This window comes from Anguilla anguilla, chromosome 1 (genome assembly GCF_013347855.1).
Source record: "Anguilla anguilla isolate fAngAng1 chromosome 1, fAngAng1.pri, whole genome shotgun sequence".
Classification (NCBI taxonomy): domain Eukaryota; kingdom Metazoa; phylum Chordata; class Actinopteri; order Anguilliformes; family Anguillidae; genus Anguilla; species Anguilla anguilla.
Window position 1 is genome coordinate 51,812,286 of NC_049201.1, and position 144,179 is coordinate 51,956,464.

General features: G+C 42.9%; 1 protein-coding gene and 2 long non-coding RNA genes across 11 annotated transcripts; 2 read left to right on the forward strand and 1 right to left on the reverse strand.

Annotated features, from left to right (window-relative positions):
• Positions 1 to 276: 276 nt before the first annotated feature.
• Positions 277 to 48,133, forward strand: znf516 (zinc finger protein 516). Of its 7 annotated transcripts, none has more exons than XM_035381731.1 (6): positions 277 to 574; positions 12,775 to 12,892; positions 27,570 to 29,674; positions 35,584 to 36,918; positions 39,849 to 39,953; positions 44,883 to 48,133. In XM_035381731.1, exons 3-6 carry the CDS (start codon positions 27,838 to 27,840, stop codon positions 45,161 to 45,163), a joined length of 3,558 nt encoding a protein of 1,185 aa, XP_035237622.1. In that variant the 5' UTR covers positions 277 to 574; positions 12,775 to 12,892; positions 27,570 to 27,837; the 3' UTR covers positions 45,164 to 48,133. The 7 variants fall into 7 exon arrangements, with proteins under 7 accessions (XP_035237622.1, XP_035237615.1, XP_035237642.1 ...); XM_035381772.1 differs by lacking the exons at positions 277 to 574; positions 12,775 to 12,892 and adding exons at positions 2,027 to 2,481; positions 41,585 to 41,652 and having other exon boundaries at positions 44,883 to 45,080; XM_035381724.1 differs by lacking the exon at positions 12,775 to 12,892.
• A 60,809-nt stretch (positions 48,134 to 108,942) lies between these two features.
• On the reverse strand, positions 108,943 to 121,791 carry LOC118223679. Of its 2 annotated transcripts, XR_004764479.1 has the most exons (4): positions 121,704 to 121,791; positions 110,523 to 110,752; positions 109,719 to 109,822; positions 108,943 to 109,465 (listed from the first exon to the last, which is right to left on the reverse strand). It is a non-coding gene; the product is annotated as an uncharacterized LOC118223679 (long non-coding RNA). The 2 variants fall into 2 exon arrangements; XR_004764478.1 differs by lacking the exon at positions 108,943 to 109,465 and having other exon boundaries at positions 109,609 to 109,822.
• A 99-nt stretch (positions 121,792 to 121,890) lies between these two features.
• On the forward strand, positions 121,891 to 143,203 carry LOC118223682. 2 transcript variants are annotated; one of them, XR_004764480.1, is made up of 4 exons: positions 121,909 to 121,970; positions 140,129 to 140,192; positions 141,870 to 141,923; positions 143,117 to 143,203. It is a non-coding gene; the product is annotated as an uncharacterized LOC118223682 (long non-coding RNA). The 2 variants fall into 2 exon arrangements; XR_004764481.1 differs by lacking the exons at positions 140,129 to 140,192; positions 141,870 to 141,923; positions 143,117 to 143,203 and adding exons at positions 125,817 to 126,030; positions 127,652 to 128,352 and having other exon boundaries at positions 121,891 to 121,970.
• The last annotated feature ends 976 nt before the right edge of the window (positions 143,204 to 144,179 follow it).

The following is a 144,179-nucleotide window of genomic DNA, read 5'->3' on the forward strand; positions in this document are numbered from 1 at the left end:
ACCCAAAATCGTTGTAATGAATAATTTATCAGCAATTAGCTAATACGTTTGAGTAAGCTTCTTTGTCTTGTTTATCAGGCTCTAGCAAACAAGACAACATAAAACCATACAATGTAGGCTATCTCGCATCTGTTTAAATGAAGAACGCGTGTATTGTGTATTGGGGATACACGCGATCGTAAGATTCAAATCAGTTTTCCTGCAATGTAGGAACTTTATGCTGATGAGACAACAGTAGATAGTGAGTGCGGGAGAAACCATCGTTGCTGCCGAAAGGTGTACCACAAAAACAATTGACTTGCGAACGCCGTCGACTTTCCTTTTAAAAGTGGACTGTGTCTCTACACTCACTAACGACTTTTCTCATTGTTTCTTCTTGTCACAATAATCAAGACGGGAAAAGAATAAAAAAATAATTCAGGACAAGAAATTCGCGTCTGATTTTTAACAATACCCTTCGGAATAATGGATTCGGCTCACTCGTGTGCAGTTCGGAGATACAGCGCATGGTTTCACCTTCAGCTTTTTTTCTTTATATCTCTGTCCGTTCTGAAATATTGACTGTAACAACAAGGTAAGTTTGCATAATTTATTTCTGCTGTCTAGTGGCGTGTCTGTATTTCTAAATGACACGGACTAGATCGATTTTATTAAATACTTTGGGTTTTAAGAAATGGAACAAAAATGATAAACTTTCCCTTTATCAGAAATACGTCGGTTTAATGTTGCAGCTCTAGACGCGACGGCATCCCCTTTGATACCGTAGAGTTGGCGTAACTGTGATGATCCTTCCATCATTAAGCCGAAAACATTTTTTGAAATGTACGAATACAAAAATATATTGAGATCCACGGGGCTTGAACAGTCTTTCTGATTTCTGGTTTAAATTTAAAAAATATGTTTCGTGTGTACGTACGATTTTTATTTGTAGTACCGTCACCTTGAATACGCAAAACAGTTTAGATCAAGGGACGTACGTTCCCTTTCCTATTTTAGGAAGTTCCAGGTCGTGCAGATATAGTCATTACCTAGCGATGATGTTGTTGTAACTAAGGAGAATAGGGACTGTCATATCTCAATTACGAGAATGGCGATAACATAAAAACGACCATATTGTTAAAGAATCAAATAAGCACTTTGCATAGGCTACGTGCTTTCGTGAGCATTGACTGAGCTTTTGAAAAAAAAGAAAAAGGAGCAGAGTTTCAGAAAATTAACCATGGGACTTTGAGGTGGGGGTGGGGGTGGGATGCAAAGGATGTGTGTGCGTGCGCGTGCGTGCGTGCGTGCTTGTGTGTGTGTATGTTGGGGAGGGGTAGCCTTTCAAACTCCTGATGTTGCTAATATGGTTCTGATCGGCAGTATATATTACAGTGCTATTATTACTGCTTTTCTGATGTACAGCATACACATAGGCTATATTCGATGGAATGTTAATGCTGTCGATTCTGTCTCAACAGAATTACAAATAGGCTACTTTTCAAATTTTTTATTTTTTTTTATTTTTATACCTTTACTCGTCTGATATTAGCGAATGTATTACGTAATGGAGTTAAAGGCTACCTCGGATAGGTCGCAGCCGACAACTGTATGTCATGAACCGTTGGCATACATTGCATGATATTTAGGCTTTATCATTGCTGGACTGATATTGTCGTCTGTGCTCCCTCAATTTCACGTATGAAGATGTGTGGCGTTGCAACATGTGTAGTGCTTAAACTGTAGCGTACGTACGATTCGTTCGAATCCTACTACATTTAGGCTATACTTTGCATTAAAATTGGTGGACCTTTTTGTCCTATATACCAGCATTGATGAGGACACGTTAACTGTTCGGTCATGTAATCTGACCGAAGGTCTTAGCCTATATAAATATAGAGTTAAATTCGATCTAAAACATCACGGTCTGCTTTTTTTAATTAATTTTTTTTTTTTTTTTTTTTTTTTTTTTGCATCCTTAGACAGTGAGAATCCCCTTGAGAGAACGTTATTGCGATAAGTGTGCAAAGTAAGTTCAGTTCGGTTCTCTTTCAAAAGCCCCGTTGAATTTGTTTTTAAAAGATTTTCTGGGTAAATCAGGATTTGGATAGATGATTTTTACCTGCTGACAGTAGCCGGTGGCCGACTTGTAGTCATCTGGTCAATCGCACCCCCACCCCCCGCTTCCAAGAGCCACTTGTCATCCGTGCTTACTTGCTGGGACGTCACGCGGCCAGTCTGCACTCGCAGTACGAGCGAATCCTAAGGGGAAGTCAGGCTGCGAGTTAAACGGTTGGAAACTTCCAACCTTTATGGAATGTTTCATTCAATGGGAGTGAATAGAAGGCGAAAGAGACACGAGAAGACGTTCTTAGACATAAGTTTATAAGGCACTTCCGTGCTATTCTTAAAATCAAGTGAAGTATGCGTGGATATATATAGGCTATATGGATATTTCTGTCTCCCTGGAGGGATATTGTCTTACTGAAACGACGTAGGCTGGTAAGGAAGTTATGCTAAATATTTTTGCATGTTGTTTTTGCGATGTGTAGCCTACCAGGATGTCTGGGTGTAAATACACAATTAATTATTTTGAAAGTTGTACATTTTAAAATATTAAATTAAAAAAAAAAGTGTCATTTTAAAGGTGCTTTGGGCATAACTGAGATGGAACTGTAGTGTGGACTTTTGTTGATGTAATGTATTTTATTTTAACAGCTGAGACATGGTTGTATTGTTTACTCATTTTCAAGGATTACTAATTCCTAATTTTTGCGAACATTTTGTACTTTATTCGGTTGAATGATCAATTTTACATGTTTGAATCGGAAAAAATATATAATGTGAAGCCATAGCCTTTCCACTCATTTGACGACATTCAATCGAGCTTATGTCTCAATAAGAAAACAATGCAATGATTTGACAGTATGAGCCATCTGTCACTCCCCTAGATGGTTTAATCACAATATCGCGTCTAATACAAACTGTTCGGTGGTATCTTGCTATCTGGTGTTGAATCTTGTACAGTGCCATCTTGTGTAAATTGTAGATATTGCAACAAACTAAAACCTAAGCAAATAATCTTATTCTTGCGGGTACAGTTGTATAATAATCATTTGGAATATACAGAGCACGTTTTTGATTAACTGTGATACTCAAAATCATAAATATAACAACAGCAAAGAAATAATAATACTACTAATCATTATAATTGTAATTATAGTACAAAAATAACAATGCATTAACAAAAATGATCAGTTGAGATTGTTCAAAGGTCATATATAGCACTTTATAGCTGGACTTCAGCTTGGTGTTTCTAAATGTTTACAATCAAATGTTGACATCATTTTGTACATGGAAACCTACCACTGGAACTTTAAATGGATCTCCATAACATTTAGCAGTAATATTCATTAGCACTGCCGCTGATAACATAAGCCAAGAAGTGAAAAGTTATCTGCCTTTTTCACAAGTGCCCTTTCTCTAAGCAAACCTTATAGGTAAGCACTGGGCATGTCCAAATTTCATCAAGGTGTACAAATAGTATTGCAGAAAAATCTGAAGAATTTTTTCCCCCAACACTGCTAAATGCAATAGATTAGCGTTGCTTTCTGTAAATCTACTGCCGGAACACGCTAACAAGGTTTCGGCAACCACAAAACGGCTGTGGTGGAATGATGTGGAATGCTGTTGGGAATCTGCTTAACAGTGAATCTTGTGTGAGTTTGCATCTTGAGCTAGCACTTGTGGGTTTGCTATATGAGCTCATTTCCAGGCAGGAACTCTTCAATGTGTGCGCATATTTCCATAGCCTGTTTCTCCTCCTCAAGCTTCTGCTTCCGTTTCAGATGAGCTTCTCTGTGTTCTCTGACATCAGCACATTTCTCATAGGTCAGATAGGAGGGCCAATATCAACACACATCTTTCAGTTTGATAAATGAAAACTGTGTAAGAGTGAAAATAGGCTTCCTGTCCTCACTACCTGTTCGCTTTGGAGTTTTTAGACTTCGGTCATTGTTATGAGTTTATTTATTTACATTTAAATTGCAACATTTACGGTACTTATCATCAGTGAACAGGCCCAAAAAGCCCCTTGCAGAATTTTTTTCTAATGAAAGTGGTGGGCTGGCTACACGTTTGATTGTTGACACAGTGGTTCCTTTTATTGTATTTATCAGTGACTTACTGTAATTTAGATCTAGAGATAGTATTGTTTGGGCCTATGGGGTGAATGCAGTGCTTTGATTGGACACCGGAAGATAAAAGGTGACTAAAACCAAACCTCTGTGGAAGACAATATATCACCGTTGTTTCATCTCATCGAATGGCAGTGGACTGAATTCACAACAAGTACTGTGCTTAGAATGCAAATAAGTCACTTTAATCGTGATTTTAGTGTTGTAGCTCTGTCAGGATGAGTAGATTGGGAATGTTCACTGCTGTGACAAGGGATGAGAACCATTTTTGAAGGCTTTACAGCGCCTTGTAAACATGCAAGCTTGTGTCTGTGTGCTGCGCGAGTGTTTTTTTAAGAAGCGGAGGATGCGATGCTGACATCTGTTTCTCGGGCGTACGTTTATTTAGAGAACGTAAGCACCTAATCTTTAAAAGAGGAAGCAACCCCAATGTTTAAGGAACAGATGAAGGCTGAAAATACATTTTTGGCACAATACTAAATTAGATATTTTTCTGGGCTCGGTTTGTTTCCTTTTTTTGTTTCAAAATAGATGCGATGAAGAGAAAAGTTGGGGAGTACGATGGCTCTGTTGGAAAGAGTTAGATATTCAATAGAAGGACCTTTGCAGGACTTCCATATTCATGAAACATTACACAGTGGCTCACGCATGATGGAAATAAGCAGTTTATTTGATTGATTCCCTCAGTGTCGTTTGTCTTCAATGCTTGGAAAAAAGAAGGAAGCCTAATAGTTTTAACAGGTCAATATGACCCATTCTTCTTTCACAAACATATTTTCTATTCCTGTTTTTCTCCGTTTTTATGGAAGCCACCGCTGTGTTGGTCTAGCATTAAATTTGCTCTTGAAATGTATTATGTTTTCCAACTCCCTTTGTTGTGGGAGTTTCACGTGTGTCCCACTCTGCTCCAGCTGTGGCGACTGCATGTGTCAGAAGCTTTTCTTTCTGCTTCTTCATCAACACTTCTCAAACAGTAGCCTATTGTTTTCTGACTGAAAAAGATTTTTATGGTAGCTATCAGTATATAATGTGGCATATTTAATTTATGCAGCAGTGTGTCCCTTAGTCATATTATTAAAGGAATAAAAAAAAAAAACAGTTTCCACGTCAACCACAAGGCTTACTGTAATTTGCTACAGTGTAGATATTCTGCATCCCATTTATGTGGCTGAAAGTAAAATATGAAAGCAACAGACGCACTGCACCTTGGTTGTGTGCTCGACGGTAGTGGCTTGGCTGCAACTGACACTGATGGCTTGCAGTGCCCAAAACACAACACCACACCCTGCCCTGCTTTGGGAGCACAAAAGAGAACCCGGGGGAATATTCATTAGTGTAATCCTTGTAGTAGAGAGAGAGGGAGAAGGGAGGGGGGATGTGAAGCAGCCAAAAAATTATATGGGTTACAGTGTGTCCTTATAATTCCCCATTACATTTGTGGCACGCATTTGTGATTTCAATGTACAATTTTACTATGTTCTGTCAACAATGTAAATTATTGTTTGATGCATGTGGTACATGTTGTTCTGCTGCTAATGCTTTAGCATTTTGAATTGACTGTATATATATGTGTGTGTGTGTGTGTGTGTGTGTGTGTGAGGGAGAAAGAGAAAGAGAGAGGGGGGGAGAGAGAGAGAGAGAGAGAGAGGGAGAGAGAGAGAGAGAGAGAGAGAGAGAGAATCATGTGCAAGGAGAAGAGGCAGGTAGTATATCAACGGTGTTCCTGAAGTCGGGACCAGCCAGTAAACACAAGGCTGCCCCATTTGCATACAGCATTGATTTGAATAACTGCGCACGGTTACTGGGTGAAAAGGGAGGGTTCCGCTTGGCCTCTGAGTGACTTAATGGTGAAGAGTTTAAATTATGGATGAAAAGCGGCGCAAAGGAAACTCATGAGAAAAGCAAACGGCGGTGTAGCTTTTCATTTTTCTTTCTTTTCATCCGGGGGGGGCGGTTGGTTAGTGCGGCGAGGTGTCCGTCTCTTTGTTGCCTCCCCCTCTCCTCCCTGCGCACGGTTTCAGCATTTCAGATTTCTTCCAGGGGTAACAGGTTGGCCGTAATCCCACCGCGGGGGTCACCTTGGCGGGTGTGGCAATCTACAGCCAGCAGCCAACAGGCGATATATCTGGCAAAATTAGGCCATAAGGAAATGATCTGGTAATCTTAGCGGATTAAGAGGGGAGGGGGAGAGGACAGGGGCCATGCCAGGGTGATTACGCATGGCGTGAGTGCTGGCAGAGGTCTTGGGGAGGAGACTGGTGTGCTTTGGGTTTTCTAGGTTGATTAGGGATTAAGAGCTATATTGTCCTAATTTGGTGGGATTTTGGTTTAAAACCTTTTTACTGCAAATGTGGCGTGGTGCCTATTTCTTTTTCACATTTCACATTTGTGAAATTCGAATTAAAAACCGTGACTGCATACTTCTTTTCTTATTTTGTCTTGATTCAGTTATTTTATGACATTATTATTATTATTATTACAGTCAGATATATTAGTACTAGTAGTAGTAGTAATGTATATTATGTATGTATTTTACTTTGTGGATATGCACATCCACCAAATGATACAAACTGAATCTGAGTTTTAGTTGTATATATTTAGTGTTTTTCTCTGAAATATTCATAAGGAATAGTAGTGAGTGCAGGCACAGTGAGGCTCAGGACATCCACAGGATGGTATGCAGGTCTGTTATTGACACAGCTGCTGTATCAGTGCACAATAACTTCAGATGTGTGTGATAGTAACTCCCTGGAATTCACAGTGGAATATGTAGGCCTGTGTGCCAGCTCTCTCTCTCTGTCTCTCTCTCTCTCTCTCTCTCTCTCTCACTCCCTCTCTCTTTTTCTATCTCTCTCTCTCTGTTCGTGTCTCAATTAGAGTTTCAATTTCAATTTAACGGTGCTTTATTGGCATGACATGCACTGTGTTACCAAATCAAGTTACAAAGAACAACAGTAATAATAAAAAATCATAAACTCTGCAACCTGTAAACAAATATGCACATATTATACACACAAATAGCATAAACAACAACTAACACATACTACCAGGTTTGTGCCATATAATATACAGTATGTAAATAACGATTAACTGCTGATGTTGGCAGTCATTGCTCTTCTGTATGGATGACAGGTTGCCACATACAGTGCAGCTAGTGGGGCTGTGTGTCCTTCGCCCAGCAGGATGGGTCATTTTTGTTTATCAGGAAGTGTGGCAAAATCTCTCACCCTCTCTCTCCCTCTCTCTCTGTCTCTCTCTCTCTCTCTCCCTCTCTTTCTCTCCCGTGTCCTCACCTAAGGCAAAGACCTTGAAAAGGGTAACTGCAGTCTCATCTTTGGGGTTTTGAAGTGCTTGTCATTGCGCATGTTCCCTTTGGTTGTCCCCTCAGCCATATTCCCTCCTGTATGGTGCTTAAGGACGGAGTGTGTAACTGAAAGGTAGAGAGTGACGTTTGTGCTCTGCTCAGACAGGTGTATTGGAAGGGGGGAGGACATGACATCTGCCAGGCAGGAGAAGAGGGGAAAAAATTTGGCACACACAAAAAAAAAACGATCATAGTGTCAAAAGGTACAGTGATAAAGGTACAGTGGTACAGCCTGCTAAAAATAGCTGGTATTGTTTTGCTTAGCAGATGTCCAAATTCAATATTGCATGTGTGATATATCCATTTCCTGATATTTACCTGAGCTGTTCAGGTTAACTACCTCGATCATAGGCACAACAGTCGTGCCCTGCTGGAGGAATTGCACCCGCAATCTTCTGAATACAAACTCAGTTTGCTGCTTGCATTTTTTTGGCTGTGAAATTGTTTTGCTCCCTTATTAACACTGCATTATTAAGAATGCTATGTGTCCCCCTGCTGCTATATTATGATGTTGAGGGGGCTTGTGAGGGTGTTCTGGGTAAAAACAGTAGAACTTTAACCCGATTCACCACACTGGCGATGTCACAGATATTCCATCGGTTTTAAAATTGTTTTTGGTCAGAATTTGATTTTCAGATTCATGTTTCACTTTTGGTTCAGTTTTGTTTCTCAGCTGCCAAGTGACAATGAATGCTTGCCTACCCATAATGCCTTTCATGTCCTTCGGTCACCTTTACTTTTGAAGTGAAATGAAATGACAGCGTGTATTACGCTGTACCTTTAAAATGTGAAAACTTCTTCTAGACCTAGTCTGTGCCTTGCAAACAATTTTTTAATTTTTTCTAGAATGCATTACAAATTGAATTAATAGTTTTTTTTTTCAGAAATCTACACTTATTAAAATTACAGTGTGTAAGTATGAAGGAGCGGTTTATATTGCATAGAAATACAATAGCAGTGGTGCCATTTAAAATTGAATAAATTACCTAAAAGCCATATTGTCTTCTTGATAGCATGATCTCCAGTTTTCTTCTATTAACTGTTTAATAAAAATATATTTTTCAGCTGATTAGTCTCTCATTTCTGAGTTTTTTTGCATGGCCTCGGTCAGGATCGAGGACGCTGGCTGTGTGTGGTGTGTGTGCGCGCCCCGAGGATGGTTCGCGGCGTCTCGAGCGAGATGAAGTGATGTAGCGGTGTGTGTCGCGTGGCTGCCAGCTGGGGTGCTTTCAGGGTCCAGTTCTCTGCCAGCTCCAAATGCCACCGACGTGCTAGTATTGATTTCCCTCCGCTCCGCGCACTGCTCAATGGACTAATTACAATACAAACAGAGTTTGCTCAACAAAGCCCGTCTTCTTCTCTGAACAGTAACGAGCGACAATGAATTAATTTAAAGCTTGGCTCAGTTTTCTCGCAAGTTTTTTTTCTAATCTAGCTAATTTGGGCAATTATATTGGGCAGCATTTAATACAGTTGCAATTAAGTGATTAAGTGAGTTTGTCAAAGAAAATGTAATAAATGCGGCTCAATATTATTGTACAAAACCGTTATATTAGAAAAAAATGAGTTTGCACAATAATATTGAGCAGAATTTAATACAGTTTCGATAAGTAAACCACGAAAGCTTAATCTACTGATTAAGTGAGTCTGTCGAAGAAAATTATGTACAATATATGTTCTATCCAGAAGTAATTCAGCAAAACATAAAATGTGGGACTTCAGAATGTATGCCGTACAAAAGAACAGTGTGTGCAAATATATTGTAAGACCTGTAATATCCGGGGCGATTGCTAAACAAATCGGTTGTGTGAAATGCATTCATCAATGTTCATAGCTCCGTCTTGACAACCAGTAAGAATGGCACCTGTGACTTTACAATATGAAACATGAATGTTTATGTAAAGCACAATAACAGCCTGTTAAGGTAGACCAGCTATTAAGTCTGTTCCTTTCCCTCGGCATCACCCCTGACATGCTCTGAAGTGCTTGATTTTCCAACAGGTGTCTGATCTGTTGTCATAAGCAGTTAATAATAACTGTAGTCATGAGCAGTTATGAATGGTTATAAATGCTCACAGAAAGCATAGGAAAAGGCGGCATGCGGTGCCAGCCGGGGCACTGCTGTCGTAATGAATGCCACGGCGCCCTCGCTGCGCCTCGGCTCTCTGTGGCGTTCCCCTCTGTAGTTCTCTCCTTCCACAGCGCTTTGTTCATATTTCATGAGGTCTGTGCGTGAAACCAGGTGGCGTGCAGCGACAGCCGAGCTCACATTGCAGGCCCGGACCCGGCTCGGCTGGGCTGCGAAGGCCGCAAAGGTCGCGCGAGGGGCGTGTCCCAGAACGAGAGACCGCCCACCTGCGGTGCCAGCCACTCCCCCTCCCCGAAGGTGTTCATCGCTCCCCTGTTGGCCGCCGCCCCCGTCTCAGGGCATTGGACGGACTCCTTTTTCTGAGAACTCGTCAGCCTGAAGGGCAGCGAAGGTCTGGAATTTCGATACGGCACAGATGCCGCATCGGAAAAAAACCCGCTACAGTATGGAGATTTAGGTTTTGTCAGCATAGCAGATTTTTTTGTTTAACTGTACAAACACGATGAGGTGCAGTAATTAACCGCTCTGGCTGTGTGGCTGTGCCGCACAGTGGGGGTGATTGCCATAATTAGATTAGCTATAATTATTACCATAATTAGATTAGCCCTACTACAGTAGCTGAGAATCCTGTTTTTTTTTTTTTTTCTGTGGGAAGATTCATTTGGGAGCGCATCTACGCGTTGGGTTCCAGATTGCTTTGGCCCATTGATTAAGAACAACAAGGATGGTGTAATTACTTCAGCAAAACCCGCCAATGTGATGAGGTGGCTCAGCAACAAGGTCTTTGGCTGCCCTTAGCGGATGAATGCTCACCAAATATGTGTCACTAGTGCACACCCACAGGACACCAGCCAGTCTGGCGCTAATCTCATCTGTGTGCTCTCTCCATGTTTAACCACATGAATATGCGTTTAGAAACAACTAAGACGGCGGAAATACACCATGGGAATTTCGGTTTCCGTCCTCCTGCTACTTCCCCGCCGCGACGTGCTCATATCCACTCGGTGGAACTTCTTGTGGTGGGATTTTAAGGGCTGGTCCAGCTGGACGTCTTCGGTGTGAACCAGATGGATTATGGGGCCGTAATCCTGTCCTTTCCGAGGAGTGGACTAAACACCTAGCAGGGGTTTACCGCCCTGTAGCGCCCCGAATTGTTGGCCACGACAATGAAGCGTGTGCCGCTGCTATTGCGGGGCTGTGCTCCCTGCAGTAGTACCGGCTTGTTTGGAAGGCTGCTCATTTCATTGCTGGAATCGCATAGGCCTGTGTAGCATTAGCTGGGTCCCTGGGGAATAGGAATCAGTGCCTTCCGTGTCAGGAATCACCAGATTCAGTGCCTTTGGTGTCAGTAATCACCAGATTCAGTGAAACCCTCGGTAAAAATCACTGCCACAGCAGTGTGTGAGTGACTGAAGCATTCATTTCAACTGTGTGTTGTATGGAATGGCTGAGTAACTGTAAAATGCTATGCTAGTTTGCTGGTGGTATATGCTGTATATGACTTCCTAGCCTCACGCTCGTGGCACCGTACTGTGGCGACTCACTACGATACTGCTCTCGTGTTGTGTGTAATGTTATTGTGTGTATGTAATGTTATTGTGTGTCCCTTGTGTTAAGGCAGAGAGAGCCAGAGCACTTGAAGTATTTCATTGTATTTTTAATACACATGACAATAAAATTGAACTAACGAACTAACTCTGAAACCTGCAGCTGATGGGTTCAAATTCTATGTATGATACTGGTGTATATTTGAGGGAAATAGCCAGTGTGTGTTCTTCTGTTATAAACCAGGTGTTTACTAAAAGATCTCAGATTCCACATTTTACACCAGGCAAATCAAAGATAAATATAGCTCCTGGACACGATGTTGAATTAATCTGGTGGCTGCTTGCCTTTGCATTTATCTGTTGTAGTAAGAACATATTTGTGAATGTGCTAAGTTGGGTCAGAATCCAATTCTTGCACTTTAAAAAAACATTTTGTGTTCAATGAAATCCTTGTAAACTATTGAAACTTGCCACAAATCCAGTGAGAAGATGGCGAGATGTTAGAATAATATGGTTGTCTATATAATACAGGTGGGACAAGCTTGAAAGATTTCTAGGCGACAAGTTGTCATTCAATAGAGTGAATGTGCTCATTAGGCAGGGATGTCATTGTGACCTTTGACCTCTGGCCGTAAAAGTGGGGTTGGGGGTGGGGTTGTTCTTGGAGGTGTCATTGACATAGCACCAGATTCAAGGTTGAGTTCCGGGATGGGATGAACACAGAAATCGCATGCTGGTTAGGCCCGCTGCGCTTGTCTGGTTCGTTTGGGCACTGGAACACCTCAGGTCCTAGAACACACATCTCCTCATCACATGCGGCTGTGTGGAAACCCGAATGTGGAGGGCATTGTTGGCTAAGCCCGACCGTGATCATGTGTGTTCACGGTTCACACCTGGAGAGAATCCGCTAACACTAACTCTTCAGCTATCATAGGGGCTTTAAAGACGCCTGAGTGATTTGATTCCTTCATTCATTTTGCATTCTTTGCACTGGTCTAAGAATTAAAAAAATAAACACTTGACTTTTCACTTGTGGACTTTGAAGTGAGAAGAAGTGGTGGCTGGTGGAATGGTAGATTTTCACAAATCAACATTTCAACGATGGGACAGGCCTGTGAATACAGTTTGGCCCTCTAAATGGGAGAAAAACAGAAAACCTGGGTCAGTAATACATAACCCCCCCCCCCCCCACCTTTCATAGGGCCAAAACGCAAGCCCCGCCTCAGCCCTGGTCCCCCTAACCCATGCTCACATATTGTGTCCAGATGGGTGCGGAAGACCAGAGGCCTGATCCCGGGGCAAGGCCCAGTAAGAGAAGCAATAAAAGCAGCTCTTGGAAAGCGAGCCCTGTGTTTGCTTTGCTTTCCGCAGGAAAATAGGATTTCACAGTCTCGGGTTACCTGAAGCAGGCTGGCCTCTTCAGCTTTCCTCACCGCAACTACTTCATCTCGCTTTCTCCCGCCGGAGGTGACCGTACCCTGCCGCCCTGTTTAACATGAGCTGCTTTTACAGGTAGTAGGCCACATAAGTGGGAGATTGCCTGTGATGATAACGGTGGCAGGGAATTGATGTGTTGTCCTTTGAACCCCTCATTTGCAGATTGGACAGCATTTTTCTTCCTGCTGAGAATTCTACTGTTATAAAGATTTTCGCAATTGTGCTGAACTCAAGTTCCCACAAGTGGATCTGGATCTGACACTACATCCCAGAGTAAAGAGTAAGGCTCTTCTTATCTGTTCAAAAGCTTTCAGATTTTTCAGTTGATTAAAAAAACTAGCTGACCTGTACAGAAACAGTCCTGATGTGTTTGCCCCGTTCTGAAAATCAGGAGCCTTGTCAGATGAATGCTATTAATCTGGAGGCGCTCTAGTCACTGTCCTTCCATAACACCTCTCAAGGTCATTAGTGTTGACTGGGTAGGGAAAGCACTGCACCATGCTGAGGGGCACTCTTAGCCTCATTTCATGCAGTACGAAGGGCCACACAGCATGACCTCCACGTGTAATGCTTTGATGATTAATATTAATAAAATTATTCTTCATCATCGTCAAAACCATCAACATCAGCATCATCATGTGCTTGTCATGTGTTTATGGATCTGTTGCACAGATAATGCATTGCTGCCAAAACTTGGACTTAATCTTTCCACAAGGATGAGCTTAAAGAATATGGTCACTAACAAGAAAGTGGGCAGCCTTTACCGAAAGCAATTTTCACAGATAACCTTTGCAAACAGCCTTTTCACAATTCTGATGTTATGAGCTAGCTAATGTGATAATGAATAAAGACCAGAAGTTGGCACTCAGTAAAGTGCATACCTCCGCAAACACTATGTAGCCTAATTGTCAAGATATGCCGGATGCACACATTGGATCTTCACCATAATTTCACCAGTTCATAATGTCTTCCATAGCCAACTTGTTTTTCATGTGGAGATGAGCTTATGTACAAATTGTCATGACTGTACCTCAGACAAGATGCCTTTTCAAATTCTAGCCACTGTTCAACCTTTTAGCTGGTTATCACACCACCATGTGGCCAATGAGCACTATAATTGTTTATTGGTCAAACATAAGCTCTCCAGCACCCCTGTTTTATTTGATTGGGCCAGTAATGTCACATGGCCAGTTAGCACTATACTTGTTCATTGGTCAAACATGGGCTCTCCAGCACCCCCATTGTTTTGATTGGGTAGGGGTTGTCTCTGCTGATAGGCACACAGAGTGTCTTGGTGTTACATGAATGTCTCTTGATCCCTGGTCAACCTTTCCGTCAAGTTATTCCATCAATTACCTCTTAACTCTGTTGATCGAGGTAAATAATGCTTTTAATGGATTGTAAAAGTACATATTATTACAAGGATATGCATTTCCACTTTCTTAATTTTCTACCAGTAGACAGTCCACTATATTGCCATTTCAGGCTTCTCAGTTCAGAAGTGATTGGTCTATTGCATCCATGTGATCAAGTGCATAATTTCATAGTAATAGGAATAGTTAATATAGTCAGTGGATTGACTTGGTGAATTGCATAACAAGATTCCCTGGGGATTGGTTAGAGGGATAACCTGGGGGAATGTTTAGCAAGCTGATCTGAAGTGTGGCTTGCTGGGATACCTACCTGACTGAGGACAATTCTGGCCTTGGTCTCTGGAATAACCCAGTGGCAAAATAAGAGAGATCATCTACAGTAAGACAACCTGCCCACAAGAACCTAATCCCCATCTCCAACCGCTGTGCTTTATTTAGAGAGCAAGCTAATGACTGGGGATTATGCTCAGATTGCTTCCACTGCATTTGGTTATTGCTGTGATGGGCTACGACCTTGTATAACAACAGAAGCAGTATGGACATGAACAAATGGGCACTCAGGGTCTTTGGGCATCAGGGTCTCTGGTCACGTCACACCTCCCACACTCCAGAATAAGGGCCAGCTTCCCCCCTCCACCACCGCCACTCTCACCCCCGCACCTCCAGTGCATGAGGAGAATGAAGGAACTGCCCATGTGGAGCGGGTGAATGAATTTAGAGGTCCCTGTGGAGAAGGCGATATTGTTCTTCTGAAAACAGCTCATAAGTGGTATCCGCACAAGTCTAAAAAACCTGTCTCTCTCTGTATCTTCGCCACGTCTAGTCTCATGCTGGCATCTGCAAGACCTGTCATTTTTTTGTTATGAGACACGTACCACACAGAGCAGGAACAAAAGGAAGCTCTGTTCAGCACATCATCAAATGCTGAAAGAATGAGCCTAATCCTTGCTTATTTGTTGTGTAACAGGGTTAAGGATTTAAGAGGCAGCTCCTGGAATCACGGGGTGGCGTGGGGCACGGGCCTTTGCTGTCGTCCCGGTCTTAATCTCGGAGCTCAAAGGAGTGGCGACTGCAGCGCAGCCCAAAGGTGGCGGCCCTGCCTGCACCAGACGTTATCGACGTTATAGAGACCCTCGTTCCTCTCAAAGATCACACTTCCCTTTTTTGTGGAAAAAATGTATGGTTGGGGTCTCTGCTCGGGTAGTCTTCTCAGAATTCTCAATCACTGTGCGGACATCAAAGCAGAAGTGTACTGCATAAATGGAAGTGAAGGAGATGACTAACACATGAAGTGTGCTGAGATCCTTGCATGAAAGGGCACGATGTGATGGCAACGTGTGATTGCTAACTGGTAGTACAAGTTCAGGTCAGGGCAGGTCATTCAGGTTTTTTAGGGCTTGTCTTGTGGATCTTTGGAAGTTACGTTTATTTCTAAATGGCAGTAACAGACAAAACATTTGTATTTAATACATTTTTGACCCTGAATTCATATATACTCTTGGTCTGAGATGTGTCTTTTGAAGGGTGCAATATAGATCACAGAATGCTTTTAAAATTGATATACAGTGCCATGAACAAATATTTGCCCCCTTCCAGATTTCCTCTATTACAGCATATTTGTCACACTGCAAGGTTTTAGATCTTTTTAAAATCACATTTTTAAATTATTATTTCATTTATTTAATGAACATCCATATTGGGAACTCAGGTTCCCTTTGTCTAATATTACATTTTGTCTCAAGATCTGAAACCATTCAGTGTGACAAATATGCAGTAATAGAGGCAATCAGGAAGGGGGCAAATACCTTTACACAGCACTGTATAAAGGGGCCATTGTTAGGCCACTTATCGCCGATGGCTCTCAGGAGTGTTACAAGTTACATTTAATTACTAGACAAACGTGTGAACACTGTTAGAATCATTCCGTGACAGCTGTTTGGTGTTGTGCCTATTTGGAATGTTTTGAATTTGTTTTCCTTTTGCTAAAAAAAGCCTATTTTATCTATAATTCACCAGAGGGGAAGCAGCAGGCAGTCAAAGGAGACGCCATTGGGCCCCACTTCCTCTTTGTATTTGTGTTCACAGCATGGAGGTTCTTTTATGGCTTGTTGTGGTTTGAGCTTGTGGTCTTTCGACTGTTCCAGTAGGATTTGGATATCTGATATCCACACGTCCCAGGATACCAACAGGAAGTAAGCAGCAAAGACTTTTAATGTGTGGATAGATAGGGGAGATTCTGTCTGATGCTTTCTGAGGTATTGGTCATTGGTCAGATAGTGAAGGAGCTTCTCTATTTTTGCCACTCTGCTTTTACTCAGATGAGTTTTGAAACTCTGTTTCATAGATCATAATTATCGTATTAGTATCCATATAACATTATGTGGAGCTTTTGAATCCTAATCTGAGGTTTCCTGAGTTATACTGTAAGTCAATTTCCTCCAGGAAGGAAAGATCTGTGTATCAGACAATATTTAGCTTTCCCCCCCTCAGAATTCCTGTTTCTCTCTGTAAAAGCTTTTTTCTTGAGGCAGTCTTTTCATAATATACATTGCTCTCTGTTTATTAAACCACAAGAGCTCCATGTTTTTGGGGGGTTTTGGGCTTTAATAGCTGTGAGTGAGTAGTGCTGTGTGATTTCTAACAAATTATTAAGATAATATTTTGTGGAGTCTTCATAATAGTTATCTTGAATTGTGTGTAGATGTTGGATTTTGAAGGCACTGTTTAGCAGTGAATGTGCTGTCTCAGCTTGATTGTTTAGCTTTTCAATAGCATTTTGAAAGTGAAAGGTCTCAGCTTGTTCTCTATAGCATTTGTCATGGGCTGTATAGTTAATTGTGTAGGATTTTTGGCAGAAGACTTATCCTAGATGTATAGTGTGTCAGATGTGATTTTTTGGGAACATTCTCTTTGTTGTAGTGACTGAGGGAAGGTTTTGGCTTGGTTGTACAGTACATTGCATTGTATTTTGAGGGGTAGGCTCAGCTCCATTGGCAAGGTTATCTCTGTGAACTGTTATATTTGCTGTGTGGTCTCGGTACTTTTGAAACCCCCTCATTCCTCCACAGCCCACGGAGGACAAAAGCAAGAGAAACAAGAGAAGCAGTATGAGTGTACTATCAAAAGCAGAATCTGCGCCCCTGGGCCTAAGTACAGTTCGATATTTAAGATGGACATCACACAGTGTGTCCTGCAGGCCCATAGCCTCAGTCAAACATGTTCTGTGAGCTATTTTACAGAAAACATTCTGTTTTATTTTTGTGAGGTTGAAGCAATGAACTAAAACAACTAGATTTTTGAAAGGTAGCTGTCAGTGTTGTTCTCAGTTCCCTCTTTTTTCCCCCTTTTTCTTTCCAAAAATACACAAATGCACACAAACACCGACACGTACACGCACATGCACAGACATGCATGCATAGAATTTGCATCCATAGAAGTACGTTTTAATGTCACTTTCTACTTATAGTTTTCTGGAAAGCTAATGCTTTATGTCACTGTGGAGAGTGGCATACAGAAATGACAGCAGTGGTTATGTATGTGTGTGTTTGTGTTGTGTGAAAGAGAGAGAGTGTGTGAGAGAGAGAGAGAGAAAGAGAGAGAGTGAGAGAGAGCTCTAATCTCAACACCAGTGCCCTTTCTGCAGCCGATTGTGCTGAGTATGTTTGGGCGTCCAATAAAACAAACATGTGCTGACTGGATGCCACGCTTCATCAACAAAAAATGTGAGGGAGTGTGTGTGTGTGTGTGTGTGTGTGTGTGCATACTCGGGGGCTCTAAAGATCAGGCTACGGGCAGTAGGTGTTTGTATAGGGCGGCTCAGTCTACCCACATATCCTACCTTTGCATTTTTAAGAATTTTCACTGCACTGCTTGCAGACCCTGATGGCTTGTTTGTATCCTATGGAACTTGCGATAGCCCATACTTGTGTTTGCCCACAGGAAATTTTAATGGGGGTTTAGTTTCCTAATTGCAACCCATGTGTCTCCTTTAAGCAAAGACAGGGGTTCTGGGATTGGCTGGGATTGTTTAAGCTGCTTATGAAAATTCTAATGTTTGACAGTTAAGCCTAGTTAGGTCAGGCTTCCATGTCAGGCTTCCGTGAGATGTGATGCACACGCACTCCTCCTCTTCCTTTGATAACCATCAGGCACTAGTTCCACTACAACTGCAAGATAATATAGCATGCACTGTTGGCTAGCAAGGAAGTCTCTGTTTACCGTTTGCAGTTAACATTTATTGTATTGTTTTCAATCCTATACACAGGGTTTCACCCTCCTGGCCGAGAGGTACTGTGTGCTTGTGTATAAGGTTGTGTGTATATGTGTGTAATTCATATACAGTATGCACTTGTGTAAGAGTGTATATGTGTGTGTTTATGTCTGTATGTATGTATGTATGTATGTATGCTTGTAAGTATGTAAGAGTACATCTATGTGTGTGGAATGGTGTGTGTGTGTGTGTGTGTGTGTGTGTGTGTGTGTGCCTGTGTGTGTGTGTGTGTGTGTGTGTGCCTGTGTGTGTGTGTGAGTGTTTTTGCAGGGGGGACTGGTTCAGAGCTGCTCGGTCCCCATGCTGGCCTCTCTGTTGTGGAAGTGGTTTTGGGTCAGTTTCTCATGGCCGTGCAGGCCTGGGGTGTTGGGGTCAGTTAGTGTGACATGAGCACTGTAGAGACGGCTTGTAAACAATCCTGTTAATCACACCACTGCCTTCGCTCTTTATCACTTCCAGAGCAGCAGGGGAAACCAGCCATATGTTTACACTCCGCAACATTTTATTTTCCAAATAATGTCTGCACTACCGAGTACTTTCTCCTGACGGAAGAATGTTATGAGGTCAGGTTCACACCTGTTCTGTGTGATGATTTGAGAGTCAGGCTGTTGTCAGAATGTACAGTGGAAGGTGATGGCAGTTATGAGTATCCTCTGCAACAGAGGCATTGGTTTGTTGTGTTTTTTCTGTGGCTTGCTTTATGCAGGTGGTGTTCTCTCACTGTTATTTGCTTTTGTCTTCCGGGGCATTTGGGTCCGAAGGCCCCTGGTTCTCCAGGAGGCGTCCGCTCGGAGGACACGCCCGTGACCTGTGGGACGCTGCGTTTTTAAAAAGGGCCCCGCCCATCGGTGCGTGCGGGAGATGCGTGGGAGCATGCAGGGGTTAACGAGCCGTGTGCGAGGGCCCCGCAGAGAGGGGCCCCGGGGTCACCCCCCCCCCCCCCCGACTGAGAGCCGAGCGCTTAGAGGGCAGAGCTGGTGGGCGTGCTGCGGAGAAACCAACAAAGCAGTCGGTTTTCTGGGAGGAGGGGGGTTGGCGGAGCAGTGGGCGGGGTCGTCCAGGCCTGCCTTTGAGAGGATTTAGGAACGCGCTAAGTGTGCGCCGCAAGGAGGGGGAGAAGGAGGACCCCCGCTTTTATTTTGTCACAAACGGAACCTGTTTTCGATCGTACCAGTCAACAAACACGCCAGTCAACATTTCCTGTCTGCCGCTGAAGCCTTTTATCTCAGCTGCGTGTAGGGTGGGAACTCTGCTTGCCTTTGTGCGTTTCACATGAAATCGTTTTAGCCGAAAGAAAAAAGTTAAGAAAAGAAAAAAATCTCAGATGTTTTTGTTTAAGCCATTGTCATTTAAAATAACCAGATTTCTTCCTTATAATTACTATTTCATGCGGTGTGAAAAAATCTTTAGTTGTCGCATTAGGTGCAATTAATTAAACTGAAACGGCTGCTATAGGGTGAGCCTTACTAATACTGGTTTTTGGTGAGGAGAAACTGGTCCATGACCAGTCAGTGTAAAGATTTTTGCCTCCTCTGTTGACAGCTTGTTGGGCACATTGATGATTCATGTATGCACGGAGTGTTGTGGATGTAGATGGTATAGACATGTTTATACCCATTCAATAACATGGGCTAAAATTTCAGTGCAATCGAAGTGCATCGAATGTCAAAGCCAAGTGAAGGGCATTTGACTTCCTCTCTTATTTATGTGCTGACTTGTGCAGGCACACTGGGATAGGCATGCTCTAGTCTATTCATTTTTATGCACTTTCACTTAACAAAATTATGAAGGGCTAGTTCAGTTATGGAAATATTTGCATGATTCTTGCATTTTTTGTTATGAGAAAAAGAAGTAGCAGCATTTGTGAAGTTAAAACCGGAGATCCTTGTGTCTGGAACAGCAGCTGTGAAGTTCCTTAAAGATCACTAAGTGCAGCCATGTGTTGCTCTCTGAGATTTTACGTGACAGTGTCAGCTCGTACCCCCGTCTGCAGTCCCACAGGGGGAGAATTTCTGTCTGGGGAACAAATGAAAGGGGCGAGGGGGAGCCCGCCTCCCTCCTCCCTGTTCAGGGCCGGGACGGGACCTTGCAGACCCCCCTCTTTTGTCTGGGTGGCCCAGACACAGGCGTGCCGGGGGTGGGGCGCGGTGCGACCCTAACTCCTCAACAATGGACACGGTGACACCCCCCCCACCCCCAACCCCTCTGTGGTTGTGAGGTGACCAGCTCTGACAGTCCTGGTTACGCCACGGGGCTTTGGTGGCATCGTGTTTAAAAGGGGCACCCTGACCAACCGAGCGGCGCCCACGCTCTGCCCCTCCGCTCAGCTGGCGCGGCATCGACGTCATTCCAGGGGGCTCGCTGTTGCAGAACAGCATTTTGGGAGAAGCCGGTGACTGAAGTGGCTTTTCCTTTGTCCCTCAGTCAGTCCTCTGAATTGATATGCAGCAGAGGTGTGGTTTAACTTTGCTTAATACTTTCATGTAGAATGAACCCTCTTTTCTCTTTTTCTCTCTTCCTCTCTTTCGTCATAGATTTATGCAAACAATGCAGCACATTAAAACTGGCGACAGCAGCAGCCCACTCTAAAAATATTGTGGTCTTGTGTGATGGAGCCTGGAGTATAAGTAGCGAGTGAAATTTAGGTCAGTGTTGAGGTTGGCCCTCGGAGAGAAATCTCGCTGAACAGAAGCACTGCTATTGTGCGTGGTCACTCCAACACAAGTCCACATCTCATTACAAAACGCAAAAATGTGATGTAGGCATGTAATTCATAGGATATGCATGGAATGTGGAATATTTATGTCAAATATATCATTCATGAAAATTTTGCCTTTGTTGTATTTTTGTTGTTGAAAATGTATTTTTGCGTGGTTGCCTTATAATTGCGATGTTATCTTTCGTGCTAGATCGACAGATACAAATCAAATGAACGCACATGGTCCAGATAGTGATGTCAAAATGGCAGAATGACTGTTTATGGAAATGTGCCCTCCCTCCCTCCTATATAGCCATCAATTTAATATTCATTCATCCTCATGAATTACTGTACAATACAGTTTGTCTCAGTGTGGCATTGGCTATCCCTGAAAATAAGTAGCATGCAGCCGAACCTTTAGGAAAATATACGCCGGTAGTGTAGTGCATTATTTTCCAGGCGCAAAATTTATGCCACAACGCTAACATATTTATCCGCGGGAGCAAAGAGGGATTTATGCTTTCGAGAAATCACTGACCTGTTCTTGCCCCCTCCTCGCACATTTTCTCCATTTGTGTTGCTCTGCCTTTTCCTTTGTGGAGAGACATACAGTAGTGGCCTTTGTCCGTTTCCTCGTTGGAGGGGGGGGTGGTGGTGGGGGGGGGGGGGGGCGATGGAAATGCAGTTGGCTCATAATGGATTATTGATCGGCTGGAGAATGGCCCAGGCTCCAGGGCCCGTCCCCGTTGGTACTGTCCTATTCAGGGGCTGAACGCATCGCTTCATCCAGCCCACGCGAGGAGACCGGCTCTCACGGCGCTCCTGCTCCTCCGGCCAGGGGGGGACGCTTCACTGAGAGAGCCATTGATGCTCCCCCCACACCAAACATATATATTTATTCTTTTTATTAAAAAAGGAATTTGTTTTCCTAATTCTTCCCAACCCACCCCCCCCCCCCCACCCCCCTCGCCTTGTTGTGCGCACATTTCCACTAGTATTTTTCAGGCTGGTGGTGGGTTCCCCACAAGGGCAGTCAAAATGATGTACAACTCTCCAGGCAGACAATGCAGTACATCATAGCGTGCTAAAAATACAGACTCCTCTGCGGCCGCGGTAAAGAATGTGCTCAGTGACTATCGCCAGATGTCTCAAGAATCTGCCTGGGCAAAAAAAAAAAAAAAAAAAAGAATCGACAACATTACTAGAGGTTCAGTATATTTGTATATGGTGGGAAGTAGTGTAGAATGCGGAGATTTTCGTATTTCAAAGAATTCGGCAAAATAGAAAAAAGAAAAACAAATTTTATGCAATGTATACTGGTGAAAATGGGTGCCTGAGTTCCCTGATTATGAAATCGGCAGAAGTCTTTTGCGTTTGTTTCCGCGATTGTAAATGTGTTTTTGTTTTCCCGAGGCCCAGCGGTAATAGCGCCATTGTTGCTCTGGTTTTCCTCTGCTCTCCGTAAACCAATTTGTCAACTTTGCCATGTGGTGCAGAAACCACCAGTGTTTCTTACTGACGTTAATCTCGTTACAGATTAATTTGCTGAGCATGTGACGGTCTGGTGGATGACAAGCGTAGCTCCAGATTCTGCCCCATTCAGCAGTGATGCACAAATAAATTAGATTATTATTTGCTTTGTTAAGGAGAAATGGTCATGTTCTACTATATTCAAAAAGAGGGGGCGGGGGACTAAGATAAACAGATTGAGAGAGAGGGATCAAATAAAGAGACAAGAAATATGAAGAAACAGCGGACGTGAAAGAGACAAAAGAAATAGTGAGAAAATGGTGAAATAAGAGAGGGGGGTGGGGGGTTAAGACACAGTTGATATTATAAACAGGCCACTGTTGATTGTTACTCAGTGAAGCCAGTGGGAGTAGGAACTGGGACCGACAGTAATAAGGCTTCAGCTTGTTTACTTTGCAAAGATTCAATCTCTGCACAGAGGCCCAGGGAATGCTTTCTGCCCCTAGCTGCCCCTGCTCCTCCTCCTGCTCTTACTTCCCATGGTCCCGCTCACTCCTCTCTCCCTGCTCACTCTTCTGTCCTACTGACTCCTCTGATCCTGCTCACTCCTCTCTCCCTGCTCACTCCTCTGTCCTACTGACTCCTCTGATCCTGCTCACTCCCTTGACCTGCTCACTCCTCTCTCCCTGCTCACTCCTCTGTCCTACTGACTCCTCTGATCCTGCTCACTCCTTTCTCTCTGCTCTCCCTGCTCACTCTTCTGTCCTACTGACTCCTCTGTTCCTGCTCACTTCTCTCTCCCTGCTCACTCCCTTGACCTGCTCACTTCTCTCTCCCTGCTCTCCCTGCTCACTCCTCTGTCCTACTGACTCCTCTGTGCCTGCTCTCCCTGCTCACTCCTCTGTCTTACTGACTCCTCTGGTCCTACTCGCTCCTCTTTCCCTGCTCTTTCCCTGCTCACTCCTCTTTCCCTGCTCTTTCCCTGTTCACTCCTCTTTCCCTGTTCTTTCCCTGCTCACTCCTCTGTCCCTGCTCCTCTCACCTGATCACTTCCCTGTACCTGCTCCTCTGTGGTTCTCACTCCTCTGCCCTGGTCACTTGCCTGTACCTGCTCACTCCCCTTTACCTTATCCTGCCTGTGGACCTGTTCCTGCGCATTTGACTTGTTTTCCTATTTGCCCTATTACCAGCAGTGTCATTGCCTTTAGTATCCAGTATTTGCTGACTGTCATAAGGGTACATTTATTTATTTATTTTGGGTGGGTGGGGGGGAGTGTTTGAAAAGAGAGGCTAGAAAGAGGCCCCACACGTGTAATGTTGTGCAGGTTTAAACTTAAGCAGCTTTGGAAACATGTGGCTCTATACAATCCCACCCTGGGGAGAACGGGGGCTCTCTCTCTCTGGCTCACTTTCTCTCTCTCTCTCTCTATCTCGCTCCATCTCTCTATCTCTCTCTCTTTTTTCTCTCTCATTTCTCTCTCCCTCTCTCTCTCTATCATCTCTCTCTATCTCTCTTTCTCTCTCTCTATCCCTCTCTCTGTCCCTTCCCATCTCTCTCTCTCTCTCTCTCTCTTTCTCTCTCTCTCTCTCTCTCTCTATCCCTCTCTCTGTCCCTTCCCATCTCTCTCTCTCTCTCTCTCTCTTTCTCTCTCTTCCTGCCTCTTTTGGCCTCTGTGAGCGTTCCCCACCCCCACACATGCACGCCGCTGCAGAAAAGGAAAAAGGCCCCCAGGCATTGTGCAACATGTAGCGGAGGGGGGGGCTGTGTGTGTGTGGGGGGGGGCGGGGGTAGCGGGCGGCGCTGCAGCCCCATTGAGTGGAAGGGTCAGCCTGACGCTATGAATGGCCGCGCAGAGGAGGGCTGAGTCGATGGCACGGGACCCAAATTCAGCATGTGGGACGGGCGCGAGGTGGGCGCTGTGATGCCCCCTTGGCGGCGGGTCCCGGCCCGTTTCTCCCGCGCCCTTTCTGTTTTCAGATGGTCATCACATTCTTGGCCCCGCGGCCGAACAATGGCCCATTTTCAGCCGGCCCCGTGGGGCTCGCCCCAAATGCTGATTTTAGGGGAGGTCGTCTGTAGACCTGGCAGAGTAAGCATTGTCCCGCTTACTTTTTAGTTTTTCTTTGTTTTGTCTGCTTCACACCAGGAAGTGATTTTGGGTAGAATCTAGACACCATCACTTTTTTCCTTGAACTTTTATTTGAACTTTTAAACTTGAACCCAAATGCATTTCTGATCGATTTCTGTCAGTCAGCTTTGGGGACTGTCGCCGTCGTGGTTTTATGGCTTTTCTATCCTTTTGGGGAGCATGGGAGTTTAATCAGGACAGAGGTTTATGTACTGCACTGTTGATCAAAACATCCTGGGCCAGGGTCACATAAAGAGCACCATTCGGGCCGGAAGTGAAAAAAAAAAAACACATGCGCACACGCAGACACAGACACACACACACACACACACACGGACAGTTATGTCAGTAACTCTTGGCTGCAGTGTGGCTGCAGTGTGGCATTTCCATCCTGGGGCTTATTCTTTCTGAGAGATGCAATGCTGGGACCCATGCTCTTTCACAGTTCTCTCACAAATGCAGCTCTGTGTTGGGGTCCATACTGTCTGACAGGTGGAGCTCTATGCTGGGGTGTATTCTCTTTGAGAGGTGCAGCTCTGTGCTGGGGCCCACATTTTCTGTGAGACACAGCCCCATGCTGGGACACATACCCTCTCTATTCTGGGGCCTATTCTGTGTGAGACCTTGTCTCTGGGCTGGGGCCCACACATTCTGAAAGGAGCAGCTCCATGCTGGGGCACATATTTCCTAGCAGGTAAAGCTCTATTCTGGGGCCTATTCTCCGTGAGACCCTGTCTCTGTGCTGGGGCCCACACATTCTGAAAGGACCGCTGGGGCTCATCCTCCTTTAGTGGCAGCTTCATGCCAGAGCTTATCCAGACACGCATTTCATGAGTGATGTCATGAGTGATATATGCATACTGCAGATTCAATTTTGTGGCAAAGGCCTCAGATGATACCTAGATGATACCTAGATCTTTATCCGTTCAGTAAATGTAGCAAACTGTTTTATTGTCAGTCGGAACACACTAACATAGACTCCGGTGAGGAGGGTAATCCGTCTCTGTGAAGATGAGAGAAGAATCAGTCTTGATCTATCATGTTAGACCCCAAAATCTCTATGGTTATTTTACCAGAGATGGTGTGATGATGTTTTATTTACATTGCTTGGAGCAATCCTATCAATATTCTGAGAGATTTAATAAAGGAGGCGAACGCACAGCAAGTGAAAGATTTGTCTCGCCATCGCGTGTGCGAGTGTGCTTTTACCTTAAACAGTACAGCTTTTACGTATCAAACCATAAACAGGGAAGCGAGCATCGCAGACAAAGGAATCGGTTGAGTTCCTCTGTTTGCAGACTCTGTGGAAATTTCAAGCGGCAACGACAACGGTAAAGGACGTCGCGGCAGTCGTTTGAAACGCTCGATGTCTGCTCTTGAAGATTAGTGTCGTCTTATTGCCTGTAGGGCAAGCGGCGGAAAGGCGCGTTTAAGATATTGATTTTTATATTGCGTTTGCCCTTGAACAATCATCTTCGTATCAGCCGAGAGCGAGCTTCCACGCTGTGACAGAATTTAATGATACAGTAGACCTTCTAATGGGTTTTGAACACTCTTTCAAAATGTTGGAGTTCTTTATTGCATTAGAAGGGATATCGATGGGTACGCAGCGAGGGGAAGGGCGGCCCATCGCGTTCGGTCATAACCGACTTGCCGCACGTGAGAACACTTAAACAGGGTCATTTAGACTGTTTCATTCGGGTGCCTGCAATGGAAAGTGCTTCATATCTGATGGTCATTTCACGTTCAGTCCTTTCTCGACGGCACAGTAGTTGGAATGTTTGACCTACCCGACAACGAACGGTCTGAAGTGAGGTGTTTTGTGTTTTTTTTTTGTGCTTATGCATCATGTACTTTTGTTTTGCGATGCCCACATTTGTAACCCACTCCAGCCCGTGATAGATGGGAATTCGTGATTAGGGGAAAGGGATCAGATTTGTGTCTCCTGTCCTCAAAATGCTGATGGAAAAAAACAAAGCAAATGAGCCACTTCCTGTTATGAGTCGGAGTCCAAGTGAGCAGCCTTAGCATTATACCAAGGTCTTCGCGACGCGAACTGCTGTTCTGCAGTAACTCTGAGCTGTCTGTGTGTAGATTTAAGTATATGTACTTTGAAGTATATGTACTTTACATCTTCATTTTATGTCACTGGTGTCTGGATTTTAGTTATGCACGGTACTAAGTTGGCTTAAGAAGTTTGACACAGTTCCATCATGGAAAAAATAAAAGTTATTTGAATTTGAATTGCGCTTGGCTATCAATGAATACAAAGAAGAAGAAAAATGAATACCAGCGTTTTTATCTGCCGGAGCTCAGATCTTTCTGTGCCACTTTTCTAACGTTCCATTGGAAGAAGTGGCTTTCTGTGAACAAACGGTCATTCTGTGTGCACGTGTACCCACAAACCCTCCCCGCACCCCCACACATAAAGACAGGCCCAATGAAGCCCAGAGCCATCTGCGTAACAGAGTACGTCATTGAGAGGCAGTTTGGATGGGGCTGTAATCAGAGGCAGTGGAGTTCCAGAGGAGAGACGCGTCTGTGGACAGTAGGGGTGTATCTGAGCCTAAATACCATATGCAGAAATGCACAGTTAAGGCATTGTACGCAGAGGTCTTTTCTTCACGGTTAACCAATGATGTTCGGAAGAGGAGAGGGAAAAAATTTTAAAAGCTGTAAACGGAACCCGAAACAGCAGTAATTTGTTGCGTGCAATAAAACCGCTTTTTAATGCGTTTCCCAACACACTGACAGATGCGTTCACAGTGCAAGACAAACAGATAACAGCCCCCCCCTCCCCTCCCGTGGACAGTTCATCTGCATCATTCTACTTACTGTTCAACACCCCCCGCCCCTCTGTAACGTTGCTCAGCACTCTCCCCCGTTCCACATGCAGACTCAGGTGCAGATGCTTTTCTGGGTTAGACAGATACAGATACAGGTAGTGTTTTCTCTGCACACCGCGAGCGTACACGTCGCTAATGCTTTTTTTCCCCTCTCCCATTTTATTCCCACAGGTCTGAGGAGTGACATTTCAGGTGATATTGGAGAGGAACTCCAGAGCGCCCCCTAACTGAGAGCCATAACAGAGCGTCGGAGAAAGCCTGGCGTTATTCAGTCAAAATCTGCACGATTCATGTTGTAACTGTTTGACATTGTTTAGCCGAATTAAACAGAGGAGGAATCCGCGGACCATGCACCGCTGAGAAGAGGAGAGGCCCCGTGGCCCTTTTGCGTGGTGGTGGAAGCGTCGTCACGGAGACCCCGGCGGACGGCGCGGCTCCGATGGAGCGCCAGGAGGGGTCCGAGGACGGGAGCAAGGCGAGCCGCAGCGACGGCGAGGAGGAGAAGTCGCCCAGCTACAGCTGCGGGATCTGCGGCAAGGGCTTCCCCTTCCAGAGCTCGCTCTCGCAGCACATGCGCAAGCACACGGGCGCCCGGCCCTACAAGTGCCCCTACTGCCACCACAGGGCCTCCCAGAAGGGCAACCTCAAGGTTCACATCCGCAGCCACAAGATCGCCACCCTGAGCCACGGCTACAAGGAGGAGGAGGAGGAGGTGGAGGCGGGGCTCGCCGAGCTGGGGGAGGGGCAGGTGGGGGAGGGGCTGGACGGCGGCTGCACCAGCCCGACCAAGAGCGCGTCCGCCTGCAACGGGGCGGCCGGAGGGGGCGGGGCCAGGGAGGACCGGGCCAAGACCCTGATGAGGAGCGTCAAGAGGGGGAAGGGCGAGGCCGGCGCGTCGGCGTTCCGCTGCTCCGTCTGCGGGAGGAGCATGGGGAGCCGGGCGGAGCTGGAGCAGCACGCGCAGGCCTGCCGGCGGCCGTACCGCTGCCGCCTGTGCGGCTACGAGACCCAGAGGGAGGACCAGCTCCTCAGCCACGTGGAGAAGGCCCACATCACCGTGGACGGCTCGGCGGCCGAGGGCGAGGTCGGGCCGGACGAGGGCGGGGAGGGGGAGGGCGAGGGCGAGGTCGAGGGGGAAGGCGAGGGCGAAGGTGCTGAGGGCGAGTTCCCCTGCGAGGTGTGCGGCCAGCTCTTCACCCAGGCCTGGTTCCTGAAGGCGCACATGAAGAAGCACCTGGGCACCTTCGAGCACGGCTGCCGCGTGTGCGGGCGCCGCTTCCGCGAGGCCTGGTTCCTCAAGAACCACATGAAGACCCACGGGGCCCGGGCCGGGGGGCGGGCGACCCGGCAGCGGCCCGACCCGGAGCACGCCGCCACCATCAACGACGTGGCCCAGGACGAGGCGCCCGGAGCGGGCGTGGCCTGCCTCTACCAGCTCTGCTCCAGGTGCGGGAACCTCTTCCACGACCGGGAGAACCTGAGGGCCCACGAAAGGGTCCACAGCCAGACCCACCCCCCCGCGCCGGGCGCCAGGCAACAGGGCCGCGGGAAGCACGGCGGCAACGACGACGACTCGGACGCACCCGCCACCAAGAGGCGCTTCATGGAGCATCTGGGCCTCGTGCCCGTGGGGCTCAAAGGCCCCTCGGCCCAGAGGACGCTGGGAAGGCGCATCCCGGAGCTGGACCCGGTGTGCAGCTACCAGGCCTGGCAGCTGGCCACCCGGGGCAGGGTGGTGGAGGCGGCGGAGAACGGGCGGGGCCTGGGCTGGGACGAGGCGCTGGCGGACGCCGACGTGGCGTACGACCGGGACAGGGGCGAGTACGTCCTGGTGGGGCAGGAGAAGCGCCGGCGGGAGGCGGAGCCGCACGGCGCGGGTGGGAAGAGGCGGGGCAGCGCGGGCCACACCCCCCAGATCGGCGGTCACCGGGGCGGCGAGAGGCTCGGCCACGCCTCCTCCTCGGGCGACGTCAGCCCCGACAGCCTGAGCGACTCGGAGTACCGCCCCCCGTCCCGCCAGGGCCGCCGCTCCTCCCGCAGCAAGTCCGCCGAGTGCTTCGAGTGCGGCAAGACCTTCCGCTCCCACCAGCAGATGGCGCTGCACCTGCGCGTGCACCGCAGGGAGGGGCGGGGCGCCGGCGAGGGCGGGGCCGGGGGCGCGGCCCGCTGGGGTTCGGTCAGCGAGGCGGAGTCCGGATCTGCCAGCCCGGGCTCGCCCCCATCCTCTGCCCAGGGAGAGGACGGGACAGGGGAGAGAGGCCAGCTCACCTCCACTGGTAAGAGAGAGGGGACACCATGCTCACACAATACAGGCAGCATTACTACATAATGTTGCACAGAAATGTAAAGTTAAATAGAGGAGAGCGACTCGGTATGATGACAAATACACATTTATTTGGAGTTCATTTTGGCATCCCCACAGTGTTTTGCCGAAACCTCTTAATGACAGAGCGAAATATGAGCAATGGGTAGCACTCAAAACATATCAAATTGCATTTTTCCAGTGCAGTAAATGGACTACAATTAGTGTATATTAAATGGGTCGATCTCTTGTTTTTGACTACATCTGTATCACCCCATTAAGCGCCTTTTTTGGCTTCCCTTCTCCCTGCAGAGAAATGTATCAGTTGCATTCAAGCTACTTATTATTGCCACAAAATATTTTGTTTTACTCATTTATATGGGGTAGTAACAGATGAATAGCTTCCCTGTGGTGTAAATGATCCACTTGTTATATCCTCATTTGTGGTGGCCATCTATGTGGAAATTCAACTACAGTTAAATATAACTACATACAGTTTTTTATTTTACGTTCTCAATGATCATTTTAAGTGGAATGACATTGCTTAGTTATTTTTTATGCATAGCGTATTTTAAATGATTATTTATCTCAGTTAGTAGCCACACTAAAATGAATACTTATTCATCCTACACTGAACCTTTTTTTAAGACACATTTGCATACCTCTCTAAAGCATTTGCGTTTTGCTTAGTCGGCGCCAAGCAAATATCAAAATACCTGCCTGAACTGCGCCGATGCAGTGGACGTGGATGGCTTCGTTGGTGAATTATCAAGGGGTATTTTCCCCCCACAGCGAACATCCACAGCGCTGTAAGCCGCAGAACTGAATTAAAAATATATGACGTGTGTATTAAGGAGGCCGTAAACATGCCGTCGGTGGAGGCAAGGAGGTCGGTAAGCCGAGCTTAATTGAAGAACAGGAAATACAGCACCTTTGTTCTGCAGTCCCCTGCAATAGGATTAGAATAGCAAAAGACGGCGCACGCTGTGGGCATTTTCAACCCAGGCTGCTCCGGACAATGTAAGCTCTCTCTCTAATGGAAGGATAAAAACACTCTGTGCTATCAGTTTATAAAGAGGGCCAAGCTGCATTATCTGTGACAGTCAGCAACCGTATTGACATTCGGCACGAAAGACACGGCGTAGCCATTTGTTTTTAACCCAGAGGCGAGTGTGCCTGTTCACGCAGTTGCCAAAACCACAGAACGTGATCGTTAACACCGACGAGCCCCGTTTTGAGACACTGAGAGGTTTTTAACATGCGTAATTCCACCTCCATAACAGATAGCGTGTATTGGCTTTTGGCTGATTTCGGCCCTTGAAACTGACATGTTTGTGAAAGACAGAGCCGCCTAGTGGTGAGAACTGGAGGTACATCGTGCTTGTTCAGATGAACCCACTTCTTCCCAAAGCAGTAATACAGCCAGTTAAATATACTTACATATAGAAGGCAGTTTTTTAAATTGTTTTTTATGGCTTCATCCAGAAACATGTATAAAAACCATAAAGAAAGTAAGTACCTTCTATATGTAAGTAAGGCTTGTCACAAAGACAGTGACAAGTTGGTCATGTTAACCATTCCCAATCTTCCCTGCAGTTAAGCTTGCCAAGGATTTTCAATAATTCATGCGTCTCTGTGAGGCCAACAGGAGATTTTTGACTTAAATTATAAATGATTTTAAACTGTCGGATTACTGGCATCTTGTTGCTTTGGTTTTTATACATCTAACATTTGCTTTGACAAGGCATACATACACCACGGACCGTATGTTTTAATTTCATCACCTCTTAGTCTACAATTACAAATTTAAATAAACCTCAGTGTTCTTTTGTAGTAGTGTAAATGTCAAAAATAGGACCAGCTGTCTTCAGACTGCTTTTGAATGTTATTTCAGAACTTCCTGTCTCAGGAACTCACACCCCCCCCCACCCCCCAGACCAGTTGCCTTATTTGGGTAAGCTTTCATCCACGAGGGTGAATTGAGAATGCAAGGCAGAACAAAGGAAATCAGTGAACCTAAAGCACAGAGGCAGAAAAAGATAACTCTTCTGTTGCCGAGGTAAATTTTTTTTCACTTAGCAGCTGATCCTGGAACAGTAATAACTTTTACACTCTGTAATTGGGGTCAGGACTTAAGGGCTACGGACAAGCTGACCTTAGATCAGTTCTCATGGGCAGAAAGCGCCCGCACCCTGAAGCACAGGTCATATTGAGCGAGCCGCTTTTAAATATGCGAGGCTGTGCTGCAGCCATCAACCATGCTGAGAAGGGATTAATTGTACCGGCTGCTAAACGTGGTGATACATAGTGAGTTATCCAATTATCAGTCATGTACTTCCAGCATCATGTCTTCTCTTGAATCCACTTCTATATGTAGTACTTTGCCAAGAATGTCCCATTGGGAGGAGCAGGGGTAGCCTGATTGACTGATTCATCTAAAATAAATCAATCACTTTGGCAGCAAAACCTCATGTTCTGGGTGAATTGCCTGGAGCGGCATTTGGCTGCAGTTACAGTATCCACTGTATATTTCCAGCATCTGTTATACAGTGCACCTAATGCACCGCCTAATGCATTAATACTCTGCACACAGTCAACACTGCGGCCTGTCAATACTGGAGCCCCTTCTGTCTCAGTGACGTCAGCTTTCCCAAAATTCAATTCATCCAGCCGCGACACATGACAACCTGAAAGGCCGCTTATGCAGTCTGCTTTTAGTTTCCTCCGTGTTTAGCCCGTTGCCAAGGTGAGAACTCAATGGGAAATAGCAGTTAGCGCCGGGAGAGAGAATCCTCTCCTCATCTAACATAACCACCCCCCACCCCCCATCCGCCCCCCCCCCGCACCCCTCCCCACCCGCCAACCGGTGAAATTTCTTCCAGCGCACCCGCAGCATTAGTCCTGCTGCAGCCGTACAATGGGCCCGTGAATTAAAAACAGATGGCCGTCTCCTTGTCTAATTGAAAAATTGAATGGAGTGGTGTCCCATCTGCTCCGGCGGCGGGGCTGGAGGGGAAGGGCCGGCCCGGCGCGCATGCAGAGGCGCGCGTTGTGTAAACAGCCCCCGCTCCTGGAGGGGCCGCAGGAAGCCGGCGGCCTGGCTTTCCCAGGCCCCCTGTCCCCCCCACCCGCCGATTAGCGCTGCGCATTCCTGCGGCGCTGCGGTGGCTGTCGCCGGCGGTGGCCGCGCCGATATCGACGTGTGGCGCCACCGTGTGGCGCGCCCCTGCGCTGCCTCTCATATGCCCCCCCCCCCCCCCCCCCCCCAGCAACATATTTTGTTTCTTGTTAAACAGCTCAGTTTCCTTCAAGCTGGTGTTATTATTTTTTTTTTACTATTTTAATCTCTAATTAAGTGTTTTTGGTAGTGTTCATACATAATTGTAGCATAAACGTTAATTGTACACTGTACTTATGTACTGTACTAATGCTGTGTTCCTATCATTAAGAATCCCAACATTTTGACTGTTTCCATGAACCACTGTGAAGACATCTGCTTCAGATTGAGAGAAGACTGTAAAAATAGTATGAAAAGAGAAACTGTAGTAATTATTTTAAGCAGTCTAAAACACTGAGCTATTTTAGTTACTGTACATGGTACATTCTGCATTCCTCCAAGGTGTTTAATCATCTTCAAGAGAGGCACATTTAGATTCGATTTTATGCAGTTTGGCCAGGACGGCCTTGATAATATTTTAACATTTTAATAATTCAGTATGTAAATTTAATGATGTAGTAAGTGAATTTCCACAAGAAGCTACTTGCTGAAACTATGGAAAATTCTTTTTGAATTCTTATTCATGAGTTTTTGAGCTAAAAACATGCACACACATTTCCTGGAAGCCCATAACATATTATTTAACGTTCTCTGCACATAAGAGAATGCTGGTTTACAACATATTTTATGCTGTGCTGCCATCTGGTGGGCATACACATTCAATACCTTTTTCACAAAATCAAATTTTTAGCTCTCACAGGACCTGCCCATGGTTGCAGTTTGTGGTCTCTTTTACAAATGGAGTCCTTATTCAGATCCTGGCACCTTGTGCTAAACTAACAGCCACTTTTATAGTTTCATAAATGTCTTAAAATGTGGGGTATAGTTTAGGATTCAGGATTATTTGGGATATATCCCATTATACTCTTCAAATTTAATTTGTTTTAATATTACATGATATTTTAAAATAAAAGAAAAAACAAGAAACGTAACTTTCTTATTGTTCTTTTTTAATTGTTCCCATAGGCAATTTTAGCCTGTGCGAACAGGGGGGCGACATTTTGACGTGAGTAAAAAAATGCAAAATGGCATCTATTTACAGTAATGCCAGTTTTGAGCATTATGGCAATAAGACATCCGTGTGACAACTCAAAATATGGCCCAGTAGATCACAAAGTAAACAAAAATATACTCGGCACATGAATGAAACAGTGCACTTGTTTCAACAGCACCACAAGCTGAACAATATTCAAGTATTGTGATAGAATAACAAGTATCACAGGCGAACGGCAATCCCCAATTGAACTGTACATCCCATTTCTTATCCACAGATGCAATTTCCACAGTATGGAATTTTCAAGAACAAAAGGCGTGTTTACTAAATAAACCCTCACCCAGCCTACTTCCAGTTTTCACACTTGGAAATTATGTGGTGCTTTCACTTTTAGAAAAAGTAAATGAAATAGTGAACTCAACTTATAACAGCCCATCATAAACTGAAAATGCCCTTGAAAATCACTTTGTCTGTTGACTCATTTGAAGGGCACCTGACTAGCCTTGCAATCTCCTGCTAATTAGCTCCCGGGGTCTGATGCTCTCGATAGAAAGTGTAGCCAGTCCATTCTGTCTCTCCTGCCAGGTAGTTCTTGATTAATTTAAATTTAGAAAATGAGCGCTCCACTGTTGCAACTTTGACAAGCAATGTCACAAACAAAAGCAGTGCAGTAAGTTACCTGCCTTATTGAAGGCAGATGTTAATGTTTGGTGTTCAGGTTGGTGTGCTTTTAAAATATTCAGTTATTCAGTTTTGGAAACTTGGTTACTTTTTTCTTCTGGTCTGTTTTCCAAAATTGAGATACATCTTTGTGTTTATTTGGCATTTTCTGATTAGCTTCATTGTAGCTAGGAGTAAGATGACTCCGATTGCTATTTTCCTTGCTAGCTAGCTAGCTAGCTGTTGTTCGAGTTTCACTGCTGAGACTAGCTAACAGTTATATCCATCCACATCGTCACGTTTGAAAATAGATATTGGACAACAACATACACAGGCAGAAATCTTTGCATATCCGAAAAGACGCTACTAATGTCAAAGAAAGTGGCAGTGATGATTTAATACATAATGTATACAATGCATTCTCTACATAAGTCAAAGAAAAAGAGAGATGATTTAATTAATAGTGTTTGTAGTTTGCGGGGGGGGGGTTAAGTAAAGTTTGGTAAAGTAAACAAAATAAACAAGTTTAAACAAGTAAACATGTATTTTTGTTTACTTTTCCAACGTTGGAGGAGACACAATTCACCCCCCCTCCTAACTTTGTGGACGTAATGTTAGTCATTGTACTGGTACCAATGCTAATTTGATTGCAATTGTTGAATTGTTTTTTTCCAGAAGAACTCTTTAGAAATAGTTAAACCAATTAAAATCCATTTATTATGACGACAAACACAAAGTCAACTGGGATCAACAATATTTAGATTTATCTATCCTTTTGCTAATTAATTATTTAAAATGTTTTAGCGTGCTTTTTTGTTCAAAAATTAGAGCTGGCCTATTTGGGGTGGCAAATGCTACCCCTGCCACCCTGGTAAATTGGCCTATGGCTGTTCTTGTGTAATACATGTTCCAGAGTGATATCCTGACAGCTGAGTTTTTGTGTCTCCTGCAGATGAAAAGCCATACGTTTGCAACCTCTGTGACTTTGCGACAGCTGACTCCGCCTTCTTCGCGTCACACATTCAAAGCCACCAGGAGGACGCGCGGAACACCCCCGCTCCAGGCTCTAAAGCGCACGTGGCAAATTCGACAGGAAACGACGCAGAGAGAGGAAGCCATAGCACTTACTCAAAACTGAGGAAAGCCCTCCTTCAGCAGCCGATTCGCCATTCTGCCCTCTGCTCCCGCCCCGAGGAGATCCCGTGGACCAATCAGAACTTGCCAGACGACCAAACGCCCGAGAGCCACTCCCCAAATGGGTCTCGCCCAGCTCCCCTGAATCTGTCTGTCCAATCAGAAGGCTGGAGAAACGGGCCCTCCTCGCTGCTGAAGGACGGGCTGGTCAGACACCGGTGCTCGTACTGCTCGTACGTCACGTACTACCCCGAGGTGCTGTGGATGCACCAGACCGTGTCCCACAAGGTCAACAGCAGCGCCCTGGCGCCCAAATGGGCCGTGAGGACCAGCCTGAAGGCCCCTAAGGAGGGCCTGGCTTTCCCCAGACGCACGGGGCCCCCGCCGGTACTGGGGGGGAAGGACTGCCCCGCCCTCCCCTCCACCCTGACCCCCCGCACACGCCCGCCAGCGCCCGGCATCGCCAGGCGGGACAAGGCCGGCGCGACCGGCTGCAGTCAGCCCGGCACCTCCCAGGCCAGGGCCCCGCCCCCGGCCGTAAGACCGGCCCCCGGCCCCAGCCCCGCCCCCAGCCCGACGGCCGTCAGGAACCACAGAGCCCCCAAGCGCAAGGCAGAGGAGTCCCCGCAGAGCCGGCCGCGGGTGGAGATCTACGCCAAGGTGCCGTCGGCCGGGGCCTTGGAGAAGAGCGCGGGGGTGCCTCAGAGGCCTCCCCCCGGCTCCAAAACGGGGGGCCAGCCGGGGGACAGGTACCTGCTGCCCCAGGAGGGCCTGGGCTTCATGCTGTCCACCAAACACGGCCTGTCGGAGCACGTTAGGGGACGGGCGTCCCCCCTGCCCCAGCTGCCCCCGCACCTCTCCCAGGGCAGGACTAAGACCCGCAGCCCGCAGGCGCCGCTGCCGGCCCGACAGGCGGCCGCCGACCCCTGGGCGGCGGAGGGCATCGTTGGGAGCGGGTACGGGTCCTCCCAGTCGCTCTGGAGCCCCGTCCCAGCCCCCCGGGCCCAGCACGCCGAGCCCAAGCAGGAGCCCACGGGCGAGGCCCCCGACACTCCCTCCGACATCCTCAGCTTCCTGAAGAACTGCAACTCCCATGACCTCGCTACCCTCTACCACCGCTGGGGCTCCACCAATCCCCTGCTGGATCACACGGGTAAGGGCCGCTGCCTGCCGTGATTTCACGCAGGGTACTGAATTCATGTGTGTGTGTGTGTGTGTGTGTGTGTGTGTGTGTGTGTGTGTGTGTGTATGTGGTGGGCAGGATATACTGCAAGTCATATGCTGCTGGATTGTATAGGATTTTGAGTCTGAAGTGCCCTTCTGTTCATGTGGATTGAAAGAGCCCCCTGCCAAACCCAGAGGCCTGCGCATTCCAGCATTTCACCAAATTCTAGCTGGTACAAAAGAGCTGTGTGTCAGTTAATGCTGTGTTCACGTCAACAACTTCTCATTTTTCAGCAAGCCTTTATGTGTGTGTGTGTGTGTGTGTGTGTTTGTGTGTGAGTTTTTTATTTTTCTTCCCAGGGAATTCATCTGGAAAATCCTGTTTTTTTGTGCAAATGCTTTATCACTTTCTAAATTACAAACCGCCGCTCCCCTGGTGTTTTTGCGCGTTCGGCGCGTTGGTACAGCACGCGCGATAGAACGACGCCGTTGCCAAAAAGATGCGTAGCGAGATTCCCGCGGAGGCCGCCCGTCCGCGGCCCGCAGCCGCGAGCGAGCTCGCTCCCAAAGTGAGAGGATTTATGCGGTGTCAGGGGAGATGCACAGGTTTGCCCGTCTCCCTTTATTATTCCCTGACAGCTACCTGCTGTTGCTCATGATTGGCTGTGTGACAGGTGACACCGAGGTTGCATATCTCCTGGCGCTGGCTGGGCTGATTCATGGCTACGCCAGCAGGACTGATGCTCTGCAGCCTCGCGGGCGCGGACCTGGGCGCGGTCAGGAGACGCAGCCCGTGCTTCCGGCACCAGGCCAGGCTAGTCGAAAGACACAATGATTAGTCAGTGCCGTTTAAAAGGATCATTAATCAAATCGCGATGGATTGATGGTCAGAATCTCTGAAGAGGTTTCACTGTTAATTTCGCTGGATGTCCTAAATCTGCAAATATCCTAAACCCCTTCACCCAGCTTAGGAGATGATGTTCTGTGTCATGTAGACATATTTTGAAACTTAAAATAGATACCAGGTACATACTGCATACGTCCTTCAGAAGGAAAATTGAACTGCAAGACGTTATTATCTGACTGAATTCAGTTACCATTTGGCAGTACAGTTAGGCTAGGTAATGTTGGTGATTATAGAAGTCGCCAAACCAAAAGCAAACACTTTTATGTTTTGCGTAGCTCAGAGCTAAGGGCAAACGAGTGAGCGAGTGAGTGGAGGGCACTAGGTAATTTTGGCTAAAAATATCTGACAGGAAATGGTTGTAGATTATATGACTTCGACTGATATTAATCAAATTTGCTCGGATGAAACCTGGCTTGCTGTTCCGGGTTTGCTGATTAAAAGCGATTGATGCCTTCTGTCATCCAAAAAAAGTGAGTTTTCAGCGGCTCCTGCACAGACAGGGCCCCCGAGGCTCCAGAGCCCCCCGGGGGCAGGGGAGAAAAGGATTGACGGGCAGGCGGACGTCTTGATCCTGACAGCTGTGTAAATAATTCAGGAGATGAGCATTTTCACAGGAAGTTCACATCTCTCCCCTCACCCTACCCAAGCCCCCCGCTTCCCCCAGCTCCTACGTGTAGGAGGGATTCTGATTCGCAAGGTTAATGGAGGTGTTGAGCGATGTTTTATCGCGGGCTAGCGCGCAGAGCCGGCTGCAGCTCCCCGCGTCACCAGCGGCGGCGAACGGCGTCGGTGAACAGCGTCAGTGCGCTGATGCGCCGGGTGGGTAAGGGGTCGCATTCCGCCCCGCGCCACAAATATGTAAAGCGTCGTCACGAGGGAAGTAAAAAATGCACTTAAGCCACCAGCTGCTTTTTAAAAAAATGGCATTTAAGAAATCCTCGTTTCTGCTCCCCCCCCCCTTAAAGCATCGCTTTCCTCCGGTCAGATGAGACAAGCTGGCGAGCGTGCTCCCCCCCCCCCCCCCCACCGTACACGCTTCAAGCAGGAGAAGCTCTGTGGACGGACGGCGTCTCCTTCACATGTCCAGGGAGAGAGCATCACGGTCCTCTCCAGCCCTTTGAGTCACATGCAATAACGTGACCTTTCTGAAAACGGGGATTTGTTTTTTTGTCGTCGGGCCCTTCCTTTCGTTAGCGTTTATTTATTTCATTTTACAGTTATTTATTTATTTTCCGTCGCCATGAATGCTAATGGCTCGGGGAGCGGGGTTTCAGTGAGGCCAGAGGGGGTTGACTGGGGGGGTGGGGGGGGGGGGGGGCTGCGTGCGGCTGCCAGTGACACTCTCTGTCACTGCCACCTCTCGTCCCCGGACCCGGGCCGCTCCGGTCCCAGGGTCACCACGGCACCGGCAGGCAGGTAGACGCAGAGCGCTTCCTGACGACACGACGGGGGGGCGGGGGGGGAACGCCTTTCACTCTGTGTTTTGTCCCCAGGGGAAAGGTACAACAACGGGGTGGGGGGGCGGGAAGGAGGGGAAATGTGTGTGTGTGTGTGTGTGTGTGTGTGTGGGGAGGGGAGGGAGGGGCTCTTGTTCCTCCCGCCACACCCGTGTCACTCTGATTGGCCGCGATGTCAGCGCCAAACCGGGGTGACGACTGGCAAAGAGCATCCAGCAAGTGAGAGAGGGAAAGAGAGAGAGAGAGAGAGAGAGAGAGAGAGAGAGAGGAGGAGAAGAAAGAGAGGAACACCTGACATGTGACACCCCCGGTCCTGGAGCGGGAACATCACGGGTGACGCGTTTTAATTGGCTGTAATTTATGCGGCGCCGGGGCCTAGCGCGTGTCCGGCTGTCACGGTCTGCATTGATGCGGCCTGACAGTGGCTGTCCGGGCCCCGGAGGTAGCCCCGCGCGCTGACACATTAGACATACTAATGATGCCTCCCGCTCGCCCGCTCGCCGCGCCGGCTCCTTTAACTCCGCGCTTTCATTTCCCCCTCCCCGCCGACCGCAGGGGCGCTCAGGTCACTGGTGCGGCAGGGAGACTACATCTGTCGGGAGTGCGGGAAGAGCTTCAGTCAGCCCAGCCACCTCCGCACGCACATGAGGTCCCACACAGGTACGCAGCGCAGGACCCGCACGCACGCACCAGAAACACGCACCGGCACGCACACCGACACACACACACCTGCACACCCGTACACGCACGCACGAGAAACACGCACCGGCACGCACACCGACACACACACACACACACCTGCACGCTCTCGCACGAGAAACACACACACACGCACACACACCCGCACGTATGCACGTGCACAGAGCCGAAAGTGTGTGACCACGCATGCACATACAGACTCGTCCACACAAATATGGAAATGTTCACACCTGCACACACACGCACACACAAACTCGTCCACAGAGATCATTTGAATAAACATGCACACCTGCACATACATGCACCTGCAAAAATATGGGGAAAAAATGCAAGAATTATGCACAAACACACAAATAACATAAATGCATAGATACACACATACACAGACCAGTATACATACATGTAAACAGACCAACACTGCCACACAGAAAGACATACACATACTGTATGTCCATATTTTTGATGTGGATCTTTTTTTCATTTTAAAATAAAATGTTATGTCTCAATCTTTTGGTATAAATCAAATTCATTGACATGGAAGTGTTTAATTCAATATAACTGGCATCTCACCTGAAAATAGAGTGAAATGTTATGGATGTATATATCTTGGTATATTTGTCTTTGTGTGTGTGAGTGTGTGTGTGAGAGAGAGAGTAACAGAGTGTGTGTGTCGGAGTATAGTTGCATAAGGGCGTGAGTCTCCTCTTGTGTACTTTTGCGTGTGTGTGTGTGTGTGTGTGTGTGTGTGCGTGTGTTCTCTCTCCTTGGCCGACAGCACCAGTTTGTTTTTCTGAACTCGCTTTCCTGTGATGCTGACCTGTGAGAAATCGTATACATTATTAATCAGATGTCAATTAGGGAGATGTAATTGCGCATGCTAATGAAATGCATTGCCACCAGCACCGTGAACATCAAATGTCCATTTCAGCATATGTCTCCATTTGCACACGACGTCTCTGTTCCAAAGCACACACACCCCCCCCCCCTCCCCCCCCGCGCGCCCGCTGCCCGCCACGCCGCCCCCCCTCCCGACCCGTCTCGTCTTCTTTATAATTTTGTCAACGGTCACGGGGGAGGCAACCCTTACGGCCGGGTTACGGTTACGCTGTCACGGCGACGGCGCGGGAGACGTCTTTTCTCCGCCGTCACCGTTAGCACGTTTAGCGCTCCGCTCGGCTTAGCGGCGGCGCTATCGGTGAGCTCTGCGCTGGGAGTGCGAGTGATGCGCGGGGAGGCCGGCGTGATGCAAAGTGACAGAGGCCAAATGGTAAGTAATACAGGGACAAGCCTCCGCGCGCCGCCGCGCGCACACACGCGTAATTAATGTTGGCAGTGATGGCTTTCTTCTGCGTAAATGTCCAAATTAAAAAGGGCAGGGCCCTCCGGCTTCCATTAGCATACTCTCCAGCTCTGTGTGTCATGTTAAATCCCTGCTTTCAGTCCAAGGGCGACCTTCTCCCTTCTCTCTCTTTTTTATTTTATTTATCTTTTTTTTTTTTGGTGACTGGTGATGGTAATCTATAACAGTCTCAGAAAAATGTTGGCTGACTGAAAAATCTTAGATTTGTAACCGGCCCCCTTGTTCCCCACAGTGTTATTTGAGTCCAACGGACTCCGAGGTACTGACGTTCACCCCACTCCCTCCGAGGTGCCGAAACAAGTATGTTCCATCACCGTTCATTTGGATATTTCAGTTTCCTGTCTGTGTGTATGTCTTTTGCTGTTTTTTGTTTTTCTTACCTCATTGTGTGCATCATTTATTTTTCTTCAGGGTGGTGTCCATTTCTGATCATTTACATGTCGGCCTGGATTCAGTCAATATTTGTCCTGAACTCTGATTTTGCCAAAAAAACGCGAAAATGAAAGTGCTACATTTTCAACACAGTTTTCACAAGATTTTGCTGATTTCTCACGTGCGTTTAGAATAAAGTAGCTTTTATTTGTAAAATCAAAGTTCAGGACAAATATGGATTGAAACATTACTGAAAAGACGAATGGAATTTAATTATAAATTAAGTACAAGGTGATGGAATCCAGACTGTGGTCCATCTGAACAGCTGGATATTGACTGAAGTGGTTTGGATTTCTTCTCTTGCTCTAAGTTGCGACAGCAGTGCCACACCAGGGATTTGAACCTGCAACATATCGAGCCTGTCCACTTCCCTAACACATCAACACCCCAAGATATATTGACAAAGATGTGCTCATCTCATGCCAAAAAACATACTCCTTGATTTTTATATCAGCTCAGAGATTGACCGAGGCAGTCAATGCAGACTCCAGTGGGTTTAATTAAACGTTTTATGGTTTTGAATACACAGGCGAAGTACTGATTCCCACCTCCAACATTTCTTAAAGATAGTAAAGTTCATCCAGTCTTTTGGCTGATGTGTTATAGATTTATTTTGTAAAAAGGGTTCTCACAAAATAATTAGGCCTTTCAGAATGTGGAAGTTATTGGCCCAGAAATACTCTCATAATCTACTTTGAAATCTGCCCATTGTAACCTGTCAAATAAATAGTTGAGTAAAAATTCACGGAGTCCTTGCTGTGTCCTCTTGTTTTGAGTGTGCCGCACGTTTTGTCTGCCGGCGAGTTGTGACGATAAGTGAAATACGAGATGTCGAGGCAGCATGACCGGAGAGAACAGGCACGGTTGCGGTCAGAACGTTGTCGCCTATCGAAAGTGAAGCGGCTCGTTGCTCATTAACCGTCGTTAAGCTTTCGCCTGTTTTTGTATTCCCGACGCTCCGAGGTCGACTATCATAACAGACGCTCTCTCGCGCAATGTGAAGTGGATTGTTAAATTCTGACAGAAGTGGTGCTACTTGACATGAGAAATGGATTAGCCGTGACATTCAGACTAAATGGCTTGTCATTAACTTCATAATTGTTAATTGACTTTTTTTTTTTTTTATCTCACAGCATTTTTTCCCTGTTAGAAGCAGCCGCATTTTCAGACCACACAATTAATTTGCACATAGTAAATATCAAAAAGTTTCTTGTTAGAGGAATGAGAAGGAATTGTACAGTAGTTCCATCCTCACTCTCATTTTCAAATCATTGTGCCCCGATCGCCCACTTTTCTGTGTTGACTGAAATATCATCCGTGAATGTGATTGGCTGGATGACTATGGCCAGGTGTTCTGATTAGCTGAATTATTTTTTGGTACGTATTGCTATGTTACGATTTTCTGTGTGTTGTTTTCACAAGCTTGTTACCGAGTACAGTTCTCAGAGGCATATCACTGTTCTGATTGGCTGAGTTCTGTTTTGGGATATTTATTAGCGTTACAGTCATATGTTCTCTGTTTGTTCCCACCCCATGCTCCTCTGTGTTCTGTGCGACAATGTGTACCTAACTAAAATCGGCCCACCTGGTGACCTGACCCCACAACCAGACGGCCCCCCCTCCACCCCGCCACAAAAAAAGAGAAACTAACTCAAAAGCCAAACAGAGACTTTTTCCTCAACCTGTAAAACATTTCTTTGGAAAAAAAAAAGACCCAGTGCAGATAAAATAAATTATATCTGCACTAGCATTCAGAAAGTCCCAGGTCTGCACTTACGGTGGGACCGTTCTCTTAATTAATCATACTTTTACATTTATCGGACGTTATGAATGATGAACACAGGAGCGGCGGAAAGGTCCAATTAAATCTATTGTTGGTAGTGCTACGCGGTGACAATAACCTTTAGTGTAATTTAGTGTGTTGTTTCTGTGCGAGATTTCACTTTCCTCACAGGACACAAAGCCATAAAGGTGCTGGGCTCAGACTTACAGCTCAACCCGCCGCATTATCGCCTGCTCGAGATTACCTTGATTAATTGTGATTAATTTGTGGAAATTCGCCCATTTTTCAAAACGATAACGAGGTGCAATTAAATGGCAGTCTCATTTGTTTTGTTCAGGTGTGCGTTGCTTATTTATGGGATGTATTAAGAGGCATTGTAGGTCAGTCTAATTAAACCTGGTGCGCTGAGCCCACGATATTCCTGTTCAACACTGAAAAGGGCGTGTGCAGGAAGCAGGGCCGAGGCGCTGTCAGGCCCCTTCCCTCCTCTCGCTTTGACGAAGACCTCGGCCTCCTCTGACGAGATTACGTTGGCCTCGATTCCGTCTAACAACAGCGCCCCCAACTCTGAGGCAATGAATACAAACAAGTGTTTCTTTTAAGCACAAGTGCGTAGGAAATGAAGTAAAGTTGTGGCTGCAAGGCAAAGGAGAAAGAAAATTGTGGTTGAGCTGAATAGAGGCCTTCGTATGTAGGTGACTACATATAACTAATAGTTTGGTGCAAGTGTAATTATTATTATAATTATAAAATCCCATTTTGGGCTAAACAAGTGAAACAGGTAGTCTTGCACAGTGGTTATGAAAGTGACATTCACAGTGAGAACATTTTTAACCATCTTAGAAATGGTTTTGTCCCACATTCACTCTCGCACTTGCTGAACAGCTCCCCCAAAGAAGTGGTAATATCTCAGTTTCACCTCTAGATGGCGAAAAACCTCAAACAAAGGGGATCCCTCCCCTAGTGACAGTCTCCGAACAGAGCCAGCTCCCGCTCTTGTTTGTCAAAAGCACAGCTGAAAAAAGAAATGGGGAGAAAAGTGAAGCCTGCTCCATCCCCTCGGGGTAAACAGTCAGCCGTCACCATATGGCCTGTCGCCCATTCCGTCAGTCTCAAATGTGCTGTCACCCTCCTCTGCTAACCTAATCTGTCTTTTTCCCTTCAAAAAAAAAGCCAAAGATCTGACTGACCTGCCACCTCAACCCCAACTCCACCCCCTCCCCCCACCCCCACCCCCACCCCCACTTCACCCTCCTCCACCCCTCCTCCGCCTCACCTTGCAGTTTTCTCTCTCTCTTTTTTTCTGGGTGTGCAGGCGAGAGACCGTTCCGGTGCCAGCTCTGCCCATACAGCGCTTCTCAGAAAGGGAACCTAAAGACCCACGTCATGTGCGTGCACGGCGTCCCCTTCGACAACGCCCAGTACCCCGACGGGAGGGCCCGCCCGCCCGGGGGCAGCGACCTCGCCCGCCACCACGAGGACCGGGACCGCCCGGGCGACCGGGACTGCCCCCTCCCACCCGAGAGCACCGCCCTGGACCGGGAGGCGGACGCTCTGACCGTAACAACCAGACAAATAAGGAACCCGGCCAACTGAGCACAGCCAGGCCGCTCGCACGCGGGGCCTGGTCCCCGGCCCCTGGGATGACCGGAGTCACATTTTCCACCTGCTTTTGCCCTGAGGACGTGAGACAAATTAAACCTTTATCAAGGGTCCGAGGAACAATGACACTGTGAAATGGATCACTGCTTAGAGATCACATGACCCGAGTTTGGGGTATTGCTCTGCTATTTTTCTAGTCCCTCTCTCTCTCTCTTCTTTCCCCCTCCCCTCTTTTTCTAGATTACAGATATTCACGCGAGGCAGGACACGAAACCAAACACCTCAGATAGCAACCCCAAAAAACACTAGCCCTCCCAGACCGGGGCGTGGCACGTGTTTACACGGACGGCTGTGATGCTTCGGCCGCTGTGTTTTTGATTCGCCAAGGATTTTACCAAACTTGAAAAGCCATCAGACCAGTTCACACCCGACGTGGAACTTTGCGAAATTTGCTTTTAATTTTTTCAGAAAACAAATTAAACTTCTGCTTTAAGAGCACCTGCTTGAATTTGAAAAACAATGTGCTCATCGCTGTGAACACGTTCTCTCAGAGGGAAGGGTGACACCAAACTCTCGTTTAGGTCCGGTGGCCGTTTTAGAATGAGAGTGTGTTTGCCTTTTTTTTCTTTTTTTTTTTTTGCTGTGACTAAAAAAGATTTGGAGCAAATGGGTCCGACCCTGCAAAACTAAACATTGATTTATTAGAAAATATTAATGTGGACTGGCTCACTATAGCTTTCCCATTTTCTCAGGACATGATTCACTGATGCTTTTTCTGTTTGTGTATTTCCCTCAATTAATTCCCTGCTATTTGACATGCATTTGATTGGCTTGGGAACTCTCACTGAATCATAAAATGTGAAATCCAAAATTTAAGGAATATATTTTAATAATGCTGCACACAATAGAACAGATTTTTTTTGTTGCTGCTTTTGTGTATGTAATTTAATGCATATGTTGCAACTGCATAATTCGTAGCATATTGAAGAAGCAATAACAGATGTATTTTGACAGGCGACATATTTTGCGATATATTTCATAATATATTCCTTATATTATCGATTTCATGTGCTACCAGATACAATTGAATATGAAGATTTTTTCATGAGGGAAATACATACTGTTTACCTCAGAGACATGTGAGTACTTAAAGCCATGTGGTATATGCAATGATAAGACCACCGTAGTGGTATTTATTTTACAGTTATCTTGTACCTGTTGTTGTCTAGTAATATCAGGTAGCACATGCAGCATCGGGTTAATGCATTACGGAAAACGACATGCCTTGAGACAGACGGTGCGAGAGAGGAACTGACCAATTAAATTATTTTTTAATAAAAGCGTTATGAGCTACTTTTGAGCTCCACAAATGTATGATAACAAATGAAAAAAATTCCAAGCATGCAAATATCTTTATATATATTTTGAGACATCGGTAGTTTTTACATGTACAATGATGATATAGTTTCTGTATCACTTGGGTAACTGTGTAGATACAGTATGTGTATGCTTTCATACAGGTGTGCTTACAGTACAAAAAATGAAAATTATGCACTTGTAACTGTGTATATTTACATACCGGATGGTATGAACTGATTTAACAATTTTGCTATTGTTATTGATTAAGTACATTATTTACCATAGACTTATTCTAGCTTGTTGTTATGACTTACTGGCCTTGTGCTGACTAAGCAGAAACAGAGAGAGGGTGATGTCTTCTCCTCTTTCTGTCTAACCAAACCCTTTACAGCATCAGATACCAAACAGTTGTTGGTAAGCCTCGGTGCACTTAAGATATGATATTGCTTTAATATTTATTGTGTTTCGCTTGCGTTTGGTGAGGTGAAAGGGGTGTGAGTGCTTAACTAACAAAATTTCAGCTTTCATTATTTCATTTTCTTTTCCATACCCAAGTACTTTGAATATAATTTCTAATGTGGGCATTTTGTGTGAGAGGTTCATTAAAATGTGCATTTTTAGAAACCCAATTTGAAGAGGTAGATCTATGAATAAATTACACTTGATTGCTATGTATTAATGGAAGATTATATACATATATATATATATATATATGTGTATATATATATATATATATATATATATATATATATATACATATATATATACACATACACACGACAGTCAGTGTACTAAAGACTTGCCTTTTTTACTGACTGAAATACATTAACCTCTGCATGCACACTTTACATTTAAGATTTACATCTGACTCTTGGCTCCAACCTCTATGGAGCATTGATTTTTCTGAATATACATGATTAGAATTTGTATGCTGTCTAAAACATTCCATTAACCATTCCCGGCTGAAACCAACGGCAAATAATCACATCTGAGACAAAATTACTACATCCATAAATCAATAACATATAATTAACGTATCTGAGACAAAAAAAAACAGAAAGAGCGAAAGAAGAAAAGGCGCAGTGCTTAGACAGTGTCAGCCAACGGAGCTGGTTTATGGGTGTGCGGTATACTCGACCAGGATACGCGTACGTCTTTCTTACAGAATTCCCAGATACAAGGGGACTGTACAACAGCAGCTAGTCTCTGATGTCTCCTCTATAGATAGGGTTTGTTCAGTTGTAGGCAAGGTGGCATTCCAAAGAACCTGGCTAGGTTTATTATATTTTAGATTTTTTTGTGCGTGTGCGCGTGTTTCAGAGAAATTTTGTATTGATTTGATTTTAGTTCTTTGCTAGCTAATAGTATTTAAAACTGTATTTTTTCTTTTTTGTAATAATTATCATGTCGTAATGGATCAGCATAAATGCAACACCATCATTTTCTTTTTTATTATAACATTCTGCAATTTCCACCTGACAAACTGTTACCAATAAGAACTTCTCTACCTCTCCTGATACTCCTGATTCTCATGTCTGAACAGTTGTTTTGTATGTGGTTCCAATGGCAATGTAATTTCCACATTAAAAGATGAATAAGAGCCTTTTTTGACTGAGAGAAATCATTTCTGTCACCTGACGGCAACATCGCTTGCAGGTATTTGTGGTTGATGAAAGAACCGCAAACACAAGATAACAGAACCAGGTCAGGGTTTATATAATACAAGGCTGAACACCTAAGCGCAATGCTGTTGTTATGGTAGTTCAAACATAAAAATTGAACATGCAGTGAAGTGCCTTGACCATGTATATACACTTATATATAAAATGTTAATTGTGTGTGCGTGTGCATGAGTGTCTGTGTGTGTGTGTGTGTTTGTGTGTGAATGTGTGTGTGCGTGAGTATGTGTGAGTGGGTGTGCATGTACATATGCATATGCATTTGGCGTGATTGTGTGTGCATGTGCATATGTGTGTGGCGTGACTGTGTGAGCATGTGTGCGTGTGCATGTGCATATGCGTGTGGTGTGAGTGTGTGTGCGTGTGCATGTGTACTGTACCTTGGCTGCCATAAGGTGAGTCTCACAGTAACTGGACAGCCATAGCAATAAGGAGATGGGCTGTTGCCTGCAGTCAGGCCTAGCTTTGCCACTCACAAAGGGCTCTTTTTATGCTCCTCCCCATGGGTTAGATAGATTAACAGTGAAAGGGTTCAACAAAGCTCGAGAGAATTGTATCAACCTGTTCCTTCTGTGGTTCAACAGACAACCTTACCTGCAATGAACACACAGCACAAACTGAATATACCTCCATTACATAAGCACACTCACATACACCTCGCAAAAAGTCCCCTCCCCACAATATGGGCCCCCTGTCCACTACCACCACGTTCATTATGACCACTTGTAAATAAAATAATGTGACAAATGACAAATAGGAATGCAGATGAAACTGCAGTAAGAGCAGCAGAAAGCACTCGGGCGCATTGTACAGCTCCCAGTAGCAGAAGCTCTTGCACAGTTGTTTTATAGTGGCTGTAGAAATGCACACTACAGTGTCGCACTTTGGAGAAAATCACCTCTCTCTCAGCCATATGGACACCCACTGACATCATGGTTACTGTGTCACAAGACAGAAAGCTTCCCTTTTGCTTTGATGTGAAAAAGTACCTACTTTCATATGGTGGCAGACTGAAATGTATTGAAATACTAAAAAAAATCCACCTTTGAAATAAAGAATTTTAGTCCTAAGAGTATGATTTACACATTTTGCAATAGCAGACTTTTGAATGAGGTGCAAAATGCTTTGAAATACAATTTAGTTCACAGTCGAAGGTCTTTTCGAGCACCTTCAAGACTTACTTTTAACTCAATTTTTAATTGCAGTGAAATAAAAATAGCCCCGTATAATGATGAAATCTCTTAAACGCCGTGCGCTGTCACAAAATATATTCATCACGGGATTTGCGTTTCATATTTTAAAAATGAGATTTGATTTCTGGTAGGCTTCTCGGCAGATGTCTGGCTGAGTTTTTGTATCTCTGGCAACACCGCTTATATACAGGAAGACCAATCTTCATTCCAAAAACAGGCAGTAGTGTGCCAAATCTAGAGCACAAGCCACAAAGACTGGCTTTCAGGGAGGAGGGGGTGGAGGGGCTATGATGTTTCCTTTCATATCTGTGACCTCGTCCAGTTAGGTACATCAAATTAAAGCAGAACTTTTCCTCCATATTAGCCGTTCTGCTAGTATGCCAGCCATACAGAGCAGATTTGTGCGGGGCTAAGATCTTTGCAGGAACCTGGCAGGAGGACCTCTCTACCATTTAAGGCATGTATGGAAGTGAGTCTATATTAACAGTTACTGTACGTCAATCAAACCACATCCACATCGCAATACAGCCAAAAAGGGGGCACCAGACCTACACGTAATTTGGAAATTGTGATCATTTGCAAACCTGCATTTAATAATCACCCTTTTCAGTAATTTCCACTTCAATAAATGTCTGATAATTTCTATCTCAGACTTCACGCCTCACATTTAAACTGCAGGTACAAGAATTTCTGTTCAAGCAAGTATTTTTACTCACTGTGCATCTGCTTTTCTCATTAATCGGCGCGGATGACTAATCCTACCAACACAGTAAAAATAAAATACTGTGGTAATACTGATTCATGTTTTGTTTACATGAATTTTATGCTTGAAAAGTGATGGTAGCACACTATGTTTTTCTGTCTCGCTCCTACAGTTTGGAAAAATGTTCAGGGCTCCCTCTTGCAGTTTTGAAATTGGGCACATAACGGTCATAATTATCCATCATTGCTGTCTACTTAAAGCAGTGGTTCCAGAACTTTCTGAGCCAACCACCACTGAATAAGCAAATGCATTTTCTGTGACTCACCCCTTTTAAATGGTTGCCTAAACATGTTTAAATATGTTCAAAATTTGTGGAATTAAACTGTATGTCAAAGCATATGTCAAACATAACTGTATGTACACCAAGGAGTGCAGCGTTTAACTTGACTGGTGAAAATGTCTCTGGAGAATGTAGAATTTTTTTTTCCCCAAATATTATCTTGTGACCCACCTCAACCCCTCTCACTGCCCTGAGTTAATGGTACAAGTCCACGTTGCAGTGCTCTTACCTGCTGCGAATCTGACCAATGGATTTGACCCCCCTTCCCTTTCCCCCCACCCATGCTGTGTGATCTTTGCAGGAGCAGTGACTCATTTTGAGTGACTCTTCATTTTTAGCATCAGAGTAAATTGACTGGAGTCTGCCATTTGTTTTTTTTTTCAAAGCAGATGGTGCATGATGCTAATGTGTGTGACATTAATGCTTGTGAGGCTGCGGGCTGCGAGAACTGACTGACAAGAACTGACTGCCATCATTCGTCAGCCACCCAAACGCTGACATTTCAGCTACCGGTCACCGAAACCGAGACTTTTCCCTCTCGGTGAATGCGAGCCTTTCGCTGAGACAGCTCCTGTCTGTGGCACAAGGTGCATTAATGTCACTGAGGGAGATAAGCTAGCATCCCTCCCCGTCTGGGTGCCATTGTGGCAGTCAGACAATACTGTGGATATTGTTGCATGTTTTTGTAATTTTAGACACATTAAAATATCAGATGGTCCAGAGAGTTCTGAGAAGATCATTCCACAGTCCAAGGTAACTGCAGGTTTGTACGGCTGCCAGTTTCACTAAGGGTCTTTCTCAGTAAGTATAGGTAATTTTCAGTCATATCCAACATCAAAGGTTTAGTGCATTTTGCGGTATTTAAAACATTAAGTTGGCCGAAATTTCAAGTGCCACATTCTTAGTAAGGGAGACCTTGAAAAATCCCTTTGAATATTAAACTGCTCACTTCCGTCACAGAAATATTACTTAAAGCCCTCTGGGAGTTAACGGTATGTGTTTAGATTCAGGTAAGCGATAGGGGGTGAGATAGATTAAGAGTTATTTTTAAGCGTAATTTATGGTTTTGCTAGGGTCAGGTTTAGAGTTGAGAGGTTGGTATGCCACATATCCTGAATGAGAACACTTGACATAAGACCACACTGTTGGACAGAGAGATGTTCATCTACGCCTCGACACTTCAAGGTTGAGGTTAGAGGGGGCAAAATGTCATCCACCCATCCTTCTCTGAAAAATTGGAAGAGGTCTTGCTCCAGTGTTCCACAACAGACAGATGATGAATTCCTTTCTTTGATGTAGGGGATAATGATGCAGCCCACAAATGGATCTCTCTCAAGTTCCTGTACATCACACAGAGAAACTTGCGGAACTTGAGTGCTTCCCTGTACAAGCTTGTCAAGAGGAAGTGCTTAATGTATGACATTCTTTGCATACAGATATGTTTCTCGAATTACGTGCCTAAGCTTGTCAGTGATGGGTCATTGAAATATTCCTCATAAAAATCCTGAGAACAGCTTCTAAAATTATTTGAGGAAAGTTGAATTTCTCGTTGACAGAAAGCATAATGACAAATGTGCATCTATCCATGTCTAAAAAGAAGATAATATGTATCTGAACAAAAAAACAATTTTTTTTTTCAATTTTAGAAATGTAACTCTGGGAAAGAGTTTGTTTGAAAGAGGATGGTCTAAGAGTGAGGGATTCATGCTTAGTCCCGCAATCCAAAGAATTCTCCAGGGTTTAATTTATTTAAGCCACAGAGACCATTGTACAGTGCATCCTCTAAAAGTGAGGTGACAGTGGTGAACATGTAACATTTAACCATTTCATGCAATAGCCTTGTTAACACGTGCCCCAGTTTTGTACCTCTCTGTTTGTCCTCCTCTGAATTCCAAATCAGGATTATTTTATTTAGAAACAACTTGGGTCAGTTGCTTCTGCTAGCGTTGGCATCAGTAGTACCTAGTAGTTCCATCTGGGCCCGATCTCAGCCCAGTGTTAGTGGCCATGATCTCATCCCATTGGAGAGGGTGCAGACCCGCGCTAGCAGGTCCAAAGTTCACGTCCCTTGGAAGGTAAAGAACACAGGCCTCATTCAAAAACACCCGAACAACCAAATGGCGCGGTATTACAGAGGGGGCGGTGGGCGGGGAGGAGGAGGAGGATGGGGGGGGGGGGGGAAGCAAACAGGGCCCCGTTAGCGACGAGGGCACCAGCGATCCAGGCAAAAGGCCAAACAAATTTACAACACTTCAAGTGCTTCCGACACCAGAACATTTCCGCTGTGGAATATGTAAATATTGCACTAATCAAAGGTTTTTGGAATTGCAAATGCCACAAAAGGTTATGACCCAGAGCCTTGCTAATAGAGGACTGGGGGCACTCACGGAGAAGGCCCAAGTGACAGCTACCACAGGGCATTTTGCATGAGGTAGACCTCCAGTGTGTGACCTCTGCCTCTCGCTTTCCACCACTCTGACAGTAATGAATGGAAAGGGGTGTTTATGAATATCAAATGTTATTTACACAGAAACAGCTGACAAAAAGAGAAGAAAAAAAAAGAATGGGAAGCTCTCTCGTTGCATCTCTGCACATTGTCTTGTGACTCCTTTGTAGTCATTTGGTCTTTGAGAGCTGGAACAAATGGTTCGTTTAAAAAAAATCGTAATAATTATAATTTTATTTTAACCAGACAGTGTTTATTTTTAGATGTGTGTTATCTTTTTATCCTTGAAATGCACTTCTGTTGAAACATATATGAAAGAAATATATTTGTGGCTGCAAAGAGAAAGCGATAATTACAATGATCTGTTAAGTAATAACTAAATTTCTGCAAATATTTTGGTTGCACATCTGTTTGAGCCTTAGCCATAGCTATCACCAAAAACGTTCACCGAAACAAGCTATAATGACAGCAAGCAAAGCCGGTCAACAGAAGTGACATCAGTGTGGAGCAGAACCCTGAAAATAGACACTATGTCTTTAAAAACTCCACAAAACCTCAAACGCAAAACTATTAGGCAAACTTAAACTGTGTCATGAAGTCGTGAGCTGGTAAGTTCAGTTTTTCAAGTGCTTTATTTTCCTTGACATGTTCTAATTCTCCGATTGCTTTCACACCAAGCTGGAAGGGTTAACTTAAGAGCATTATAAGAACCACATCACCATTTCCCGCTAAATACGGATAACCTCAAGAATAACCTTGAACCTGAACAATGAGACATTTCACTCGCCTCCAGTACATTTGTGTTTTAACATTCCGTGCCGCTGTCCCATTGCACTGCCTGACTTATATCACCCTGTGTTAGATTTAGCTGGATCTAAAGTATGCTAATCAGAACCTATTCAGCGAGCCCCCATTCTTAAAAGTGAAAATGATTCCCAGGACATACTGTGACATTTAACATCGCCTTCACTAATTTGTGCTTAATAGCCAAAAAGTGATTAGAGTTAACATTAATGACATTTCATACTCCTCCCTCCCCCAACCCCTCCACATTAATTTCCCTTCTGCTGATACTTAACGGCTAATGCTTGTGGCTGGCTTTTACAGCTTAAACTTAATGCAACACTTTGGCAGAAATCCCTCAGTGCTTCACATCGCCGCCACAAAATCTGTGAAACAGAACAACAGAGGACTCGGGGAAACAAAGAACGCAGACCTAAACCCCTTCACTTGCAATCTATTGTATCGGTCAGCTTGTTACCAATTGACACTGGCACCGAGGGAGATTAAAGGAGACTGGATAATTTAAGATTACGTCACACAAATAAATGTGTCTCACGCTTTTCATTCGTAGACCCATTATGAACATATCTATTTTTGTCAAGGCTGAATCGTGCAGAGGATAAAACTGTCAAAAAAGAAGGGTGGCATCTGCTTTTACCCATTCACTAGAGATGAGTAGGCTTTGCCAATTCAACAGTGATGAAATGTTGTTACTGAGTATAGAACAATGGGTATAATGGGATGGGGGCAGTTATATGCATAGCCAGTGCTGGGGAGTTGGGATCTTTTAAGGACCCAAATTTAAGGGATGTATACCAAGCTAAATGTAATACACTTTGGCATGGAATCAGTCAACACTGGTCCTTCATTTCAATTTTTTTCTCCTTCAAAAAGACATTTAGCAAGTTCATAACTAACATTTCTGAACTTATCAAACCTGCGTGCACGGAAAATAAATTGCTTGCACGTAATTTTAAGCCATCGGGTCAGATGTTGGTTGAATTTAAAATAGTTTGTTGTCAACTTCTAGTCATACGTCTACAGAACTAAAAAAAGTTGTTTTGTGATTTAAAAAAAGTTAAGAAACAAAAAAAATGCACAACATTAATTGTTGTTTCATGTTGACACGTCTGTCAAATGGTTTACTTCCTCCTGCAGCCCTTCTGAATGGCTTTTAGGTTTCTGTCTGCTGTTAAAAAAACAAACGACTCCTTAAAGAAGAAAAGTAACCTTTACTGCACCGCAGTTATTGGTTTATTGCTCCCATATCTCATCCATTCCTTTTGGTCGCCAGCATCCACAAAGATGGAGGGAGCCTCCGCGTCGAAGTATGACACCTATTTAATGTGATAACGCACTGTGGGTCATATGAATGCACCGAGAGAGAAAAAAAACCAGTATGTATTAAAAACGCTCGCAGGGCAGAAACAGGTACCTCGCTGGTACCACAGTGACCCCGCTGATGTGCAAGGGTGAAACGACACGGTCTGTAGCCGGGGGAAACTGGGGGGGTGGGGGGGGGACCTCTCCGGATCACTTCGTGTTACTTGTAATTGCAGCAGCTGTACACATCCTGGGGGGATCATGGGAGATGGCAGGAGCCAATGCTGACGGACAGCCCAATCTCCCGACCGGACAGGTTCAAGAAGGACGCGTCACTCTGCCCCGGCCCTCCGAGCTGACCGCAGCCTTTGGGCACTAAATGCATATCGGCAAAGTGTCCGTGCCAATGTTATTAGCGGGGAGGCTTAAACTCCGGTGTAATTTTCTCAGTGGCCTTCTTTATTGGCACCTGTGATAGGAGAAGTATTTCAATGGGAGCTGAGTGGAATTGTGATTAAGGCTCCTGAAAGGCATTGTGCTTTAATGGACAATCGGAGATGGTGGTGGGGGAGCAGGGGCAGAGATTCTCTGTACGCCCAGGCCAGGCCCGCCCTGAGGATCCGTTACAAACACGGCCCTGCCTGGACTGTGCTAACTGTACAGGAAGTGGGGTCTGGGCCTGTACTCACGCATCCAGTGGAAATAAGGCACGGGTAGAGAATCAAGCTGTGATTCGGAAAGCATCTTTTCCCTGCTTTTAGATGCTTCTGACATGGTCACCAAAAATCAAATGGATATATAATTTATCAAATGTGTCTTCTCCGCTGCCAGCTGTCCACGGGTAGTCTTTCTACAAGAGAAGAGGGTTGAAGACAGGGGAGGAGAATATGAGTTCAATGGATGTGAATGTTTCACAATATTTCAGTTTCCCAAGGGCTAACATAACTGTTTTAATCAAATGTGATTCGTATAAATAACTGATCATTCCCTCCTCTTTATTAAACAAGCGGATTCCCCTCTACCCTGTTAATGGAATTCAAATGCCATGTTTTTTTTTGTCTGGGTATAATTACAGTGAAACTTTGTCAATACCTTAGGTACATGCCTTTGGAGTACATTCAAGAGTGAGATAAAGTGGGTTTGAAAGAACTGTTACTAACACCTGTTGGTTTGGCTACCAGTAATATTTTGCCTCAGCAAATAATCAAGAGTTGATATTTGATGAAAATCTCACAGGCACTTTAAACACCAAAAACATGGACACACACTGTCTGACCTCCATATCTGCAAAGATATGGATGAATGTCAAGCGACAGGAGTATCATGCTTATGAAGAGAATGAAGAAAACCTTTATACCAAAGACTAGCAGCCAAAATAAATAGGTAATATTTATCTTTAAATTGAATGACATTGGATTTGAGCATAGGAAGCATCCCATTATAAGACGGACCATGGCATGGCCAACAAGTTTTACTGTTCCAACAGGTTGAAAACTTTACAGGTTCACAATTCACAAATATTGTAATAAATGGTATACATGCATAGTCCATATTTACTGTTTGTATATTTTGAGATATTAGATTAGATTAGATAGATACTATGCAATTTATATGGTGAGCTACACTGAATTGATCTCTTTGAAACTTAGGGGTGACTCTATTAGAGCATCATGTACTTATGTGTTTCGTGAGCCCTGTTGAAGATGATACTTTAATGCAGGGGTACACAACTCTGGTCCTGGAGGGCCGGTCTGCATGTTGGTTTATCGTTCCAACCAATTACCTTTGTTTCAGTTTTCTGACAGGTCTATAAACTACATTAGTTCACTCCTGTACCTGAGAACAATAAAATCTATAGGATACATCTGCAGTCTATCGTAGCCACTGGTGCTTATACAAATGTCAGATTAAGATGCTGAGCCAATTAAATAATCAAAAGCAGAGGTTGACACACAATCTGGAAACGAACCCACCCTTGTTGCACACCCCTGCTTTAATGGCAAAGGGAAAGGCAATGTTTCACTGAGGTGCTGATGGGAAATGAAGTTCAGAGCTGGTGGAATTGAAGTCCAAAATTTAAGTAGGCTCTTCTGCTCCCATATGTTCAATGCAACAGGGGACTGTGTGTGCCTATTGAACTCACTCCTCCCACAAACAGGCGGAGTGTCAAGGGTTTTCAATTTAATCTGGAAAACGCCATGAGAAAATGAGAGCATTTTTACAGTGACAACCTGCAGAAGCAAGATGGAAGGGAAAGCAAAGGATTGCATAGCCAATCAACAATAAGGGGATAATTAGGTGGCCAGGTGTAGAGAGTCAGATAATTTGACCGGGACTCCACACCCTCACTCTATCGATAAGCGCCATGGGATCTTTAACGACCAACACTGAGCCAGAAGCTAGGTTTCACACACAAGACGGCACCTTCTTCAGCAGAGTTTCCTCATCACTGCGCCGGGGAATTGATTTTAATTGGTCCAGAGGGAAGAGTTCCCCTCTGTTGGCTCTCCAACAGAAACCTGGTTTCCCCAAGAGGTCTCCCAACCAAGTACTAACCGAGCCCAGCCGCACTCCACTTCGTCTGTTTGGCACGGCTAGTTTACAGGGTGGTACAGCTGCAGGCAATTTGATTGATGTCTTCCCTTTGCATTGGTCTGGTCAGCACTGAATGTGGAGATAAATATAGAGACAGGATCTATTTTAGTAAGCAGCTGAACACTGCACCAGTCATTCTATTGAAATGAGAGTTTCTTTGCATACTTTGGAACCAGTGTCTGAATCCTCGGGCCACATATTTTCATAAAAATACCATTTTCATCTGTTTCAACACTTCCTGACTAATAGACTCGGTGTCATAAAAACAAGTCAAAACTCTTTACACTGAGTTGTACTGAATTACATTGTTGGTGCTTTTTACTTACTGACCACGGGTAACTTATTGTTAGAAACATTAATTCTGTGATATGCAAAGCATTGCACTGAAACATTTTAAGTGAAGTACATTCCAAATGCAAATGAACATATCCAGGGGAATAAAGTATGATATTATGGAGAATATATGTAACTTGATTCTAATATTCTATGTGAATCATTTAATGTTTTCTCATTGTGGGTATTAGCTGAGAGCCCCAAATTATGGTATAGGAGCCAGACTATTGCCCACAGTTTGCTGAGAGACAGACATACAAAGATAGACATACAAAAAAGAAATACTAAAAACAGTGTTACTTGGCCGCACTAGACAATCACACAGGAATCTTTCACCCTGGAAATGCAAATTACTCCCAGAAGGACTGATTAGGAGAAAAAAACATTTAATGTAGTTTACAAGGACATCCGGAAAGAGACTAAAGTTTCAACCTTGAGTGTTTTGTATGGATACTAGTAACCAATTCATTTTTTACCCCCTGGCCTCGCAATGTAGTAAATAGAACCATAGTTTATATTGGCATTTTATTTGGTTATACATTTTTGGCAGGTACAACAGACATCAGTAGACTTACTTATTATTAAATATAATTATAGGAGTAAAACTCATAGCAATTATCATCATAATAATGTTTGAATTTCTTTTATTGGGAATACTCTGTGATGGTACATCTGTAATCCTCTATTTATGCTCATTCAAATGATACCTGAACCATTTCTAGTGTGCGTAATACTTTGCAGAAACAGTCCAAAATACCCTTGGGAATGGTTAGCTAATGTATTCTCCATCAAGTCTATAAAGTGGTGCAAACTTACTGTAACAATCCCCTGAATGCAGAAATACTTTAAGCCAAGCAGAAAAAAAGATTAAGGGGATGGTAGCAATGAGGCGAAAACGATCGTACGAATGTGAGTTACATATTCATACCATGAAAGTGTAGCGCACTTTCCCCAGGTTATTTATACACATTGCATACTGTATGTGAATGATCTGTTCTTTAAACCTTACCTGGATTTGCATGTTTTTTTGTGTATATTTGGACATTTATTATCTGGGAATAAACTCCAGAAAAAGACATTTAAACAGAACATAGAGTCAAAAGTGGGCAGAATTGTTTGCATTGGTCCCCAAATGATTCAAATCTTTATCACATCTTTATGGCCGCCATATACATGCCAGAAAAAATGGGCAGGGGCTGCGGAAAAATATATAAACGGCAGACAAATAAATTCACCTTCCTGCGAACATTCCTGCTGAATCTCAAGAAAGCTGCCCTTTGGAATAATGGGCTGCAGTGTACAGAGTGAGGCCAGTACCAACACACCTGCTAGGCCAGCACAACACAATGTACCACATCAAGGCACCGGTGTCTATGAGCATGAAATATGAAGTAAACATTAACATTGAACAAATACACAGAAACACACACACACCAATATTCATATTTTATTAATGTCCTCACACACACAATAGTTTATATGTATGCAGACAGATATTTGACATGACAGGTCAAAGCTGACAATCAGACAAAGTTAAAGAAAGGGTGTAACTTAAACTGAATTAATTACATAATCTTTTGCAATTTACCCAGTTTAGGCAACATTGAGATATGAAGTAAACATTAACATTGAACAAATACAGAGAAACACACACACACCAATATTCATATTTTATTAATGTCCTCACACACACAATAGTTTATATGTATGCAGACAGATATCTGACATGATAGATAGGTCAAAGCTGACAATCAGGCAATTGCTGACAATAAGACGAAGTTACAGAAACGGTGAAACTTAAACTGAATTAATTACATAATCGTTTGCAATTTACCCAGCTTAGGCAACATTGAGATATGAAGTAAACATTAACATTGAACAAATACAGAGAAACACACACACACCAATATTCATATTTTATTAATGTCCTCACACACACAATAGTTTATATGTATGCAGACAGATATTTGACATGATAGATAGGTCAAAGCTGACAATCAGGCAATTGCTGACAATAAGACGAAGTTAAAGAAACGGTGAAACTTAAACTGAATTAATTACATAATCGTTTGCAATTTACCCAGCTTAGGCAACATTGAGATAGTTTAGGCTAAGTGACTTTCCAATCTCCCCAGTTGTTAAGGTACACATAGCATAGAAACATATTCTATGCTGTTTACTCTACTTAACTTTGCCTACTGTATTTCCTTGCTCACTCATAAATTAAGAATTATTATATTAAATAGTAATGAACACACTGTTGACAGCTTACTCATATGTACTGTAACTACAGTGGACAAAAATGCCCAAGATAATATAGATCAGTGGTAATGTATAAAGAAGCAAACTGAGCTGCAGGTGGTTTTGCTTTCTTTGTTGATGCCTATATTTGTAGTTCTATAATGGTCATCTTCACATCCAGGTAGTTATATTGCTGACTTGCTATTAAGGATTATTGTAAACTTCAGCCAGTTAAATGGATAAAGTTCATTTTTGAAAGAATGTCTTCTATTACCTCAAATTACATTATGTGCACACAATTATTGATTGATGGATTACTGAAGTCACCATTCGGTAAAGTAAAATAATTTACTAAAACCCATAAAAGTGTGGTCAACATGTTCTGCCATACTACCATGTTAGGAGAATAGTAAAGACTTTATAATTATTTGTACTTGTGTTCGTAATGATGTGGTAAGAACTCTCCCCGTCATGAACTTGATTGTGAACATGCTCCAGCTAAATTGATTGTTTATATATAAAAATATATAAGCTGTGTAAATTGCTCTGGATCAGAGCATCTGCTAAATACTTTAAATGTAATTGCAAAAAAAGGATGAACCCAAACTTAGAAAATGTTATGGCCTTGAGCATAATAATAATAATAATAACAACAATAATAATAATAATAATAAATTATTATTATTATTATTATTATTATGATTATGATTATGATTATTCTTAATTTATATTTTTTATGCGCAGTTCAGTGAATTTGAACCTGCAGCCTAACAGTTTCGTAAGATTATATTTTTTGTAGAAGCATAAGACTAAGTGCTCATTGCAACTTACATGAAGAAATTCTGTTTTAAGAATCTGTGATTCAATGGGTGTTTTGGTATAGTAAAACTATTCATTTTGTTTATTTATATCTTTATATATTTTACATATTTCTTAGCAAGAGGAATGTAGTAATTCGTGGAACTTTGGGTGGTAAGGTATAAAAGACCTGCCTTACCCTGTTTTGTAGCTTGTCCGTTTCATCTTATGCCAACAACTTTAGTGCAATTTGAATGATTTTGGTGTCAGTTCTTGTTTGTGAATGCTACAGAGTTGCCTGAAAGAAAAATAAATGAGTTGCTGTCTCTTCCCCAGCATGGGATGTACCACAGTTTTTCATTCATTTCATTTTTCTTTTTAAATCAATTTTTATGTTTTGTTTTTTTAATCTATTTTTATTTTTGATACCCATTCTTCCCTTAAACAAGCAACAGTTCTTGACATGATCAAAGACCACCTCCTTCTCCTTATATTCCATCTAACCAGTTACTTATTAACAATATTTATAATAAGACAAATCCTATAGTTGACAATTGGTCTAAACAACCACAGCATAAGAAACAAAAAAGAGGTTGGTCAGTATGCGTATAATACATTTCCCATGACTTGGTCAAAATATGCCCTGTTAGTGCAAATTGGAAAGACAATTGTGATAATATATATCCTGATGAATTACAGTACTTTACATTTTCACATGCAAGCTAAATCTGAGACTAATACATGCATACAAAAAAAGCACAACGCTGTCAAATTTATGACTGCCAGTAGATGGCGCACAATAGTAAGAGGAGCCCCAGTGTGAAAAATGGCTGACATTGTGCCGCTGGTACTGTAGATAACATTAAGGCAGGAATGTCTCCATAATTTTCTTAGCAGAGAGGTTAATGGTCACCTGCAGGTTTCATAAAAGAAATGAGAAAAGGAAGTAACATAGCAACACATCAGCTGTAGTAATCAGTATTGTGCCGCTGAAACACTGCACACTTACAGGTAACATACTAAAGTGCACATGCGATTTTCCTTTCAAATCACACACACGCACGCACACACATACACACACACACACACACACGCAAATAGAGAGAGAGAGAGAGAGAGAGAGAGAGAGAGAGAGAGAGAAAAGGGTCTGAGAATATTTAATTTCAGCACTGTGGCTTTGACCACATCTGAAACACTCCTTAAAGCTGTTGTAAAATCTGACTCCACCACACTATTCACCTGCCTGCTCCCCACAGCCTAACTCTCGCATATGTAGATTAAAGACACCCTGTTATAAAACAGAAGACATCCGTTCGGTTCCCCACAGATATCTTGATCGTGTTTTTCCTTTCTTTCCTCGGCTTGCGTTGAACACGGGCGTTCGCGGTCGCGCTCGGTTCGGATCGGGAGCGCGGACGCGGCGGGCGGCGCGGCGGCGGCGGCGAGAGAGGCCCCTCGTGGTAGCTCACGCACCGCAGGCAGTTATCATTTCCAGCCAGGAGTTGCGGGAGAGACGGTGAGCGGGAGAGAGAGCAGTTCCGCCGCGTTGGGGGAATTCTTCAATTCAATATGACAGGTTTCAGGAGTCCCTCTAAAAATACATCTCTCCCGATTTCCCTCTGACATCTGCTCTATTAGCTCTCCTTTTTAAGCCCCTTTGAGCCATCCGAAATGTACTCGGCGCTGAGGAGCCAGATACCACCGCCGTGTCACATCTCGTTTGCCGCCGAACGTCACAGGGGCCGCGTGATTGCCAGGCTTTCTGACAGCGTCAGTCATCTGCTTAAAAGACGCAGATCGCCTCCAGTAGCCAGGGCGGGAAACCCGCGGACCCGCGGCTACAGGGCCTAGCGAGTGGATAATGCACCGCGTAGGGGTGGGGGGTCGGGGGGAAGACCGGGCATTTGTTCTTTTGGCAAAGAAAGTATGGTGTTTACTATGCCTCGAAGGGCGGAATGAACAGAGATGTCCGACAAGCAATACGGTTATCCTCTCTGCTTCCGTTCTTTTTTTCTTGACAGGAAGACATTCATTTTTATTTTATTTGTGCTTATTTATTTATTTCTGCCAGCGTGGAGATGGCCTGGAAGCGGATGTGAAGTGACAGGCGGCTTGGAGAGTCGAGGCCAAGGGGAGAGGCGGGGGGCCCTTTGTGTGTGGCTTGTAGGTTACACTGAGGGTCAGGCCTGGGGGCTCCAAACTTTCCCTGGCAGATGCCAGAGAGGGGAGAGCCGCAGTGAAGAGAGGTATGCCAAAAAACAGGGGGCTGGCATTCAATGGTCTGCCATGATCCCCCCACACCCCCCCCCAAGGGGCTGAAGAAGGGACAAGGGATGGCAGGACTTGAGGCACCAGACACAGTACAGGTGTTCTGCAGTGATCGGAATATATAACCGTGTCTCTCCTTAACGCTGTGTCCTCTGGGTATTTGGAAGCTGTGTTGTCTAAAAGGCTGCTTTGTCTATGGCGGGGGATAAGGTTATTCATATCACTTTCAAAAATAGACTTTGTCACGGATGTCGACATATTTGCCTTTTGTTCACACTTCTGGGAAATAAACATTCTACTGTAAACAGTAGGTTTTGTTAAGTTCTCAGTGTAACCCTTTTGTTTTCCTGACAGAACAGAATTAGATCGAAGGAGAAATAACAATCCGTATACTGTAGTTTCTGTACGGGTTGGTTAAAGGGTTTTGTTTTATGATTAATGCGCAGATCATTTAATGCTACCTCAGATATATTTTTTTAAATGTTCATTTTTGGAAACAATCTACTTTTTGCTAATAAGGTGCATTCATCATTGGTGAATGTTACTTTACATAAGGTTAATGACACTTTGTTAATATCGAGCTAATTTATTCCAAGTCAGAAAGCCCTTGTAAGTGTAATTTGCAACCCCTAAACTATATTTCAGTGGGTTTTAAGTGGCTGATTGATGGAAGTGAGACAGTATGTGTCCATTATTTGTAAATGTAAGACAATGGCTAAATGGGGGTCAGGCAGAAAAGACCTGACCCCAGCATGCTCTGTCTCTCCCGTATTTGTTCCACTCCAAATTGGCACCGAAGAGGAAATATCTTCATTAATTCCCTGGAACTGGATCAGGTCTTTTCTGCGTTTTCAGAAGCCACGGACTGTCCGTTAACATGAGTAATACATCTAGATCCCTTTGTTTCTGACAAAGATGAGGAACGGCACTAAATGTTTGATGTTGTCAAACCAATCTAGCTGTGTAAATAAAATACATGTCATTTGAGAGATAAAAAGGTTCTTTTTTCAATATTCTGACAATGTATTTTGTTATTATTGTTTTAACAATGTCCATAATCTGTAGGGTTTTTTTCTTTACAGTTTCCTTCCTTTTTTAGCTATGTTCCAACAGATGCTAATGTGGACTGCGAAAAGAAATACGTTTTGGCTATATGACTTTTATAACTAATTCATTCGAGCCATTCATTTCTTTGGTGTCAGTGTTAACCTGGTGTGTTGAATTGCAAGAGGGAACACTTGTAAAGCTGGCCAACATGATTCTTAATAGGCCAGGAGTTAATTTCAACATATTCCCCTCTGACAATCCATTGCTCCATATACAAGTCAAATCGAATATTTAACCCCCCAAAGCCAATGATTAATTTCCCTCTTCAATCTGTCAGACCAGCTGGTTCTTGGTTTTGTTAAATCGCGTGGTTCTTAAATGAAACTATTGATTTTAAAGTCAACTTAGTGCGGATTTAATTTGTATTTGGAAAATTAAAGTGGGTAACACGCTACAGTTTTACCACAAGCTGGGGCAGCCGCATCCCTTTGCATTTCGCCAGTCTTTTTTCACGCCGGTGTGCCTAGGCCGTGATGAATTTGGAGCCATATGGGTGGGATGCCCATGCGTGTGTGTGTGCGTGTGTTTATGTGCGTGTGTGTACATGTGCATGCGTGTGCGCGCGTGTGTGTATGCATGTATGTGTGATCGTGTGTGTGTGTACATGTGCGCACGTGTGTGTGTGTGTGCATGTGCATGCGCGTGTACTCACGTGTGTATGTGTGTGTGTGTGTGTGTACATGTGCGCGCATATGTGTGTATGCATGTGCATGCGTGTGTGTGTATGTGTGTATGTGTGTGAACCGCAAGGGGCCCTGCATGTGGACTGTGCTCCTGTGCTCCAAACTCCCCTGTCAGAGCACCTAGCCACAGGATTCTTAACACGGAGCCCTCTGACCGACCTTGAGCGCGATACAGCGCCTTTTCCTCGACTCCTGCCTCTTTTCTCCGGGTTCAGACAGACAAGAGCAGAACTTCACCTTTGTTCGCTCGATACCGCTCTGAGCTGAGCATTAAGCCGTTCATTAACTCCCCCTCCCCACCCCCCCACGCGTGCAACCCCCTTTTTTTTAGCCGCTGTCTTGAATGTTTTTTCATTATGGAGGTTTCAAAAGGGTGAGTGGGTGGGGGGGTTGGAACATCTCGCCCACGTACTGGCATTTTATATTATATTTACTAATGATCACTGGTGCTTCCCCCTCCCCTCTCTTTCTCTCTAATTCCACTGCTCAAGTCCTCCTCTGCCTTGGCCGTGTCACCTTATCCCTCACTGTTACATTATGTGTCTCCAAGTGACATAAAAGGAGGGCAGATCAGAGAGCCATTCAATACAAGCGTGTCATTAACTCCTTTCTTCTAATGGAGAGGAAACGGCTGTTTCACCCACTGAACGAATAACCCCCCCCCCCTCCTCTTACCCTCCCTTCCCAGCGACTGTTTATTAATACATCTGTGACTTCAACAGGTTCTTTATATTCCGCTCTTACGCCCCTGCTGTTCAGCTAATCTCACTCTCGCGGAATGTTCCGTTCGAATGTTTGGGTCCCCCCCCACCCCACCCCACTCCAACACCCCAGCCCAACCCACCCCAACCCACCCCAAAGAATTTCACGAAACAGCAACCCCCGAAGAAAGAGCCGACACTGAGCACAGGAGACAGGGTGAGGGTGTGCGACTCCCACAGAAGGTTTTGTCGCTACAGCCGGGGTGTTTTATAACAGCACCGCCAACCGCCTCCCAGAACTACTTTTCACAGAGCTCTTAAAATGGGCGCATTTCTCCAGCTTGTCATCTTCCATTTAAAAAAAAAAAAAAGGATCGGAGCCTGTTTTTCTTTCAATAAACGCCGGCCTTAAAAATACTCAGACTGCGTGATGGACGACTGCACTGACACAATTCAAAGAATAGCAGGACTATTAAAAAACGCCAGCGTTGTATGCAAATGGAGAGGCAACAATGGATGAACACAGGCTTCTGTCAAATGAAATCAGGCCAGTGTGAATTCCTTACATAAGTGAGAAAATAATTCCGCAGCACGTCTTGTGGCTGATCACACTAAATTGGAGATGCTTGATAAGTCTCAGTAGAGAAAGATTACTGATGAGAATATATAAAATAATATTAATCTTAAACACTGCATAAGAAGGATTATCAGCGATACAACATTTATACACCACATCTCTAACATGGTAAATTTGCAAGAAGCTAGTAGTGGTCATAGCAGTATTTATGATTTATTTTCTATTATTTTCTATTAATTTATATTAAAAAGCAAAAAAAAACAAAAAAATGGTGGGGGGGGGGGGGGGAACAGTTTTGATATTTTGAATTATTGTATTTTAGAGAGCACACAGACCACACTTCCCTGAAAGATGAAAACATTTATTTTTTTAATTACAGCTGTGGAGTCGACAAAGGGATTGGACAGCTCTGACTGCCCTGGATTTTTTTTACAAGGCAGATCGGAGTCCATTACGGAAATGACGTCCCCCTCCCCCGTACATAACTGGCAGGGGTAATGGCTTTAAGTCCTCCAAGTGACGTTTGTGAGTGGATGACTGCGTAATTTATCGCTGCCATAATTCTCATGGAATTATCCTAGGCCGATTAAGGGTGATGATTCCGAAGCATGCGAAAGTGTTTTTGTCAAAATATTTAAAGCGGGGCTGGTCTGTTGGGGGGACAGGGGGGGACGGGGGGGGGGGGTCTTTCATCTTAAAGGACTTTCTTTAAAACCCCCGCCGCTGCCACAGTGTCTTCCACTAAAATGAAACACAGTCCGTCAAGGAACAGGCTCTGCCATAACTCCCAACTACCGACTATAGGTTCAATTACAGCGCCATTATCACTGCAGAAACTTGCTGCAGTAACGTATAACTCAGCGTGATACCGGGCTGCGGCGCTACCTGTGATGTGGGGAGGGGATGAGCGTAAAGCCAGGGCCAGGTTAAGCATACAACATGAAACACTGCTTTCTGCTTGTTCACATTTTTTTCATTCCCAGCAGACTTTTTACCCACAATTGCTACTACCGGTTCACTGCTAAAACATTGTTCCTTGAGCACAATAACTGATCTGGGGCAAGGGTCTCTGTGATAGGATTAAGGAGCACTCTTTGAAATCGATATGACTACATGAACACGTAGAGGAGCCAGGCGCAATCTCGCATACAGGAACAGCGGTGTTGACTTGATTGACTTGCCAAATGACTGCGGCATGGATCCGTGCCTTATGAATACACGTTAGTGTTTGATCTCTAATAAAAACAAAGTGGCCATTTCCTGCAGCCTTTGCAAATGTTATCTTGCAGTTTTTTTGAAATACTAATCTGTGTTAAACGCTCAATTTGTAATCTTCATACAAATACTTCTAAAACAAGTCTGATTTCACCACTTTGTACCTTGTTGTTTCTTAATTTGACTCCATAAACCAAACCACAGCAGATCTTGATTACTACTTGTCAGTAAAAGAATGGAACTGGGTGGTGATAAATTGAGCTGACCTGGTGTGTAGGATGTATTGGAACCCAATACAGCTGAAGACATACGGTTTTGAAACATTGCACAACACTGCTCTCATATGACTGTTGCCATCACTGTTTAATGGAATGAATACCACATTACTAAAGACAGTAGAGAATTTGATGCATGTAAACATGTGCATGTGTGTACCAGCAAAATGGAGTTTGAGAAAGGGTTCTGTGTATAGAACCATCATGGACCCATCCCAGAAACATTGTTTCAGTACTGCCCTCATAGTGTTTAAACCCATAGTTCACTTATAATTCTTCAATGTCTCTCCAGTACATTACATTTTCTAAATGGTTTCTAAAAGAATAACAGCAAGTTACTTTTTTCATTTTTCTCAATTCTTCAGGATTTAGATACCTTTACATAATCCTCACTCTCAGAAATACTGATGTTAGAAGACAGTGGTGCATATACAGACCTATAGTATGTCTACACGAACATTTCAAAGATCGGCTGTCCTGAAATGTTTTTCTAGTGTGACTAAATTATGTCAGGTTTTTTAGTTATAGAGCTGACCTTGTGAGGTAAGCACAGAAGGAAAGTCAAGCTGCACAGCTTATTGCTCAGATAAATGTCTGTAGCAGAACTAAAAAACTCCAAGCAGGAAAAAATGGGAGTTTAACTTCGAGCTCTGAATATTTGTCCCGGTTTTAGTTTTGGCAGTTCTGCCCTGTGGCCTTCAGGAAAGGGCCTTACTTCAGCGTTGAAACAAATGGTTAAATAGAAAATATGGTTGCAGGAAATTCAGCAGAATGAAGAATTGATTTTGTCTAGCCCTGGAGAGCACTTAATTCTTCGCCACAGGGCTGGGTTTTTATAGACATATTTTACTATATGGGGAGGATAAACCGGATGGAGGGAACTCAAACCTATTTTTAACCGTGTGTGTAAAAGGCTGAATAAAAACCACCTGCCCGTGCGCTTTAATATTCTTTTAACAAATGAAATAATGTTTCCGCTCGTTTGGGCCCGCCTCCCATGCCCCCCCCCCCCCACCCCTTGTTGTCCGTTTTTTCCACAAACATTTCACATCTACTGTTTCAATTAAAGACCAATGCCTCACACATCCCCCAGATGACTGTTTCGGCCAACCTGAAAAATGAGGCGAGGCATTTTGCATTTTTGGCGGAGCGTGGGACTCCGGCCCCAAATGGACGGACCCGTCGACATGTGGCTATTTAAACCGAAAATACAAAAAATACACATCGAATTAAAAAAAACCATGCATTGTCAGATTTTTCAAATGAAAGAATAAATAGGTAGAGACGTGTAAACACTTTTAATCATTTATCACAATCGTAGAATATTCTAATATTATTATCTGAGTCTGAATAATTCTGTGGTGAAAAAAAAACACAGACTTGTAATTATTTAATCATGTTTATATTTGCAGTTTTTCATGCTTAGGTCCAACAATACAAATAGTAGCCACATTCTATATGCATGAGGTATTTGAGGGGAAAAAAATAATTAAAAAGGTCAGTGAAGTTCAAGTGAGCCTATGAGACTACTGTATGTGATCAGCGAAAAGGGAAAAAATGATTCTGAGAAAGAAAAACTCATTGGGGTCAACAAGGATTAAAATGTTTATTTTTTTATTTATTAATTTTTTTGTGTGTGTGAGTGTGTGTTAGTTTACAATTAATTATGGGCTGAGACCAGCTCAGCAAAGCTGTGTCGCTCGCTGGGTTTTTTTTTGCTACGTGTTAATTTCCCCATGCCTAGTCTTGCACCTCCGAACCTGTCCTGTCTCCCACGTCTCCGGGGACCGAAGGGCCAGGTGGTCGTCCTGAGCGCAGCAGATGTGGCGCCCAAATAGCGCGGAAGAAACAGCCGAGCACCCACCTCCTCTCTCGCTGCGCATTCAGACAAAGGGACGTGAGAATGAAGTCAGCACTTTTTACTTCTTTATTATTTGGGATTGTTTGCGCGAAAAAGAGCGGGGGGTGGAAGCCTTGCCTGTTTTGTCAGTATCTTTCAACCGTACATTATTACATACTGTACATTCTTATTAATTAAATTCATGTAAAATAATAGGAAATATATTTATTACAAACATTATTTATTTTTATAAAAAAATTTCAAATATGAGGGTCAAGTGTTGCAATGGTTAGAAAGAATGTTTGTGAGGTCTGCATGTGTACTTTCTTGTTAATGCTGTATACCTACCATCAGAAACAAAAAGTTGCAATAAACAAAAATGAAACGACGTGTGTACCGAAAACAGTCTCAATCATGCAAACAACATATTCATTTCATGGTCATTATCTCATCCAGGTCCTATATTGTTGTACACACAGATTATTTCCATAGTCATAAGGAGATAAAAAATAAATGAGAATCACATACGTTGTGAGTCAGGAACACAGCACTTTCAATGTTTAGTCATCATCCAGCCATGTTTCTGTGTTTATTGCAGAGCAAGTGTTGGTACAATAGTTCTATGATAGAAGTGAAAGGATGAATTGGTGAATGTGGAACTGGGATTCCTCAGTGCAATCTATTATAAGAATGAAGTGGCTTCTTTGTGTGGGACCTATTGTGGGCCTTATTCTCTCAAACAATTGGTTTTTTTTTTTGGAGGGAACGGATGATACGGTGTGAGCAGCAGAACAATGAGGGCTTTTCTCTGTTGCCACTGAAGAAAGCAAAATAAATAAAAAAAATGTCTTGCATAATTTTTCTGTGGCTGAGTTGTTCAGTCTTCCTGTGAAACAGGGGCTGATTTAAAATTTTGTGCTGATCTTGGCAGGGGGAGCTGGAGAAAACAAGGGCCTTACTCTCCGAGCAAAGGGTCCATATAGTTCTGTGATAAGCCGACTAGCCCTCCATTACAGAGATTCGTCAGCGATGAGATTGGCATTACGCGTTCAGGCTCACGTGTCGCAGGGGGGCCGCAGCGCCACGTTTAACGGCTCATTTCTCGTCCGCTGCTGAGGGGGCGGCTGCGTGGGGCCAGAGATGAAATTCCTCCACTCTCGTACCTGGAAGGATTGGTCTCAGGGACTTACAGCATGCACACAAAGTCATAATTACAAAAACGAGCCATAAAAGACCTGAAGGGATAAACCTCTCCAAATGCTTTCATACGGACAGGCACCTGAACTGCGGCACCGGCCATTCGCAAAGCTTGCATTTTTGTTTCAACAGTGACTCAAGAATCTACTGAAACCTATGATCACTAAAATATGAATAAAACTATCGATGAATGAGTAAAAGCTATAAGGGAACAAACATGTAGCACATTTTATTTGAATAATAATTTTTTTAAATATTCTATTCATCAAAAATTCTCAAACAGAAGCTGTGAAACAGTTTCAAATGCATAATGTATTTATAAAATATATAAAATATTATATTTATTTATGTTTCTTGCAGATGCCCATATGCAGACCAACTTACAGGGAATTAAAAACTACTATGCAATATAAAAACAATAAGTGTTTTACAATCGTTATTGATTTATTATTAAAATGATAAGAATTGATAAATAAATGTGATCCACGTGCAAAGTGAAGAAACACTTTTTGAGTTATATAACTGGTTGCAGATGTCGGACCTTGCCTAGTGTAGGCTAAATAGGCTGGTAGTTTTGCTATGTGCAACAATATATTCTTAAAATAATATTGCACAATGTTAATATAGAATTTTAATTACTTATTTAAAATAGACATTATTTTGACAATAAGATTTACATTTTCAATACATAAATGAAAACAAGTTAGCTTAGCTACTTAGCTGCCCAACAATTAGAATTCGGAACCATGAAGACACTGGCCTCACTGCTCATTTCTTGTAGGTGATTATTTTTGATGTGATTCAGCATAGTTCTGGTGCTGCCATATGAATATGCCACGTCTATAAAGGCATTTCATCACATTTTCAGTTTTGCACAATTTACCACGTTTTTTTGGTGACATCACATTCTTAAAAGTATTGTGCAATATTGTTTTCCATTTCAGCAAATGTTTTGTAATACATCAGATAAATAATGTTTAATGTTTGGTATCAACTTTCAGTTAACTGGTAAAAAAAATCTCATCCCTAATAAAAATGTCAAATAAGCAAGTACAATGTGTCTAGCAGTACATAAGAATCTGTCATCACAAGAACATGCAAACCAGTTAACAAATCCCTCAGCAACTCCAAAAAAAAAAAAATGAGGATCAGAACTATCAGCAGAGCTAAAAAATGGCCGACAGATGCGCTACGGGTCTTAGTTCAGAAGTTCATTAGTTCAGACATAAAACTTGCTCAAATGTGTTTCTCAAAGTTAAGGAAAAGGCACCACAGGGGTTGAACTGAATGTCGAACCCCCCCCCCCCCCCAAACCCCCCCACCCCCCTTCTCCCCCAAGCTTGTAACATGAGCAACTAATTGTGGACATGAATTCATGACGCTCTGAGTGGTGGTATTCTCCGCATAAATCAAACAAGTACATTTCGTAAAGAACAATGCTCCATTTTTTTACAGACACAGAATGATCCACCACTCCATTGTTGACGTCTTTGTCTCTCCGCGCTCGTTCTCCTCTGCCACAATGCCGTTTTCCGCTGGTATTACAATGGGGGCAGCGAGGTGATGAATATTTGTGTCTAGCCCGGCGTTAAGTTTTCATTAATCAAACGCGGGCTGTTGATTGCACCTGGACCACGGCAGGCCTTAGACCGCTCTCCCAGCGGAGGGGAGAGCCGCTCCGGCCCCATTGTTTCTCTCCCTTTTCTTTCAGCCCCCCCCCCCCTCCCCTGCATTCTTTCTTTCCTGCATATGGAGAAAAAAAGGGAGCAGATGAAGGCTAGGAGGAAAAGAGAAGAAGAATGGACTCAGCTTACCCATCTTTAAATTGCCATTTTCTCTCTTCCTCCAGGAGAATTTGAGGAAGTGAATTTTAAACAAACCAGTGGGCACAAGGACACCCGGTTGCCGGGTCTAATTGTTGGGCCTTTCAACCTTAATGGCAGCCGCCAGCTGTCGGGAGGCCCTATGATCGGCCCTCTGTTTCACTCCTCCCCCCCTTCTCTCTTCCTCTCCCTCGTCTCTCTGTTTTACTTTCCTTCTCGCTGTCTTTCCCTCTCTCAGTGTGTATACATCTCTTTCCCATTCCCTCTCTCAGTCTCCTTCTCCACTCCCTCTTTCCCCCTTTCTCTTTCTCCCTCTCTCCGTCGTACACATTCACACACCTGCACTCTTTTTTGCGCATTCTCCCAGTCTGCTTCTCACTCCCACTCTCTCTCCTTCTTTCTGCCTCTCCCTCTCCTGCAGTCTCTATCTTTCATTCCCTCTCACACCCTCCCTCCCTCCTTCGCTCTATCTCTCGCTCCCTCTCTCTCACCATCTCTGTCTGTCAGCGCGGGGAGCAGGTGATGGATAGACATATTCCGGTGCACAAAAGAACCTATTTGGACTGATGTGTCAGCTCATCTTTATCAAATGTTGTACAGGTATATTCTGTCGCCATGCTTCATTACGCTGGAATGGCATGCCTGAAATGTTTGACTGTTCTGTCTTTTCCTTTGCCCCTCAACCCTCAACACCTGCGAACCCCCCAACCCCTCCGCCCCTTTCCATTCCCCTCCCCTCCACCACCCCCCCCCACCCCTCCCCCCAGCCGCTGTCCTTCCCTTCTTTTTTTTTTTTTGTAGCTGTTGTGTTCCGTGAGGGAACTTTGCGGGGATGAGCTATGGAGCGGTTTGGGCGCCGGTGCCACTGCGGGCTGCAGAGGTGAGTGATGGATGTGATTACCGCGCTTTGGCTGCGGCTAGGTGAGCGCCGCTAATGAGGCCCCTCCTCGCGCCGGCTGACGGATGAGTGTCACCGCCGCGCTATCGGCAGCTGATTGACGGCAGCCTGGCGATTAGCGCCCCCGGGAGGCAAAGCCCACCCAGCCCCCCCCCCCGCCTCTGATTCTTGGATGACACCGAAAGATTAAGGAAGACTCACGGAAAAAAAACTAAACAGGTTAAAAGAAGAATTCTGTGGTTTTTCTGCTATTTGCTCAGTAGATGCAAATTCTGCTAAAAAGAACAAATTAGCATAGTCTCATCTAAGAGATAGTTTAAAAAAATATCCCAGAAATGAGGAGGTTTAACACATATATATATATATATATATATATATATATTTGTGCTTGACCTGGCTGTATATTTAAATTTACTGATTTTTATCAAATTATTTTCTTTTTTTTAATTTTATTTTATTTTTTTTACTCTACCTACAAGTGATCTTGAACTGCCTTGATCTGTGTGACCTAGTGCAGGTCTAGAGTCCTGGACCAGGCACCTTGACTGTGAGGTCATCATTTGCATCTCCACCCGCTCACAAAAATGGCCATCAATATTAATTTAGGTAACCTTTATTTAACCAGGCCGGTCAATACGGAACAAGCTCTCATTTATAAAGATGGCGACAGCGTGCGGGAAAAGTATAGGTTATGCAATAAAAATCTTACAGATGAAACAGTAGTTAGTGAACAGTAACAGAATCAGCGTCTGATGAGCAATGAAAATCTCTGGAGCATGTTGCTTTGCGGACACTGGGGGAGGGAGGGAGGGGGGAGCTGAACTTGTTAAAGGGAAAACAAAGTGCCTTGGACCTCCTGGTAAGCCGTGCGGGTCTATAATTCTTCTGATGAAGAGGCTGTGTCCGATACCGGCACCACGGCGTGAGCCAACCTCTCCATCTTTCTTTTTCTCCTTCTCCATCCCCCTCCTCCTCCTCCTCCTGCTCCCTTACAGTTTCCAAAGCAAACTCTTCTGCGGTTTGATAGCACGCAATGGCGCGGCGGCGATGACACACACTCGTCCTGACGTATTAGGGGCACGCTAAAGGTCACATGCTCATCTCGGAATGAAACCCGCGTTAAACAGCGTTCGCTAATTTTCCGTACTTTGCTTTGCTTCCAAATGTTTAACATTTAGCAAAAATGGGCATGCATGCATCTCAGCATCAAGAAAAGAAACAAATGAGACAGGCAGATGCAAGCAACATGCATCTGTGCCGGTGGTGGGGGTTTCACTGCAAAGGTTACTCAAGTAGGGATGGCACTGATAGCCAAATGGCACCATGTGTATGAGATGCCTGGCACATGGCAGATGCCCATTGCTGTGCAGTCATACTGAGTTGTACTGATTCCATTTGGCTTGAGGAGAGACATGTGTGTGTGTGTGTGGGGGGGGGGGGGGGGGGTGTGGTCATGAGTACAGTGACAATTCACTCTGAACATTTGGTCCGCCAGCTGTAATATGATACAACATTTCCTCAGGTTCAATCAGTCAGGGATAAAGGACAGCTGTAAAAAAGGTCTCGCCAACAGGAGTCTGGCTCTTAAAATGTCAGGCACCTTGGCTACTTGGACTCAGACTTTGTCTGGAAGGCCTGAGCACATAAACGCTCAGTAGCCCCATTGAGTTTGAAGAACAGCAGGGATTACCTTTCTAAACCAAGAGAATGGCCCATAATGCAGAGAGGGAGAGAGCTCATAGACGTCACAGTAAAAGCACTATAAAGCACAAGAAGCTATAATTTAAGAATTAAATTACATTTAGAGTAAATGTCACAGCAACACAGACATCTGGGAAACATCTACATTTTCTTAATGTTGGCCATTGTCATTTTATCAAACAAAATTGCTTCTGAACCAAAATATTTAGAGAACTAGCAGAGGGGCTCCGAACATGCAATATGGTAAATTAATAATACAATGTAAACCCAGTTACTCTTTCATGGCATTCGGGGTAAACACATTATAAATTGAATTGTCAATGTATGAATTCTCCTACAAATAGTGTGGAAATGGAGCACATGCCGTTTGAGTTGGACTTTTTCCCGTTTAAACACACTAGCTGAAGAGACAGTTTATGCGAATTGTCTTTGATAAGCGTACAAAATCAGTCATTGTTATCAGTTTTTATCCAATTACTTGAAACAAGAGACCCCAGAGCAAAGATAATGTCTCATAAAAATGTTTTAAAAAATCAAAAAAGATCTTCTAGAGGAATGTTTCCATTTTTTATAGTTACAAAATACAGAATTATTTAAGCACAATTTTAGAATCATGTATGCATTCCCTGCTGAAAATTCCAGCTATGACCAGCTGGTATTCTAAGCTGGTTTAAGATAGTTTAAGATGTGTTTTCAACACTTCTAGCTGGTCATAGCTTGTGTGTGGCTGGTCAAAGCTGGTCTCTAGCCAGACAAAGCTGGTCAAAGCTAGCTAATCTGGTAGGGTAAACCGGACTACCTGACCATATAGGCAGGTCAACTGGTGCACAGCTGGCTGACTAGATAAAAGAGTAAAAAAAAAAAACCCCAGCTGGTTTATGTTGGAATTTTCAGCAGGATTGGAAATAGTATGATCTTATTTTTATTGTATATTTCATAATGCAAGCTGTACCAGGGGTATACTATCTTTGGTTCCATGCCATAGAGAGCATGTCATAGATGTATCACCATGTGCAGGGTGAAACATGAAGACATTTTATTCAGCCTCTAACCAGATACATTTACACACATACTATCTCTCTTGTATTATAATGATAGAATGACCGTTCATATAGCGTTTTAATATATCTATGAGCTCATTCCAACCGAATACTCGGTCTGACCACAATAACAACGCTCTTCCTGTTAAAAATAGCTAAAGACAACATCACAATCACAGTATTTACAACCTGAGCTGGGCCAAGCATGAAGCCCTGGGGGACCCTCTCTCTCAAGGTATTTCATTTTCTTAAACATAATGACTACCATCACAGCTTCATTAATATATTTTACAAAATTAGTTCAGAACTTTATTTATTCAATAGTGAACAATGAAAAACAAGAATTACTACAGTAAGATTGTAGTACTATATCTGTTTTAGAAAGTCCCTATCTTTAGAAGAACGCTACAAAACACAAAACACACAAATTAAAAAAAATAAAATTATGAGCCTGCTTCATCGTTAGCATGTTATCCCCACCTGAGATGTGCTCCTTCTAATTATGCAGCCTCTTCACAGCTTAATTATGAAGTAATTGTCCCAATATTCTGAGATTATTTGGGAGATGAGTGTGTTAGCACTGCACTCCCGTGACAACAGTCAGGGGCAGGACTGCAGGCATTTGAGAGGAAGCAGCCATGGAAGCAGCCATAAATATCTTGTTAGCGTGCTCCGTAATAAAAACAGTGTTACCAAATGCACTGAAACATAAAGGGAACAAAAATATCCATCAAATTAACACATCAATGACTTGATTGTAATCTCCCGGGCTCCAGCGAGTGCACGCCTCGCACTGCCACAGACAGTGCGGGGCAGGCATGATTTATCAATGCAAACCTAATAGCATCAATATGAATCTAACTAAAAATCAATATTTCATTACCAAATTGTTAGTGAGAATGAAGAGAAATTGCCGGAGTCGGAGCATTCTCCTGGGTAGGAGCATCCGGAGTTCAATCTGACAAGATGAGTGATGCATGACGGGGGCCCAGAGAAGGACACCAAAAGGACAGGCTAGGGTCCGGGCTCACACTGAACTCTCTCCCCCCTTTACTTCTCTTCCTCTCCCTCCCTCACTCTCTCTCTCTCTCTCTCTCTCTCACTCTCTCTACCCCTCCTCCCTCTCGCAACTGCTCCTTTCTTTCATGCCGTGCTCTCTCCCTCTCTTTTTTTCTATCTCAGGCTCTCTCAGTCTTTCCTTCTCTTCCTCTCTCCTTCTCTCTTTTTCAGTCTCAGGCTCTCTCAGTCTTTTCTTCTCTTCCTCACTCCCTCTCTTTTTCTGTCGCCAGGATCTCTCCGTTTTTCATTCTCTTCCTCTCTCCTCCTCTTTCTCCTTGCTTTTGAGCTCTCTCCCTTTTTCATTTTGATTGAATATTCAGTGCTTTCATTTTGCACGGAGTGGAAGTGCATTGCCAGAGCAATTAACAAAATGATTATGAACACAACATGGAAATAACATCCACAGCCGTAAAAATAGTAATCACATGAATGTTAACAATCAACTGAATCAACTCTCACCTTAGTCTCCCTCTGCCTCTCTCCCCTTCCCTCTGTGTAAGCCCCCATCTATTTCTTTGTGTCTGCCATTTCAGTGGCAGAAATAGAAGGAGCTCCTCCTCAATTAATGGCAAACTTTAACTCAGAGGCTCTCAATTTCTCTCTCTCCTTTTCAATTATTTTCTCTTATTAAAGGTGTGTCAGCATTTTATATTTCTTTCCATCTCTTTCTCTCAATATAGTCGTCCTAAGGATCATCAGGCATCCAATAACCAGCTCCCTGCAGCCCCATCAGTAATGAGACAGAGAACTATATGGAGATGCCTGCCTGGCCAGGATCATATCTACTGCAGCTGTGACCTTCATATGTTAAGCATTTCATGCACATGTACTCACAAACACAAACAGTGTATATATTTATTTTAATATTTTTTGCTGCATTTATTGTAAATAAATGTGCTGTTGTCATGCAGGGGATGGGTGTTGGGGGAGGGCATTCCAAAATAAATAATGATGCACCCCCATTTCTATTGTAGCGTTGCCATGCAATTAAACACCAACATTTTTATTCTCGGTTCTTGGCTCCGGTCCTGCTCCGGTCGAGCTCTGTGCTCGGCGCCGCGGTCTCGCATACCATGCACCTCACTCCTCGCCATCGAGGGACCGTCAAAAAAAAAATCAATTTTATTTATGCTTTTGCTCTCAGAGGGGAAACAGACAAATTAGGAAAAGGGGAGTGACTGTAAACAGGCATCATTGCTCCCGTAAACATTGTGATGACCCCAACCTTGTTTGACAGGGAATTCATCATACACATCCACACATATGTGTTTTAAGATGCAGTGGACAAACTGGGCTTTACTGGAGTGTCTGGCTTCTGAAATCTGTTTATTTGATTGAACATGTTCGATATCCTCTGAAATCAAAGTAATGCACAAAAAAAGCCTATAATATTTACAAACACATTCCTGCAAGAAAATGCTGTTTTTGGGTTTGAATTCTGAAATATCGGTGTCAATGTTGTGTGTGTATCTTTGCATTTTGTGCTATATGTAATGCACATTACTACAACAGTAAAAAGTATATAAAATGTACACACACACATTCCTGCAGTGCAATGCTGTTTTTGGGTTTGAATTTTAAAATATCGGTGTCAATGTTGTGTTTATATTTGGATTTTGTGATATATGGGAGAGGCGGAAAGAGAAACACTATTATCACATACGCATGGATGTAGTGGTATGTTGGCTTGGGGCCCAGGCAAATCACAGAGAAACACACAAGGATTCTTTATCCTGTGTAAAACACCACAGCCAGAAACCATTTTACACCACTTACTCCCATGCAGGTAACACAGCCTTGTTCACATGTCATTGACAGTTCACCGAATAAAGAAATCATTTTAGCGCCCAAGCTGCGCTCTGGATCTGCATATAATCAGAATCGCTCACCGCACTCTTTTTCTTACAGTCCTTCCGAAAAACAGGAATAACAAAAGTGAAAGAACCACCCCCCCTCCCACAAGTAAATGAGCATCCATACAAAACTGGGAAGCGATCTTTCTCGTTTATTTAGAGACAGATGCGCTGCGGAGTGGGCGGGTGTAGGAGGTACCAGGAAAGATCAACTGTAAAGATGCTTCGGGGTCACGAGCACTTCAGCTGCGGGAGAGACTCGCAGCTAAAATGCAGGCTGCCATGCTGGCGCTCTTTATATCGCAGAGAGTCCAACTGCAGCAGGTCGTCACGTAGCGGGCTTCTGCCGCCACCGCCGCTAACTGCACACGCCACCGTACAGCAAAAGGACAACAATGCCATGTGCATGCATAACAGCTATATCTTCAAAATGATAGTGAACAAGATCTTCATTTTGTCCCAATGAATAAATTAAACAGGTACTGCATTATATATATATGTGTAATCCCTTGTCGGATAGCTTGATATATAATACATATGCACTATCATTTATTTAATGACATTAGCTCTATTTATGGTTTTCTGCACGGTGTCCGGTATAGGGCATATGATTAAAATATTGGCTTTCTTGGTAGATTTCAGTATTCTGTATGACTTTAATTATGGATTTTTATTTTTGATTTTAATATATGCCACCAGTAATAACAGTCCATTCACTTGTAGCTACTGTAGACCTGTGCTTTGACCTACTGTACCCAAAGCTCACTTTGCATGCCAAATAATATCATGTGAGAAGTTTTATATGCTGTAGAAAGGTTCAATAATTTAACACTTTTTTAACATTCTCTGAATTAATTTGGAGCCATGGCTAAGGGCAGTGGACTATATATATTTTCATTCTATAACTTTAATCTAAGCTGGAACTCAGCCTTGGTTTCCCCTTGTAGCGTGCGGAATGTGCCAGTTTGTCATCACAGAGCATGTGGCTATGTTGTTTGCTCATTGCTGGAGCACTGACACTGCAGAATGAATTGTGACAAACCAGGGACTGGACATCTGCTAGCGAATGCATGCTGCAATTGATCTGATCGTGTAACATCACATTTGTTTTCTGCAGCTACAGCGAAGGACTGTATGTACCGCTTGCCATATAAGATATGTGGCATTATTGACGTGAATGTGTTAAAGTCCTCTCGAGAAAAGACAACAAAATTTCCACAGCCAGGGTAGGCCATTTTGCTGTCTAAGGCCTGGATTCTGTTAGCATTTGCCCTTCATTTTGACATAAATAAATACAAGTAAGTTTTTCTCCCCTATACAAACACACTTCACCAACTTCAGCAGTTACCAGTATTCGCAGTTCATGAAGGTAAAAACAAACAATGCATTTACTTCCAAGTTACAGGTACAGACAAATGCTAATTGAATCCAGGCCTAATTCTCAGACCAAGTTTTAAACACTGCTGTGTGTGCAACGTCCAAACGTTAAAACAATGTGCACCCTTCTTCACAGTAGATAAGTACCATCATGCTTTCAGCTGAATTGCTATCATGCGCATTAGACATGTGGAAACTGTATAATGGAAAGGTCATTATGAATACAGTGAAATTTAAATGGTGAATTTGCATGAAGGTTATCTGAGTAGATCTGAAAACCCTCACGTCTAAATTAAAAATGTGCAGCCCCTTACCTTGGAATATATGAATGCATTAGTGTCCCATGTCATTGGCAGGGCCCTGACTGGCTTCCTTGTGGATCCTGGTGGCATATTCTTACAATGGATGCAGTTGCTTTGAGAAGACAACACTGCAACCACTGAGCCTGATGTTACAGTAGAGGACGCGAACAGTGTGGTTAATTCCCATAGTAGATTTTTTCATTTTATGTGAATAGTTAACTACAATGAGTAAACAGTTAATTCAAGAGTACATCATGCAAGGTCCTAGTGATCCTTTAGACAAGGAAAGCTTACTTGAAGTAGACACAATATCGTAAAGTCTATCAACCGACCTGCAAAGAAGAATATTATTTCAATGTTTATCACAGTGTCCTGATTATGACATAAAACACACGGTTCTGCTTTAATATATGGAAGTTAATGCAAATTCCACTGAATATGTTGAATAAAAATGTTTAAAAACATATGAACAAAGTTGCATATTTGGTAGTGGTAACTAGTGATATAGACATACACAGACATTTTTGCAAAGGTTGAATTTTTAAGACTGTGAGTCTTCTTCTTAAGTCTTTGTCTCTTCAAACCATGGTGTTTTTGTGTACTTACCATATAAATGTGCAGCGTTTATTTATGCTATGTTATTTATTTGTTATCGTTATTCACTGACTGGCATGTTTATGCGTTTGTAGCCCAGGGTTTAACATAAAGACTTCTAAGGGATGTTCAAAAACAGGTGTTTGATCACAGAAAGCAGTGCTCACTCAGTGAAATGGCAATGACTAATGCTGCTGTGCTAGCATTTACATAGCACAATCAAAGCCAGATAATTCCAAAGGTGAGCCGGTTGCTGCTCTGTTTGTCTTCCTCAGGGCACCGGCCTTGGCTTCATTTGCATACATTGTTTTCATTCAAGGCCATTGTGTATTTTTTATTTTTTTGCATTGGTCCTAGAGGGCAGTTTAAGATCTGAATTAGATCCAGTGCAAAATCCAATACACATTGTAATTGTATTTTTTTTCTCTCTTGGTAATCTTAAATAACAGCATGTATACATATACACAGATATCACTTGTGTTTTTTCTTTGCTTTATTCTAAACAACTGTAACTGATATGACACTGATATGACACAACACAATTCTAACCAACTGAAAGAACAATACGGATGGTTTTAAGTTTAAGGGATAGGTTGATAATGAAAAAGATAAGTAGTGACATTGAGGTAGGCCTAATTGCTCCGCATATAATTTCTATAAATACATAAGCCACAAGCCTATGTTTATTCGGAGACACACCACACACAATATCTCAATATCAGTAAGTCTCAATATCAATGCAAATAATTTCAGATTAAACCAGGGGTGCAGAAACAAGAAGGCCAGGGGAACAATGGCTACTTTTGACAACCACAGAATCAGGTAGTCTGTCCGTTCAGTGCTGATAGTTCCCCTGTATTATAATGCACTGTAAAAGAGGTTTGTAACAGTTTTGCAATCTTGTTCAGAATAGAGCCTTGGCTGTATGGTTACTCAGCTTGCATCAATGCATACTTCCAAATATTCATTATCGTCTTACAATATAGCATTCTCCTCTATTTATAGAATGTAGGGGAGAGAGAGGAAATAACAGTTTTCGTATTTGGCTCAAATCTGAAAATATTACTCCAGATAGATCAATACTTTGTTGATACGAACAACCTACATCCCTTGGCTAAGAATACACACCACAATTACATTTTTGGGACATAGGCCTACCATTAACTAGCAATCTGATCGAAAGTACTGAGAGTGAAATGTTACATTTAACCCCGAGGTAGGGGTAAAAACGAACATGGCGCAAGGTAAATATAACAGTCTTAATAGATTTAAAAGTTAACACATATCAAGCAACTCAATACAATTAGGCCTACATATATTTAGATTCCTGGACATACACACGCAATACAGTAGCAGAAACAAAAACTTCCGTTGAAAGGAATTCACTTGCATATAGCCAACATATAGATGCAAAAATTCTCTTGCAAAAAGCACGTAGAATTTAAGCAATCTCTCCCGAAATATTTATTGAACTTTCCCATCATTCATTGGAGATAAAGAGATGGTTTTGTGTGTTTTACCTTAAATATGTTCAAGCTTGATGCATCTACCTAAAAAGTCTGTGTTACATTTTACTCTGTGTTCAGTTTTGCCCGGCTCTCCCCTACTTAAGACAGCTTTAACTGCAGTAAAATTACTAACATATTAATTATATATATATATATATATATATATATATATACAAACATACTTTCAATGTGCAAAAATCCCAAATTACCCACACATGCAAAACACTGTCTATAAGTGAACAGCAGCAAACAACATTGACTATATTAGCATGCACCAACAAGCTCTATTCCAAAGCAGTGCTGCCCATTGTTTCCTAAATTATTTCACGTAACTTGGCCCTGTTTGAAAGTTTGAAAGACCACATTCTCGTCAAAAGGTAAGATAAAAAACACATGCCCAAGTTGCATGAAATAATTTCGGAAACATTGCCATCTTTATCACTAACATTACACTCGCGCTGTATCGTTAGCAAGCTGGCAAACGTTAAACTTGTTGCAAGCCTCAAATTATGGGAGGCAAGTGGAAACTGCTAGCAGATAGCTGGTTTACTGTAGTTAACTTTTGATTGTTATAGTTAATGTCACTGGCTAGCTAGCAATTGTTCAGTAAGTTAACAGAAGAGAAGGCTGCTAGCTAGTGGGTTGTTGTGATGAAACAGCTAGTTAGCCACCCAGCTAACATTATTTCATCATTGATATACCGCCAGTACCGTTTCATAATGGTTTAGCTAATCACCGTCTTTTAGTGCTTTTCACATACAAATATGTAACATTATTGAAACATTGTCTGTACGGAAATATTAGTTAAATTGTTTAAACTTTCCCACTGGGAAATGGATAAATGACTGATACATACTATTGAAGAAATGAGAAGAAATGTTTTGTTTTATCCTACGTTTTTCTGTCTAGCAGCTTTGAGCACTTCACTCATACTATGCTTCATTGATCAAAAGCCTTAAATTTGACTATTCATTCAGTGATTAATTGCCTGCTAATTGCAGTGGGGTAACTTTGTCCTTTCATTTAGCTTTTATGAAAAAATGGCTATTGTCAGCAGTTTAACAGTTATTTTTTCAATTAATTGTTATTAAGGAAAATGACATCAGTTTGGGTCATGAAAAACATGGATTAATCTTTGGGTCATTGCTGAAAAGGTTTGTGCACCCCTGACCCAATCTATTCAGTAAGACTATGTTTTTTTGTCCGAGACCACATCAGTTTCAAAGATAGTGTATTGTTTGATATATCATTCACATTGTTTGTATGCTTGTCTGTGGGTTTTGAACGAGTTAGCAAATATAGCTCGTAAAACGGTTGTAAATTAACCTCAAAATCAACCCAGCTCCTTATATTTCTATTAGCTAACGCTAGTTGGTAGGCTATATTTTGCATACTTCCACGCAATTTTTTCAGAAAATACAACTACATCACCAACACATCATACATTAGCTCTGTGAATTATGTGATGGGGGATGGCAGGTATGCCATCCCAATGTATTCCTATTAAAGGATGCACTACACTTGAGATGCATCCCTCCCTAAATTCCTAGCTGCTAATTGTGGTTTTAAAACCAACTTAAAACCTTTGTAAAATTGGAATCGACAAAAGTGGTTTTTGGGACTGACAACACAAATTTATACAATCAAGCATAACATTTCATTCACCCAACATGAGATGCAATAAAACAGTTCCAGCTTGTTTTGGTCCCGTTTAACTCCAAGTTATCATACATTCCGAGGTCTGAACTTTGATGGAAAGCACATGGTGAAGATTAGGCAGCTTTCCTCACTCACTTTCAGTCCAGCACTCAGCTATTCCCTTGTGCAGTGTTATCCACTGTTGGCTTCTGGTCTTCATTCAGTCTCATGTCTTAATTAGAGGCATTCGATGGGGACTTGTTCCAGGTATTAATCCGTTGCCATGAGAAAAGCATCTGTTATAAGTCCCAGAACTTAATATCCAGGACCAGATATGGGTAGTGCTCCTCTCTTAGAGGACAGCACCAACTGAATGAGGTAACAGCTAGTATTATGAACAAGCAGCTGTCAAAGTCTTCATCAGTCAAATCTGGAACAAGGATTTTCTCAAAGCTGTTCATGATGCTTGAATGCATGAACAAACAGGCGGAGTACGGCGTAATTCCCAGCCACCTCCACTATGACCCACTGTTACAGGTGCCAGGGACACATGCAGGTAACTATCCAAAATGATAAAATGTAATCACTGGTGAGGAATACTAAAGGCCACATCTTACAGCTGTCTTGAAGTATACGGGTATGTAAAAAAGACAGCAATTACTTTTAAAAGCTGAGTGAGCTACTTAGCATATTTAAAATACAACTAAACTTTATATAATCATATTTCAAGTATGCCAAAGTATTATACTTTTCCCCATGGGCAGCTTTACTACACAAACCATGCAATGGTAGATTAGAACTATAGTGCTTTGGGTACTACAGGACTTGGGCCTTCTGGAGGCTACTGACTCTGGTACCCCATGCTGGCGAACTTAATTATTAGCTGCAAACCGACTCAGCATGAACATTATTAGCGTGCATTAAAAAGCAATCCAGTAATAATTATAAAGCAGGTGTTTTAAAAGTACCTTAACAAAGGAGGGGTGTTAAGTATGTATTGATGGAAAATAAAAACACAAAGAATGTGAGTAGGTGGTAGACTGGGGGTGGGGGTGGGGGTGTTTAAAATGTGTATGTCTATTTGGCTTTCTCCTAATTTAGCCTATTTTGCTGACATTATATAATGCACTCTCAGTCTCAGCTTTTCTTTTTTTTGTTTCTAATTATAAGGGAAAAACAGAATGGATATGTGAAAATGATCACATGGAATTGGAGAGAGGGGCCCCTAGGGACTTCACAGATGCATCAGACATTAGCTTAAAGACAGACTTCGTGGCTTGGGCAGGTGTCCCCACTCCCACCCCCACCCAAGATGCTGCAGGGAGGAGGGGTGGGTGTCAGAAAAGTGAGATCCTCCTGGCATCAAAAGTGCTGAAACTGAGCCATGTAATCGCAGGGGTTTAACAGTGTCAGCGAGGAGGAAGAGGCAAGCATCCCTAAGCCTTCAACATCTTTATGATCCCAGCGGAAGACTCAAAAGTATTCCCAGGGAGAGGGGATGAAAGGCAAGGCCGTGAAAAACGTTCTTCGGAGAACAAGAGCAGCCGCAGTTTGCCCGCCGACCCCGGTGCGCTGGATCGGCGGTATCCGGGAGGGCAGGGGAGGCGGGGTCAGCGAGGTTGTGATTGGCCGTTGACGCGGGCCATGAGCAAAGCCACCTTGACCTCATTGGATGGGAGGAAGGTGCCCCGCGCTGGTCTGACGTCGGCGGGTGAATTGGCAGGGGCCTCACCTCGGGGTTGGAGGGCACCGGCGGCACACTCGGCTGCAGGGGGAGCCCCCGACGCCGTGGGCCGCCGCGTGATGGGCGCACCTGCTGGAGGGGATGCGGAGGGCAGGGGGCCTCAGGAGAGCACCTGACGAGGGGTAAGACCTTCACCCCACCCGGAGAGGGGACTGGGGAAGGGAGGGCGGCACCTGTTTCTCGGGAGGCAGACACCATGACCCCTCTTGTCTTACCTCAGCAGCTAGGCTCACCCATCCGAGGACGACACATGCTCCACTCCCCCCCCGCCCCCACTTTTATCTGCCATGTAGGGGTCAAAGGTTAGAGGAAACCAGAACAAGAAAACACAGTCTGATCGGGCGGTGAAGAGTAACAAGCGCGCATACACTGTACATCGCTGTGAATCACATGTTCACTTGAGATGCGAAGTTTATAGAACCAGTCGACCTTTGGCCTAGGTGCAAACATCCTAAAGGAACACCAGATCTACGCAGAAAATATCTGGTAATCCCTCCGTGTCGCATGAAAAACCAATAAACGACCTTCCCTCACATCTACAGCACAGTAGCATTTCAGTCGACGTCTTCCGTTTCCTTGCTTCAAAGCCCTATACGCTCAAGTCTTAATGCGTGCGTATAGAAGATGTGTCAATGATCATGCTTCAGAAATCAGCAACTTGTTTCAGATGGGTTGCAAGTGGAGGAGGATGTAATTGGCGTTCCTCACCTCCTGTGCCAGCTCTCTTGTCAAGTGCGAGCTGCAGGCAGACAGGCAGTGTTTTGAGTAGCACCTCCCTCGCTGTTCTTCTCAGATGAAAAAAGGCGAGATGTGTGTTTTGGATTAGTGTCCTACAGCACAATAAATCTTTGTTCAACAAATGTTAAGCAGATGGCTCTGTGTATCTTGGTAAAAAAAATGAAATAAATAAAAAAATAAACTGAACAACGACAACGAAAAACCCTCCCCCACACACCGCACCTTCTTCTGTTGACGGACGTACGGTATGGATGCTTGTCTCTTTGAATGCTGTGAATTGCGCTCATACATAAGGACAGAGTGAGAAGGGCAGCGGAGAGGCAGTGCACAGTGCTGGACTCTGGACCCCACCGGCCCTGCTCCGGGTGTCCACATTTGTTGTTTATAAAAGCGCGTAGGCCCAGGGGCTAAATCTCTAGAGTGGAACATCACAAAATGGCCGGAGACCACGCTGTGGCACCACAATTTGAGTTATCTCTTTGAAAACAGGCTTGGTGGTCATTTCCTGTGCTTTTTTCCATTCCAGAGTTTACAGGCTGTGAGAGGATGGAGAGAGCTTGAGATTTGTGGAGAGGATGAGACTCCCAGTCTTTTCCAATGAGATATCTTTCTTCTAATTTCAATATTCAACTTGACATTGTGTCCAGTCGACCTTGCTTGACTTCTCTGAGCTCTTATCTGATATGAATCTTCAAATTATAATATTAATTTGATCATTAATGCTGATGGTATGAGATGGCACTGTAGCTTAAATTTGTTTCTCAATACTGTTTGTCAAGATGGATAAATACTCGGAATCAAGACGAAACAAATTTTTATCACATTAATATTTACGCACACACACACACACACACACACACATAGAAGAGTTTGAGATTACAGCACTGTGACTTTGATCAAGTCTAAAACACTCCATAGAGCTGTTGTTTTATAATTACAACTAACATATGAACACATTTTATTTCTCAATTTGGGACACAGAAAGGGCCTCAAATTTTTACTACTTTGTGGCTGCCTTTGACTTTGTACCTACCCAATGCCAAAATACTCCACATTTTAATGCTAATTCCTTGATACTCAGACAGATATATGCACAGACCACTGACTGAAGCAAGTTATTGAACTTCAGCGTGGATCTTTTTCGTCTTGCTGACAATCAGGGGAAAGTTAACACTGCAGCCCACCAGGCAATTACCTGCGTACCTGTTCCTGCTGCAATTGCAGGCTGAAGACAAATAATTAGTCTGACAAATGACTGCCAGGCGCATCCCCCTTGTTGTGCTTGAGACGTGTAATTGGGAGCTGTTGAGGAGGATGCTGACGAGTCGCGGTAATTAGCGCTTACCCATGTAACCAGCCTCTCACAATAAAGGCTGCAGGATGGGTTAGGTTAGGGGAAGCACACACACTGTTTCCATTTGTGGCAGCGGCAACACAGCAGGTCGACTTTGACTTTTACGTACAGCAAGGTGTAGCCACAGCTAAATTTGCGGCAAATGAATATTTATCTGCGAAGACGTGGCTCTGATAAGCTGCTCGCACAATGACAAGCTATTGTGCGAGCTGGATAAATCAGAGGAAGGCTTCATCCTGGAGTCAACCTGCGAGCAGGACATTTCTCCGAGAATAACTGTTCCTGGTTTTATTTCTGGCATCATCTCTTCTCTATCTCTTTTTTTATAGAAATGTGACGGTGCCTGATTTCACTTGGCCTCGTGTCAGGTGTGGGTGGCACTGTGAAAGTTGAAACATTTGAGTTTTGTGCCCCCCTCTGGGCAGTGCTGCGTGGCGCGTGCCACGTCCCATCCCACTTAACTCTGCACCCCACTGCTGCGCCAGCTCTTTGCAGACAATAAAGGCTTTCTTTTCACATCGCCAAAAACTCACTTGTGTTGTCTCCAACCCACTCCTTGGGTCTATCGCACTCCATCTCACTACTTTCTCCATTGGTCTGGGGTGGTGCAACGTTCACCGTGCCAACTAAAGTGAAATGTATCAAAGACGTCGGGGAACATTCCGTTTAGATTACCATTTGGTTGTAATACAGCACTAGAAGAACATTGACATAACAGTCTTGGAAAGTAATTGTTTTATGCAAGTTTCGTCAATGCCACAAAAAAACTTTTGCCAATACAAAGAACATGAGTGTCAATCTGCAATTTGAGCACTGTATTTAAAACTGGAATGACTAAACTGAATATTCAAAGGTCATCCAGAAATTCTCCTTTTGACTTACAAATAGGGACCTGCATAAAACTGGACAAATCTAGGGGTTGGGTTGAGCTGAGCTGAGAACCAAATAATTGTTATCAGGGCTGAGTCACTTCCTTGGGGCTGGGCCTAGTTCCTTCCAGTGAGGCCATTTAGTCAAAAACACACAGAGAATGGCAGAGATGAGACACTGTCATTAGTGCTTGCCATTGGACCGTGGAAATCCTCATCCCCTAGTGCGTGTTCCTTACCCTGTGGGTGTGAACTTAAAGCACATGTTCACACCCACAAGGTGTGTAACCTAGAGGTGGAGGTTCTCAAACATTTTGTACTTATGAACTGCTTAATGAGTGAAGATATTCTGTGTGAACTACCCTTTTTAAAAATGCACCCAGACATATGTTCAGTGTTACAAATGAAATCATTTTTAAACATTTATCAAATTAACCGCATGGGTACTGTATCTAACGTGGTGAATGTAACAAGTGCAATGTTTAATTTTACTGTCGTGATTGTCAGTGGGAAGTATTACATATCAAAAATCCTTTTCAAAGTTAACATACTGTACAGCCATATAATCCAATCTGAAAAGTTACAAGTAAACTTCATCAATATGGTTCACAGAAAATAAACAAGCATTAATCTTTTTTACTATGTTTTTTGGGTTTTTCCTTTATTTGATAGAGCAGTGTAGAGACAGGAAGAATTAGGAGGAGAGAGAGGGAGAGACGCGAGACAAAGGTCGGTCATCGACACCGCGGAGCGCGTTGAGCATGTGGTTAGCGCTCTATGGGCTGCGCCACTAGAGGCCCAACAAGCATTATTCTAAAGAAATGCTATCAATGTTTTCCTGCATCAAGTCATGAATTTTGTCTTGAGTTTCTTCAACTTGTCATCTCATCTCTCACCGGGTTTCTTCAATTCTGACACATCAAAGGAATGAATCCCAATTCCAAGCGCATACGAAGGCATTTAAATTACTTGAATATTCTGTGCTTTAAATGCTCACATTCCATAAAGGATATGTAAACCCTCCCTATGATTGATTGCTGTTTGATATTTTGTATTAGGCTCACAGACGTAAAAACATTACAGTGTATTACCAACACATGGAGGAGTACTTCATATTTTCAAGAAAGAATTACACATGCTTCATGGTTTCAACAGTACCGTGTGGAAAGGACCAACCAAACACATTATTATAATTAACCCAATATCCATGCCCAGGAACACAGTTCTTGCCTCATAATAATAACTGAAATTTCTTCTTATTATTTCCCTTTTCCTACTGGCAGCACATGTATTGGTACTAATAAATTTAATACTGAATTAAGCTTGACCAGTCATGATTATCTTTAGCAGCCTAACATAAACATAGCAACGGTGTATGGAGAAGCAAGAAAAATGTGAATAGTACCCTTAGCCAGAGGCCTCGGCCTACCTATCCCTGTTAAAGTGGTGCCAGTGACACATATAATATGTATGTCTGACGCCTGTCAGTCAGCTGAGGTTGTTGTGGAAGTTTAGAGGGGGAGAATATAGTGGACTTTGGAGACGTGAGCTAGAACAAGAACGTGAACCGATATCAGCCCCGGGGCAGCAATAGTTTAGTTAGTTCCCTTGGCTGGGGAGCTTGGTCTTCAGCTCAGCAGGCTAATCAGATCTCATAATGAGCCACAGCCAGTGAAGGTGTGCAAAACCTGCAGCAGAACAGCCACGTTTACAGGAAAACTGCTTATTTCCTTAAAAAAGAAATGTTTATTAGGCTTGGCATTTACATGGTTAAACCTGAAGTTTCCCAGATGTGTAAGCAGTCTCTGCCTATAATGCAAAGTACTTTAGCCAATAAACATGGCCCTTTGCTGCAAGGCCTACACATGATGCCGACTCACTCAGAAGGAGTAGTTGAGGGGACCACAAACCCACTTTCCTCACTCAGGCTTATCGCCTGTGGTATTGGATCAAACTCAGCAAAACTGGCGGTATGCTCATGAGGGAAGGGATTTGGCAACCAAGGGTGTAGGGGAAGGATTGGGAGGCAGCCTATGCTATGCTGGTGGAAGGCTGATGGGAATTGTATCATAATGCCAAATTATAAGACTGGTTTTGCCGAGCATGGCAGAATTTTAAAGAGGTTCTATTTATAACATCCAAAACAAATATTTCTGGTATACATTTTCCAAGTTTTATTTCATCTCACCTGACAATACATACAAACACACTATTATGAGCAGTGTTCCTGTCAACTTAATTAAACATGGAGAAACTAGAAAAGTATTCTGGGAGCTGCAGTTTTGTTTAATGACAAGCTGTAGCTGACCACGCTGCACACAACTGCTGATCAACTGCCGTTGCCGCCAATGGGGAGGGAGGGCAGAAATAAGATGGGTGACTAGCTTATGGGATGGACACTAAGTACTAGTATTAGAAAAAATTACAGAAGAGCCACTACTGAATACTATTGACAACCACAATTTAGTCCAAAATATTTTGATCGTTAAGTTTCTACTGTACTAAACTATACTGCCACCCTTGGTCCTGATCAACAGTTTTGGAGCTACTGTTGTCAGTAACCCATCCCATTTCCATCACAAGAATTTAAGACCACACCCTCCACATTCTGTCCCAGTGGTATACCCCTGGACATGGTCACAACAAAGGCAAAGCCAAATCATTTTGAATGGAAGAGTCAGCCCACCGTCTCTGTTCAGTCTCTCAATTTATATCTTTTTCACTCCAGGTGCAAACAAGATGTTCATGTTTTCCAGACACATGTTTGTATGGCGAAAATGTAAATGATGTACGTTTAATCAGAGATTTCTTTAATCATTTAGATTCAATATGATATGACAGATGTATAGTTGTGTTCTGGCTGACCTGAATAAAAATGAAATGCAAATTAACCAGATTAAATTTATATAACCACATATATTCATCTTCTAAGGACCAAGAACAATGTATCTTTTTATTGAGAGATCAGAATATGTGCCAGGAACAAAGTAAGATGTATTGTTTTGGCAGATTTCCTGTCATGGTATCTATTTATTTCTGCTTTCCAACAAGTATTAGCTCTCACCTCCAATATAGTATAATAAAACATTTTGCACTGCCGACACAAGCTTACTGTCAGATATCACACTGTTGTCTCATACATTTTTTTTATTTTGTTTTTCCGCAGTCTGTTGTTGTTGCTTTTGTTTCTTTCTCCTTTTTTCCCCATGGGCAACAGAAACCGCCCACCATCTACTTTACAGGTTTCACAAAATAGTTTATCAGCTATCTGGAGGGAGAACTTTGATAATTGCAGAAGGAACACATTGACATAGCGATGGAATTATGGGAAGAAATACTGTAAACACTGCAGCAAATTTCCCTCTTGTTAAACCAGACTGTTCACAGGAAGCCAGATAACAATATTTAATTCTCAGAAATTTCCCAAAAAGTTAAGGTTAATACATTCCCAGCATGTACATTTGTTCTGGGTGTGCATTTAATGTATTTAAATCAGAAGAAACATTGACAGAATGGTTTTATAATGTTATCTTTGTTATTCCAGTTCAAGAATAGTTTGAATTGTCAATGGTCTTTCATACTAATTTTATCAGGAAATTTGCCTAAGTTCAATTAATCTGGAAGTTTTGGTCTTACATTCAGAACACATTTTAAATTACATGTATCCTAAATAATGTCCCCAATTAATACATATTTTAACTTTTGTAAAATATTTGTGTTTGTCTGCCAACATTACATGATTCGCATCTGTACTGATCCTACTAGAAAAAAAGGGGTCTTTAATTAAGCTGTAACTTCAGCACAGTTTTGTAAAAACCTCACACAGATGTATGAAGATGATTCTAGAATGTGAAAAAAAAATTATGTTTTGGAAGAAAGGCTTTTTAAATTATAAAAAGGATTGCCATTTGTTCTCATTCAAAAATTAAAAGTTTTTTCAAAAAATGATCAGATCCACTACTAATGGGAATTGGGGACACATTTTTTAATTAGTTGTGTCTACAAATCTTAACCTTGATCAGAGAGACCTGGGTAGTTTGACTGGAACTACAGGTTGTAGGTGTCAGTCAACTTCTGGATCAAATATAGTTTGATAAAATTACATTTGGTGATTGCTTGTTAGTTCTTGCTATGTGTGCCAGTGTGCATGTGTGTGTTTGTGTGTGTCTGTGTGTGTGTGTGAGAGAGAGAGAGAGAGAGAGAGAGAGCATGAGAGAAGTGAGCCAAATTAAAGATAACTGATTAAAATTAAAGATTAACTGAATCCAGACCGCAAGTCAACACAATTGGGCATTATTGGACAAAACTCCTTTTAAACACAAGAAGAAATACTGAGTAAGAAAGAAAAAAGTGAAACACAAAGGAGAGAGAGGGGGAAAAAGGAAAGGGCAAAGGAAGGTACAGTCAAGTGACTGAGAGATTTAAAATGGTCATCGCGGCTGATGATGGGCATAACGTATTACCCGTCCCCTGCTGGATGCAGACGCGCCTACGGTCCCTGCGCCACAACACAGACTTCTTATCACGTCTGTCCACCTGTCCCTCTCTCCAGTCCATCTTCTCAGCGGCCCTCTGCGATTGCATCTCCAGCGTTACTGCCAAAACACACAACATGGCAGCAAGCGACATAAAGTCTGCCATTCAAAAAAAAGCCTCTTTATCATCCTATGAAATCAAGAGGACAGCAAACAGGATTGGTGTTTTGGGGTGGGGGGGGGGGGGGGGGGGGGGGGGGGGGGGGGGGGGGCAGACTGGTGGTTAAACCTCTAGTTGGTGATTTAGAGCAGGCAAGGACAATGTGTAGCTGGCTGCAGTAGGAGAAAATATGTAGTAGTGCATGACTAGGAAAACCTGTGTATAGAAATAAAATGTTCAGAACTTAAGGATAAATTCTAAAAGAATGAAGCCTCAGTTTATTCTTCACTCGATATTCACTCACCATAAGGCAAAGTAGAACCATCTGAAATGTGTAGAGAGGAGAACAATAATAACAAAAAATAACATTTTGTATTAAAATGGTTAGCCTATTTAATAATTTATATGAAAAGCAGAACAGTATTGCAAATTGTGTTTTCTGTAAGTCATGTTCACACTGTTTATTATGATTTTATGTGCAGTTAGCCATTTATGTAGTAAAACAGCTTGCCTTAGATTGGTTTTCCGAGTCTTGGAAATGTCATTTGGAAAGAAAATTAATTCAATTAGTAACAAAATGAAGTATTCCTGGAAATTAAACTGTGTATTTCAGTATATAAGGAGTAGTGACAAGAGCTACAAAAGTTTAAAATTAAATGTGCGCTTAGTTAAATGGTCAGTTTAAGGGATCTGATCCCTTCAGGTTTCTGTGGATAAGACTAAACCTGAATTGTTTTATATCTAATTGTTTGTTTCTGGTTTTAACAACAGCAAAAACAAAATCAATAATAATAATAATAATAATAATAATAATAATAATATACCCACAATTACACAATGTATGAATATATAATAATATAAAATCTATGAATTTATAATAATAATAATAATAATAATAATAATAATAATAATAATAAATAATAATAATAATAATAATCTTTATTTGCATAGTGCCTTTTAAGCAGTGTGCTCAAAGCATTTTACAGCAGGAATAAAGCCTTGAAAACACAGAAAGGAAAACATTGACTCATGGGACTTTTTGTCTTACAAGTACAGACAAAAAGAATAACATGATAATATAGAAATTGCATAGAATAAAAGCAAGACAGCAAAGGGGGTTGTCTTATATCCAGATACTAAAGAAGCTGTCCCGACATCGTCTGGCAAGCCATTTCACAATCTCAGGCCCTGAACACTGAAAGTGTCGTCAACCTGGGTTTGGGGCAGATATAGAAAGCCCTTCTCGGATCGCCTCAGGGGGAACTGTGGGTTATAAAGGAGTCAGATCAGTGCGGTAGCCATGAGTAATAGCCATGGAATTTTAAAAAGTCATATAAATTGATGTGGTTGTGTGTCAGCTGGACATAGTGCAAGTTTCTGTATGAAATTGCGGGACTGCATTTCTAAGTGACCCGGTGCACAGCGCTGTAAATGCTTTTCTTTCTGAATTCAGACCACAATTAATTATGTCCAATTGACAATTGAATCTGAGAGGCAGCCTGTGAAAACAACACAGATTTGGGCATTTAAAAACGTAATGTGTTTTTCCATCAACCTCAGTTAAGTAGGGGGCCGTGTTAAAATGTCATTGGTTTACTTTCATACACTTATTCTTAATATGCACTAAAAGAATATTAAAATTCTTCTGCCTTATTGCCATTTTAATATTTTAATACCCCCCGCCCCCTGACCAGAAAAAAAGGTTTCCCTAGATTGCGTTCTATTCTAGGTTCTAGTTCCAAAGCTTTATCATCTCTCAATGCCCCCCACAAAAATGAGTACCCCAGGCTGCAGATCCCAAATATCAGTAAAATGGTTAAGTGATGTCATCTCTACCCAGCATCCACTATTCAGACAGCAATTCAGTGGATGTTCAGCACATTACTACATGAGATCATGTTGAAAAGGAGACATCATATATTATGTATCTATATCCGATTTGTTTTTACACCATTATACAGTAGATATGTAATAAATTACATTTCCCATAACACTACCAGTGATGTATAAACAATTCTTTAAAAACATATTTATTCCATAGGAGAATCATAAATATGTGACACTTAAAATATGTATATATAAACAATATTCTTGTAAAGAAAAATATTGTAATGAATATCCCCTGGGACTCATCCAGAGACCTCCAGGGGTCCCCAATCCCCAGTTTGAAATTGCCTGTAACAATGGATAACAGTGGCCACTTTCAAAATGAATAATGATGAGACATCAATATTTACCATTCTTTCAGGCTTATGAAAGGACTGTGGTTGGAGTCTAGCTGCTCAACAACTATACTGGAAACAAGGGTGGTGTTACTCCCAGTCCTGGCAAAGGCACTGTTCTTTCACCAAAGAAATAACCACCATACCTTCAGTAGATATTCAGTATGAATGCAGAGAAATAGAGAAAATGTAAGCTTTGTAAATTACCCCTGACGAGGGCACTTGCTAATATAGCAGTAATAATAATATGCAGAAATGAACAGAATCCGCGTTTGAATCCCATATGCCTCGGATGACAGTAACTTGCATCAAAAAGGAATGCTGATATTCAGCTTGTGCAAATATAAAGCAGTATTCCTTTTGGCAGACCAGGAAAAAAAAATTGTTTCCTCAGTAGTATTTGAAATATCTTGTTTGAACCCAAATAGACTGACTTTTGCTTAGCAAAATACATGAAGAAATATTTCTTAACATTAAGCATGCAAATGCACATTTAAAGTTTTTTTTTCCCAAAAATGTTTTGCTTATTGGCTTCAGAGAAAATAGACTGCTGTGAAAATGCATGTGTGTTTTTAAATTATTTACTTTTTTCTATGCACGTGCATGTCTGTATTATTGGTGTTTGTTATCATCAATGCTGTTATCATTTAGGTAATATGACTACTAAATCATATTTAGATTTATCGTGAATAATTGAAGAATGCTAAGGAATAATAAAAGCGAAAGGACATTACAGTTCTTTTATATTTATTTTTAAATTATGTGTTCGAATTTCATAATGGGGAAGAATTAACTGGGGAAGACAGTAAGGCCATTTGTATAGTAGGACATGCTTCTCTTATATAAGTCTTATATATAAGTCTGCAATAAGAAGCCTCACATAATCACATCCTACTTCCTCTCGCATGCAAGAAAGGCAGACCACATTAGGGCAAATTATTGAACTTCTGGAAATGTGACGGAGTTCTCGGCCCAAGGGGAAGTGGGCGATAAAGTCAATGAGAGTCGTGACACCGCAACCCGGCAGCCACCAGTTTCACAACCCCACGCCCGTTACGGTTATTGACGGTGTAAATTACGCTTGTTTACAAGACAGCCTCCTTCACTGGAGTGATCTATCTGAACAGAATGAGGTCGTGCCTGTATTATAAACGTACAGGCAAAGATTTGCTAGATTGGATTATTTTAAACCATTTGCAGGGCTACCATTTTGACAAAAAATATCCCCAAGCCAAGGAGTGATGGTCATTCCGTAGCTGTTCCTGACAACGCAACAAAAAAAAAAAAACAACGTACTGATTTGGATTTCACGTTCAGCTGCTCCTAGTGTCTATGCGGGTGATGTGAGCAAGTATGGCGTGCTGGGGTTAAGCTAATTTCAGCCAGGCCATTTTGGATGAAGTCAGTGAAGGAAAGGAAGGGGGAGCAGGAAATAAACCCTGGCCTTCTCTCGCGTTCGTCTGTTGTCCTTTGTGCCGTGTCCACATGTGTCCATGAGCCTGGATCAAATTTCCTGCGCTTACCAGAGTTGTCCAATCTCAAAAAAAGCAGCTCCAAAAACAAACCACAACATACACGGCCGCGTTACCACCATTTTGCTGGGTTCTGTTTCCCCTAATTTTAGATGTCTCCTGGTGCTGTTTGGCATTAAAAATAAAATGAGTCCTTTCCTTGCTGTTCTTCTGTGCTTGTCCTCAGAAACAATTAGGTGAAAATGGTGCTCTAATGTGCATTGTCTCTCCCTGTAATTACCGCCTGTGTACTGCAACGTTGCCTCTCTTTTCTTCCATTTACATTGTCTTGTTTTCATCTTTCTTTCTTTTTTTGTTCTCCACCATCTTTTGGACTGAAGAAGAACGGCCCCCGATTGTCTAGCCTGAGGTAAGATTTTTGTAGGTTTACATATCAAAGTCTTTAAACAGATAAGAGATGCTGAAAAGTAAAAGAAGAGACTGAGCTTCCCGGAGAAAGGTTTTTCTTACCGCATGCAAAGGGATAAAAAAACAAACAGAAAAGACAGTGAGACAAAAGGGATTATCATTCTTCCAAGGGGGGGGGGGGGGGGTTGTTATTTATTCTGTTAGGAAACAGGCTGCTTGGTAAAAACTCTTTTGGTTATTTACAAAGAGCAGAGCTGGGAGTAGTTATGCACACTAGTAAATTGATGTTAGAAATTTCAGTCGTAGTTTGTATAAAATGGTGGAACTGAAAACTAATTTGCAGAAGGCATATGCTTTCATGATTACAGTACTAAATTCAAGCAAAATATAAATTAAACTGCCTAGCACTATTCACTGTGAGTGCATAGGTTCAAACAAGCATTATAAACACACACTATACACTATACATACAACCGAGAGAATTATTAGTGATATAACTTGCTTGTGGGGGTGGGTTACCTCAAATCCGATTACAGTCACCTGAAAACATGAGCAGGTGCCCCCGAAACCTAAGGCAAACGCTGAGTGATGGCCTTGCACGAGCGACTGCAGTCGTTTCAGGTTCGTGTTGCGGGTGGATCGTGAGGAGAAATGCGTGTCACGTTGTCGGCGACGGCGGCCTGTCTGAAGCGGTACGCGTAACGTCGCGTCCGTACACAGCAGACGTGACAGCATTTTGATACGGTCCTCACCCCGCCATCCCCGCAACCCTCCGAAATTTGTAATGCATCTCTGTCAAACACAGATAGACAATGTAACGTAATGCAGATGGGCATTCTGCAGGGGTCCCTTCAGCTGGTTAGGGGAGACAAGATGGGAACGCTGTAATGATGTAACAGTGGTTTTGGGACAGGAGTGTTAAATTAAACTGGGGAGTAGCTTATAACCCCCCCCCCCCCCCCCCCCCAGCTTCACGATCTTTTCAAATCGGATTACCTGTCTCTTATTGGAGGAGAGCAATAACCAGTTTTATAGGATTAACCATTTCACTCCCGGGCCTGCTGTGTCTTGTGCCCGTTGTGGATGAGCAAACAAATGAACAATTAATCTCTTGCTCCTGCACTGACAGTCAGCGCCTTTAAAAAGGCAGGCTTTTTTGCATACTGGAGACTGTGTGTTTAACGAGCTGGATCTGAGCTCTATCAAAAGGAAGTAAAATGAAGGAACTCAACTCCTTTTCAATACATGTAGCTAGTAAACAAACTGAGTTTTGCATCAAGTGGCAACCAAAAATTTATTTGAGGTCACCACAGGAAAATGGGGGATCGAGCCATAGCACACCAAAAGGAGGGGGCTTACGTTATGGCCTTACACGATATGGCAAAATCTGCCATTCTTGGGCAGAAGAAGACGTTTCCCTGACAGAGTGATATCCCTGACAGAGTGATATGTGCGGGAGGAAAGGCTAAAGTGGAACGATAAGGCCAAACCTAAGCAGGACTCCAGCTGCCACAGCCCTGGGCGACCAGCGCCTGTTCTCTTCAGGGGCCCTGAGATAATGACTTCAGAAGCTTGCATCACGCTATAGGGGCCGAGCGCAGCCCCGCCGCCGAAAACAGGCTAATCCGCGCGCGGCGCACAGAAAGCACAGGGCCTCGCCGACTAAATATATTACTTACACACGGATATTCATGAAAATTGTTTAACGGGCAGTAACCGGTTTGTTTTCTTCTCCAGAACCCCCCTCTCCCACTACTAGCTCCCCCATAAAATATACCATCTAATTAAACGTCCATGTATCAATGTTGATTAATTGGCCCTGCAGCGGACCCGCCACATTTTACTCTTAATTAAAGCAGGTTGATGCATCTCCTCATCGCGAAAGATGCATCGGCCTTGTTTACATGCAGTGCTTTTAGTGGACATGGTCATTAGTATCCCAACGCAGAGGGTCCTTCTCTCCTCCCTCTTGGTCCCCCCCCCCCCACCCCCCCACCCCCATTAGCCCCATTTGTTGTGCAGGCACAATGATAAAAAAAGAAATGGGAGCTGAACAGCTATTCATAAGCGGTAGGAAAATCTTTGGGCCATTTTCAGATGGAAACATGTACCATTTTGTTTCACTTCCTTGATTTCTCCCAAGTGCACGAGCAAACCTTTGGCATTGACTGTATTAAATAATTCAGGGCGATGCACCAAAACAAAAATAAACTCACAGATGCCCTTGAGTGAGAGCTTTCCTTTTTCATTGACTTCATAATAACAGGCAGTCATTTTACAATAAGAGAAATTCTGTTAAGCAACTGCAACGACAACCCACATCTATCCCTTATGGCTGAAAGTACGCTATATTTCCTAAGCTGTAGTTAATCCACTCAAAGACAGCAGACAGTATGCTTATAATGCAAGACAGTTTGATCAAAGTATGGACATCGACCATCCACAGCAGCTGCGTGTCCTTTTCAGGACTTGTGAAAAGCCTGCATTGTTACACGTTATCCTTGTACATGTTATTTTTTCAAAACTGGGCCTTTGTGTGATATTATAACTGTTAGTGTAGCATTGCTAGCGCAATTGACTCTTGCCCTTCTCGCACATCAAATGATATCTCTGTCGAGGGGTTCTGAAGGGGCTGTGCGCTTGGAGCGCACAGAGAAGAGAGGAGGAGGAGGAGGAGGAGGAGGAGAGGCAGCTCGGGCAGAAGAAAGAGAGGCCCGTCTGGTCGGCGAGCTCGGCGCGAGTGAGCCCTGGTGCGCCTGGCTGCACGGACAGCTCCCATGGGCCGGCGCACCGAGCTTGTAACCGCTAATTGGGCCTGTTAGGGTCAGCAATTAGCCGAGAGCCGTCGAGCACCGGCGACAGCTCCCCCTTTTCCACGGCGCCGCCTTTCACAGGGCCTGCCACTCTTTTGTCAGCGAAAACAATGTGGGCGACCGTTCCCCGGCACCGTGACATCACAATGGAGGGAGGGCAGCACGCAGCTGATATTTCCCAGCATGCCCCGGATCAGAAAGCAGGGAGGAGGGAGGTCTGTGGAACTGACGGCTCCAAGGGAACCGTGCCAGCTGGGAACGTCCAGTGGGATTCTGAAAGGACACAGGATGATGCGTTGTCCAGAAATTCCATCAAGGCCTTCTTTTTGGTGTTCACATCATAAATTGTGAACTAATGAACAATTACCTCTTTGCAGATGAATGTTTTCCAGATGTTCTTTGTTCCATGAAGGAGATGTTCTGGTAAATCCGAAAATGACAGGACCCTGTGATTATTCAATCAAATCCCGGAATGTGTCCTCCCTATTTTAACCGTTCCTCAAGGCTCACTAATGATTGTTTGCTATTCTGCATGAGTGACTGCTAGGGGGCATCTCTGCCTGCCTGTTTGGCTGAGTGTCAGGTGTGCGTTTATCTGTGTGTGCACCAGGGTGTGTGTGCATGGTCGCAGTTTCTGAGCTTACCGAATGCAGCTCAGGTGTCAGGCAGTGACAAGAGGGGGTATGCTGAGAGTATCATCATCCTGTCACTATGACAACCAGCACAATTGTTGATGAGGCTCTAATTAATACGACTTCAGGTCATTAGGAGCTCTGCCTCCCAATAACAGCTGCCTGCTCTATCATTATTAATATTAATAATTATATTATTATTATTATTATCATTATTATTATTTATTGTTGTTTTATGCTATCAACAACAAAAACAATAATAATAATATGAAATTGCATATACTCATAGTCCATTTTGTAATCTTATTAAATAATATTTATGCCCTCTTTAACCACAGTTCACTATTACAATGTTTCTCATACACGAGCATATTACAGTTACGTGCGCTTAACTGTGAGATTGCATTACTCTCCCCATTGCCACATTCGAGGCTGTTTGCCCCCTGCAGCTCAAAGACACTTCCCGAGCCCCGCCCCACCCCTGTGCCACATCGCCTCTTCCCCTCATAAGAAATGTCACCATGGAGAAAGCCTTTAAAAAGGAGACAAATTAACCGTTTCTGCTTTCGTCGAGCTTGCTCTCCTCTATCTCTGACATGTACGCATTGTCCCAGTGTGGCATAAATTATAGCTGACACGTAATGAGAGCGGGTGCTTTTATTCCGATACAGTGTGGATGATACAGGGCGGCTCCATATAATTAAAGGATCATTCTGCATGTGTCACTGATATTGATATGAAGGGTGAATTGAAGGTGTTAACAAGCTTGGCGAAGGCGTTACCTTGAACTATGAAATGGAAGAAAAAATTAGATATTTTGTAAATGTGATTCCAGTCATTGCTGTATGTCGTCAAGGAAACATTGCCCAGGGGCATATTAGTTTCCATTTAACAGGTTCTTAATCAATTGGGGGGTAAAATTATATAGTCACTGCATATGTTATCTGTTTTACAGCTGCGCAATTGACAAGATAACAATTCATTCTACAAACCCACTCATTTTTACTTTAGGTTTTTGGTCTGTGTGGTTATGATTCCATCATTATATATTTCAGCTGCTCTGATGATTCACTCATCTGGATTTCCTGGTGCAGATGAGGTAGAGAACTCAAAGATAAAACATCTCTATACCTCTCTCTACGACTCTCTACTGTATATAGCTGGATTTCACAAGGGCAGCACATATGAATCATCGATTAATTGGTGCGCACAGTTAAGTCTGTACAGCCCTTAGGGTTATGTAAAGGGTTTCCTAAATGATAATAATAATGAGCTTGCTCAGTTGTTCACCCACAGTGACCCATCACAGGCCTCAATCACCAGCCATTACCCAACATGCAACTCTGCTGCCATTCTCTCATCCATTATGGCCTCATAGCTGGTTCTCTGGGCTGTGAGTGTGTCTGGGTTTCTTAGCACCACGAGGCCCAGGGTGCTTTGGCGAGGTTCTCATTCCGAAACGGCGAATGTCCTCACGCCATCGCCGCGCCGTCTCGCCACACATCAGGGAACGCTCAGCGGCACCGGGCAAACCCCGGGATCAAAAACGCAAGCCCGGAAAATAACGGGCGGAGCAGGCTGGACCTCCATCAGAGGTAATTGCGGTGGCCAGGCCCTTTCAAGGTAGCCTCCAGTAAGTGTCCGGCGTGATCTGTTGAAATAACACGCATGTTGCCGTTTGAAATGATGGAAATAGCAGTGGAGGGGAGTAATTGGTGAATAATGGGAAAACCCACGTATCTCCGGAGACTATTAGTGTCACTGGGAGAGCTAAACATTTGAAGAAATTTGTCTTCAACACAATAAAGCTAAGCAGGCCCCTCCAATTTTTCCTAATGTCTTCCATACCCTTTCAGTTGACTCTGAAGCTTCGTAATTACTCGTGGTCACGTCGGACTCGGTCTACTTTTTTCATCGAAGGAGGGACGCTATGTAAAGTCTTTGAACACGCACACATAGACGCTTGGACACACACACACACGCACACACACTGACACACACCCACTCAAACTGACATTCGCTCCAGCTCAAATTGTACGTTGCCTCATAGACTCTGCATGTCATCAAATTCTGCCGCGATTTCAGCATCGCGTGCATTCGTCTGCGAGGGCATGTGGCTGCACAAGTACTTCTGCTGCCAAAACTTTCACGGGAGTCATCCGCCAAAGTCTGCATGGTATATGTCTTTGGCAGTCAATAAAATGAGAGCCTCACTCCATTGTTCAAGAGGTATCCACTCCTAACTGGCTAACTGCACAGACCTCACTATACATTCATATTGACATACAGTGAAATCTTGGGGCCTAAGCTCTGACCAAAAGCCCAGGGGTGGCGATCAATTGCATCGATGAGCAAGAAGTCGGTCTCAATTTTCACCGCTGCCTTCTCGCCACACTCTAAATCGGGGGGGTGGGGGTAAGGGGGGGGCAGCTGAAGACTTGGACACCCTTTCAGTGTTGCCATGGTAACAGGGATGTTTTGTGTATGCATTTTAATCCACTTTTTTGTCTTTTCTTTTTAAAGCATACTCAGTTTGACTCGATGGAGTCTGCAGGTGTTCAGCTGCAGCAGAGTCTGGTGGAGACTGGGGGGTGGGGGGGTGGGGGGTGGGGGGATTATGAAAAATGATGGTGCAATCTGGTGACAGGCCCAGCACAGGGGGCTGTGAAGATTACAACAAACACAAGAGAAGAGCATCAATCTACAAATACAGAGTGCTAGAGAGAACGGCCAAGCCAGGATTAAGTTTATTAGGAAAAATACCCCATTACATTTAGATACCCAGGATCACTATATGTGTTCACTATAATTGAATATTGCCTACTCCGATTTATTGCTTAGATGCAGCTGGTCCTGTTTCAATCCTGCTAACTTTTCCTGCAGTGCTCGAGTGAATGAATAGCACTGCATCAGCCATGAATTTGTGCAATTATGAGGAGCAGACTGCAAAATAGCATATTTCAGAACTGTAAAATGAAAGACATTATGGATGATATACTGGCCAATGAGCCACTGAACTGTTTAGAGGACAATACACAACGCTAATCAAAACATTTTTAGACAAACAAGTCCCAGACAAAGTAGTTAGATTAGCCATCTCGTACGGTCTCAAAATAGTTTGTCAAACCATGCGAGGAAATACTATGGCGTAGCCACGAAACATTGCTCAGTCATGGTTAATCACAAACGTGGCGTCCATATGATTTCAGAAAGAATGAAAAAGCTGACATCGGTGAGTAACAGCACATTAGCCATGGGACAGCCGTGAATCATCTCATTCCACCTTGAGAGACTCCGAGTCGGGGTTTAATCGTTTCCACCGGACCGGCGGCTCAAAAGCACCAGAAATTATTTCCGCCTCTTCCACAAAATGCGTGTTGTCGGTTAACAGCTCAGTCGTACGCAGAGACGAAATCCCGTTGTCGGGTAAGTGACGGGACATCGCAAAAAAAATCAGCGCTTTACCGCACGTGTGAGTCACTGCAAGAAAGTCATGACTTTACAACAACTTTGTCCTCCGCTTGGTGTGGGAAATTAATGAAAGCTGAAAAGTGATTTTTTGTAAGGCCCCCGGAGGGCAAACATCAATAAACTGTACCTAATACCCCACAACACTGCCCCCAAGATATAATTTAATCTCACTGGTACACAGTGCCCAAAGTAGCACTTGCTTTGTTTTATCTTGCTTATTTTCTTTCTCTTTTTTTTCTGCAAATTACATACGAAGGAAGAAGGAGCCATTTTTTCCCCTACAGCGGAAATCTAATCAAACCCAGCACAGCTTTTTTTCTGACACTGAAATAACGCATGCTGATATAATAAAGGTATTTCTTCCTTAAGATCAAATAGACACATGGCCCTTTTCTATAAGGAACGGGGTGCTTTCGGTAATTACTGTTGTGTAATTGTGTTAAGATGCACTTGCAAGTTGGGCTACTTCAGTAATAAGAAATGGGGAACACTATTTCTATGATGGTTCCAGTACCCTAGTCCAAAGTGTATTTTCTCCTACGTTATGATTCATTTTGTTAAATGAACGTACAATTACATTTCTGTGCCATGATGATATTTCTGATATTCCTACTGTCAATTCAACTTTTATTGCTACCAGTTCATGACACAATATATGTGACTATGCAAAATGAACAATTACAGACATTATATATATATATATATATATATATATATATATATACATATATATATATATATATATATATATATATATATATATTAAATACATGAAAAATATATGATCCAAATATGTGGTTTGACATGTCTTCATTATAGGATTTGATTTTATATTCCAAATTGACAATATGTTATTTAGAATTATATATTTGATTGTGCCAACAATTTACATATTTTGGAATAAGGTAGCATGCATTTACATAAATTAAAATCCCCTAATTTCCAAAAATGTGTGTTTTAACATTCTGCAGAAGCCTCCACAGAGACCAGCTTTTGGAATCACGTAGAGATGGCATAATCTCCTAAACTGGGGCATTAGATGGACAACGCTCTCAAAGCAGGACGTTGGGGGACTTGTAACCACGTTTATCAAATATTACAGACGACAAGGTTACAGATGGACAGTTCAACTGCGGTTTCCCATAATTTGATTTAACATGCCACCTGGGGTGGGCAGGAGATTAATGAAGGACGTGCGAGATCGGTTTCACGCAACTTCAGACCTCTGCGCCCGTCCACCGGTGGAGTTGCCTGCCGTCTCGACTGCCACTGCGTCTGCCTTGCTTTCCCTTTTCATAAAAGTATGATAATAATTTTCATATAAATAATAATCTTCCTCTGAGTCTACAAGCAGCTCCTGCAGAGGTTGCTACCCTACATTTGCTGTTCTCTGTGAAACAAATATGCCAGCCAAGCTATCTACTGCATATTCAACAGCCAATGGGACAAAAACGTGGGGCGGCAGTGTAGTATAATGGGTAAGTGACTGGTCTTGTAACCTAAATGTCACAGGTTCAATTCATGGGTAGGGCACTGCCATTGTATCATTGAGCAAGGTACTTACCCTGCATTGCTTCAGTATATATCCAGCTGTATAAATGGATGCAATGTGAATCCTAAGTCACTCTGGGGATAAGGACATCTGCTAAATGTGTGTAATGTAAATGTAAACATGAGTGTAAATGTAAATGCGAGTTACAGTATACTGTATATTTGGAATCATCTTTAGCCAGGAGTTTTTCCGAGGCTTGAATTGTGCACATCCAAGTGTGGATTGGCAGATTCTAGTGGGTGACTCCATAGCCAATTGTAGCTTTGTGTGGAGTCAGAAGCCTGAAGCCACGTCTAACACTGTCCAGGCCACTGAAGTGTACTGGAGTACTTGGCAATTCCTATTGCAAGATGGGATGACTGCACAGAGGCCTTGATTCCAAACGCATTTGTGAGAGTATGTCCCCCCACTTTAAATTCTCATCTGGAGGGAGAGTGATCTGCTGCACAGACCGTTTAGCCAAGTTGGCCTCGCGGGACATCTGGAGAGCCAGCAGGATAAGAAGCTAGCTTACACTGTATCTGCGCATTAAAGGAATGGAAGAAATGAAGGTGGTCTCCACAAGAAAAACAACAGCACTGACAGCAGTGTCCATCGCCGAAGTTTGACAAGGCGCTGCCGTCTAAGATGAATATCACTGAGCTGTATGATTGCTAATTGTATCACTTGTTTGTTAGCATTTTATTCATAGTTTCAAGAAATATTTGTGCTGGGACAAATGCGACATTGTTTAGTATTGTAATTAATTACCATAAGACAAATTAAACCAGCGTACTATTTGCTGTATGCTTGGGCCAAAGATTAGCATCTTGCTCCAAAAGCTGATATCTTACTATGTCAACTGTCCATTCTAGTTTTGAATGAAAAAACAATAACGCAAGAGACCTGTGTAACAGCCTCTCAAAACCTCTTGAATGGAAGTCCCAAGCTCTTAGAGCACAGTTAACATTATAGTGATGCTTGACATAAGAGCAATCAAGATTAAAATAGGTAGACAGAGACACTGGCAATTTATGGTCATTGTTAGATCAAACTAGATCAACAGACAGCCAGTACCTGAACAGAGGAATCAATGAAAATACAGCGCCACCTACCATGCACCCTGTTCTAGTGTAAGAGAAACAAACACTGTCCCCAAAACTGGTCATAGGGGGGTACAGGACCTGTTTTTTTTTTTTTTTTTGCACCCTAAAATCAGCAACCTATTTAGGCTCAAAAAACCAGGTGTGGTTAGTCAGTCGTATAATCAACTGCCTTACTGTATCAGTTAAGAGCTGAGTAAAAACAAACAAATAAATAAAAAAACAGCATGCCATCCATGACCAATAGATGGGATCTCTGGACCGGTTGCATGGAATATCTGGTCTATATAAAGACAGCAGATCTAGGTTCCAACCACAGATCACAAGGTCAACAGAAATGAACCGTTTACATCTGTAAGCATTTCAAAAATCAGTCATTTTCAGACAGCAGGAGAGACATAAACACGGCCCCATCGGTCGTGGTCATTTTGTGGCAAAATTTTTTATTTGCACGCTGTAGTTTAATGTTGTCAAACAGTCATTTGTACTGCAGTATTTTCATGATTATTTTAGTGGGGTTTTTTTGACACCTTAACTTTTTCAAAAACCCATAAATACATCAATGAGCTTAAGCAGTCAGACATTTAATTAATCTCGAGTCTCACCGCGCACCTGAGGGAGAGCTGCCAAGCAGAAGAGGGGGTTGGGGGGGGTGTGATTTTAATAAATACTTGACGGACAACTTCATCATGACTGGCATCATCACCAGAGGCTACAGCTCTCAGATTGGTAATAAGCCTGGGTGTGCGTATGCAGGGAGAAGTGTCGCACCAGCAGGAATTTACAACCTGGGCATAAAACAAGAAGGGATCCGAGCCGCTCAGGCAGGTATTCCTGACCGAAGAGTAAACAAAGAGAGCCATTGTCATTCAGCATATGGGGCACACTGGGACACAAGATGCCTTCTGAAAAAAGAGATAAGGAAGCGATAAGAAATAGCAAACATGACAGATGTTTTAAAAGCATCGCCTCGTGTTAAAGGGAGCTTTAGCTTGTCATTTTCAGTAATACTTTAGGCTGGATATCTACCTGCAGTTATCTCGGAATGAAAATGTTCAAAATCATTTTTCTCCAAATGTGTATTTCACCAAAAGATTTTCTGTCTGGACCATGTTCCTTCTTCCCAAACACCACTACACTATCACATTCTCTCAAATATGCATCCTTAAAATAAGTGGAAAATATTATTATGGTGAAAAAGAGCAGCCAGTTTTTCTAATGCGTAAAAACATGATATGGATTGATGAAAAAGACATGGGCAATAACACTTATTTTCAAATAAAATCATGTATTAATTTTTTATAGCAGTCTGGTCTGAATGTCACAGTGGAATTGAAGGCATCCTCTGTCATTGAACCAGAATCAGAGTTAAAAGGTACAAACCAACTGTCAGTCAAAACAGTCAAATTAACCTACCCAGGTATTTTATGGCAAGACACACTTATGTTTTCTGACATTCTAGTCAAGATACTACTTTGTAAAAAATAGAAATCAATTAAGAAGGAACTACCATGAATTTAATACAACTCAGTTACAGACCACTACAGTTTATTTATTTCATAATTGTTAAATATCCATATGCACACATACTGTATGACTTAGATGAACTCAGGTAAGTTAAGGTGTTGTTGCAATGACAACGTCTCCTACTCCCACTTTTCCAAGGTAGCGCTCAGCATAAGTTCATACACACCCTCAAATGACAGCCTGAATATCAAAACTGAATTGCTGGCAAAATGTTCTGCTTTAGCTTTATTTAGCCTGATTACATCTCTGGCACCAGTTTCATAAATTGTCATTAGCAGTTTGTTAGTACATAGTTTGTTTGCGTTCCACAACAACTTTGAACTGCAACCTGAAATTACACAAATACACTCAATGAATATGACACAGTACAAAAACAGGAAATGGTTTTTGCTTCACCTTTCATGACACTCTATATGTTTTTTAGTAGAGTATAAGTAAATATAGCATTCTTCAAAAAAACAGTACCTCCTCCTGTCTCAGTATTGGGACACACCACACCCAGTGAATCATGGGGAAAGCTTCTATGATTGGCTGGAGAGCCCAGGGCCCGGAGTGACAGACGCAGAGGAGAAAAAGCTGACCTCCAGTTGTTCGGTGCGGTCGCCCCCAGACGTGATAGATGAGCGAAATGCTGGCCGAGGCCCAGCGTGCGGTTATTTGATACGCCTCCCACATCCCTGCAGAACTATAAAGACGTTGAAAAACAAAATATGTGACATTCCACCTCGATGGAGCAGGATGGGAATGGAGATATTTTTTTTTCTCTTTTTAATTTACAACCAGTGCAAACACTGGCTCGTAAATGAGAACTGGCAAGACAAAAAAACATGTTTCTGCTGCACATTTATTTTATTTTTTTAAATCACTCAGCCGTAGTAGAAATCTTTTTCTGTGAAACGTACAACTGTTCAATGAGCACTTAACATATCTGCAATACTAAAATTGCCATGTTCACTTTTTTTGTAAGAAAAAAACTATGGAATAGATCTTTTAGTTTACAAATGTCACAAATGCAAGACACTGGCCCAGAGTGATTCAGCATTTGTTCTTTAACCTGCTATTAACATAGTTTCTTTCACTCACAATTAAATAACATATCTTCTGTTTTTTTCTTCAAAACTCTGGTTGACAAATTCAACAATCACTAAAATTAACTTGCCAAACTGTGTTTTAAAATAAATGTGTGTATTTACTTATGAGTCAAAATTAAGCACAAATGTTTATTAAGGAAAATCACTTCTCTAGACCTTTTCTTCTATCGAATCTAAGAAGCCTGCCATCTGTTGGTGGACAGTGGTAAGACAGTTTGCGTCAAAGGAAGATGGCGGGAAAAAAAAGACTCAAAAGGGGGTGGGGGGGGGGGGGTCTTATTTTCATTCACATACCTGCAGTGGCTGGGGTTCGGCGTGTGTCAGAAATCATGTTTAACGTTTGTAATGCTGTGAGAAGTCTGTGTCACGGCCTCTGAAAGGAGCCCTCCCTCCCGCCCGCCTTCGCACGCGTCACGCTGGGCGAGCCTTGATTGGCACGTCTTGCATGCCTAATTGACTCCTGAAGGAAGACTATGGCACCATCCTGGGCTTGCCAGGAGAGAGGCCCCAGGCAATTCTGGGAACTTCAATGAAACAGGAAAACAAAAGGGAGGAAAGGGAGGAAAAATAAAAACTCCTCACAGTAAACATCCTGGGTTTACACTCACCTGTGGGCTTCAGAATCACTTTGGCCATACTGTTTATTTATTTATTTATTTATTCATTCATTTTTGCATATGCCTCATTTTTAAAATCACTATTTTGCTCGTCCATCCAACAGCAATATAAGAAACTTAGAGGTTTTTGGATACACTATTCTGGTTGATACAGGAGTGATATGCAGCATGGATATTTTTAAAAATGCATTTACACTGTATGCATTCTTTTAAATTCAATTAACAAAAAAAGGTGTCGACACAATTTAGCCTTTTCCTGTTGTAGAAGTAGGGTGAAGCGTGATTGCAATAGAGGAAGGTATATTACAAGTAAAGAAATTAGGCTGGGCCTAGCTCTGTCCGTCGTACGCTCGATACCCAGAACAATCAGGCTCTAACTGCACATCACAGTGACAAAGATGCACCTCTCTTCCACCTATCTGTATTGATCTCCCATCCTCTCTAAATGACCCCGTTAACCACAGCCCCCAGGCACTTTACCGCGTTGAAACCCACTTAGCAATAAAACTGCAGCTTCCCCTTTTAAAACACCGCCACGTTTCGCGGGGTGTGAAATAACTCAACCCCTCCCAGAGCGATGAGATCATTAGGAACGTATGACTCCTTATCTAAACAATGAGCATCATTGAAAAATCGATTCCGATGTGATTTTTTTTTTTTTTTTTTGCACGTCCTTTATTTATGTTTTTGTTTATTTTCGCGTGTGACACGCAGGTGTCAGCAGAGGAGATAGCATCTCCAGGTCTTTTCTCAGAAAGCACTGCTGATGCTGCACTGCACTGCAGTAAAGAATAATGGCAGCCAATCAACACTGCTGTAGGGTGGACAAAAGGTGCAATTCTTGGCTTCACCACTACAGATTATGGCACTGTGGAGTTCTGATGATAGTATGCTAAGTATCATCAATAGAAATCATTTGAAAGGAATTGTCTCTAATTATTAATACTTCATGAATAAATATCAACAAAACAGCTTCACTTTATGCTGACTTATTGCAAACAGAAACGTATTTCTCTTTTATAATAGCCTATTTTTAATATCACTAGTTCTGTCCTGCTTGTCTATCTCAGTGTTTTAACAATTTTCTAAATGCTTGCCATAGAATTTCTGGAGTTTTAAGAATTTCTGCAGATTCTTTTGTAGCAATATATCATATCAGTGTGTACAATCACAATCTAAACATATTCAAAAAATGTGTAATAATAACAAGCTTATCTTAACAGGCCTGAAAAAGGGCGCAAATGTTAACAGCGTCATAAGCCTTTTAAACGAATTAGGGGGTGACTCAATCACGCCTCAAACCAAACTGACTTAACTGTTCAATATATTTAAGGTTATAATATATTCAATTCATTCAAAAAGAAAAGACGTTTAGTAATAACTCAAACATTAAATAAAGAACATCAAGTGGTCAGTCCAAAATATGCCATTAACATGAGAAAAGCCCAATCATAAACAAGAGTACTGTGTACCGTGTACCTTACACAATACTGTGCATATCATTGCATTGTTTTGTGTTTCTGAATTTCAGGTATGCTCTGTCGTAGCTTCGAGTTGCAAACAGGTTTAACAGAAGTCATTTTCAATCCCGGTTCGGGTAAACTGTAGGTGAACATTATTCCATTTCTTACAGGACACTGGCTGCTGAAAGGATGGGGTTGGAATTTTTGTCAACCTTGCTGGGTGCAGAAGAACTTTCATTAAAGAAGGAGATTTAGTGCGCTGGAAAAGACAGATGAAAGAGTTAGAGGCTAATTATCAGGAAATTGAAAAAAGATGGATGTACTGCGGAGACTACAATTAGTGAAGCGCTGGATATCAAAGACTTATCAAGTGTAAGTGAGTGGCTGTCTGAAGTGGGGCTACAATTAAGGCTTTTGTGGATGATCCATAATAAAAAAAATAGTCCTCATTCAAAATAAATCCTTTTGAGTTTCAAATTGACTAAGCCGACAGACAACAGATAGACATGACAGCCTGTGCACCAATGAGATACAGTTTGAAATGGTGGCCTATTTTTGTTAAAAGAGAAACACATTTGGTGTCATGGGCCCCAGCATCTACTCTAATACCTGAATAAGACTTATGGTTCATTTTAATTTCAGTTTGAAATGGTCTGACCAGTCTGTGTGTACATTTTTAGGCCTTAATCTCAAGGACACAAGCACCTTATTGATTCTTGAGCTGTTGACTTACAGTATGGAAGTGAATTTATTTTTTAATGGATGTATATAGTTTATTATCATCTCTGAATGATATGAGCGACCCCACCCCCACACACACACATACACAGACACCATTCGCCCATTCTGTCATTCTATCCTGGTTCATTACTTCACAGATTCCATTGCTTAACAGATGCAGGTTGCACTGAAACACAAATGGGTCACTCTGGGGAAGTGCAATTGTGTGTGTGTGTGTGTGTGTGCGCATTTGTGCGGCGCTCAGAGGGTGAAGACTGTTATGGTAATATGAAGCCGGCTGTTGTCCAAAATCACAGTATTTCTGAATGAGGGCAATATTCGAATAATCAGGAATTTAAAACGTGAAAAGGATTTTAGAAATGTCAGCAAAGGGCCTGGGTGTCACACCCATGTTTGTTTTATCTCGCCCTGATCTCAGGGCCTCCCCTGACGGCTCTGTCCTCAGAGGCCCCGTGCATATGGATGAGGGAGATGGAGTCGTCTCTTTTGGGTGAAGTCCCGCGCGTGGCTCGCTGTCAGGAACACGCTTTGGCAGGGAGCCATCCGGAAGGTGCCTTTAGCTTCGTGCGTCCAGGCCGCGCACGACACCATGCATCTCACTTAACCCGCGCGTTAGCCGCGCGCCGAAACTCGGGCGCGAACCGAACTGACTCGAGCGTGGGACGACCACGACACAGCCCCCCCCAACATATGACCGCCGCTCGTGAGCCTTTCCTCTCCAGGACGAGCTGTATATCCACTGAATGACAAGGGGCAGCCAAATTTACCATCTGGCTGATTTTTATGTTGTTATTAATATGCATATAAAATACTGTTTCTCGGTTCACTTACAAAAAAAAAAAAAAAACTGCCTGTGGTTAACAATGGAGGGGGGAAAAAAACAAGTTTTGAAGGCAAACTCTCGCATTTGCAGTGCATTTAGAACAAAGCTCTTCGGGGACTGGGAGTCTTTAGTAAAGGACTTGCGTTTTATTAGTAGAACGATATAAAACATGACAAAACAACTACTGTAAGAAGCTGAGAGATTTTCATAGTCTCACAGGGATTTGTATGTAGGGCATGTGTTATCCTCCTCTCTGTTTTTTCTCTGTTGTGAAATGCTGGCAGGGTGATCTGAGGATAGGGGGCGCTGTAGCACAGAAAGGGAAGAGAAGAGCAGTATGTTCCCTGGTCTGCGTAAACTGTGTTGCCACTTCATGCTCAGAACTGGATGTCTGAAACCACAGACACATTAGAAGGGGAAAGATACCCGAATGAAAAAGCAGTTTGCCCATATGGCAAAGAATCAAATATGAGCATATTTACACATGGTATATATATTGAAATATATATCACATGCATATTGAAATCATCAAAATCTCCATAAAATTAATGGATATACAGTCTGCATTATGTTCAAATATATGTCATTTATGTTTGCATACTGCACATTTAAAATATTCTTTCATGTTTGGATTTTCTATGTTTAATACACCTTACTTAAGGGAGGTTGAGAGTCACACAGGCTGGTGTGACATATTGCAGCAAACACATTATGCTTCTCAGTGCCAGAGTGTTCACAAAGTAATTTCACAGCATACAACACATGCTGAAGTCTTATTTTAAATTCAGCGCAATGCACCTGGGTGCTTTGGTAATTTTGTTAAAGTCCCTATGTTTTTTTTTTGCAAAATTAAATCAAGTACAAGTGTTTCACTTAAAAAAGGTTTTCATTACTTTCCATATATGTTTTTCACCAAGTTTACATCCCACAGAGAAGTGGGCTGGTTTTTAGTAATGTCAAGTAACGTTCAACGCCCACACTGATATATTTTCTCTGTATGTGCGATGCATTTTAAATATTGGGTATGCAACACAGACAGCCATGACATGTGAATGCTAGCAGTAGTTGCAGGTGTTCTTTCCTCAGAATACTCTTCCATCCCATCACAACACAAAACATGCGGGACACGGTGAGATGGGCGCGCGCAGAGCTGAGTGGGCACAACACAGAACAGGAAGTGATCTCATTCCCGCCAAAGGGAAAGGTACAGACGCTCGATATTAAGGCCCGCCGTTTGTGGCACGGATCTCTCAGAACGTCTCCGCTCGCTCTCAGCCTACGAGCTCGTTAAGGAGACGAGCGGAGCCGAGGCGTGAATTAGACCGATGACAGGCCGAGTTTTTTTACACGCCACGATGTGACAGTTTGCCCTCCGCGAAACGTGTAAGGCGTAATTTAGCGGAGGCTCAGAGCCAGGCCTTGCCTGGAGAAGCGGCGTGATGAAGCAGACAAAGGCAGGGAGGGAGGGAGGGAGGGAGGGAGGGAGGGAGGGAGGCCGTGGATCCGGGGCGGAAAGCGGGGGTTGGCGAGGGGAGGGGTGGGGGGGAGGGGGGGTTTGGGGGTTTGGGTAATGAAGCTGGACCAGAAGTGTTTGCTTTCTGCTGTTTGAAATCAAACATCTGATCCTCATCAGCGGTGACAGCTTTAATGCCTGTCCTCTCTGACAAATTTTTAGCCAATGAGGAATGCAAACAGAGCTCCGCGGCGCTTCACGAGTGCCAGTCACGTGACGGCGAGCCGGCGGGCGGCTGGGAGCGGGCCCTCCTAATAAAACACCGTGCCAGTAAACACACGACGGCAGGAACGCGGGGCGATTCTGCGGCCGGCGGAAAGAGGAAGGGTCCGGACTGCGCGCTGCAAAGCCAGCCGCTCGGCAGACATCACGCTTAACCTCTCCTCTCAGACGCTGCGCACGGTTTACAGCTGCGACTGCTGCAGTAAACGCTGTCTGTTCAGCTGAACTTGTGCAAACATCCTGTTTTTTAATAAGGGACCACTTGTTTTATTTCATATTTACATTCCATTACAGTTTAACTGTATTTCCAATGCATGTATTTCCACTTTTCACATTCAAAAATCCTAGAATATATAAATCTAACATTAGCAGATAATTCACGATAAATACTGTTTGTACATGCCAGAATTACTTTTCATGTATTGACCAGTATTGAAATATATTTAATACAATACTACAATTTAAGCATCAGTGCACCTGTATTAAATCTTGACAGTTATATATGTGTGCGTGCACGCACGTGTCTCTCTGTGTGTGTGTGTGTGTGTATGCGTACATACAGCCATGTGTGTTTGTGTGCGAACATATGCAGATCTGCGTTCGAGGAAAGTCGGTCAAGGTATCTGTTCACTGCATAGCAGCACCAGCCCTCATAGTTTATAGTAACAGATGTTGCATCAACAAAAGCCTAGGCTGTATTATTTGACAATTAAAAACAATGCAGGTGATAACCGAATGCAATTATCCCATTAACTCTGACAAAATCAATAAGTCTGAACACAGATCAGTCTGTTGTCCATAATTTATCGCACTCTTCACAGCATGGTGAGAGCCAAAATCAAATATACTATGGAGGGATTTTGTTTCCCTTCCAAAATATCAATTAGGATGACATCCATTTATTTACATACTACTATTCTTTTATCTAGTAAGTTCACACTTTGCATTTTACTCCAGGGTATAGGGATTTAGTGGACCTCCAAAGTCCATCCAATTCACCTAAAATACAAACTCTGAGAATATTGCTATAATTTATGTATTCTTCGCTGTCATCCCAGAGCTGAGAATGAAGCTCTGGTCACACCATAGCAACATTCCCATACCACTAACAGGCCATGCATCTGAATAAAGGCCACTATGCAATCCAGCTAATCACATTATGCCACTTTTCACCAACAAAGCAATTAGGAAGCACTTGCCATAGGTGGGTGTTTTCAGTGTTTTTCTCACTCCAAGGTAAATTTTCAGTAGCATTCTAATAGAAACATTTCTTATTTGGACTGCACACGCCATTTTTGCTGGTCTTTACGCAATTGCGTTTGATCATTCCAAAGACACTGTGTCAGGTGATACACCGGCACCTCTCTCTGCTTAGCTTGGTACACTTTAGGTTTCCTTCAATACAACAAGTGGCTGCTGTCAACGCTGTGTTTGCAGAAGTCCGTCAATTTTTACATCTCTATTAATGGATATTTCACCCCTCGCCTGATTACGTGTAACTGAATAGAAGTTAATTTAGTGAGGACTTTCCCTTCCTCCTGGTTGTCACGGTGATAATACTGTGTAGATCGCTATTGTTCAACTGTTATCACTTTCCCTCCCCTATCTGCCTAAATGTGAGTTTGCTGGCTAACTGGTCCTGAGAAACTCGGATTACCATAGAGATTTGGATCCGGGTGCATGCTGGCCCCCCTAAAGTAAGACTCATCTGCTCTCTGTCTCCCCATAACCAAGGCGGGTGTGGGGGTGGAGGGTGCGAGTGGTGGGGGAGGTGACTGTCAGAGACTCCCCGCCAGCTTCTAACAGTTACTGTCCTCCAGTGGGTTGGCTTCTCATCTGTGATCTATAGGGTGATGCTGACAGTAGATATTCTGGCAGCAGTAAAGGTGGCCTGATTGGGAGAATAATTACAGTATGCAAATGAGTGTGATTCCTCCGCTGGCCTTTTATGGATGACTCCATTGTGCCATCCATCAGAGGCACACATTTCTGCAGGGTGGAGAGAAGCAGATTTAAAGAGACAGGGGAGGAAACGGTGGGCCCCTAAAGCTGGGTTATCCACCCTTAACACAAACACACACACACACACACACAAGCGTTTGTGACTGTACCCATACACCCCTGCACGTGTAAACCTGCTCTACCAGCAACAAACTTTCACCTTTTTCATTAGTCGTCTTCAACCTTATCGTTATAGCACACATACATACACACACTCACTCATCTACTCTAGAAACACCAAAGTTTAAACTTATTCTTCTACATCTGCAATCCTTCATCCTTATAAACATCAACTTCCTCCCCAGAATTATCACTGTTGTTATCATTATCATCTTCTGCTTTAAGCAAGCTCATCATCTTCATTAGTAACAGATACAGGACTTGGGAGAGACAAGGGAGAAAGGCCTTCATATTTTCCTGATTATACCAGCAGTGCACCATTTTACATTTCATTTCCCATTTTCCTGCACTCCCTAATCATATCACCAGACTGCAACCACCTTCTCACTTTCCTCCGTTCGTAGGCTTACAAAAGGGCAAGGGGGGTTAACATATTCAGAGTACAATGGAGTATGTGACACAGATTATTCTAAGTACTCAAAATTGAGTTAATAAAGGTGGGTAGATTAAAATGTCCCTGCACTGTTAGTGAATTGCACTCCTGTGACTACTTTCACAGACTCCCCAAGCTCTTAAACATGTACCAAAAATGGTATGTTCTTGAGTCCAACCTCTATTCCCCCCCCCTGCTCTGTCAAGGTTTGGTAGAGTCCGGCCCAGAAGGAATGTTAACCCACAAACCTGGTGCCTGTCACTGCTCCTCATCACATCCCTGGTAATTAAAATCTGACTGATTTATTGACTGACACCAACAATTCCCAACCCGGTTTTTATGACATTCATACCTCCCTGGGCTAATTTTTTTTCAAGCAGCCTTTATAGACAGAGTAGGAGGAGGAGGAGGAGGAGGAGGGGGGTGGGGGGGGCGGATGAGACAAATGCACTAACTCTCGTTTTGTGAAAAAACATACGCACGCTCATACACGCACCAGCCCTTGTCCCTTTCTTTAAACAATCGCTCTCACGGGTGCGTGCGCCCATACGTACGCGCGGGTCCGCAGACGCGCGCAAAATATATCGCGCATAGATTACTCATGAAAGAAGCAACATGCGGGATAAATGCCATTGTCTTGTCAGCTGTCCCCGGGCGGGGAAAAAAAAAGCTTTCATCATGGTTTTGTCTCCGCTCCGGCTAACTCGCACGTGCTTCCTGTCCACCTGCCACATCGTGCGCTTAACCTGAGGAGTTCCTAGCATGGCGGCTCATCCGAATAACGGCTCTGCACTGTTTCACTGCAAAGTGGAATGGAAATGGAAGGCCAAACTAATTAAGAAAGGCAAAAAGAAGGCAAGGCACACCAACAAAATGAATTGTGGGTAATCTGTTGACCTTGCCACAGCTCGGCACAATATGGGTACATCAGCTGCTTTGTGTTGAGGATAAAAAAATTGATGCTGGAGCTGCACGTAGCAGTAGGAAAGTAATGTGCCCCCCCCCCCAACCCCCCACCTCCCTTCCTGTGGAGATACCAGCACGTTTATATAACAAAAATTGCTAACCTGTAGTATCTACAGCAAACTTTTGATTGCCTTCGATCCGCGATTGTTTCTTTCAACCTATGTTGTGTTGTCACACTAGATTAAACTCTTCAGTCGAAATGAAAATGATGACTCAAGCCAGTGTTCATCAATATTCTAAATGGTGCGTCAGTAGACAGTGAGGTCATACCTCAAGGTCAAGCTGAGGTCAAGCATTCCTAGTTGACGTCTCCTACATGCAATTTGAAAAATGAGGACTCCAACTTTGACCTGTTTTTAGAAGAGTCTGGGTGCTTGTTTTCAACGCTCAAGCACTTAAATATTAAGAAGAAAAATCCTGGTGTATTCTCACCCTCTTAATCCATGACAGCTGGCAGAGAATGCTAGACTTGTTTTAGTATAGTTTGGCAAAGACCCTTCCAAGTCTTTAATAGTACTAATACAATTTTTAAGTGCATCTGACAAATAACAGATTCTGAATAGCTATGTCTAGTGATTAATTATCCACCCTGTTTGTGCTTAATGGACCTATCATTTTAATGATAATGATGCACTTAATAAGCATCTGTCTGAAATGCATATACAGTGTAAAATGGCCCCAAAAATTGCACATTGATATGCTATGTTAAAATCATTAAGGTGTTAACAGTTGTCAAATGGCCCAGGAAAGCATGTCTGGTAATACCATCATTACTGAAAAAAAATGTACATGCACGTACATACATAGAGGGGTGGCGTTAAACTTGCTAGGAAATGCCTTTTGCGAGTGCACATTCTTCCTGTTCTTCAGGGGAGCGGATCGAACTGCGCGATACGAAACGTCTGCCTTCTTCCCTCAGCCCGCCCAAATATTATGCATGCGCAACTGAAGTTTCCAACTCTGTGAGGTATTCCGTTAAACATTTTCTGTTTTAAACAGATCTGAGTGGATGCGAGGGGGTGGGGGGTGGGGGGAAGAAAAGGGGTTTACAGACTCTACAGACGTGAGGTCTGTCAGAAATGACAGCTTGGCATGCACAGGCACTCCTCATCTCTCCAGACATCTCTGCATACACAATGTCTACCTCAGGTGATACAGATGGAGAAGTCAAAGACGGGAGATACCTTACAAGGCAGTTTGGAAGGAAACATAAATATTTCATCAAAACTGCATTTACACACACAAACAAACAAAAAGAAGAGTGTCTAGAATGTGCCTGAGGTCTCTTTCTCGCTCACTCTCTATGTCTCTTTTTCTCCGTCTCTCTCTCGCTCGCTCTAAAGAAATATAATTTGAAAAGAGCTGATGACAATGCCACTCTCACAATAAATATTCTTGCAAGTTGAAATATGTAGAGTTCATTGTTGTCCAAAATGAGGTGTGTGCTCTCCTACAGCACAAATTGTAGTGGCCTCCTCGTTCCACTAGTTTTACAAGGGCCCGATACAGTATATCCCAGCACAAAGTCCTGCATATGAATGCAGACTGTTCATGTTCCGTTCACCCTTCTTCTCCTAAATCAGGTCAGAGTACAGTATGGTAAATTCTGCAAGTCAGACGAACAAGTTCATAGACAGGCAATGATTCAACCCATCTACCAGATTATATGTGATATACTTGCAGTGCCCTTTACAGTGAATAGAAGCTGAGCACTTCACAAAAAAATAGAAAGGTCAAACTGCATTCCAATTCAATCACCAATTAACCAATATATTCACATAGTCAAATAAGACAACTTGAAAGCAAGTCAACCCTTAAATAGATACAGGACATGTTGTGCTTAGGAGCAATCATTATTATTTTGGGGAAGACAAGGCTGAGGAATATTCACATAGAAATCATCAAATAGCTGACAGGACCCCACAAATGACAATCTGCTTGTGTCACCTGTCTTAAGTGAAGTCATTCAGCTCTGTTCAGAATATTCAAAATGGCCTGTTGTAGGTCAAAAGGCACAGAGCCTTTATGCAAATGTTATGTAAGCTAAAATAAAGTTTTACATACATAAAAATCCTTCTGTAGCGGAAAATATGTTTTATGAATTTGAAATGTAATTTAAAAAAACAATGTTTTGATTCAATCGTAATGCACACGCAGAAACAAGAGTAAATCCCCAAGCAGCGGTAGAACACGGAAGCAGCTAGCTGCCTTTGCCGTAAGCAACCATTAAATAAGCATGTCAAGCTCAGAACATGGAAGCTTTAATGACAATAATGCAAATCTGAGTTTTCTTGTGATGTAACGTGAAAACATCTTTGTTGGCACAGCGAACAGTCGTCCCAAGACCTCACATCAACTTGCTAAGAACACAACTCCCTCAAGTTGTAGCGGTAAAAGGCCTTTCTTAAAATGTTTCTCTTTTTTTTGGTCTTCCGATGAAAACTCAACTCAGTTTTGAGTTCTGCTTCTGCTTTTGCGAATTTTAATGTTGCTGTATCCCCCACGGTCTTATTTTTAAAGTTAAATGTGTAGCCTACCTATAAATGTTCAGTTTGTTTATTTGTTCACATACGCACCTGTGGTGAAAGCCTTCTCCTTTGAATTTCCGCTTTGAAGAGGAAGAATCTTTTCAGGAGCCCTGGATTACGAATGTGTTTGTTTTAGGTTTAACGAGCGGGTGTTGCCGTTTTCCCGTCTTCAACCCCCACGCCTCTCCAGATCAGAGAGACAGGGCTGGTGGTGCCTATGCAAACGCAGTAAATTGTCAAGGATCTCTCCGGCACAGACATCAACGTTATCAACACATCGTCAGACGGAGTGCCGTCTTTGGAGGGGGCTCTGAGGTGAGCGCAGTTGTCGAAATAGTAAATCGCTCAACTTCGCAGAAAACATTGGATGGTTTGACGGAGTTGATAACAAGGAGCTAATAGACACGTCTTATTTAAAGAAGCAATTAAATAAATAGAACGTAGCCTACTGTCAGCATTTCGTTTCATTTGATGTCTATAAAATTGGTTTCTTTTAATTCTTGCAAATATTGATTTGGCGTAGGTGTTACCGTAAGCCTTGTTTTTTTACATTTCAACGGACATGGACATTACTTTCAGGATGTTTAAAATACAAAATATTGTCTCGAAATTATAGGGTTCAGCATTGATTTACTGCTCTTAACAGAATAATTTGTAATTCTATAATCTCGGGTATGGGTATAGGCCTTGGAGTGTTGAGGGTCGCAGTCCTATTTTTCCAGAGCACCACCTGTAGGAGCAGTAGTCGCATTGCCATTTTAGGAAGCGAAAATGAATCTCGCACAGAAACGACGCACTGTACTGTAAAATGCCTTTGTCGGTGTTTTATCCTTCATGTGTGGTGAAGCATGAAGCATCCCGGTTGTTATTAATGTATTTTTTTAAAAACATGAGAACGACTAGAATGACCACAATGGTTAACCAAATAAATTAATTAATTAATAAATAAATACATAAATAAACGCTTATAAATGCTCCGTGAGGCCCAATCAGTATCATATTGAGTGTGGGGACTGTTCCAATAGCTGTCTGCAAACATACCAATTTGTTCTTCTAATACATAAACAAATTATTATTATTATTGTTGTTGTTAATAATAATAATAATAATAATAATAATAATAATAATAATAATAATAAAAATAATGATAATACAATAATAATAATAGTAATAATAATAATAGCAATAATATTAATATTAAATGACAATTCAAAAGGATGCTTTGTTGTAATAGACTAACAGATTTTTACATTTAAGAAACATTATAAGTTGTTAGTCTATCTTCCTGATTCTTGACACACTAGAACAATAATGCAATGTAAACTAAGCCAATTTCCTACTAATACTGCCCTGAGAATACATTCTGTCCCAGAGCAAATGGGACTCTTAAGAATGTTAACATTGCCCGAGCAGCATGCATCACGTTTTCCACGGATGACAGTGATTTACTGACCTCTTCTGGGGATCTAGGCATAGCCAGTTTAACAGGGGTCTGTCTGTCAGTGCATGTGGAGGGGCAGGGCACAGTTTGGAATATCAGGACCACGCCGCGCGGGCGACCTCACGTTCCCGGCGCTTGGCGTGCTTCGCGCCGCACAGCCGCGTTTGTCGCTCGAGTCACCGCGTTCTAGCATTCCGACGCCCGCCCGTGTCGTGTTTGTGTGCGGGGATCGTGCCACACGTGTCTGAATAAACAGCCAGCCTTCCTCAGCAAGAGGCCAAACGACCAAGTAAACACATTTTACTGCTATTCGCGATACGCCTGAACATAAATATACACAAACACACCCGCGCTCCACACACACCCATGCACACAGTTATGCTCACACATTCTGATACATGCATGCATGCGTGCGTGCACACAGACAAACACACACACAGACACACACACACACGTACGCACACAGACACAGAATGGCATCATTCAAGAACCCGTATTAGTTTCTAATTAGTTCCTTGAGACCCCTCCGTTCCTTTCTTGTCTTAGCCTTTCACACGGATAATTTTGGTCTTTGTGACCCCCTTGCATTATCATTAATCCTGAAGAACCCCATCCCGTTTTGAGAGACTTTGATAGGGTGCCAGTAAGCCTCTGGAGCTCTCTGACTCTATCCCCATTGCAACCCCCTCCCCCCATCCCCATGCATCCATCCATCTCATTGACTCTCTCCCTCTTTTTTTCCCTGTTTTTTTTTTTTTTTTCCCCTTTCATTCGCTCGGCGCTGTTTCTGTCCTGGGCTCCGTGCTGGCCTACAATAAGGACAGTGCGTGTAGCACAGCTGCGAAAGGCCTCACAAACGCTGGCTGACAAGAAGTGACAGCTCTGTATATCTCTCAGTGGCAGTGACAGCTGACAGATGGATACCACTCACACACAGGGAGAAAAAAAGGAACGAGAGAGGGAAAAAAGCCCCCGGGAAGATTCGCGAACATTACTCTGTGCTCACAGGGGCAGGGTTTGATTGAGCACAGCAGAGAATAATAAACCCTTCTCCATCCGATATAGTGCCAGCTCCCTCTCTCTCTCCCTCTCTCTCTCTCTCTCTGTTTCCTAGTCCCTTTATTTCTTTCACCCTCTCTTCTTTTTCCTTTCTCGTTGTCTTGTTCCCTCGGTTACTCTCCTTTGGTTTCTTTCACTCTTTCCCTGTATCATACAGTTCTGCTGCATCGTTCTCGCTCTCTCCCCCTGCTTGTCTCTTGCTTCTTTTGTTTTTCTCATCCTCTCTTCATTTTCTTTTTTCTCTCACTCTCCCAGTCAGTCTCCTTTTGTTCCTCTCAACATCTCCCTTTATCCCCAGCTCTCTCTTCCTCTCCCATTCACCTTCTCTCGCTCTATCCACCTCTCTTGCCTCTAAACGATCTCCCTAACCTCCTCGTCGCTGTATTTCTCACTGTAAGGTGTTTGCGATTTAAAAAGACATTAGGAACGGAAAAAAAGGTTGTGCTTTCTGATAAAAAAACGCAAAGCCTGAATCACAAGCAGAAAGCGCCGTACGGATCAGCCCCTCCAGTACAGGCTCAGAGAGGATTTGTAGTTTTTTTTTCGGCTTTATTGTCTTTGGATGTTCCTCATTCTGGCTCTGGTGTTTATGTTAGCCCATCTCCTGGGATATTGAGCAGAGAGGGGGCTGAGTCTGACGACTTGGCAAGATTGCGACTCTCTTGTACTCCAGTGGCTATTAGTCACGACACAATCTCCTCTCGCACTTTCAAAAAGGTGCGTATAATTAGCCTCATTCAGCACTGTCGTTGGCCAGATAACCATGATCTTTCTTCCTTTTTCTAACCAGTCAAAAGGCAGATATATGACTGTCTTCACTAGCAGGAGACAAAGTTAAATGCAGCATGCTACGATGCAGATGGGGGAGTTGAATGATTGCGTGGGCGAACTGGATCTTAGAGAAACCTGATATTTAGGAGGGGGTTTATAAAGAGGATGCGGAAAGAGGTTTAATGGTACTAACTTTGTAAACCAGAGCAGGAGGAAACCTGTTTTACTGCTGTACCCTCTGTTAGTCAAGCAGTTTGTTGAGAGTTTGCTCGTCTGTTATTTTTTAAACACAGATTCCTTCTGTAGTTCTCACTGTTAAGAGATGAGCAGTGCCCAGTTTCACTAGGCCTATTTTGTCACACTAATTTTAAATACGGCCACTTGCTGTGATTGTTACCACATACACCGTTTGGCTTGTCTGTTTTACGAAATAACCCCCACCCCGCATTCCCAATTTAATTTGGGAAAGTGAGCCTTTCTTTTGAGGAACATCAGCTGAGAAACACTGAGTCCTCAGACTCCGCCTTCATCTGACCGTCGCACCAGTCTGTTGCGAGTAACATAGCAACGCGGAGAAAGTTGCCCCCCTCCCCCCAGAAAAGGGGGCTAATTTGAGCCTTCCAGCTTCCACCTGCATATGTTTTCTGCGACACAAAAAGGCATTAATTCCAGCTCGTCTAATGGGCTCGCTCATCTCGTTCGTTTTGGGGAAACTAACAGCTCGGCGGTCGTCTCTGCCCGCGACCGCGATGCGATGGGGGGGGGGTACGGGGGGCCGGATCCGAGCGTCTCCGCGCCAGAGCTCTGCCGAGAGCGGGCAGTCGCCACGGTGACGGAGAGGAGAAGAGCGGCAGCTTTTCAAACTGCTCCATTTTTTTCCCGTCCTCCAGGAGGCCCGGGCCGTGGACGGGCGCCAGCGCCTTCCCCCCGCGGGCCCGCCAGTCTGTTTGGCCGCTTTCGCATCAGAACCGATGCCGCACTGCGGAGCGCGCCTGCGTCGCGTTTCAGGACGTCCACGGAGTGCCGAGCCCGCCCCTGTCTGAGCCTCATGGACCGCCGGGCGCTCGGCTGGTTTGAGCGCTTATCCCGTGACCCCAGAATGTTGTGAGTTCAGTCCCTCTACGGTATCTGCTGCCTCTCCGTCTGCCTGACACCCTGCATTAAAAGAGATTGGTATCCTTGCCTAGGGGGTGGATGGGTGGGATTCGTGTTTATCAAGCTGCCGTTAAACTCAGACATCAGATATCAGTTCAGTTCAGCATGTCCTTTCCTTAACCATACGTGTCTATCTCTGAGACATGGAACAGGTTTAAAGAAAGAAAAAGTATGCTTCTCAGTGAAAGTGTCATTTGAAATGCAATTATTTGGTTTTATTTGCAATTAAAGGCATGAAAGTTCTTGATTTGTATTAATGGCAAATAACACAATCTGAAATGAAGTCACATTTGATGGTTTCCATCCCAAATTCAGGCTAACCCTTTTGTTGTGCAAAGCTTAGAATCCAACGTCAATCTTTTCTTTTCTCTGCAAAATTGCACATTGTTGTTGTTCCTTTAAAAACAGTTCTTGATCACTTAAATGCAGAAACGCACACTGAGGATGCAGGTGTGTAGTTTCGCACAGCTTTACCTGTCTGCCACTGCATGTGACAGACAAGGGGTGGCAGTGTAGCATAATGACTAGGAAACCTTTAAAAGCTTGGAACCTACAGCTCTAAGGTTATAAGGTTCTCTCACCAGGTGGGTTATACCTTTGTGCAAGCTACATGACTTAAATTACTTCAGTAAATGTCTAGGTCTATAAATGGATGGTAGGTAAAGCGTGTGAACTATGTAAGTTGCTCTGTAGAACTAATCTGCTAAATGCCTGAAATGTAAGGGCTTTGACAGTATATATTATTATAGCTATATCTATCTGCAATGCATGTGTAAATAAGCAATTTAGTAGTCATTGTGCCCGGTGTGACCATTTACCCACTTTGTGAGTGGACACGTCTGAGAAATTGCCGTATCCAGTGAGTGCAGTGGCACCGCTCTCTTACTCAGACTTTGTCCAACGATAATAATGATCATAAATCAAGGTTCTGTGACGGCGCTGACCAACGTGCACTTTAAAGACAAGCCGCTGGTCAGAAACATCAACTCTGGATGTCCAGGGAGAGGATATCTGTCGCACACCTGTCTGTGCTGTCCTTCAGCAGACTGGTCAAGGACTACGGTGAAATGAAGCTGGATGAGTCCAGTGAAAGGCATTCACCTTCCGCTATATCAAAGCTATATATATATATATATATATATAGAGCGTTGATACTGATATTGTATAAAATATCGGCCTCACTTCAGTTCATAGCATTGTTGCGATGGAGCTCTTCTGTTGGCATGAGGGATTCCTCACAGAAGCCAGTAATCAGTTTAAAAGGAAAGGGCTGTTCATGTAATTAGGACACAAAGACAGTGTATTAAAATCCCCATTAAACATATTACTTGACTGTAAAGATTTTAATCTTGAAAGAATAACATTTTTTAAAGCCTTTAGGCTTTCAAAAGCCGGGTGTAAATCACACTGCGTTTATAAGGGTTTGACGGACGGGGTGCTTGTGAATTGTCCTGTGCGTTTGACATTCCGTCAGCTGTAAGCACTCCATTAGCCCCGAGGCTACAAAACCGATTTAGATGTTTATCGGCATGCGTTGGGTTAATTCCGTGCCTCATCTGGGTGCCGACAGGACTTGGACCCACCGGGGAGCTGGTATCGGATCGGTCATCTTGGGACACGGTGGCTGACGCAGTGACGGACACGTGACAACGACCCGTGAATATACCACCGATAGCATCACTCCCTAGCTTGGCAGGGCCTGGTCTAATTGACTGTGGCTGTTAGAAAATCATTACTTTTTTTGGATTGTACATGCACACATAACAACAAACACACTGTCGTGCACACATACACACACATATATGTAAATTAGACATGTATTTATGTGTATGAGTGTGTACAGTATATATGAAATACAGTCGTCTATATTTGTAAAGTGCAATTCATGAATTGCACTACTATTCAAAAGTGCTGCACTTTCAAATATAACAACACTGAACACACTGTAATTCAGAACAGTAGTGAATAAAAAAAAAGAAGGGCATAAACATACAAGCAGTAGTAAAAGCAATGTAACATTCTAAACTTAAAATTCTATGCAGCAAAAGTGCACCTTAACCATACAAATGAGGAAAAAGAAAATAACGCATAACACACACACACAGGGTGCATATATGTGTACCCTATGCATGTGTTATGTGTTCATTTCTCGTCTCTCTTCCTTTTCCCCCTGCATCCCTATCTCTTGAAAAGCATTCGTTTGACATCCTTGAGATATGCACCAAGGAGTGCTTGGGGCAAGTCATTTAAATAAAATGACATCAAACACAACTTATACTAGGCTTGTTTTTTTTTATAAGATGCATCACAGTGTTTTGCTTATCCTTTTGAATTCTTTAACCCTATTTATTTATTTATTTTATTTTTTTGATTTGTTAAATAATTCCTTTTTTTCTGCTCAGCAGTGGTAGAACCAATGAAATATGATGTCAATGCAAAAAAACAATTTCAGTAAAAGATTGGTAATGCACAATGTCAAGGTGTGTATTAATGAATTGTTTCAATATCAGTAGTCCAGTTAAGTCACTGAAATATATCTATACTTATTTGTCTTCTTATTTCCCAAAAAAATAGTTATTCATATGTATTATTAATGATCATTTACAAGAACACAACCATGAAATCTAAATTAATTAGCACTATCATGCATTTACCTTTTCCTGGTTACTGTTTGTAAGTAAAGTCTTTGTAAGAGCATAAGAAGCAAATTAAAGGCGCTGATGATGAACACACCATTCACCACATCTAGAATCATCATTGTTGCCTGCTGTATAGGGTGTGTTCTGCAGTGTCAGGCCTAGTCTTTAACACTGCAGGGACCTCTGCTTCTGCAGCATGACCTGGCAACCCGGTCCACACAATGACAACCCTCTCCATCAAAATATGCTTCCTGATATCACTGAGAAAATTACCTTTAACTGATTTCCCTTTGGCATTAGCTCAGTTTTAAATATCTTTGTTTGTCCATTTAAAATTTTCTTAACTCGTCTTTTAAAATTTGACCAAAGAAGATTTATGATTGATGAAGGTTAATATACAGTAAGTCAATCATTTGATGAGATGGGGCAAAGTTGCACGTTTGCTCCACCCCGCTGTCCAGTCAGCAGTGCTCAGGCCAGGCCTTGTCAATCATTTCCCCTGGAAACAGAGCCCCTCAGTCCTGTCTGCACATCCACAGCTGCCTCATGCTGGGAGTACATTGCTGATAAGACCCCAGCACCACACCACACCAAGAGAAAGCAAACCGAACAACCCCCAGAGATGTGCTCACAGAGCTAACACAAACAGGATGTAAGGATTTAGAACGTGGTGGTTTTCATTGATTAAAATTAATTGCGATTTGAAATATATGTCCACAAATGTTTTTGTTCTATGGTCTTTGTATAGCTTGACTTTTGTGCACTTTGGAGTGTTGCTAAAGTTGTGGTCTATTTAGACATATTTTATTACATGTTAAGTTTTTTTTTAAGAGTAGAGGGGTTTCATGGTAGGACCCTAACAAGAGTTTGTTCATTTGTAATTTATTAATTAGTATTATTAGTATGATTATAAATTAGTATTATTAGTAATATTATTCGTATAGTATTGTTGTTAATTATATAAATATACAGTATATACTGTGTACAGTACACACACACATACACACATCTTTGCAGACATATGTAACAGTACACAAACTCACATATTAATAAATGCTCATATAGAGCCATCATCCACTATCTCTGCACAAGCTGATGCTTACTTGAAGTTTTATTTATAACAGCATTCATAATCAATAAATCCTTTAAACCCACGCGGTTCGGGCTGGGGCTTGGGTATGTGTGGGCCCAGGGCATGTGCCTGGGCAGGCCAAGGCCATCGCTGCTCTTAGCTGAGACTATTACATCACATGACCTCAGCCCTGCTTCCTTTCAGAGCATGTGCGCATGACACTGCATGACAGTAAATCTGAATTATTTTGCTTCTGGAAAAATAGTGGTCACAGTTCAATCAACATTTTTCCTTAACTTAGACTCATGATCAAAGCGTTTGAGTTTTTCTTGACAAAAACACTTTCACAAAAAAAGAGAAATAGCAATACTGCTTTTCTGAAGAAAATGTGAACATATGCAGTTGTTTGTTAATCAAAGTTAAGATTAAATGTTGATTGAATCCAGGCATTGTTTCCTTTTTAGTCAGTGGACTTTACATCGCCAACACATGGAAGCCCATTTACTTTTGAACTTTAGGTAAATAAGTGCATACTGTATAACTGACATTACACATTGTGACAAAACCAGTATTATCACTTAAAGGGTGCATACTTCATAGCTAATTTCAGTGCAAATGTTTACAGTATTCCACACTTATAGCTCATTTCAGCGCAACCGTTTACAATGTTCCACATGCTCTAGTGTAAGTTGATGCAATTACACATTTCCATTGGAATGCTTCCACATTTGAAACATACTATTGCCTTTTATCCTGAGCTGTAAATTGCAGCCCCGCAGTGTAACATTGTTGATTGAGATTCTGTGTGATGTTGGCTGTGGTTAGTGGAAAATGCTCAGTTAAACTGTCTGAAACTGAGCATGGGGCCCCTGCCTTGGAAAGCACACTAATCATCACCAATAATACGAACATTTCTGAACCTATCTTTAATCTGTAAAATGCATTTAGAACCTAGTGATTCCTGAGCCATTCGTTGCATTGTTACGGAATACTAAAGAGTTTGTTCTATCCATATTCAAAGAAAGGGGCGGGATTTACCATGAAATGAAAACTGAAAAGTGTAAAAGCACTCCTTCCATCCTTTGGTCAATAACTTTGACGGACAGCATTGTAGAAGCAGTCAGATAATAACAATACAATATAATAAAATACAATAATTATCATTGCAGTTCACACGGATATATTGTGTTGAAATTACTGATTGATGGTTTGTTTGCGTAACTCAGACTGTTCTGAAAAAAACTGAACCATGGCTTGATGGTAAAAGGTAAATGTAGACTAAGTTAAGAGTTAAGAAGTAAGAGGAGGGAAAATGAGCCAAAATATGCTTGGGTCTCAGAGGGTTAAATTATGTGTTGGGCAGAGCCGGCTCTAGGCATAGGCGAAAAGGGCAATCGCCTAGGGTGCCATCCGTCTGGGGGCACACCATATGAAAAAACAAAACAAAACAAAGATCCACTTGTTACGCCCATGATAGTGGCCAGGTCACAATCTCCCTGCACCCCAGGGATAGGTCTAAGATTTAGTGTACAGCCTGAATCACAGCTACAGACTGTAATAACGTAACTGCAGCCTTATATTTCACCGTAGTTAACCAACAGGACTTTTAATATTTGTTAGCTACACATTAGTTACGCAATCCTGTAATGTGCCTCTGTTTATATTACAATACATTGTTCTTAAAATACAAAAATTGTTGACCTAAAATGACCTCTTCCCCCACTATGTGATGGAGGTAGTTTCCTTGGCATGATAATTATATGTACTCTAATTTGTGGGCTACGTCCAGATTATGAATTGGGATTCAGGAAAATGCAGGATATGCATTATTTTTGTGATAAAAACCATAGTAATACCACGACGGGGAGTGTAGTACAGGACAAAAAGATAAAAAAAGAAAGCTATATGTCCAGGAGAGTGGTTTTCAGTGTTCTGTCGGTTTCAGATTGCAGTGTGTAATCAAGGATTAGAATCCATTTTATATCAAAGCTGTTGCCTCTGGCAGTCTGAAGCACCGTGGAACCCAAAATGTTTTTCTTTTTATCAGAGTTCCATTTTCTGGCACCTGAAATTGTTTCTTTCATGTTTGACAGAGGTGAGCGGAGCGTTGTGTCTCCCCGGAGACGGCCCATTGTTACCGCGGTTTCCTACCATACCATATTGGCAGCTGATGTGGCATTGGTGTACACCTGTCACTCAAGCTGATCCACACACCGACTTGTCACGCAAGCGGGAGGTGTGGGCTCATCCTCTGCAAAGCACTCACCGACAGGCTTCACACTGCTTTCATTTGTGTGTGTGTGTGTGTTTGCACACATGCTTTCATGACATTATCGAGATTTCTGCAGGGCAACACAAATGTCTCATGCAAATCCCTTTTTATTATATTCAGATATAAAGACAAAAAAATACATATCTGTGCCCCATGGTCTGAGAGAAGCTCATCCCAGCTTCAGAATAGACATTTTCACATTGTATTACAATATAACCTATTACAGGAAAATAGGTTGTTTATTTGTTGTCAGAACACTTTCTCATGATTTCAGGGACAGATTAGAAATTAGGGCTAAACATTTACTTCTTAAAATTATACATTTAATGAACATTCTTTTGTAATTGTTCTGTAATGTATAATGTTTTCTGAAGTTATTTGTAATTATTAATATTACTGACGGTGCCGACAGGAATATTAATTACAAAGTATAACATGATCAGGTAAAGTACTGTATGAGTGTCTTCACCCCTTTTGCCAAGTCAAATAGATTTCTCAGTATAGCAGGTAGCATGTCTGCTAAGGAAGAAATAGAACATTGTTTCTGACTTTGAGGTAACCTGTCCACGGCATTTTTACTGGGCTTGATCAAGACAATGGTCAGGGCTCAAGGAATTAAAATAACATCTCAGCGTGTCACGGACAGAAAATATTTCAGATCGCCTCAGGCATCCACTGTAAGTTGACAAGTTTCTTTTCTCTCTTCCTCTGAAATGGCCAATAAAAACTGGAGGCGGAATTCAGAGGAGATGGAGCAGACCAGTTCTTTGAGTTCTTCAGTAGATGGAGTCAAAGGGGACTCAGCCTTCTTGTCTAACAAACTCACCACTTACACTGCAAACCAAAGCATGATTCTCATCTTGTCACCAACAATGACTGTCAATTGGCCTTCCATTAAAACTGTGGCAAATGAGAGCGTTAGAGAGAGACAGAAAGAAAAATGGGTAATATTATGTTTAATATTGTCAGCATTGCTTTAGCTGATATTTTATGTTTAACTGTACATTTCTCACATTTATAACCTTGCCAAGAAAACGTGATTTGAATTTGAGTGAGAGCAAGGGAGGGAGAAAGGGAGGGGGTAGGACAGTTACAATCTGTCAATAACATGCAGTTTCCATATTCAAATATGCAAGTACATCACTATAGCTCCCCTATGTAAATGAGGCTTTAACAAATATCAACCAAAAAACAACCAAAAAAACTTTTTTGGATATACAATAAGATTAATTGTCTTTTGGAGATCATCAAAGGTGTGTTGGTACCAGTTTCGTCTACAAGTACGTTGGACCTGTGATATGGATGTTCATGCAGTAGAGGCATATCCATGCAGCATCTTTCTTTCATTCCTGAGGTCCATTAGGCCATTGCCTTGCTCAATATGAGATGTATATGCCAGATAGTAGCCTGTGTATTCAGTGTGGTCCAACCCCAGCCTGGACTAGAAGTGCTATATGGTCAGAACACAGGTCACCCCAGAACCAACAGCAGCACCATCCAAGAAACAAAACCTTGCAGTTGGCAGAAGCCAAAACATTTGAGTGAACTCCGAAGAATGTCTCTGGATAATGAAGAAATGGTTATTGTCGAAAAGTAAAAAACACAGATACCCCTGTGTGCTGTTTGAATACTCCCGAATGAGTTTTCTTGCAGGAAACAAATGGAAACATTTTCATTTGTTTCCTGTAATAAAAACTCACTTGGGAGCATTTGGAAACGGTGTGCAGTTGCACGTTTCTTTGTTTTCCTCGTTCTCTGTCCCCATTTCTAAACAGCTCAACTCAATAAATCTTCAAAAAAAGTCAGGCAATAAATAAATAATGCAGATGGGCTCATCAACACAATGCAATTTATTTTTCATAGATAACCCCCCCCCCCCCCCAAAAAAAAGTGCTGAGCCCCCAACCAAACAGCTGTTTCTACAATGCGATACTTATGTAAATAACATCCGACATGAAATGAGGGTTATCAGTCTGTCGCTCTGTCTTTTCCCTTCCTGTGGTATTCAACATCTGTACCATATCAGGCTCACTTGCTCCTTCTCTCTCTCTCTCTCTCTCTCTCTTTCTCTCTCTCTCTCTCTCTCTCTCTCTTTCTCTCTACCTCCCTTTCTCTCCCTTCAGTATCTCTCACTTTGTCTATCAGGTTATAACTGTGATCAAGCTGGCTGAACACACGACCAGCTACCTCCCACCCCAAGCCACAGCAACATTTACTCCCTCTTAGGATCTCCCCCTACATTTAATCAACATTTATCCTTTGCTTTTTTTCTTTCCTGTTTTTCACCACTGTTTGTAAAGAAAAAATAAATAGAATTTAATAGCAATAAATCTTTAGTAAATCTTTCTAATCTTTAGTTAAAATTAAGGAAGGGTGTTGAATCCATTTCTCTGCATTTCTCAGAAAAGTAATTTTGTGATTTACGTAAAAGTACAGCATTGGATATATTCTGATTTATATTCAAAAATGAATATCCATAACATTCATATAATTTAAAATACATACTCAGTATATTTACCATATATAGATTTTCCAATAGGTTCACCCACCACACAGATTTACCTTCATAGGTTCTACTTGTAAAAATTAGGAATGTAGTTGATTTCATTTAATTTTATTCTTTTGTTAATGAATTTATGAATTTATTTTAAAAATGCAAGATATCTATGGAGATTACAGTGATCAGCAAATTGATAAAGATACTGCAAAATCATGTGAAAAAACAAAATGTCAGGATACACATTTTCAACACCACAGTAGAAGGATAATTTTGATGTCATTTTATCTTTTATGATCCACCACAGGTGGGAGAATATGTCTGGTTTTTGGTATGCTCTGTCTTTTTGGACTTGTCATGGAGGGCGTGCTGGATAACATTTCTGAGGTGCTGTGGCAGCCGTTGACTGCTGCCTGTTCTTAATGATGCCAATATCTCAAAAACAGTGAATCATTTGATTCACTTAAATGGAGAATATTTCTGTTTCAGCGCTGGGATAGTTTTGTTTTAGCTTCAGAACTTCTCACACACTAGAAAGGAGAGGTAATTCCACTGCTTCGTTGTGATAAATGGCAAGAAAATAGCTATAAAAAATGGCTCTGCATCTAATTACATGTAGTTGTATTAAACATGCAAAATAATTGCGGGATTGCTGTTCTTGGGTAGCTGGAGATTTGACAAGTTGCTTTGCGCTGGAGACAGCCGTCTGATGTGTGCTGCAGTTTACAGACGCGGGCTTTTCTCAGAGTGCTTACAGGTAGGCTTTGGCCATTGTTGCTTTCTGAGGCTGAAGAAAGTCAAACTTCCTGTTCTTCGGCCGCCACCTCCGGGCGGCGCGGATCTCGGCGGGAAGGACGATGGGACCTTGACGTCCGCTCTCTCATTACTCGGTGGCATGCGCCCTGTCACTCATCGAATCTTCCGTCGGCATTCAGCTGTTGCGGATTACTTATCCTCTGCTTCCCCCACCTCGTTACTTGATCTTTAAGGCGCGCCGAGCCGCGCGTTACTGCAGGGGGCAGGATGCGCGAGGGGGGCGGGGCTGAGGTCTGGCCCGCGTAGACCCGAGCGACTCTGCTCAACCTGATGTGATATGATCGCAAATCAAGCAGCTGAAGGAATGAACATCCGAGGGAGGTATGTGCCACAGAGGGGTGAACAGCGCCATTCCTTTCTCCCCACCCAGTGCTGTGGGCCCTTGGGTAATGCAGTGGCATCACCTAGGTATTCATACGTGCACCCCCTTCTTTTTCTCTAGGTAGAATCGTGATTTCAGCTGTTCGTTTATAATTGTTGGAGGAAATGGGAAAGGGGCAAACGTGCGCATGGAGACAAGGAAATAACAAAGTCATGCGGCCGCATTAATGCCGCGGCCACAAATTACCCTCTTTTCACACATGGCGTACAGTGCAATCCACGTACATTACGAGAGAACAAGCTATAAGCTGGGTAAATGCGTTAGCAAGCTAGTCATATCTGTTTGCTGCCAGCCCACTTATTAGCTGGGGACTATTCTGTAACCTATTGCTCTTCAGAACTGAAGCCTTGTGCAAAGAGATATTGTCGATTTGTCATAGAAAAAATATAAATAACTTCAGTCCAGTTCACTTCAAGCTGTTTGAGATTTTTGTATTTTTTTGGCACAGTTAAGGGTGACGAAAGATGATTTTAACCTTAGGTGTTATAGTGCCAAGTCTTTAATTCAATTTTACATGCACTGGGACACCTGCCAGAGCTGGTATAGACTTTCAATCTTGTTATTTTTACAGGGTGCAAATTTTTGCACACTGTACTCATGCTGGTTTTGGGTGCCATAGAAGACTAAATAAAAACATTAAAAAAGTAATCCCATTAGATTGCACCTTTCGTAAAATCCAATAGATTATGTTACTAAATGCATTTTACTTATCATTTGTAATCATTGCTGGATTACATTGTCTAAGTATCCCACCAAACACTGGGTTGGACAGATCACAAATTACGCACAATGCACCCAATTTGAAATATGATTTTGAAAGTTTTCCAATCAAGTATTTCTGTAATTCACACTTTTTATTTTTACAGGGGAAAATAACACATTTCACATTGTACTCAGTATTAGTAAATCAATGTTTTAAATCACAAAACGGAAGTTTAGTGTTTACCGTTCATACATAAATTATCTAAAACTGCTTGTCAGCAGTAAGTACACCACAAATATTATTCTTAAATACTTGCTTCAAGCTTTCAAGTGATATACAATGAAATGTGAGCGTTTCCTGGTGAACTAGTTGTGCCTCTCGGGTCACTGAAGCGCACCTGTGCTTGTGTTGAAACACATGTACTCTGCTGTACTGTATGTGCCTTGCCAGTAACAGCCAGTGACTAATTCCCATGCTTTAGACCACAGGAGAGCTAGAAGCATAGGTTTGTTGTTCACTGACAACAGCTAGTAGCCTTTGAGCACCTAGCATTCTACTAGGAAGTGCAAATATGTAGCTGTTAACCCACCCTGACCAACATTGGACAAAGACAGTTGGGTCCTGCTATGATATACTCCCAGTCAGGCAGCCTATGGGCGTAAAACCTTTGCCCATTTATGGATATCCAGATCAAAAGATACTTTCTCTATGGAGGCAATGCATGGGAGTTTCACTTAACTGTATCTGTCACAGTCAGTTGTAGGAATTAGGAAAACAGCATTCATTTCTCCCATAGGCTGTCTATTTTTTGATCCGGAGAATGCTAACAAACTCAAACGGAATGACGACATGACTTCTGAGGCCCATTGCACAGCCCTGACTCAAACCCACGACAGCTGTCTAGTCTATAGGGTCCACACTGGGCATGTGGCGAGCACCTTCACTGAGTGAGGCACTCAGCAACCCGCGGCCTCACTTTTCAGTTTTCGCTTTGGTTTTATATCGTTAAGTAAAACATTTACTTTGGGACTGAGCATCATCCTCATGTAGACTGATGCACACCACACACCTGTTTATTCCTTCAGGAATATGAAGCATATGAGGCTTTTAAAGAGCTGGGATTCGACTCCCCGAGGGAGTCGTGAGGGTTTAACGCTCCTTGAGCTCCTTTCGTCTCGGGATTCGCAGACCTGTGTGACACGGCGCCGCGCAGCGCTGTGGGCGCCTCAGAGTCGCGCACGCGGCGCAGCGGGGGTCCCTCGCCCGTTAAACGAGGTGCCGCTCCGTCCCCAAACCGCCGAGCGGAACAGAGGGGGTCCTGCCGCACGAGCTGCGGAGAGCACCCCCAAAGGGCCTGGGATCCGCCACATTTATCCCACCGTGGGGCGCGCTCCGCTAGGGGACGGCTCAGATGGCAGCTGTAGTCAAAAAATTGGCGGAATCGCCCAACCCCCCCATCCCCACAAGGGAACTGCAATCCCCCTACGGAGAGCCCAGGATCAAGACTCCACTTGACCAGTTTTAGATAGATGTAGATATCAGTCACTGAAACAATGTGGTGTTATTTCCTGCTTGTTGTCTCTCTTTATTACTCTCTTCTCACGCGGGGAATGGTGGAAAATAAGGCTGCCACCACCTCTGTCAGCCACCAGAGTCTTCTGTGCACATCTGCGCACATCTGCCTGTGAAACAGTGACGGCCACATCCGCGGAGGTTCTGAGGCTCTGAGGACTGACCCATTCGTCACATCACGTCCGTAACGGGGGGAGGGGGGAGGGGGTGTGGGGGGGCAGCTGGGAAAAAACTCGGCAGGAAGAATTCTGCCATGAAACTCAATCACGAAAGGTCATGTCGGGGAGAGGGGAACAGATTAAATTAGCATAGTATTAGATATGGAGAGTGATCTCTGTCAAAATCATCTGTACCGCAATTATAATATGTTAATTACGTATTTCATTAAGGAAGTTTATCATGGTTCACAGATGAAATCATGCAGGCGAAGATGCTGGGAAGGAGGCACTGAAGCCTGAATCTGCCTCCCGCCCTACATCTCTTTCTCTCTCTCACTGTCTCTCTGTTTAGGATTAGCTGAATCATTTACGAAACGTATGTTAGTGAAAGAATCTATGCATTGCCTTGTATTAGCAGGTGTGCCCTGGCTACCAAAGACAATAGACATTAGATATATAGCAGGACAGATTATTCTACACCCACAGCCATAATACTGATATGCTTGTTTGTGTAAGGATATTGTCTCTGTGTTGTTCCAGGGCTAATACCTTGGTATTACAGTTTTTTATAGTGATGAGATGCTATTGTTTCTATGCTGGGTTCTCTATCGACAATGTGAGCAACAACATCCTACATGTACTGCATGTACTCATTCAGAGAGACTTTTAGAAGGCAGCATTTGGTGGCAACACAGAGATTGCTTTCTGTTGCATTCCACTTTCACCATGTAATGATAGAGAGCTTTGAATGCTGGAACATATGTCATTGTTATCTCTGGCAGAGGATTCAAATTATGAATGTGAATGTCGAACTGAACGTTGTTGTTTCATGGTTTGTGAGCAGCGAATCTGAGATTAATGCTGCCTGGTAGTTATGCAAGCTGGGCTGTCACTCAAATGCTCTCTATCAATAAATGAATGAATGAATGAATGAATAAATAAATAAATAAATACATTCCTCATAGATCTAGGATAGCTAATGTCCCACTGATCGTCTGTGAGTTTCTCAGTTACTGTGTACTGAACATACACGGAGATGTCAGACACAGCTTTTCTGTCAGAAGTGGAAAAACGATGATGAAACAGCACATTGAAAAAAGCAACGTTCACTGCCAGATGTAGATATCGACAAATGTCAATTAGGGACATGTTGGTAATGAAGCGTGAACGTCATGCCTGCTGGAGAGAAGAATAAGTTGTTTCTGAAGTCCTGTGCTCTAAATAGCAATGAAAACCCATATTTAAATGATTACATAATCATTTTTAATATTTGCTCACTAACTGTACATAATACGTGTGTCTGTAGATGCTAGATATGATGGTTTTGTACTGAAAAAGATGACTCGCTCATATGAAATATGCAGTTACATATTTTTTTGGATATCATGCTGTACTCACACAATCATGGGAAGAGAGAGAAGGACACCTAGTGATGGAGTAAGCTTAACAAACTTAAAATTCATACAGATTCCAAAATTAAAAACCAGTAGACATACATTTTATATGTACATACTCATAATCATTCATTCCAACAACCCCCGAAGAAGGACCAAATAAAATCTAAAGTCATATTCCATGAAAAGTGGTGTACCTCTCTCAGTTTTGCTAAAGATTTCATGACCAAGTGATGCCCAAATCCCCCATTATAAATGATGTAAGGCCTCCCTCATAACTTACCTGTACTTAAAACTGTTTCATGTAAAATGCATAAAGGCTGAGGTGCAGAAATCAGGAATGGTTCTGTTATCTCCAGGCAGTGCAAAGAGCCAGAGAATTCAGACCATTTCAGATCATTTTGAAAAAAAACTTAATTTTTGAAACATGCGCACCTCTTCTTTTACTGTTACAGTATATGGTTAAGCATTCTGTTTTGGACCTTTTCAAATATATTCAAAAATATTTTTTGGTAATTTATCGACTATCTCGTCTTCCACAGGATTTATGTGGGGAAACTGAGCATATGGCCAGAGATGGCATACAGCAGCACTGGAATTCTGCAGGTATAAGTTTTTAGGCACTTCGTCCTGCCCTTTCCTGTGCTGTCTTTCTTATTTCTGACCAATACAATTGCTAAATAAACATTATGTGTGTGTGTGCATGTGCGTGTGTGTGTGTGTGTATGTGTGTGTGTGTGTGTGCATGCATGTGTGTGCGTCTGTGTGTAGGATAGGCAGGTTAAGTGAAGCATTTATATGTGTTTAACCAGCAGCTGTCACATGCCAAAGGTTGTGATTGACATGCAGTCATGGCAGTATTGTTGCTAAAGACCTTGACAAAGTATTTGTATGGCATTTTGGACCCCTTTGACCTTCATCACTTTAATGTCAGCATAGAAAAGAATCAACATTTGCTTTGTGTGATGGAATGAATTCAATGGATGACATCTGTATTTACTGCTAGGAACTGCTCTGGTGAAATACGTCAGTCTGCCCTGTTTTACGGAGTGATGCTGGTGATGAATAGAACCACTGCATACCCCCACACTTAACAGGGTTTCAGTTTGTTGCTAAGGCATGATTTCCAACATTCTATTAGCAAATTGAAAAAAGCAGGTTGAAATTCCCTGCATGCATACCAAACCAGTCATCAGTGTGTCCTTACAGTGGTCCTGGGGAACAATAGTCTTGTTTACCACCTCTGTGTGAGCGCAGTAAAATCTTTGGTGTTAAATCAACTCCCTGCTGGTCTCAAATGTACTCTGTTATAATTGAATTAACCCTGGACATTTTACCATGAGGTCTGCCTTCTTCAGTCAGTCTAAAAAGATTTGTGTTCCTCTAAGTATGAAGGAGCATGGGCACTGTCATTTTTGTTCAAGCTCTAAACCTGTCCACGTCTGGTCTGAGAGTTCCCGTTTATCTGGTGTGTATGAATGTGAATCGTGTGCTACTGATTGTAGGTTTTCGAGATAATAAGCAATTTGAAATAGCACTAACTTGATAAAGGTTCTAAATAAATTAACGTTTATCACATTTCTGTGCGCTCTAAAGATAATGACTAAATGACTAGTGCTTCTTCCGTGGCAGGGAAGGATGCAATGCTTTTTCACGGGGCACTGAACAAGGTTCCAAGTTATGTCTTTTATCATACACTGTCATTTACATGCTCAGTTTCCATTGGATGGATTTCCGACACAACACTGGTTTGGTGTCCCTCCTGTCCATGGTAAAACCCATCTTATATTTTTACAAATCATTCCTTGAAAAGATGACAGCCGAGAACAATAAAGACTTATGAACACAAAGAAGTTTTCTATATTTATTTATTTATTTATTTATTTTTCTTGAAACAACAAAGCAATTTAATGAACATTCCTGATAATCTCCGTGTTTAAGCATGATATGGCCACACTTTTTCACACCTCATATCTAAATCTGGAAATCACGCCATCATTCATTTCCTTTACCCACCAGGAAGCTTCAAAGCTTGTTACATTTTACACCTTCTGTCATTTATCGTACATCCAAGTGTATTACGACAGGAAAAAAAAGAGGTTTTTTATACCACAAAGAGTCCTCTGGATATTGAAAGGACACAGAATGGAAACTGAATGACAATGTCATGGCAACATGCTAATACAGAATGTCAGTAAATGTGTAGATGTTTCTCAATGAATGGGCTAAGGTATGCGGTCTACAGATTCCATAAACAATTAATTATGGCTTTTGTTCTGAAAGTGGTTCCTGGACAGAATGACACAAGGAGTCATCACAAGGGTTCAGATGCTAAAGGTAATTTGCATTGTTTTTTTTAATGATTAAATTGCAAATACAAAGATATCGTGAAATATTTCCAATCACAATATTTTATTTAGCTCAAAATTGACTTTTACATTGTGTGCCCACATTCGCATTTCTATTCCTCAGGGTCTTGTTACATGATGGCATAAAGAACATTAAAAACAGACGCTGAGAATGAATGCCAATATTATAAAGTGTGGAAATGGAAACTAGGAATCCAATCCTGGCAAGCCTAACTGTAAGAATACTGTACTATGACAGTAAGCAACAATTCCCAAAGGGATGCATTTAGAAAGCATCTTAGCTGCTTATATCTTTAGTGTTGTGAGTTCAAACTCTACAGTCTCTTTTCTTTCCACAAATCTGGTTTTTACAAGCGTGCATAACCAATATTGATCAAAAATAAATATACAGTATATGAAGGGGGGGGGGGTTAAAAAACAAAACAAACCAGGGGCAGTATAGTTGTAGTTTCTCTGTTGTGAAGCAGACAGCAGAAGAAGAGGAGTTCTAACGGAACACGTTCAAAGGGATTCAAAACACACACACCCGCGGCAAAGGTCATACAAGGAGCGACCGAGGTGCGGAGAGTGCTGCGGGCAGCACATGAGCCCCTCTTACATCTTTTCATTTCTCTCACCATCGAGATTTCTGCCAGTATCACAAATAAGCTCTCCATACAAATGCATGCCTTTAAGATCATTACCATCGCAGTTACTACAACCATGCCTTTCCATAACACTGGATGTGCTCAATTCACATTACACGTTATTTAAATATATACATGCCTTTACAGACAGAACAAACAGCTGTGATCACATAAATTGTTATTGCATTATTTATTTGCGTAGCCCCTTACATCACTATGCAAATGACAGCATCACTGAGATGCAATTTTTTAAATAATTTATTTCTTAGATAATGTGGCCACATTATCAACAATTATCATTAGCTATCATAGAACCATATTACATTTACTCAGCTCTTAGTTTTATAATATCAAAACAATCATACACAGATCAATAAACAAGACTTATGTACGGCATCATTACAATACATGGTGCAGTCTATGCCCTTGCTGACATGAGTAATGTTAGCTAGCTTTGTCCTTTTTTACATCTAGTTCTCTGACCACCTCTCCACACTGTCCCCGAAACTGAACTATTAATGTGTTTATTTCTCAGTTTGAATGCTCAATTGAAAGGCCTTCCCATCACTTCAATACCCTTCGCCATCTTGGGGGTGCCAGACACTAACATGAACATCCTCTGGACTCCATGGAGCCTTTTTCCTGTTTCCTTCCATTCTACAACTCACCAGATGGGCTGCCACGGTTACGGTGCAGGTGGACTGCACAGCTGACGCAGCTGGCGCAGGTAGATCACAGGTGTGTGGCTAAGTAGAGGATTTGCCTGTGAGCAATGAGGTGTGGGCTTATACCCTACTGAGTGTAAGCCTCCCAGACTAGGTGATTCTACAGACCAGTACACGCTGTTACAGCCTGTGGGAGTTGTAGTCACATTCGTGCCGGTGTGGTCAGAACCATTCCACCCCACAGCACGTGGCTCAGAAGCCTCTGAGAACAGAGTATGTTTCTTAAATGTGTGTGCCATCTTAGCCACTTAAGACATCACATTGTGCTGTGAAGATTGCTTTAAGCTACATTCATAATAGCTGCCACCAAAATATTCCCACCCTTCCTTCCGTAATAAATATTGTGATTCCACATGTCTCTGTAGTTCTGTGAAGTTATTATGTTCTTTTGGGTGGTATAAGTCTAAATATACCACACAAAAGAATATAATACCATAACGCTTATTGGGGACCACATGATAAATTGAGGCATTCTGTGAGATTCAAGATTAATTTAGCAATTATTTGCATGAGGGTTGTGGAGTAAGGTATTTGCCTTCCTCTTGAACTTTCACAATGAACTGTTTGATGGGATGGAGAGCAGTTACCTGCTGTTTTAGGAGCATCCACCTGCTGGGTTTGGTGGTTATGTAGTGTGCGCTGTTGCATAATATCACAATACTGCCACTTCTATTTGATACTGGAGCCTAATGTGAACATAAATGAGGGCTGGGACCCAACTGGAATTCCCTAAAAGGGTCAGGAAGTAGGGCAGTGCCATCATTTACAATTGTGCTGAATATCAATCAGACCTACATCAAGATATTCCTTTAAAAAAAAGAAAAGAAACATAGCTCCAGGCTGTTTCTTTTCCACAACAACTGTGGGAGAAAA

Excerpts from the sequence above, each read along its gene's own strand:
- znf516 (XM_035381731.1), top strand. The coding sequence starts at position 27,838 with ATGGAGCGCCAGGAGGGGTCCGAGGACGGGAGCAAGGCGAGCCGCAGC. Across the intron at positions 29,675-35,583 it reads AGGCCAGCTCACCTCCACTG|ATGAAAAGCCATACGTTTGC; the intron begins GTAAGAGAGAGG and ends TGTCTCCTGCAG. Across the intron at positions 39,954-44,882 it reads GCACATGAGGTCCCACACAG|GCGAGAGACCGTTCCGGTGC; the intron begins GTACGCAGCGCA and ends CTGGGTGTGCAG.